The 132,604-nt window shown below is 46.7% G+C and overlaps 1 protein-coding gene across 1 annotated transcript; it reads right to left on the bottom strand.

Moving 5' to 3' along the window:
- Window positions 1–67,155: 67,155 nt before the first annotated feature.
- On the bottom strand, window positions 67,156–125,076 carry LOC125947702 (uncharacterized). The gene is made up of 11 exons (XM_049672945.1): window positions 124,946–125,076; window positions 119,902–119,993; window positions 110,561–110,643; window positions 106,163–106,466; window positions 104,866–105,027; window positions 100,225–100,460; window positions 87,907–88,019; window positions 86,322–86,451; window positions 82,145–82,321; window positions 72,361–72,486; window positions 67,156–67,541 (listed from the first exon to the last, which is right to left on the bottom strand). Exons 1-11 carry the CDS (start codon window positions 125,074–125,076, stop codon window positions 67,269–67,271), a joined length of 1,827 nt encoding a protein of 608 aa, XP_049528902.1. The 3' UTR covers window positions 67,156–67,268.
- Window positions 125,077–132,604: the final 7,528 nt, after the last annotated feature.

The raw sequence follows: 132,604 nt of genomic DNA, 5'->3' as shown, positions 1-132,604 counted from the left end.
CATGTGTCCTTCACACTCTACATTTTAAATTTCACACAATTTTCACAAGAAGAGACAAAGTGCTGCTTCGCATGTAGTTCAATAGACAGTGCACGAACTTCAAAATATTCACGATTTATAGACAATACGGTTTTCGGCGCACCACTCCACGACACGGACGAAAACAGCGAAATGTTTGGGGAGTAACTGTTGCCGTTCGTCCTGCCGTTGCTCTCTTTTCGACCAGGGACTAAACACTTACTCCCCAAAATTTGCACACGACACGCACACTCCTGCAGTTAGTCCTTTGAGGGACGAAAGCGCCATTTTTAGGACTAACTGCCCAGTTACTCCCGTTTTCCCCGGGATTTTTCTTAGAGTGTATGACCCCGAAAAAGTACACACATTCACTTACAATTTCATTTCACTTACACACATTCATTAAAATTAAATTTAGGGCTCACTGTTATGCTACAATTAAATTAGACACCTTTAACAAACTACAGTGGCAGAATGAAAACACGCAAGGAACTTGCACAATCTTGCGCAAATGGCGCTGCTCTGTTTCCCAACAAAAAATGGTGAACCTGAACGAGCTCTCAGCATACATTGCTAAACACACAGTGTCATGCAGTTATACGAGCCTCTACATGTAGAACAGCATCAACATACAGTTTGCTTCGCGAAGCCATAATGAAGACTTTTATAGTGTTACGCCCGCGAAAGGCGTTTATTGAACAGCCAGCCAGGCAGAGTTAGTCGCGACGGCCTTGATCAGCTGAGCGCCTGTCGAGATTCAGCTAGCCAGCCGCACGTCGTCTTTCTCTTCACCCGTCTTGGATGCCCCACATTCTGTTAAGGCGTAAACCTCGAAAGCACGTAAAAGTGTCACATTTCCCTCCACGCAGACGAAGCCCACCGGGTAAGTCAAACAGGCTGTCGAGAGACGAAAGGCTTTAAACGGGCGACATGCGTAATTTCAGTCTTTGCTGACCGTCGGCCATTTGATGTGAGGCGTGCTATACGGTAAGTCAATTCGCTTATACGATCCGTGATAACATATGGCCCCACATAGTGGGCCAGTAGCTTTTCACATAACCCACGTTTTCTTGCTGGTTTCCACAGCCACACAAAGTCACCAGGGTCATATATCACGTGTCGGCGTCGGCGGTCGTAGCGTGCCTTCGAGCGGTCTTGTGAAACTAGCGTGCGCAAAGAAGCAAGTCGTCGGGCCTCTTCAGCAAGAGAGACGGTCTCGGATAGACAAAGATTATCGTGGCTTGAAAACGGGAAGATAGTGTCCAATGTATAACGCGGCGGACGAGCATAAAGAAGAAAGAAGGGGCTGTAGCCCGTAGTTTCGTGCTGTGAGGTATTGAATGCGTACGTAATGAAAGGTAGCACGCTGTCCCAGTTCTTATGATCGGACGCGACATACATGGACAGCATGTTAGTGAGGGTTCTGTTGGTGCGCTCCGTAAGGCCGTTTGTTTGTGGATGATACGGGGTAGAATGTCGAAAACTTGAAGCACATAGACGGAGCATCTCTTCGACCACGTCTGCAGTGAACTGGCGCCCACGATCGCTGATGATGACTCTGGGAGGTCCATGTCGCAGAATGACGAAACGCAGCAGAAAAGTACACACTTCGGTGGCAGTAGCCGATGGTATAGCAGCTGTCTCACAGTAGCGTGTCAAGTGATCGGCACACACGACAATCCAGCGATTCCCATCAGGTGACCGCGGGAATGGACCGAGAAGGTCGATGCCGACTTGCTCGAAAGGAGTGCTTGGGGGTGACACTGGATGTAGTCGACCAGGCGGAGCGCTCGTCGGACGCTTGTGACGTTGGCATTCGTTGCAGCTGGACACGTACTGGTCGATCGTCTGACGCATTTTAGGCCAGTAGAACCTTTCTTGCGTGCGGTAGAGCGTTCGCGCCGATCCCAAATGACCAGAAGTTGGGTCATCATGCATAGCGCGCAAGATGGAAACACGGAGACTCTCCGGGACCACCAGGAGATATCGTGGGCCTGTAGAAGAATAGTTCTTTTTGTACACTACTCCGTCACGAACGCAGAAACGAGTGGATGGTGCTGATTTCCTGGCAGTAGTGAGCAGTGGCTCTAAAGTTCTGTCCTTTTGCTGCTCGATCTTGAAGGTATTAATATCAGGAAATCCGGGCTCCAATGATGCGATATAGCGATCGAAGTTGTCAGCGTCGCAGTCCGTCGTCGGAAGCGGAAGGCGCGAGAGGCAGTCAGCGTCGGCGTGCCGTCGGCCGCTTTTATAAGAAACGGTAAAATCATACTCTTGTAAACGAAGTGTCCAACGTGCAAGCCGACCTGACGGATCACGGAGATTAACCAGCCAGCAAAGAGAATGATGGTCTGTCACCACAGTGAAGGGGCGTCCGTACAGGTATGACCGGAAGCGCTGTACTGCGAAAATCACTGCGAGACATTCTTGCTCTGTGACTGTGTAGTTGCGCTCGGACTTGCTTAAGGAGCGACTCGCATAGGCAACGACGTGTTCTTTGGCGTCGACGCGTTGAATAAGGACTGCGCCGACTCCAATACCGCTAGCGTCCGTATGAACTTCTGTGGGAACAGCCGGGTCGAAGTGTCGGAGAATGGGATGGGACGTCAGAAGCAACTTCAGCTCCCGAAAACTGGCCTCGCATTCAGGGGACCATTCAAAAGGAACGCCCTTCTGAAGGAGGCATGTCAGCGGATACGCGATGTTGGCAAATCCACGGATAAACCGGCGGAAATATGAGCAAAGGCCCAGGAAACTGCGTAGCTCTTTTACTGAGCCAGGTTGTTTGAAGGCTTCGACAGCAGCAGTCTTCGCTGGATCGGGTCGTATGCCGTCCTTGTCCACTAGATGGCCCAAAACCAGTGTTTGGCGCTCCCCAAAATGGCATTTCTTCGAGTTGAGCACCAAACCTGCTTTTCCCAAGCAGTCTAGCACAAGATCGAGGCGTGCGTTGTGCTCACTGAACGTGCGTCCGAAAATCACTACATCGTCTAGGTAGCACATGCACACTTCCCACTTCAAACCACGCAGGATGTTGTCCATGAAGCGCTCGAAAGTTGCAGGTGCATTACACAGCCCGAACGGCATCACATTAAATTCAAAAAGTCCATCTGGTGTTACAAATGCCGTTTTCTCCTTGTCTGTCTTGTGCATTGGAATCTGCCAGTACCCCGACCTTAAGTCGACAGAGGAAAAGTAAGATGCTGATGAAAGGCAGTCGATAGCATCATCGATACGTGGAAGAGGATACACGTCCTTTTTAGTGATGGTGTTGAGACGCCGGTAGTCTACACAAAATCGCCATGTCCCATCTTTCTTTTTAACCAGAATCACTGGCGCTGCCCACGGACTGCATGATTCTTGGATTACATTCTTGCTTAGCATGTCGCGGACTTGGTCGTTGATCACCTTGCGTTCCGATGGTGAAACTCTATACGGCTTCTGTCGCAAAGGCTGGGCAGATCCCGTATCTATGCGATGGTGTATACGAGAAGGAGGAAACGATGGTGGCCCCGCTTGCTGCGAAAAGTCAAACAGTGCGGCATGTTTTAGCAGAATATTCGCCACTTCATGACGCTGTTTAGTGCTCAGCGACTTGTTCACCATAGCTAGAATGGAGGAGTCCACAGCAGGGCATGCACTAACGAAATGGCGTGCATCCGCAGAATCAGGGGCCTCTGTAAGAATGGCGAGTGACAGCACTTGATCTTCATGATAGGCAGCAAGTTTCAGGCCCTGTGGTAGTATTGCAGGTTCACTGGAACAGTTTATAGTCCATAAGCTAGTGCATCCGTGAACAACTGACAGCGTGCAATGCGGTATCAGCACATTCCGCTTGATGCAGCTCAGCCGAACGGGTTCGACGAAAGCGTCAAACGTTCTGTCGGTGGTAGGGAAACAGGAGACTGAAACACAGCTTGCAGATAACGGAGGCACAACTGTATCCCTGGATACACAAAGCACACTTTCGTGATACGGCGGGCTCTCCATAAACGCAGCTGAAAAGCTCGTACCTACACTAATTTCTCCCGTCCCACAGTCGACAGTGGCGCCACACAGTTTCAAAAAATCAAGGCCCAGGATTACGTCATGCGTAGAATGAGGTAGAATAGCGAACTCTGCGTTAAATATCTGACCACCCAAAATAACGTCCACATTGCACACCCCGACGGGATGCAATAAGTCCCCACTCACTCCGCGAAACGTATCGGCACGGTCCCAGCGAAACATCACCTTTCGTCCTAGGAGGCTTTTAAACGCAAGACTCATCACTGAAACGGTTGCTCCCGTGTCCACTAAGGCCATTGTCGAAACTCCGTCAATCAGTATAGACACCTTATTTTTAAACATAGAAATGGGTGGAGGTATCTCAGGCGACATCGAAGATTGTCCAGCGACCTCACCTCCAACGGCCCGCGCTGACTAGTTTTCCGGAGGTGGCGACGGGTAGCGACGCCGCGGAGACGGCGACCGGCTTACGCGAGGAGCGGGTGGTGGTGTCAAGCTGCGGTCAGATGCTGGAGAACGGTTCCGCAGCACCTCCGGGCGCTGGTGAGGGATGCGTCCTGGATATGCGTGCGAGGGTGAGTACGTTTCATGTGGAGTGCGGTACCGCCTAGGCATCGTCGATCGCTCGAACCTCGGTGGTTGGCGGCGATTGCAGTACCTTGCAATGTGACCTAAGTCGCCGCAGCTATAGCACACAGGTAAACGACGATCGATGAACTGCGCCTCGACGCGCTCAGCCGTGGGGGGTCGTGTAGCAGAGTGAAGTGGCTGTGCCTGCTGCACAGGAGGGACGGTCGGCCAGTGTGCAAACCTGCTGGGGCGAGGGCGTTCTTCATGTCGTTGATCGGGGGTAAATGCGCCCTGACGTGGCCCTGGAGCTCCTCTGGGGTGGATGTCCGTGACACAGACCGACGGCTGCCACGAAGTGCACGGTGCTGCAGGCGACATGGGTTGCGGGGAGTAGGCAACGGGTGGTTGCATGGCGTTGCACGCAAGCACCTCGTGTCGCAGCAGTTCTTCGCGCACGATCTGCCGTATAGTGGATGAAAGATCGGCGGACGGGCCGTCATCGACGCTGGCAACGGTTGTCACATTTGCCTGTCGTCCAAATTTTGGCGCAATGCGACGTGTCTTCAACGTCTCAAATGTACGACAGTGACGTACGACATCCGAGACGGAATCAACGTGTTCCCTGCCTATCAGGAAATTATAGACATCTTCTGCAATTCCTTTGAGGAGATGTCCAACTCGGTCTTCTTCAGACATCTGGGAGTTCACTATTTTGCACAGCTTGAGGATCTCTTCTATGTATGTCGTGCAAGTTTCTCCGGGAGCTTGAGCTCTTTGAGCTAGTGTTCGCTCCGCGCGCTTCTGTTTGGCGTAGGAGTCACCGAAACACTTCTTAATTTCTTCAACGAAGCGCTCCCACGTTGTTAGCGAGTCTTCGTGGTTTTCGTACCACATCAGCGCTGTCTCACTCAGAAACAGTACGACGTATTCAAGCTGAGTGACAGAGTCCCAACGGTTGTATCGGCTCACCCTTGCGTAGTGCGTCAGCCACTCGTCGACATCTTCGCCCGCTTTTCCCGCGAACGAGCGTGGTTCCATGTAGTGCTGCAAAGGTCCAACCGGCGTCGACCTTGGAGCAGGGACAACTAGAGCTGGCGTTTGTCCACTTCCGTCCTGAGCCATGGGGACAGTCGCAGGCAAGAGACCGGCAAGACGGCGGCTCCGGCGAAGTTCTAGGTGTTGCGACTCCGTGGTACGATGTGTCGTACCCAGCACGCTCCACCACTTTGTTACGCCCGCGAAAGGCGTTTATTGAACAGCCAGCCAGGCAGAGTTAGTCGCGACGGCCTTGATCAGCTGAGCGCCTGTCGAGATTCAGCTAGCCAGCCGCACGTCGTCTTTCTCTTCACCCGTCTTGGATGCCCCACATTCTGTTAAGGCGTAAACCTCGAAAGCACGTAAAAGTGTCACAATAGCGGCAAGATCACGATGGGAGTTTTCAAACTCCTACAGACTATCCACGTAGCCTGCCCAAGTGCTTCAGAGCTTCACTAAGCTTCTCATGTGCCCTCTGAGCACATCCTCTAACACCGGTGGTCAGTGTCAGCGTATATATTTGGGGCTGTCGTCGTCAGAACTGTAATTCCGGGTGCACAGTTTACGGTTCTGCAAATGCAGCCTTCAGTCTCCCCGTCTGTTTTCACAAAACGTACACATCATTTGAGAGAACTAGATGGTGTGCAGAAATGAGAGGATTTGTAGGTAAAATATGGTGTCAGCAAGTACAGGGATGACTAAGTGCAGATCTTTTGGCCAGGCCGTCGTTATAGAGTAAACCGGCTTAGGCAAAATGACGTTGATTTCAGTAAGTACGTCCGAAAACCCTTAAAATTTTGAATTATGCTATAAATAGGCAACTACCTCGAGATTGTGTAACCGCCATGACATGTATTTTTAAAATATTCGAGATAGCAATTAGAAACACAAGCATAAAATTTAGCCAATTTACTTATCAAGCAACGAAGTCAGACGACAGTTCCTAATGTCTTACTTGCAGCCCACCACCCAAATAGTTCATAGATGGTTCTACGAATGCAAAAACCGATGCCACTTATTGCTTCAGCGTAATGAATTCCGGACTATAGATTTATGTAAACCGAAACATGTACTGCGGAAAAGCACAACTGTCACTCCTTTGGCAGACGCGCATGAGTTATGTGAATGCTTGCGCCTCACCGTCACACGACCAATATGTTCGCACCCTTATCAAGCCACGATCTTGCTGAAACTGTACGCTGTGACATCGCATGGCCGCCTCATTACGACGCAGTGGGTAATTTGATCGCACCTGTAGAATAGCGCCGATCCACTTGCTCACGGTCCCGATTTGTGCGCTGTACCCACAAGAAAGGCTTCGCCCGAAACGTATTCGCAACCCCCAGCTCATCACTATAGCTAGAGACCACAAGGAAGTGGCAGCAAGCAGCCACCCACGTGAGCAAGCAAACCTGTGAGAATAAATGGATAGCAGCAGATAATTTTTCATAGTTCGACTGAGTTTGGCGCAGCGCGATTTACGCTGGTGCTCCCTCCCGAATGAAAGGCGACGGGAAGTGACGCGACAACGCTGTACCGTTGCCTAGACAACGCGGCGCATGGCAGGGTGGGAAGGCGGAGACTGTTTCATCACCTAATCCGCTGCTGTATGGCTCTTGCTCAGTGTTGCAAATTTAGCTATTTTGTAGCCAGATCTAGCTACTTTAGTACTCAACTGGCTGCGAAAAATTTTATTTAGCTACGAGTAGCTGTTTTGGCTTCTTTTTTGAAATCCAGCTCCTGATCTAGCTGTTGTAGTTAAGTGTAGCTTTACTCTAGCGACATTTCGGAATCACTTTTCTGGTGTGAATACTTGCTACACATATGCTACACATGATGGAAGTGATGATGGTTACGATTATTTAATGGCATCCCCTATGAAACGTGGCGGTGAAGAATGATCACCTATCCTGTTTGATTTGTACAGGTATGCTATACATATTTTTATCTATCAGTTTTTGTATACATTTCAATTATCTTTTTTCCTCCTCGAAACCTACCTTGTACCGCTGCCTATGACTGTAAAATATCTGGTCGTATCAATCTCTTCCCTCCTTTTTTTCCACCAATACTCTAAACGTCTCTTGCATATCACGACTGCTGACTGGTTGATGCTTCCGTCCACTTTAATACCTATATCTAGCGCTTCTGGAAGGTGTGTGTTATCTACGGCTCTCACTGGCTGAACCCCTTCGCATTCCATTCGGATGTGCTGAGTGGTTTCCGGATCTATGCTGCAGCATACACATGCCTCATCTAGTTCCGAATATTTGCTCCGGTATGTTTTGTTCCTTAGGTAACCGGGTCGAGCCACATCTAGCAAGGCAGTGCCCTTTGTGTTATCGTACAGATTTTCGTATCTAATTTTTTCTTCTTATTCTTTTAAATAACCATGGTCCCTCTTTTCCCATTTCTTGCCTCCAATTCGCTGTAGCTATTTCACTCACTTTCTTTCTGATGACTCCTGGATTACAGTTTCAATTCTGTACTTGGTTGCTAACTTTCTTGACCTCTTCCTGCATTCTGTATCCACACTATTCAGTTAGAAATACTTAACCACTTTAGCCGTCCATTAATTTTCATCCATGTTCCTGAGCTTTCTTCAAAACTAATTTTGCTCTGTGCTTCTCCGACTTCAAAAGAGGTCCAACCCATGTCAACCTGCATTGCCTAATTTGTGGTTTTACCGAGGCCTCCGAAATCCAACCGGCCTACTTATGTTTGGCGAAGGATACAGCCCCATCTAGTAGCTTTTCAAGAAGATGTAAACCAGAACGAGATACATCCCGTCTCGAGAGGAATAAGGAAACTGCCGAAGAGAGGAAGATGCAATACAAAGAAGGGCGGCATTCATGGCTTTCACATGTCTACCCGTGAATAGCGTCAACAAAAGATTTTTGTTAATAAAATCAACATCCAAAAAGCTTCCACGTGTTTTTATGATAATTCTTTGTTCAATAGTCTGAAGTTGTCATTAGTTTACTAACGTGCGCCTTTTGTTAAGGTGCCTTTTAGCTGTGCAGTTTTTGTATTTAATGCATCAACCAGACTACTGGCCATCCTCCATGCCACTGCTTGGTAATTAAATGTGGTTTGGAAACATGGTAACAAAATACAATGTAGAAATGCTGGGTGTATGGTTACAGAAGAGGCACCAAAATCCAATATTTTGGTAAAGAAGTCCTCAGTGTCGACGAGGCAATATTTTGTTTCTTTCATCTTTTTGCATTTGTACATTTCGCTAAGAATTTCCGTTTCCATTTCATAGGCTTTTGGGTACACCCATAAAGTATATGTAGTTAATTTTTTACCTGTTTAAAGAGCAGTGATGCATTAGCAGCTCGTCTTTTGTGAACGCGCTAGCCTTGACACCTTTCGAAAATTACGCCTGCCCTAAATTCTTGAAATCAAAACCGGAGCACATTTAATATTTGTTCATACATGTTCTGTGAAGTTGCCTGCGAGAAAGCGACTTGATTTAGTCTGTTATGACAGCTGCCAATAAATGCGTTAAATACGCAGAACATGTTAAAAAAGCGCTTGAAAAAAAGTTTCGATAATTTTAGCTTGAATTCTTTAGCTACTTCTAGTTACTTTCACGTTGCCATCTAGCTACATATGCTCCCCGACATTTGGCAACACTGCGAGTCTTGGTTCGAAACTTGCCTTCTCTATATTTTGCCTTTGTTCGCGTCTTGCGCTCTGCGAAATAGTTAAAAACGTTGGATTGGTGTTGGGCGTGGTGTAATCAAAGATGAGGTCCGTGCGTTGTGCATTAATCATGCCCAAATTCAATGCAAAGCCTTGTTATGCTCTGGAAGATGGATCCATGGAGACTGATACGAGGAGTTGCAACGTGCTCGGTGTCGGTGGTAGGTAGTACAGTCAGCATGGAAAGTTTCCGGTAAGTACCAGCTTATTTATTTGGTTCCGTTTTATTGCGGGCTATAGAAGTGTCTCACGATGATCGCATAGCAGATTTCACTAATGTAAGCGCAAAGGCAGTTGCGCTCCTAGTACGGCAAGATGACTACCTCGATCGCCCCCCCCCCCCCCCTCCGTGTGACTAATGTTTTTGTCGAAAGTGCTGCGCCTGCGTCGGGCGTTGTGCGCCTGCATAGTTCCGCATTGTTTATGAGCGCTTGAAATTTCAGAAATGTGGGGCTCTGCTAGTTCAGCGCGGCTTGGAAAACGGTCCTTCGCACTTGAATGAAATGTGTGGGAGCATTTTCTTTTTTTTTTTTTGTATCACGTAGAAAATGAAGTGACGATTGGCTTCACCTTTTTTTACCCGCCGGGGTGGCTCAATCAGCTAAGGCGTTGCGCTGGTGAGCACGAGATCGTGGGATCGAATCCCGGCCGCGGCGGCCGCATTTCGATGGAGGCGAAATGCAAAAACGCCCGTGTGCTTGCGTTGTAGTGCACGTTAAAGAACCCCAAGTGGTCAAAATTAATCCGGAGCCCTCCACTACGGCGTGCCTCATAATCAGAACTGGTTTCGGCACGTAAAATTCTAGAAAGAAGAAGAAAGAAGGCTTGATCTTTCGAAAGTACTAGCGCGATGTTGGCCCTCCCTAGCGCGGTCGAGTACTTCTGCTGCTGCTTGCCGGATACCTTTCTTCAGCCTGTGTGTGTGCGTGCGCGCGCGCGCGCGCATACGTGTTTTGTAGACGCTTTGCGTGTGTGTTTGCGCGTGTGTTGGTGTGCGGATCTCTGTATGTGCGTGCGCGTGTTCGACTATGTGCGTGCGTGCGCGCGCACGTGTGTGTTTGTGTGTGCGCGTGCGTGAGTGGGTTTGCGCACTTTGTGTGCGGGCGCGCGTTTTGTATGCAGGTCTGAGCGTGTGCGTGCACGTCTTGGCGCATGTGGGTGTCTGCGTGCATTTATGTGTGTGCCTAGTTTGCGTTTATAAATGCGCTAACACGCGTACGCACACGATTGTGTGTCTGCCTGTTAGCGAGTGCGTATATGCGTGCGAGAGCGCTTTGTGTGTGTGCGTGAGTATTGCATACGGTCGGTAGCTTTACACAAAATAAACCTCTTCAACATTGCTGCAGCGGCTGTCCTCACCCTGAAAACCGAGTTTGGTTTCAAACCCCCCTTGAAGACTGCAATACGAGACGCCGTTTCTCGGGGGGAAAATTGGGTAAGCATAAGGTGTAAGTTACCTCCTTTTTCCGTCCTCTGCCCTGATGAATCTACTTCCTTGATTGTTATTGTGAAACGAACGTTTTCACACCATAATTAAATGAATCAGAAATCCGCTAGTGTGTTACACGATTATACTAATTTCGATCGTCAAACCTCGGTTTTCCCATTATCTCATATTTACGTTGAAGTAGATAACTACCTATGAAGGCAGCGGCGGGCAAAAAAAAAAAAAAAAAAACGACCGTGCCCCGTGCATTGGGGAGCACGTTGAAAAGACCCTAGTGGTCAAAATTATTCCGGAGTCTCCCATTACCGCGTGCCTCATAATCAAATCGTTGTATTGCCCGGTGAAACCTCAGAATTCAAGTAGACAACTGGTTACATTGTGAATAGCTGGTTATTTGAGATGTTCCGTGTATGTACCATTTGGTTTCAGGAGCTTTTAAGAATTTGAAAATAATATGAAAAATGAAGTGCTAAGCTTTAGGTCTCTCTGGGTGGTTTGCATGCCCTTCTAGAATTGTCAACTATAGGCCTATTAAGTTCGTAAAAATGGAATTTACAAGGCATGCCCTGGATCTCGACAATTTGAGTGAGCAGTAGGAGTGTCAAAGTGTGAAAAAAAAAGCGTATGTGTGTGTGTGGAGCGCTGGAAGCGAGTCATGTGGTACAGTTGTATATACATATGTGTGTATGTTTTTTGTGCGTGGGAAGGAGACCCGGAGAGAGATTTCGCTTCTCGCAAAAGCAGGACTTGTGTCAGGCGACGCGCTGAACCAAACATTCCAATGTGGTGAACGTAGTCTAAATAATGGAATTGAGAGCCCAAAGAGTTGCGACGTTATGCTAACGTATTTCTCCCGCATTTGCCACTAAATAGCCACTGAATTTTTTAACTCACTGGTGCGCTTTGACCAGAATTTGTAATTAAACACAATATTCAATCAAATGTGATGAACACCAGTAATAGTCAGAATAGTAGTGAAAGTCACTAGTGTGAACGAGTACAGATTTGCAATGCGGCACTGAGATTAGGCATGTCATTCAACTTATCTTCTTAAGAAGCCTTGCGCCTACTTTCATACCTGGTAATAATCTTAGAGAGCACTATGAGAAATATTAAACCATGCAAATCACGCTGGCACAACACTGGAAACAGTGTATGAACAGGCAAGCACACAGCTGTGCGGAAATTTCAGTGCAATGAACTGACTACAACATCTGTGGTGTGAGGATTGATTTTTTTTTCAATAAGCTGCACCGAGTCCATACTTTGGTTTTCTTCTTGCAAACCAAATTGAGCCTTATTGCCAGTGATCTTGTCTCTGGTTCTGATAGCATTTATTTGTGTGGAACTTAAAAAGTCATTTCTCGCAGGTCATCCAGGTGACAGCAGTAGTCTCGCAACGCCCTGCCTTTGCGCTCTCCATCACGAAGTCATCAGGCGCAAGCCACTTATGTTTGCCTTCAAGCTAGTGGTTGATGTCATGCTCAGCGCATTTGTCAAGACAACATTGTAAGAAGATATAGGCGTGTAGTGTAATACAACAGCCAAGTTCGAATTTAATTCTATGAGGCTCCTTTGGCGGCCTTAGGTTGATATCACGTGCAGTTGTGTGGTGTTTTTAGATATTTCCGATGGTACAGCGCAAATTGCGGGTATTTGATTAATTTTTGTATTTTTTTACAATACTGGGGCAGACCTTGCACAGCTCCAAGCAGGGTGTGTACCTAAGCGTTTGACTGCTTTTGACTGTGGGATGACGGCTGATCCAAAGTGTACACTTGCTATTTCATGACGACCTTTCATAATGCGGATTCTCTTCAATGCAAGGATATTCACAGATTGGGGCATTGCAGCAGCATATTCTGTATTGTGCATTCAGTGCTATTTTCACATCACCCTCCCGCTACCAATTTATTTGGGAGAAAAGAATTTTTTTTGCCCACTGCATTGAGCTTCTTATTTGTTCATTGCATCAAACTCCTCTACCTTTAACTCTCATATAATTCGCGCAACCTTAAAATTTGAGGTGTTCTTGTTGGTTTGCATACGGTATCCAAATCTATGTGCACCTGATTGCAATCTAGACTGCAAAGAAATTCAAGAATTTGCAGGAAACCACGACTTCTCGTGGTTGTAAAATAACTCTTTTCAGCAGACCAAGTGTATGTTTCTTTTACTGAGGTGCTCATTAAAATCGCAAACATGTTGGATTTACCACAGTTTTGCTGCAAATAGCAGGCACATCATTGTCTCTAAGCACAACCATTCGTCTTTTGCATCGTGTAAGTTTGTGTCGCTGTTGTTGTGGGACAAGTGTTGAAAAAAAATAACGTTGCTTGCACTGGAGGCGCAATGCTAAAGAGACAGGGGAGCTAATGGGCACCTAGCTAGTCCTGGCTTTTTTGGGCTAGGCTAAGCACTACCAAGTCACCCCCAGTATTTCCCGGAATTTATTGATTATTGATTGATTATCGATTAGCAATTGATTGGCTATCGACTGGTTATCGCAAGGTATTGGCCACGTAGTTGGGCTAGTCTAAGCACAACCAAATCATCCCCAGCATTTTCCGGAATTTATTAATTATTGAGCGATAGACTGGGGATGAAAATTAATATGCAGAAGGCAAAGATAATGTTTAAAATAGCCTAGCGAGGGAACAAGAATTCAGGATCGCCAGTGAGCCTCTAGAGTCTGTAAATGAGTACGCTTATCTAGGTCAATTACTCACAGGGGACCCTGATCCCGAGACAGAAATTTACAGAAGAATAAAATTAGGTTGTAGTGCATACGGCAGGCATTGCCAAATCCGGACTTGGAGATTACCACTGTGGTTGAAAAGTGTACAATCATTGCATTCTACCGGTACTAACATATGGGGCGGAAACTTGGAGGTTAACAAAGAATCTCGAGAACAAGTTAAGAAGTGGAAAAAGAGCGATAGAACGAAAAATGTAAGCCTAACTTTAAGAGACAGGAAGAGGGCAGTGTGGATCAGAAAGCAAACGGGGATAGCCAATATTCTAAATGACATCATGAGGTAAAATTGCGACTGGGCAGGCCATGTAATGTGCAGGATGGATAACCGTTAGACCATTAGAGTTACACAATGGATACCAAGAGAAGGGAAGCGCAGTCGAGGACGGCAGAAAACTAGGAGCGGTGATGAAGTTAGGAAATTTCCAGGCGCAAGTTGGAATCAGCTAGCCCAAGGCAGGGGTAATTCGAAATCGCAGGGAGAGGCCTTCGTCCTTTAGTGGACATAAATATAGGCTGATGATGATGATCGATTAGCTATTGATTGGCTATCGCAGAGTATTGGCCACGTATTTTGGCTAGGCTAAGCACTACCAAGTCATCCCCAGCATTTCCCGGAATATATTGATTATTGTTCGATCATCGATTAGCTATTTATTGGCTAATAATTGCTTATCGATGACTGACTAAGATTAAGTAGTCCCAACCAGGCTTAGCTAGACTTCGGCAGGCTCAGCTTCGCTAGTTCACAGGGGTATGTGTGCCATTGTGCTTGGACCCTTTCTGCAATGCTGCCAGGGTCGACCCATATTTTTGATTCAGCAGATGCATTACGCCCTGCTTAAACAGCTCGGCTGTGAAAAATGTGAACTCACACATTTGATCATTTTTTCAGTAACCAGAGTATAGCTGATCTAATAAACATTATTTGCTCATTTATGTACTCCCATGTACAAGCCCTAATCTTGCTTTACCGCACCGAGTACAAATAATATAAAAATTGGTAATGCATTTTAACTCACTTCGTCCACCTGTTGTGGCCAGCAGAGTACATTTATTTACAGTGGTTTGTTTTTATAGGAACCCATTGGGGGGGGGGGGGGGGGATACGGCCCTTTGCACCTAAACAGTAGTAAAAGTGGAATATTTAGGATTTTGTTGTGCAGTAGATAAAAACTTTTTCAAACAACGTATTTTATAACAGACCATGCAGTGTCTTCGCATTACAAAAATTTAAGGAAACAGGCATTGTTATTCAAAAATCTGTTACACAGCACTTCTAGCCCAGAGACGTCTCCCGTTCACATAAGAAAAAATGATTTAGTTGCAAAATAATTCACATCATTTTCGTGCTGAAGTATTCCCGTTGAGCAAAAATTCAAAAATTCATAATAATGCTCTTAGTTCAAACCTTAATTAAAACAAGTTCGTGTATTAAAAATATTGTTTTAATCTATAAAAATGTTGGCCAGCCAAGCTTTACATCGACTTTTCAAATGAACTTTTCAGAATGCTTTGCCATGACATTGGTATACAAAAGAACAGGTGTGTACATTGTGGTGCGCTTAATGTGCCTTTAGTGTATACTTCCCTAATTGAGGTTTGCCATGTAGCGTTTTTCTTCAGGGCCATGAAAACTGGAATTTTTTACTTGCAATTTAATACCAAAAAATTTATTCCTTTTGAATGGCACATTAAATTTCAAGGCAAACTGGGGCTCTTTCATTGTTACCATACAGTTTCTCTTCCTATAAGGACAGACTTGATCAGTTCTTGTAGTTTAAAAAACATACTTACAAATATGTCTGGTTTGGTGATTGCACCTATTTAGGTTATTGATATTTATGTATGTCGTGTACACTGTATTCTAGCATGAAATAAATATACTTATATTTCATTGAAAATGCAGTCTCATAAACGCCTAGCCAGTCTGTTTTTCATATCACATGGATCTGAAAATCGTAATAACCATTGCTGTAGATATACACGCTGGGAAGTATAGAATTTACTAGGTTGTATTTGTGCAGTGAAGGCGGGTTTCACCCTGAATTACCGATATTTATTGTAATCCACACGTATAAATTTTGTGTATGCCATCGTAGCTTCAAGTTCGGCTAGCAGATGCCGCGTTTGGTAGCTGAACTTAAAGACGCTCGAAAGTTACGAGTGGATCGCTTTAAATAGTCGTAATTGAAGGCGTCTACAGCCGAGCCTGCCTTCCATGCAATGTAGAAATAAAAGGGTGTACACCGTTCCAACACCCATGAATATGGATGTTAATGTGGATTAGCACCCTAACACCCTAAGTTTATTTTTGCTGGACACCCTTCCTCGGGAGCTATAATAGCACCCCAACTGTAGGGTATAGGCAACAGCACCCTTACGGTTTCCGTCTGGCGACAATCTGGTTTACACCCCTAAGGGTGTTAAAATGCTTAGTGTGCATGCTTGACCGACGTGCACTACCGACTTGAGGTTTTGGTGTGAACGGCGTGAAATTTGCACAATAACGCAAACTAATAGGCCGAATTGAATTCTATGGTTCTGCATGCCAAAACCACGATTTCATTATGACGCACACCGTAGTTTGAGACTCCGGAATTATTTTGACCATCAGGGGATTTTTAACGTGGCCCCACTGCACGGGGACATGGACATTTTTACATTTCGCTCCTCTCGAAGTGCGGCCGCTCGAAGAGGAGCGGCCGCACATTTGATCCCGTGACCTCGTGTTTAGCAGCAAAACGCCATAGCAGCTAAGCCACCGCTGCGGTTAAATAATAGGCTGGACAAATAATGTAGCTTCAAACATATCACAATGAAACATACATTTATTTGTGCATAAAAAATCGCTCACAACTCAAAACGAATCTTTTGTATGAAAGCACAGAGAACAACTTTACATGTAAAAAATCTCAAATAAAGCTTGCTTGACAAAGTTGGTACCTTGGCACTCCAGAGCAGAAAAATATGAATAAGGGAAAGATGAAAACACACACACACGCACACATACACATGAAGTGTTCTAAATGGAAAAAATAAGAATGCCACAGAAAAGAGCGTAACTAGCGCTGAGCTTTAGAAATGCGACAACTCTATAACACATCGGCATCGTGAATGCACGAACCGCGTAATATTGAATTCTATGAAGTGGGTACTACTTGCAAACATACGCACTGAACCGGCAAGCGATTTGCTGAAAGCAACGAAACGGAATACGTAGTTCGGAAGCGTGTAGCGGGACAAAAGAAAGGCGGGCCTCAAAGGACATCGCTCTTTGATGGCGTCATCCCTAAGATCGCCTCTCGCGTTTACGCGTTCAATGCGAAGGAAGATGACTCAAGGCATAAAGAAGAATAGACGGTGGAATGAGTTCGTCGACCATGTCTCTTTGTGTGGAAAACATGAGCATGCAATACAAATAAATCTTTCGATTATTGCTGCTAAAACTCTGGTCGTGCAGATTGCAATTGTCGCCTGGATAGTGCTCGTATCTGATTGCTTTTTCTGAAAAGGACGCACTTGCGAGGAACGTTCCCAATATTCGAATTCGAGCTATTGCTGTTTCGAAGGCTGAGTAAGAATGTTTATAAATATGAGATTGGTGTGAAACTTAAGCCTTAAGGAATGCCAAGCCTTATACGCTTGCAGAACGGGCACTAAAATTATAAATGCTGCCTTGCTACGCTAAATCCTACCCAGTATGTGCTAAAGAAGGAGTTATTGTCACATTTGCCTTCGTTATTGTCTCTTCAATCGACCTCTGTGCGCGGAAGAAGCCTTTTCAGTCTCATTAAACTTACACTTTAGGGCACTAAAAGTGCGGTGCGTTAACCGGCATTCACGTGTTCTTCTTTTTGTTAATTTCGCGCACTTTAGGGAAAAGATAAAAAAAAAACAGGAAACGGGGCAGTTATTTGAGCATAGATAAAATAATAGGATGTTTCTGAACAAGCGCTACGACTTTTGTATTGAAGATTTTTCGCTAGAGTTACTATCTAAAAGTTCATTAAGCAAATTTTGTGAATTACCCAGCTTGGCAAATTGGAAAAAAAATATGATGTGCTGCACACGGCTCAGAACAATACTGCGCCAATTCGACAATTGTAGTGCTCGTGTTTGTTTTTTAAATACTTGGCCTAAGTTAGCTGAAACAACCTGTATGTTGCACAGCAAAACCACAAGAAGGCGAGCTGTAGGGTACTGAAGATGATTCTGAAATGCTCGCTGTAGGAAACAACACCAGCCGACTAGATTGGACGGTGAAAGCGAAGGTCGGAGCAAAGTTCAGCAAAGTTCAGATACTGGATCTCAGGCTAATCTGCTACCATTCGCGCTGTACTAAACATGAACCCCGAGCCACTGTTAAAGCCCAGTAGGGCGGTGTTGCGATCCTACGGTGGAAACGAAATCAAGCATTTGGGAACCATACGGCAAGAGGTGACGCTGCGCGACCCCACTTCCACTCAGGATTTTTTCTTTGTCCGCAAGGGAGGTTAAGCAATTCTCGGTCTACAGTCGTGCGAGACCCTGAGGCTTGTATCCCAACAAGTAAGCAGCGTATCGCAAGGCAGTTCAGAAAAAGTTGCGCACGAATTTCAACGCCTTTTTTTTCTGGCATAGGCTGTATCCAACGCCACTACCGCATGATCGATGCGAACAGAGCACTCCCAGTCGCCCAGTCGGTGCCTCGAGTACCACTAGCCTAAAAGGAACAGTTTGGAAAGGAGCTGGAGTGCATGGAGAGGGAAGGCATAATAAGGAAACTGACTGCGCCTACAGAATCGGTGAGCCCTCTTGTCATTGTGCGCGAAAAAGACTAACTACGCGTGTGCATGGACCCGCGTAAAATATATCTGGCCGTTAAAGGAGAACACTTGGAAAAGCCAAGGCAAGAGCAAATCAAGTCTGAGCTCACTGGAGGTAATAGTATTCACGCAACTAGATGCTAATTTAGGGCTCTACCAGATTCCGCTGCACGATGACACTTCGAGAATATGCACTTTCGCGAAGCCTTTCGGTGGATACCGTTTTTTGCGATGGCCTTTTGGGATATCTCCAGCGTCGGAAGTATTCCAAAAGGCCCTAAGCGATATTTCTGAGACACTACCAGGAATGAAAGTACAGTCCAACCCAGATATATCAAACCCATATACAACGAATTATTGTGTATAACTAACAGCAGAAAAATCTTGAGAATGTTTGAATAACGTGTTTATTTTATATAATGAATTACCGGTATATCGTGCTTTTTCTTGCGATATCAATTATATGGACACTCCAGGCGCATTTTTTTTCCGTCGTCGTCGTCGTGAGGTTCCGCATAAAGTCCACGTGCGCTAAACTCACCTTCGCGCGCCGTACACTGTATGTGCGAGTGAAAGCATGCCCCAGTGAGCCGGCAATGGCGGCTCGCGCATGCAAGGGTGGGAAGCGGAAAGGAAGCGCCCAGTCCACCCGTCGCGTACAACGCTCGGGAGGTAGGCTAGGAGATGTAGCGGCCGTGCTGCACTGCGGCCGCGTGCTCCCACCGGGCCGGAAGGCTGCGGAAGCACCTACCTCCTACGCCCCCCCCTCCCCCGGGGGAGGGGGGGGGGGGGGGGGGCGTAGGAGGTAGGTGCTCCCGCAGCCTTCCGGCCCGGTGGGAGGGGGGGGGGGTACAACCCCCGAAACCCCACCCCCCAGTCGGTGTGCCACTGAGGTACGTACTTTTGTTATCAGCTCATCTGCACGCGTGCAGTATAAATGCATGCGAGCTTGCTTCTCTATTCACTTCAGTAGCGTTATTGTAAAAGTGCTGCATGTTGTGCCATATGACAAAAATGAAGCATTGCAATGTGTGTTATGAATTTGTATCTGTGGAATTCGCCAATGGAAAGCAACAGGATTGTGTAGAAAATATATGCTGTAGTCAATGAACGAATGTTTGGCTGAGCAGTATCATGTCTTTGGTTATCCAAAATCACCACAAGAAGCAACATACGAGAGAATAACAGGAACATCGAAAAGGATGCTGAAGGGTTGCTTCTTGGCATCTACGAGAGCATAGGTGAGTAGCTTTACTTAAAAATAAGCACCACTGAATAGTACAATTACATGGACTGTAGAGCTTGACATCTTCATTTGAGTCACCTAAGGAAAGAAAGAGCGCATTGCATCATTACCACTGTTGTGCAAAGTGACGAAGGAACAAGACTTGGGTGAGAAAAACAATACACGACACATGAGCGACGCATGTCGCGTTTTTTTTTCTCGCCCAAGTCCCGTCCCTTCGTCGCTTTGCGCAACAGTGTTAGTTATGGCAAACCAACAGCCCACTGCGGAATTTCCATAATGGACTGTTGCTAAAATTGTGGATTACATTGATTACATTGCTGTTTAAATCTGTTGATTACATTGCATCACTAAAAATACATCGAAGAAATTTATTATCTGTAATGGCACATGAAGCACCTAGATAAGCGCCTGATAACGGCTACATATTGGTCTTTTCTTTTTCTCTCAACACTTTACACATTGTGACCCTGCTTCACCAGAGACCACCTCCACTGAGGACACTTCCGAAGCAGCCACACCTCAAAGTTGCAGAACCTCAGGCCTATATCTCTCACCTCCTGCTTAGGCAAAGTGCTCGAGCACGTAATTCTAAACAGGCTACAGAGCCATATGGATGACAATAATTACTTCCCGCGCACCATGATAGGCTTTAGAGGAAATCTATCAACAGAAGATATCATGCTAATACTCTCAGAAGAGGTCTTACACCCTATTCACAGGAAAAGAACTAGAGCTGTCTTAACCCTAGATCTAACAAAAGCTTTTGACAACATTAAGCATGAGGCAATCATGCTTGCATTGGAGAAACTCAACGTCGGACACAAATCATACAACTATATCAAAGCCTTCCTCTCCGACAGGACTGCCGAACTCAAGCTAGGCTCCGTCGCATCTTCCATATTGCAACTTGGCAGCAAAGAAACTCCACAGGGATCAGTACTATCCCCTTTCCTATTTAACATCTCTCTTATACCGCTAGCTACTGCACTTGGCACTAATCCCTGGTTTGAGACACTCACTATATGCTGACGATATCACCCTCTGGGCTAATACCGGAAGTGATAGTGATATAGAGGAAACACTACAAGCAGGATCAGATCGAGTGTCATATCATGCGAATCAAATAGGCCTGTCATGCTCCCCCCAAAAGTCAGAACTTCGATTATATGGGCTCAACCACGACCAAAGACACCTCACCCGGAAATCAACGTTATGGTAGATGGCACGTACGTACAAGAGGTGCAGACCCTTAGAATTCTGGGGATGCACGTACAAAACAACGGAAAGAACGCGTTCACCCTGAGCAAAATCATAGGATGCGTTAGCCAAACAGGCTAATTAGGCGAGTAGCAAACAAGCATAAAGGCATGAAGGAAGCGGATCTCAGGCAATTTGTCCAAGCCTTCGTCCTGAGCCGCATAGTATATTCCCTTCCTTACCTGCACCTCTACCGAGCTGAAAAGAAGAAAATCGATTGCCTAATTAGACAATCTTACAAATCAGCCCTTCACCTCCCTAGATACACGGCGAATGAGAAGCTCCTTGAAATGGGAATTCACAATACTCTGGAGGAGCTGGTCGAGGCACACAGACTAGCACAACTGGAGAGGCTATCCAAAACTCAAGTAGGAAGACACATACTGGAGGACCTGGGGATCCGATACGGATCCACACACACCTCAATATGTAAACTTCCCCTAATATACCACAGAAATTTAAGGATAGACCCAATACCAAAAAAACATGCATCCTGAACATCACAAGGACAGAAGGAGAGCAAGAGCTAAAGCTCTACATAAACACTACACGGGTCTGCAGGATATAGTCCACGTCGACGTTGCGGAATACCCAAGTCGAGATGCATTCTCTATAGGCATAGTCAACAATCAAGGTCAGGCCCACTCCGCAGCAACAATTTGTTGCATGCATACAGAGGAAGCAGAAGAGGCAGCTATAGCTCTGGCTATAATGGCACCACCGCGGAAATCATTTTTAGCGACTCCAAAACCGCAGTTAGAAACTTTGCCAGTGGCAAAATCCACAAACCGGCCGTGCAAATTCTAAACAAATATCCACCGCCTGATCGCCAGATTCAAATCATCTGGGTCCCGGCACATTCCTCGCATCCAGGAAATGAGGCTGCCCACAACTATGCCCGAGGTTTCGTTAGCAGCGCGGTGGAAGGCCTCGACCTAGGTTCAGCGAGGGATCGCATGGTGACATTGCATGAAATTACTATGCACTACTGCGAAGGTAGACAAAGATACCCCCCTCCGCATAAATCACTGAATAAACTGCAACAGGTGACCTGGAGACAATTGCAGACTGGCTCATTTGCCAACCCTTACAAGTATTCACTAATATATACGGGCTGCTTCTCACCTAAATGCAACAACTGCGATGCCTATAAAGCGGACCTGACACATATTGAGCGACTGCCCCGGGCTCAAACCTAGGGCGGAACTCGAACTTAATAACACTTCAGACTGGGAGGTAGCGGTGTCTAGCTCGGATCCCGCGGTCCAGCTCCGGACCGTCAACTGGTTTTTGGAGATCGCCGAAAGTCAAGGGCTTACGGCCACCTCACGCCGCCTAGCAGAAGAAACCCAGTAAATTAAATAACTCTGCATCTGACGAAAATAAAGTTTTCCCTCCTCCTCCTCAGAGTAGCAGCATCCCAACGTCTTCCGCCAAAGACACCGACTTGGATCCAATACAATCACCAACAAAACGAAAGAGGGCGAAAAAAAGTCGGAACGAAATTGAAATTGAAAAGCTGGAAGGGCCTTTTTCAAAACAGTCACAGGCCTGCGCGGCACACGGCAGCACAGTCACAGCGTAAGCTGGTAGAGCGGCGCAAGAGTAGCTCCTATTTCGGCGCGACGCTCAACAGGGTCTTCGCGGCAAAGCGTCGTCGCCTCGATTTTGACGCGAACGATCTGAACTGTCCGCCCGGCGTCGACGGCGAGCTGCGGCTTGTAATACTCTCTGCACAACAGTCTGCTGAGCCCGATGATGTCTGGTTGTAGCCGCGCACGTAGCTCTACGATTCGCTTCTTCAGTAGCGGTTAGTACCTTGCAAGGAGACGCGATAACGTGTACCGAAGAGGTACCCAGAATACGTGTCGCACGTCTAACATCAGGATAGCGTTGATTGCGCGCCCCGTCTGAATGGCATCTCGTCGTCTGCACATGCGCGCGAAGCGGTTGCAGGCACTTTAACTAGATGGCGCCACTATACTGGCGGAGGCTCGGGTCATCTGCGCCTGCGCACCGGACTATAGGGCAAGTTTAAACGCAATTTAAAGGGAAAACTTTTTCGGTTGATAGTACCTTCAGAATTTCAACATAACTGTGTTGACTATAATTTTGGTGACTTGTATGTCAAAGTAGCTTAGTTCACGCATTGAATCATAAATGGTGTGCAGTCTGTGATACCTGAAGACCAGTGCACATTTAAATATACAAAACACAGGTGTCTGTAATTCTGGCTTGGCTTGCTTTAGAACATCCACCAAACATATTGCCACAGCATACTGTGAAGCAATCTTGCAAAATATTTGCCCAATACAAATAACAGCTCATACGTTGTAGTTTAAGTACTTGCTGCCGGTACTTGCTGCCGGAAGCAGTTTGGAAAGTTCCACCATCGATGGAAACCTTGGGCAACCTTCTTGCCACTCTGAGATTCCTGGCACCTGAAGGAAAAGGGGACCCTCACGAAATATGCATATATACCTTCAAAACTGCTCAGTTAATATGTAAACAGTTAATTTGCACATGCACGCAGTAAATGTATAATACCTACAGCCCACATGCAATGGAAGGTAATGGACATGTAATGTGGCGAACAGGTGTTTTCTCCTTAGCGCCAGGCCATGAATTCTGAGAAATGGGAATGGAGCGATAGGTAGCAGGAATTCAGGTAGGCAGAGATTATTATAATGTTAGCGAGGATTGAGATGGCAAGGATAGGGTCGTGACAGCTGGTGTAGGCCATGTTTACTGGAGGTCAGTGGGACAACTTTTAGTCCTGCAATAGACGTAGCTAAGCTATTGTTATAACAGTGTTGCACAAGCACCAATACACATTCATCTAATTTTTTTCCGCCGTTTTCAACTTCAAAGGAGATATAATTGTACATATTGATGTGTAGAGTGAAGTGGGGGCATACAAACAGTACTCTTTCAAAACGAAACTGATTATGAATAGTGCAAGCTTGCTACCAAACTGAAAACATATACTGTAGAATAACACTGAAGCGAATGTCAAGTAAATGGTGAAACAACAGAAACGAATACTTTAATACATATTTGCATAAGTATCAAGTACTGGTACAAACCAATAAATCGAAGCTCTTGCAGCACCTCTGTGGTATAGCAAAATAACATACGGATGTACGACTAAATGTGTCGAAAGACGCGCCACTTATATATAGTGATAACTACAAAACCCATTGCTATGTTAACCTTATGGACATGTCACACGCATAGCAATATGTTGTTTTATACTGGTGCTCACGAGAAAAACTAGACCTACCTTTTAATACCCTACAGGAGTGAGAGCTATGTATAAGCCAAGGCGTCAAAGGCTGGACCTCCAGGCAACATCACTGTTGTGGAGGTGAGCCTTCCATGCTGTATAGACAGCTTATGGAAGCATGCTGTATTGCATCTTAAGCAAGCCTTCTTCAAAACTGGTGGCAATTATTGAAAATTAATTCGGACATTTGAAAGCATTATTCAATTTGTTTTGAACTATTTTGAGCGTACGCTATCTCATTCATTCAGCAATTTCAATACCATGATAGTCAATAAGTTTTTTTGATATTTTCGAACATTTGCCCACCCTCAATTCAAATCAATGTTCCAGCACTTATATACTCATCGGCTTGTAGCGTTCATTTAGGTGCTGCCACAGCACTCGACAGACGTGATGAACTATGGTGGCATGTCTCGACGCCTATCCCGAAGGCCATTGCTATATCTTTCACAGCACTTCCAGATGACAGGTACCTGTATACCACTTCAAGATCGTTCCACACATTAAACTCTCAAGAACGAGTGATATTGCAAAGTGTGTTACTGTACCTGAGAGTGATGGCTATAGCCTCTCTTCAGAGCAGAAGCGTTTTCGACAAAGGAACACTTTTGTTAACTGCTTTTGCACGATGCGATGTAATTCATCAAACATCTGGGGAGTCATGCGGTAATGTTTCAACAATAAAGCTGGATCCTCCTTCATCACCCGGTACTAAAAAAAAAGATAATGACTACGCGCAGTTCTAAGCACAGGAATTGCTTGCATGCGATTAGAGGGCATGTTCTGCGAGTGCAAAATAAACTGTTGAAATATCTCTCCAAATCGAACCTCATATTTAAATTTGACGACGATTAAACATTGGAAACCAGCGAAGTCATGTTGTGGCCTTGTTCTTATTAAGATGTTGTGCAGGCTTTGAGGCAGCCTTAGGGCAAGGAATCAAATAATTTGTCTTATCGCCTGTCCCCGATTGGCTGTTTTGGACAAACTGAACATTCATTCCTATCCCCGCGACCCCCGCTCGTTTAGGAACTGTTTCGTAGTAGCAATAAACTGCTATTTAAAAGTTATTAGCAATACCAGTACCGCACGAGGTCTACGAATCGCTTTGAAACTTTCGATTGTGTCCAGTAGCACGCTAGAATACCATGTTCTCCACCACCGACAGACGACCAAAATGGCAAATAATTTCCAGTCGCACGGTGTAGCCGTTCTTACGCAAGTGCATAGTGAGCACGAAAAATAAAGACACCGCAACAGCGAATTCATACTAATCCCCAGCATGCAACATCAAAACAGACCAAGCAATGGTTTCGGAGGCAAGAACAGCTTCAGTTTGCGATCGAACGTTTCGACTAGCGGACTTGTTTTCGTCTTCGAACATGTTATGTTGCTCGTTACTACAACTGGACAGCGTCCGCACAATCAGGGGCCACGTAAAAAAAAGGAAGAAAAAAAGAAAGAAAGAGTGGCTGGTCGCTTTCATGAAGTTACAAATCGGAGGCGAGCGCCTCACCCTCCCATATTTCGGTGCCTTGAAGCACATTGCACGCAGATTGGAAAGCCAGGCTTGAACGCACCAAACTAGGCAAGGTTATACTCACCGCTGTGTCATACTCTTTCTGAGCTTTCCTTTGTCATACTGGATGCACCCAGAACCTTCTCATCTTCCTTTCTAGATTGTCACAAAATATCGCGTAATCCAAGCGCGCGCCGCGTGTCACGCAAGCCAGCGAAAGAACACGCCAGCCCCGCGGCAACTTCAACAGAGGGGAGAGCGCATACGCCTCAAACAACAACGCGAACAACGGCGCCTGGACGTTACAAGAGCCTCGACGAAGCGACGTTAAAGCCCGACCCTCATGGAGCGAACTTCTCCGACGATGTTCGCGCGTCAAAAAGTGTAGCGAGACGCGCCACCGTGTTTTCGCCTCACCGCCCCTCATGCGACGATCCAGCGGCGAACGCCGCCGAGCCGCTATCAATGTGGCGAGCCGTGAAGCAGGATATTACAGTTTTTTTAATGTAACCCACAGTAAGATTTAGCATGTTGCGACACTTAATAACGTCATAACTTAGTGTTTTATAATTTTTCTTGAGTAATTTCTTCTACAACATACGCGGTTCCATTACGCTTTGAATTTCGCATACATAGGGCAACCAAGTAATTCTATGTGTGTGTGCGTCAGGAAAGTGCCAGAGGCAGCGCAATGGAAGCCAGAAGCGCGTTGTATTTTTACTTCCCATGTTCGCCGATCTGCAGCGCAACAGACAAGCAGTACAAGCTATCTACCATAGCCCCCGAAAGCTTCCCATCTCAGAGGCCATATGCCGTCGTCGCGCCTATCTCCCAACTTTACCGACAGGTGGCTCTCGCATCTCAATGAAAATTTCTCTTGCTAGGCTTAGGCGCGTTTGAAACGAGAAGCGATCTCGAAAATTCCTCAAGATTAGCCATAACACTCTCTCGTCGAAGCGGCATGAGACTAAGCAAAAGCCGTTTGCGCAGTCAGTTGCTACGAACGAAGTGAATTCTACAAAAACAACGCCAAATTCAGTTCGAAGCGGGCGACCGGGACCGCCGCCATGTTTTACATAAGCTCAATCCCATGATGCAACGGCCGGAAGTGCTGCCTCCTGATTGGATCGGGCTTGTCGCCGCGCGCTGGACGCTTCCGGCGGCGGGCGAAAATATCTATCCCCTCCAAATCGGTGGCGCGCGTCGCGATTTTTGACGCCGACCGAAGAGCGGCCGCCGTCGGACGAAGTTCGCCGCTTGGACGCCGGAAATTCGTTCTATGAGGGTCGGGCTTGACGCACACGTGTGCGCCGAGACACCTTCCCACCCGGTGAGTCGAAAGAGATAACGACAGCGTGAGCGTGCGCCAACAGCATGAGTCATCACCCCCCCCCCCCCCCCCCCCTGACAACTCTTCGACGGCGGCGGCCGAAGGAACGACAAAAGAAGAGAAGATTCCCAAGCTTTGACCATGCTACGAGATCACGACTCCGATAAGAATGTTCGAGAACGCCTGTGGAAGCTATAACCACCGTGCGAGAATCGTTCAGTGAGGTTCAGGAGTTCAGTCCGCACCGTTGAAGTGATGTAACGTGAAGACCGAGCGTCTGCGGAAGAAGGAGATTCCCCGACAATCCAGTCGACGAGTTCATCGAGCGTCTGCATTTCCGGAAGAAGTTCCTCCTTCAAGATTTGCCCCGAGCTAGGCCAAGATTGTCTGACAAGACCAACACGGGTGAATAAGATTGGACACTTTTAGTGTTCCTATTCATTTTGTACTTTACGTGTTCGACTCTTGTGCTTGTCGTGAATTATTTCCTTGTGTTTTTTAATACCCATCTAATTTTTATTGTGTTGTGTCTAGCCTAAGTGTTCAAGTGTGTGTGTGTGTAACTTGCCTTGTGTGAAGAATATATTTTGTTGTGTTCTGACAACTCTGGGCTCTGACTCGGTCTTTGGAGAGCAACGGGCGTTCGCTAGTGTACCAGAGGGCCCATTCTTAATTGTCCTCGCTTTCGTGGGATTATTTTTGGAAGCTGATAAGTCGGCTTTGGAATTTGGTTCGGCGTCTGCGCCTCGTCCACGGGGTCTGTGACATTGATCTTTTCTCAAAAGCCAGAACTTCAGCGTAAGAAGCTGTCGCACGTGTCCCATGGCTTTCTCCGCACTGGTTCACACCACAATCTGCCCCTTGCCACCGCACTGAGAGTCTTTTCTTGTGTTCGTGATTTTCTTCAGCAATTAGCTCGTATAAAAATTTGCCACGGAACTTTTTAAGAGTGAAGTTTGTGCTTGGTCGCACGGAACTCTAGTAAACTAGACAAAACCACGCCTCCGATACATCGGATCACGATTACGACAGCACAGCGCGAGCAACTCGAACGGTTCATCATAAAACCTAAATATTAAGTCGTTCTCTATGTCGCCAACAAATAATAATTGGTTTTCCTGTAAAAACAAAACTGTTTTTGTTTTCATGTTAGTGACTAATAAACATCGGCGCTGCTAGAAACACTGATATCATCGTGGCGGTGGCTGCCTGTTTTTATCGCATGTGTGTGCAGCACTGCGAAGGCACGCTGCCGCTAGCCGCCGAAATTTTGTCAAGAAAGTTCGCCCCACATGAGTCGTCCTTGAGGCTCATCATCTCGTCTTCTGGCCTGGCATGAACTCGGAAATTGAGGTTCTCGCTCGGAAGCGTGCTACGCGAAGAAAAGTGTGCATATAACCAGCCGCAGTATCCACCATACGTCTCGTTCCGGACCCCAGCCTTTGTATCGCGTAGGAATCTAAACCTTTCACTATGGAGGCAAGTCGCAGCTGTGTGTCCATGACGCCGTATCCAATTTCCCAGAAGTAGAATGCTTCCGAGACACTACAGCGACGACCGTCGTTGACGCGACTAGTGCTATCTTTACTTGCTATAACATACAAATTGAGGTTCTTTCAGAAAACGGTAGCCCGTTTTCTAGCGGAGAATTTGTGTCGTTTTCGCAACCCTATCACTTCCAACACATTACCTAAAGTGCTGGATTCCCCAAGCTCTAAGTGACTACCCGAAAAGGGGATACAGGTGGTGAAAATACTGCTAAAGAAAAAATGACGAAGCCATGCAGAATTTCTTGTTGGCACTTTTGACTTACAGGACCTCTCCTTTGGAGTGTGGACAGGCGCCACGAGAGATCCTCCAGGGCTGCTGACTACGGACATTGCTGCCTGACTGTCAATATGGACCAGCATGAGAAGTAGTCAAGCATCGTAAGCGTCCTACCTCCACGCAGCCACTAGCAGCACTCCACAAAGGCGATGTCGCGCGAATCCAGACCTGCACGTGGGCCACGAAGCATAGGTTCTGCAACCGTCAACTTACCCAAGGCCGTACGATGTCATCGCGCAGGAAGAGCGGTCCCTTCGGCGCAATCGCAAACGCTTGCTACCAACCGGGAAAACCTTCCAACTTGACTTCATCCCAAACGACAATGATGCGGAACGCGAGTGCTCGACATTACTTCAGCGCATCACGATGAAGCGCGGAGTAATGGTGTTACGACAGCCGGTGACATATCGACCAATTCACCGCCAACGCCAGCAGCGAGGACGCCACTCAAGGAGTGAAAACAACCCAGCCGTTACTTGTGAGCCGTTGAATGTTGCTATGCGACGACAATGTTACCTGTATTTGGAGATTATATATTTGCATGTTTGCATCGCGTGTTGGAGCCAGTACAGAAACTGCTTTGTGTATGCGAAAAACGTCCAAGATATCGGTTGCCTGGGGCGGTCGCTGGTGTGAGTGGAGACGTTTTTAGAAAATACCGAATAATGTTACTACAAATGTCGTATCTACGGGTGGTGACTGAGCGATTGATTGGACGAAGCGAGATACAGCAGTTTTCATCTACGTCTATGCCAGGCTCTATAAGTGTTTTGGTGGACTCTAACAAGAATGCCATGCTCGTCAGCTAAATTTGTGCCACCGTGAAGTAGTAGGTTCTCTTAAACTAAAGGAGGTACAACAGCGACGACTACAAGGCCCAGCATCAAACTGACTGTGATGGACCGAAAGACGACCTGCCTACGGTTTTCACTTGCAATGAACGAAATGGGCATTTTCGGGAAGCTTTTCTGCAAACTTCTCGTAATTCATTGGCTTCATTTCGTGTCGCCAATTGTAGCTCAAATGTTCTCAAACATGTTGAGCGCAATGGAGGCGTCAAAGATGACGCAGCACCGACCAGTCCTGATGCTCTCCAATGCTGACGTAGAACTTCTCTATCCAAAAGTGAGTGAGTTGCCAATGGCTGTTAAATTTGTCCTGTTAACACGCCGTGCGGTAAATTGCGAGTTTTACGGCCGTGATGTAGCACCAGGTTGTGGTATGTTGGAGAAACTGAGCACAGACTTCTGGGCTTTACGCAGAGTAATATATCTGCCCTTCATCTCAAATATCACTCATGTAGAGAAAACAAGGATAATGAAGGTGTCCAGAAACGCACGGAACCAGTTTATTATTTCTTCGGAGTCCCACAACCAAACTCTGCAAAATTTCTCGCATGCGCTCTGCAACGTGGTGAGTGTCAGCTCGCGAGACATCAACGCCCCTTTTGACCGCTACAAGAGGTGTCAACAGCGCGTAAATGCCACAGCGCCAAGACTTTTCGCTCTCGATGTAGGAAATCCAAAGAAATTCCCCAAAGGCCAGAAATACAGAGCAGCCGCGCAGTTTCATGGTGGCCCCAAAGGAGACATTAGGACAAAACCAGAAATCCTGGCACTGATGGACGTGTATAGAACGTTGAACAACACCGTCAACGTGACCAAAGACGAAAGCTTCGAGGCCTTCAGCAAGAAGTCTATAGATATGGTTTTAGGTCCGTTAAGCACGCCATTCTTGCTGGAACTGGAACTCTTTCAACACGCCTACTATTCCCCTCTACGTCTGTGTTTCTTCACTAGAATACGAATCATCAATCACATGAATTTTATCGATTCTTGGACGTCATTTCTGCAGTTTGCATTCGCTCTGGCCATGGCGATTATTATAGTCGCACTGTTTGTGTATACCCGTAAACACATTCTGTTCCGTAGGCGACAGTTTCTAACTCCCTTACCAGGCTTTCTCTCGTTTATGGTTAGTATGTTTTTTGGTCGGTCTTATACATTTCCTAAGGCACAAGGACCCGCCTACTGTAATCTTGCAGTGCTGTCCTCGATTCTCGGCATGCTTTTTTGGGGAAATTACGTCCAGACGAGCATCACGGCGATTCGCGTTCTTCCCACTGTCTCGCCTTCATTTCAAAAGCTCGAGGAACTGCACGCGTACTTGGAAAGTTGCGACCTGTCTCCATGTATGAATGACGTTTGGGCAGACGTCATCCTTCGCCTTCCTATGTAGGCTGGTCATGCACCATTCGTTCCAATAATACTAAAATCTTGCAAGATTTGCCCGGACAGCCATTTTACCGACGGAGACATTTCGCGTTGTTACGAAAAAACGCTGGCAGGTACTCACGTGGCTTTGTCGACGTGCAGTGATGAAGACGTATCTTCCGCGTCGCAGTGGGACCTCGCTCCAAGCTACAATCTGTGGACATTTCCTCAAGTGGCCGCCGTGCACGCGTTACATCCCGCTAGGTGAGGGCGCTTTTGCTCATTCTTACTAGTACCTCATTTGTTTATTACCATTTTTCGATGCAAGCTGCACTGATGGAACCATGATTTCATTGAATATCACGTCTTGAAATCGGTTACGCTTCTATTTTTAGCAACTTTGACGTCGTGAGTAAAAGCGTTTTCTCTTATTACGACATCTGCATATTCTTCCTGCGTGACAAACTTCCGTGGAGGAGAGTAAGAAGATATGGTCTTCTGAAAACGTGTTCATGCTCTGTTTAGAGGCTTGGCGCAGTAGTGGAGTTTGCGTATAATTATTATTATTATTATTATTATTACTATTTCACAGTCGCGCGAATATGAAGCAAAACTAAACAATAAGCCAAAATCAACATTTTTAACTATACCAGTAAAAACGTTCAAGTAAAAGGATCTTACCTGCGTAAACTCGCATAAGTGTAGACAGTGACTTTGCTCTAAATACCACAAGAGCGAGTGCGCATATGTGCAGCCAAGTGCGGCAACGTTCACGGTAACTCTGAGTCCTCTTCGAATAACCATTTTTCCAGAGGTGGTGAAGACACCCACAGAGGATGAATGACGCTCAGGCAGGTTCGGAAACGGAATAAATTTTGATTGCACATGAGTACATTTAGTATGAAATATATACAGAGGAAGGTCTCATAGCCAAAGACTGTAAGGGCGAGAGCTCTTGTTAAAGCTTACAAACAAGAAAGTAATACTTGTTATTACAGCAAACGGATAATTGATGTATACATGATTCGAATATCAGTGAAAGATAACAATGAAAGAAGTATCAGAGAAAAAAATAATCTATACATAAAAATAACGTAAAAGTAAAGTTTACACAAATTGCAAGAACGCGAGCAACTAGAATTTATATAAAATAATGGCAGAATATTCTTTTAGGTTGGTGACTAAGGTGTTCGGTATTGAAGTTACGGCAAAATTAGGCATGAATTGTGCATAATTAGTTTTTGGTTTATGGTTTGTTCTGGGAAATGAATCTTGCAGAAGCGACGTGTGGGAACTGATATGGTTTACTCGGGCCTAGTGGGAAGTTTTCATTGACAAACTTGTAAAATAAAATACCGAGGGCGTATTTGCTTAACTTACCCAGAGGTAGTATCGTGTGATCAGAAAGCAAAAGCAAGCATTACCTGTAGGATTGTTAAATGTCATGATTGCTATAGTCTGATTTTGAATGTTCAGCAATGGAGACAAATGTGCAGGGTAACTGTTACCCCATGCGGAAATGCAGTAATTCAAATGACTGTGAATAAATGAGTAATAAAGTTGTAGCATGGTTTACTATGAAGGTATGACCCAGCATTTATTAGAATTGTAATGGGGCATGACAATTTCTTCTTAGTGAGTTTATATGCGTAGTAAAATTTAGATGCCTGTCCAACTTTGCCCCCGTGAAGTAACTATTGGCAAAAACAAATACTATGTAATTACCAATGTGAATATATCGAGTGCAAGAACTGTCCCTATTCTATGCGGAAAGAATAATGAAATAAAGATTCTTAGTGTTATTACTTAGTCGAACACTCCTGCATCAATTAAATGTATTGGCGGCGTCTTTGTTAATTTTGGATAACAGTAAATATCTACATATAGCTGCAGTTACACTGTCAGTGTTGTTATATCATTATATCAGCTCAGACATAAGGGCATGTTATTGATAAAGGTTAAGGATAAGAGGGGACCAAGCCTAGAGCTTTCCGGCACACAATATCAGTTATTTTTTATTGAGTAAATGCCATATATGTATACAAGATTGTTCTCTATTATGTATGCAACTGCGGAGAACAGTTACAGCTGGGCCCATTATTGCAATAGATTCTATCATCTCAATCAATATGCAGTAAACAATGGAATCGAATGCATTTAAAAGGTTGATGAATAACGCAGTATCAGAACTACCAGCATTAATTGCAATTTTAATGCCAGGTGTTAAATATATCTTCGGGTGAAACAGGATAAAGAAACAAGGCGTGAGGCCAATGGGGGCATAAGGGTTGGGCAGGTTCAAAACAGCCGACTTCCTTTACAGAAAATTATTTGTTGAATGTATTTGCAAAGTCAGATTGTTTATCGAATGTGTGATCTCCTGACTAAATTTTGTGTATGACGGTTTTAGCAGTAGTCCTGCCGAAGAAGGAAATCGTTATTTTCCACTCCTGTTTCAGATTATTTCCAGCCCTTTTAATCTTGCTCTCGTAATAACTCTTACTAGCGTAATTGAGAACCTTCCCAAAATGTTCGATTAGGTCTTATAGCGATTACGTTAATTAATGTTGAACGGCAAACTCATCGTTCTTTAGACACATTATCTTTCTTTCGCAGGCAGTTAAACAGGCTATTAGTGGTTATGCACGGGTTATATGCCGTCAAAACTTATGTTTACAAGGTATAATTTAGTGCTTGAAGTGAGGGCGCTAGTTAATTGGCTAGAAAACTGAGAAGCAATTTCTGTATTTTTGTCGCTATTACTGGTGACCCGTCTGGGCTGCTGCTGACATCTATGAATAATGAGTAATCTAGGTTGCTCTTAAAAGATGGTTTTTAAAATTCTTTCGCAATACTTAACGGACTGAACACAGGGAAATGGTCAGTTTGAGGTACCTCAATAACACATTTATTAGGAGGAGCAATAAGATTAGAGATTATGTGGTGAGTAAGAGTACCTTGTCTTAGAGCACTGCACGGGCGCGGGCCAACCCGAAAGCCCGCGCCCGGCCCGGCCCGCGGGCCGGGTCCGCGCTTTCGTTTGTTTGTTCTCTGATCCACACCGCTCTCTTGACTGTACATCTTACCAGATGACTGTATATGTTATCAAAGAAAATAGTAAAACAGATGAAGCCCTCATTTTTAACAGCGGAGCTGTTTCAGCCGGGCGTAATGTGCCTGCTGAATCCAAAAATGTGGGCCGATCCTGGCAGCAGTGCAGACAGGATCCAAGCGCAATGGCAGATACACCTGTGAACTAGTGAAGCTGAGCCTGGATAAGCCTAGCTAAGAATGGTGGGGACTACTTAAACTTAGTGAGTCATCGATAGGCAATTGATAGCCAATCAATAGCTAGTCGATAGTCGATAAGTAATCAATAAATTCCGGAAAATGTTGGGGATGACTTGGTAGTGCATAGCCTAGCCCAAATACGTGGCTAATACCTTACGATAGCCAGTCGATAGCCAATCAACAGCTAATTGATAATCGATCAATAATCAATAAATTCGGATGACTTGGCAGTGCTTAGCCTAGCCCAAAACTCGGACTAGCTAGGTGGCCATCAGCTCCGCTGTCTTAGCATTGCGCCGCCTGTGCAAGCTACGCTATTTTTTTTTCTTTTCTACAAAAACGAACATTGTTGCTGCGTAAGGAAAAATAAATTATACAAGGAACCTGTCCTCGAACCATTTCCATGTTACCGCTTTTGCGATTGCACTATCACCAGTGTCGATATTATTGCATCATTTTAGCGCTAAGGCCAGTTGCTTTTGTGCTTCAATGCATAAAACAGCGTTTTCCTCAAAAAGTTAACCGGAACGCCCATGCAATTTGTCAGCCACTTTGAAAATTATCTCGAAACTGGTTCAGTTCTGAGAATTATTTCCAAGTTGGCATTGCGAACTCAGCGGCTATAATTGGTAGAGTGAAAGATTTGCCGTAAAATAAATAATTAAAAAGGTAATTAGCATAATTATGTTAAATATTCAATTAGGTGCTTTGACCATCCATTAGGCCATCCATGTCAGAATTAGCTTGGAACTACATAAAACAATTAGCCTCCTTAGAGCGTCGTCGCATAAATGCGAACACACGAAATCCTGAGATATGGTCAATTCCATACTTCAGAACACTGTATAAGCATCAGTTTTTAATAGATAACCTACCATTCACTTTGAACAAGATGTCGATAATTCCAGTCAGAAAGAACTCAGCTCATAATTTGGTCGCTTGTAATGTATCTCATGTGATTATTATTCTGCCTTTGTGTGTGGTTCTGATTATATATAGTACAACCTGTTTCGTTTTCTTAGCCAATGCTAATATTCTAAAATTCAGTCCAATGCTATGTTGTATAGATGGTGTTGCGTTGTTTTGTATAGCTAGTATTCCTATTACGTTGTTGCTCAAATTCCATTCTGTTCAAACTTTTTCCAATTCTGCTAACTCTGGGTGACGGAAATATACTTTGTCTTTCCGTTCATAGCTATTTCGTCTATGATGAATTCCAGCGATAGCTGGAAATATATGTGCATTATTGAGAACATGTGCGCACACTGTTTGCAGTACTACTGCCTTGTCTGGTCTTTTGGGTCAGATCAAGCTACATATGCACATTTTTTGTCCAAAATGACCGTCAAGCATGTAAACTGGACAATCAATTGATTTGATTTGATTGATTTTGTCGGACACTTTGAAAATATTATATCGAAACTGGTTTAGTTCTGAGAACTCGTTCCAAGTAGATACGCCTTGCGAACTCAGCGGCTATAATTCGTTCATTGAAAGATATGCCATAAAATATTATTAAAAAGGTAATTAGCGTAATTATGTTATTATTCAATTAGGCGTTTTGATTTCTCGTGGAAGTAATGGCCGCCTCATCGAGTAGTTTATATAAAGGATTATAATTGTGCTATCCGCCACAGGCAATTTAAAAAATTTGGTTCAGCTAAAATGAAACGCCCTGTATATTTGCACGCTAAATGACAGCACAGAACCATATCGTACAAATCAAGGTAAGTGCATGCGCACCAGCCGAAAAATCGCAGCACAGGCAATAGGCCGGATTACTGATGTTCCCGTAGGAGAAACAAAGATTTCGGCCTTTTATTGCCTATATACTGCAGCTCATTGAGATACGGTACAATCTGTAAGTAAAAAAATGTTTTTTTTTTCTTACAGGCCGGGCCTGGTCATGCACATGCGGCCCTAGCTAAGCTTAGTAATGAACGTCCGGGCCCGAGCCGGCCCGGGCTGGGAACCACAGGCCCGGGCCGGGCTCGGGCTTTGTATTACGGGCCTGGGCTGGGCGCGGGCCTCGCAAAGCGGGCCCGGGCCGGGCTCGGGCAGGGCTCGGGCCCAAAAATCAACCCCGTGCAGTGCTCTACATTGTCCATCGGAAGCGCAACACGTTTGAACAGTTAATCGAGATTCATAATCATGTCCGCTGATGCAGGTAATGTATTCGGTGACAGATGCGGTTGACCGTTATCATCATCATCATCATCATCAGCCTATATTTATGTCCACTGCAGGATGAAGGCCTCTCCCTGCGATTCCAATTAACCCTGTCTTGCGCTAGCGTATTCCAACTTGCGCCTGCGAATTTCCTAACCTCATCATCCCACCTGACTTTCTGCCGTCCTCGACTGCGCTTCCCTTCTCGTGGTAGCCATTCTGTAACCCTAATGGTCCACCGGTTATCCATCCTACGCATTACATGGCCTGCCCAGCTCCATTTCTTCCGCTTAATGTCAACTAGAATATCGTCTACCCCCGTTTGTTCTCTGATCCACACCGCTCTCTTCCTGTCTCTTAACGTTACTCCTAAGATTTTTCGTTCCATCGCTCTTTGTGCGGTCCTTAACTTGTTCTCGAGCTTCTTTGTTAACCTCCAAGTTTCTGCCCCATACGTTAGCACCGGCAGTATGCAATGATTGTACACTTTTCATTTTCAACGACAGTGGTAAGCTCCCAGTCAGGATTTGGCAATGCCTGCCGTATGCACTCCAACCCAATTTTATTCTTCTGTAAATTTCTTTCTCATGATCAGGGTCCCCTGTAAGTAATTGACCTAGATAAACATATTCCTTTACAGACTCTAGAGGCTGACTGGCGATCCTGAATTCTTGTTCCCTTGCCAGGCTATTGAACATTATCTTTGTCTTCTGCATATTCATTTGCAACCCAATTCTTGCACTTTCTCGATGAAGGTCCTCAATCATTTGTTGTAATTCCTCTCCATTGTTGCTCAATAGGACAATGTCATCTGCAAACCGAACGTTGCTGAGATATTCGCCGTCGATCCTCACTCCTAATCCTTCCCAGTCTAAGAGCTTGAATACTTCTTCTAAGCATGCAGTGAATAGCATTGGAGAGATTGTGTCTCCTTGCCTGACCCCTTTCTTGATAGGTATTTTTCTACTTTTCTTGTGGAGAACCAAGGTAGCTGTGCAATCCTTGTAGATATTTGTTAAGATATTCACGTTTACCTCCTCTAGTCCTTGATTACGCAATGCATCTATGACTGCTGGTATCTCTACTGAATCGAATGCCTTTTCATAATTTATGTAAGCCACATAGAGTGGTTGATTGTACTCCGCAGATTTCTCGATTACCTGATTGATGGCATGGATATGGTCCATCGTAGAATATCCCTTCCTGAAACCAGCCTGTTCTCTTGGTTGACTGAAGTCAAGTGTTGTCCTGATTCTATTGGAAATTATCTTGGTGAATATTTTATACAATACTTAAAGCAAGCTAATGGGTCTGTAATTCTTCAATTCTTAACGTCTCCCTTCTTATGGATAAGTATAATGTTGACCGTTATACACGATTATAATTGGTCTCCTAATATAAAGACCTAATTTTTGTTCTAATAATAGCTTATGGAATATTTCGGACAAAGCCAAACAGAACTCATTAGCGCAAGATGAGGGTGATCTATAGGTGCAAGCCACAACAAAGTTCTTTCTATCTCAGAAGAAGTCTCATTCGTGCAAATCGATTCAAACGGATTCACATTTAATAACGTTAGGTGCGAAGTCGAGTCTACGGTGATACTGAAAGAACAAATTAACGAAGCTGCACCACCATGACTGCTTTCGCTGAGGACACCGTACTCTGAGTGAAATGAAGGAAAGTTATACAGGTTTCTGCAAATGACGCAAAGCCACTATTTCACTCACTCAAATAACTGAGAACTAATGACGAATACATGATACCAAAGTGGTAATATTATCAAGTATTTTTCGTAAGCTGCATGCATTAAAAAAAACGAGCGTACGAAGTGATAATGAGGACTGTGACTGAAGTTGAGCAGGGGTGAAATTTGTCATATTAAGGATCAGCACAAAATAAGCGTGCAGTGAAGCTAGCTGCAGATTGCAATGTCGACATCACACGTGATTCTTAAGATGCGGCTGTTTACAGTTGGAGAAGATATGTTACAGTGGAGAAGACATGTTAGGGGATACACCACGTCGGTGAATCCTTAGGACGAAGCGACGAAAATATGAACACAGGACCAAGAAACTCCTCAACTCCCGCACTGACTTCGGTGCTTCGAAGGAGCTGACAGCCTCAATTTTCCGTGGATCTGGCATCACGCCGTTTTTGTCGACCAGATGCCGAAGTACTAACGTCTCAGTGTCCCCGAAACGACATTTCTTGGAATTCAGGATCAAGCCGGCTTTTTCGACTCAATCCAGAACAAGACTGAGACGGCTGTTATGCTCACTCAAAGTGCTGCCAAAAATCACCAATATCGCGCTTCTCACCACCCTTGCCGACACATCTTTACCCGAGAAAAACTATTGTGTTGTTTCGAACAATTTGCTGCTACCGCCTTGATCGCTGTCACGTGTCCCTGTCAATGCCGCTGCGGGGAACGTTGCTGAGGACTTCTTCCTTGATGTGGAGCAATACGTCTTGTGTGGACAGGCCTGCGCCAAACCGAAAATGGTGTCCGGCAGGTGCTTGTTGTCTTCTAAGTGTCTCTCTAGTATCTTGTATATGATTTTCTCGTACACCTTGACGAGGCAGGTTGTGAGCGAGATGGGTGTGACCTTTTTAATTGTCAATTTTTCGCCCGGTTTCGGGATCATGATTATTGGTGCGTGTTTCCACATCGCCGCCACCGTACCTTGTTCCCAGTGTTGGTTGAGAAAGGCCGTGTCATTGGCCGTGATGGCATTGTCGCTGAGGTTTCTGGTCATGGTATTCGTGATGCGGTCCGTGCCCGTTACTGTCTTACGGGTGGTGGCTGCGATGGCCGCTCTCACCTCGTTTTCTGTTATAGGTTCGTCCAATGGTGGGTTGGGTTGTCCTGTGTATGGTGTTGTACATGGTTGTGTGGGAGCGGGATCTCCAGAGCACTTGATCTTGATGGCGTCGAAAAGGTCTTGTTGGCTGCTTGGGTAGGTGCGTAGTAACCGCTCTAGGGCCTTGTGCCCCTCTCCTTTGGTGTTGGTGGAGTCCAGTATGGCTTTGAGTATGTGCCACGTCTAGGTGGTAATCAGGGTGCCACCGAAGGAGTCGCAGAATCGCAGAAGCCGGGGCGAGTTGGATGGCATATTCTTCTGCTTCCATTGTTATTTGTGCTATGCGTGTCTTGAGTTTCCTGTTGTTCTCCTGCGTTTTCTAGCGGCAGGTGAGGGCCCGTTTGGCGTCCCAAAGGTGTAGTGAGGATCCACCTCTGGGGTCTCTTCAGTTCTGGCGACTTCCTTTGTTTGCTGTTGTTTCTGTTGACGGAGGTTGCCGCACCAGTCTTCCCGGTTCGTGGTTGTGCCTGCGTCCTCTTCTTGGGCTTCCCTGATTTTTCGCCAGTCAGTGTGTTTGGCTGTGCCGATCTGCCTGCGTAGGCGTCCAGTCTGTAGCGTTATGTTCCGTATGTAATGATCGCTGCCTAAGTTTTCGAGTGTGTTGAGCCATTCGGTTCGCGTGGTTTGTGTGATGAAGATGAGGTCGCGAGTGGTGTCGCGTGTTACGCTGTCCCCTTCCCTCGTCGGTGCGTTCCGGTCTGTGATGAGTGTGAGGTGACTCTGTTCCATTAGTGTTTCAAACTGGAGACCCTTCCAATCCTGCCTCTGGTACCCGCATAGCGTGTTCTGAGCGCTGAAATCGCCCATGATTACCAGAGAGCGGTCTTTGGGGAGGCAGAGGGTGTCCCTGAAGAGTTTAGCAATGTTTGCCCGCCTTTGGCTCGGGGGGCAGTAGACGTTTAGAACCAAGGCACTCTTTCTCTGGTTGCCTTTGTAGACGAGTTCGAGGAGTACAAGTAGCACGTCTACGTCGTCTATGGGTTTGTGTTGTATGGTTGTGATGCTCTTGTCTACGAGTGTGGCTACCTTCCAATTTGTCGTCTTGACTTGCGCGGTATTCCTCGTAGCCATGTAGTGTTGGCCGGGTACCGGGCTCTTGTAGGGCTATGACCCCTGGTGGCTTTAAGGATTGAGCTATCAATTGTGTCAGTAGCCCTTTTTTCCTTCGGTACCCACGACAGTTCCATTGGCAAACTTGTAAGATTTCTTTGACTTGCTTCTATTGTCTAGGCATTGTTGGTTGTTGTGGTCGGCGATGTTATAATCTGCGGCAATTGGTTTGGTCCTGCCGCAGGTGTGGCTTTGTAGAGGTTCTGTCCTAGTGTTTTTCGCAGTTTTATGGAGTGAAGCTGGCCCTTAGGCTTGCTGTCTACAGCGGCTTCCATGTGTTTGATTGCTGCCTCTGTGCGTTGTAGTGCGGTCTGTGTTATTTATTCCAACTTGACGCGTGTAGCATCCATGAAGGCTTGCATCTGGGTGCGGATGGCATCGACATTGGTTTGTAGGTCAATGATGGCCTGGTTACTGGTGCCAACTCTTGTGGTTTTTGTCTGAGCTGCATCACATTTTGTTTGAGTTGTCTGTTTTATTGTGTGAGTGTTTGTATCTGTGCGCGCATGGTCGCGAGTTCCTGTTCGAATTCCGTGGGCGGTCGCGTCGGTGGTTTTTTTGTTTATTTTATTTTAATTTTATTTACATACACTGCAGCCAAATATAGGGCTATAGCACTAGTGGGAACATTATACATTGCTACACAATAAAAAACATACACAAAAAATGAAAAAAGTAAGCGGTTTACATGTTAACGAGGTGCTTAGTGGTGGTAGCTATAAAATCTTTTAGTGATAGTGAACGAATGTCACCGGGGAGAGAATTCCATAGCTCAATTGTACGTGGGAAAAAACTTTTTGTATGAGGGGGAGGCTACTGCAGTCCAGCTGGCCTCGTGTTCGTGTGTGCGAGGTGCTAGGTGCATAAAAATAACACGGGTTATTCCTGCGGAGAAGCTGCTGCTGAGTGTCTTGATCCGGGCCTTCCCTGTTTATAAAGGGATAGCGTTAAGGGCTCCGTGTCGCAGAAAATCCGGCGTCGGCTTCGGTTACAGCATCGACGCCGGCGTCCGGGGCCCGAAAAATTATCCTGTACCATCCTGACCACGCAGACACTCCGCATGACGCAGAGGCGTTAGTGAACCAATTGAATTTCTCAAAATGAAAGGCTTCAGAAAAAAAGTCACAGTTTCGCCCGAAAGGCGAAGCATCGATTGCGATAACAAATTAATAGACAGCTATACGAAATAAAGATAGTGCCTTTATCGGCCATATAAAGTTGTAAATATTCACTTACTAACTAAATAAACGAGCACAGTGTCACGCGCGTACAGTTAAACATGAACACATCTCGCTCGATGACCGCGGCAGCTCGTCAAAACGCTGGAGTGAGAAATCGCTCCAGAGACAGCGAGCAAACTGACCTTCGCGCTGGCTCTCGCTTCAAAGCGAACTAAACGTCGAAAGCGCAGCGCATACGAAGCTACGGGCTCTCGGCGAATGCCCCTTGGCCCATCGCAGATCGCTTTGAAGATTTCTTTGATTGCCACATTGTTTACCGTTGAGTATGGGCCCATTTCGGCAACTTTGTTCTTCGCATTGTTTTCAATTTTCAAGGCCTTATTAGTTGCACAGAGTTGGTTTGCCGGGAGCAAATACTTTCCGCAAGCTCAGTAAGCAATTTTATATTGTCATACATTTTAGAAACTTCCGCGTTTTGCATACTGACGTCTAAACATTTTTGCCGATGCTTCATTTTAACGTTCACAACAAGTTGGTTGACAAGTTGGCTCATGCAATGTTTTAAGTTTGATTGAAGTTGTTCAAATTTCTTTGCCAGTTCAGCATTTGGAGGAATCGTCAAGAACCAATACAACACATTCTAGGCTAGACGGAGCATTTACAGACAAGAAACCGAAGACAGCAGCAGCAGTTGTAGAGAATTTGCGCAGAAGTTGCTTAACAAATGTGTGAACCAATCAACCTGCACAAAGTACGATGAATGCTCAGAGCTGTGCTTCCAACCACAACCGCTGCTGCGATGACGCTGAAATTCTGTCGAAAACCGTGTTTTCGATCAGCTAGGGGGATCCGAGCAGGAGCAGGCCGACGACAAGCAGACTGACGACGTGAGTACCGCAAAATGTTATGTCCGATCCGGCGGATGTTCACACCGGCGGATTCAAACACGTGGCAAGGTCAGTCGCTGATACGCAAAGAGAGAACCTAGTTGCGCATCTCTAAGGCCAGCTCAGCTTAGATCGCGCACCAGTAAAAAATATAAAGAACGCTCGGAGCTCTGTTTCACCCCACAATCACTGCAACTGAGCGTAAAGGAGGTAAATCATAATAATTCTTCACTAAGAACTATTTCTGCAATTAGGTGAATATGCGTAGGCCACAGACGGAAGGTGTTTGCAGTAGCGGGAAGCACCACGCATGGCAAGCATGAAATACATGCAAGATGAACATTGGCGCTCTCGAGAGCATAGAAGGTCAAGCCCTATATACGCACGCGTTCAGAGCTGCCACGGTGTACCTCGACAACTGCAACTATTAGCATCGCGAGAGACTATATAATCCAGACACACGTAGCTGTCGACTCTCAGAGCGCACATTCGCCATCTGTCAAGGATCCCCGAGCATCACTTAGCTTCACTACCAGCCCAGAGATCTCAAGTGACTTCTTCAAGAGTGATTAGCACTCATCAAGAGTGCATACCGTCACCTTATGCACCGGCGGCGAAGCCTTCATCTCCCCTGTAGTGCCTGCCACAGCTTAAGTGAATTTTGCGCTCCCGGAATTACAGGGAAGGCCAATCATCCGTCGCCGGTGCTGAAGCAACTGACGCTCCTATTACTGCACCAGACCTATCATGACCGCATACCTCAGCTACCAGCTCAACTGCCACAGTCGTCGTTCCAGCTGAGCAGGTTACAGTAAAATCCAAATTGTCACGCATGACTACATCTACGTCGGCAGAACATGCAGCCCTCCAAGCCGCTATGACCTAGGTCACCGAAGAGCCGGCACAGAAATGGGTGATATTTTGTGACTCAAGGTAGCTTTTCACAGTATCAAGTCTCCCTTACATAACCGAACTTACGAACAGATGATATCCGAGATCAGGTAATTACACGACGATGCTCTGGAACCAGCGCACAACACAATCTTTCAGTCCATTCCTGCTCACTGTGGCATCGTCGGCAACGACTTTGCTGAAAGAGCTACCCGGTGTACCCACAAAGACACCCAGAGGCGACCAATACCTTTGTCGAGGACGGACACTGCCACGGAGTTTCATAAGTTGTCAGGGGTTGAAGTGCCTTCAATTGCCGATTGTAAAGTTGGACCCCTTGCTACGGCTACAACTGCCATCTAGCCTTTCCCGCGGCGAAACAGCCTTGCTGTGCCGCTTGTGGCTGGGAGTGGCGTTCACGAATGCTTACTCCTAAACGTATGGGAATGGCCGTGAGCCCGATGTGCGACTCCTGCATACAGGTGCGAGGAAACCTTCGAGCAGCTATTGTGTACATGTCCTCGCTACGACGAGCAACGCCTCTTTCGCAGAAAAACTTTAAACTGACTGGACTCGAGACCGTTCTCTGAGCCACAGATACTCGGACCGTGGCTACGCGTCATTGACACAAAAAGCGATTCGTGCACTACTACACTACTTGAAGTGCACCGGTTTATGAGGCCACGTAATGTGTCCTTGTGCATCATCTCATGTGCTCTCAGTGCTCACTCTCTCCCTCTTTATATGCCCCCCTTCCCTTACCCCCAGTGTAGGGTAGCAAGTGCGACGCTCGTCTGGTTCACCTCCCTGCATTTCCTCTCCTTGCTCTCTCTCTCTCTCTCTCTACATAGAAGCGGCATAGAAGGTCACGCGTGCGATAGTATTAATGAGGCCTATTTAGTTCGCATTTTAACACTTTTCATGTTGACCGACATAGTGTTGTTATATGAGCAACGCAATGCGGGCGTCACAGTGCGCGTCAATTCCATTTCAATTGGTCTATCTTGCGCTGCAGCCAATGGCTCAGGTCAGACCTAATGAAAGCAATTCTAAGTGCACACCTCCCGCGCTTTAGAAATATGGGGTGATTGCTGCACGCACAAAAAAAATGCGGCATGTTCTCGAACGCCAAGACGATTCCGGTGCCTCGCGATCTGGTGATTGCATCTGTTGTAGAGGCGAGTCTAAAGTTGAGATCGGCACGCATGGCACCGATTAATATTGGCGTTGAACGTGCTTCCTGACTGAAGTCTCCTAGCGTAGGGCCGAAGGCAGGTTCTTGCACACGAACGCTGCCGCGTCTGAGACAGATTTGGTGCCACGTATACGCATGCAATGAAAAGTGTACAATCATTGCATTCTACCGGTGCTAACATATGGGGCAGAAACTTGGAGGTTAACAAAGAAGCTCGAGAACAAGTTAAGGACCGCACAAAGAGCGATGGAACGAAAAATCTTAGGAGTAACGTTAAGAGACAGGAAGAGAGCGGTGTGGATCAGAGAACAAACTGGGGTAGACGATATTCTAGTTGGCATTAAGCGGAAGAAATGGAGCTGGGCAGGCCATGTAATGCGTAGGATGGATAACCGGTGGACCATTAGGGTTACAGAATGGATACCAAGAGAAGGGAAGCGCAGTCGAGGACGGCAGAAAGTCAGGTGGGATGATGAGGTTAGGAAATTCGCAGGCGCAAGTTGGAATACGCTAGCGCAAGACAGGGGTAATTGGAGATCGCAGGGAGAGGCCTTCATCCTGCAGTGGACATAAAGATAGGCTGATGATGATACGCATGCAACCACGAGTCCCGTTTCGACGAACTGCACAGCCCACATCTCTCAGTCTGCACTGAAGCAGGCACCGAGCTGGACTGAGGTGCCATCTAATGAATCGCGCGCCAGACAGAGTGCAACCGCGTGAACAGCCTCGAAGCTATTCATCACTGTGGCCAGTTGCAATGGTTGCACAGTGGTTAGCGCGCTCGGCCATAGAGTAAGCAAAAATGCTATTCCCATTAAATATGCCCCAATCTTGTGACGTGTGGCTATGGGGAACCAGCGCTGGCCAGGAGGCGCTACGGCAGTTTGGGTGTGCAGCTGAAATATGCTGACACCATCCGATAGGGAGGCCCCGAAAATGGTTGGACATTTTGGATGATAACAGACGCGTGCCTGTATCAACGTTCGCTTTCGTTCTATGCATCGAGCCAAGCTCGGGCCATACGGCCCTACCTGATGCGCGGTGGACAAAGCGCATGCGCTCATACGTTCTATCACGCCGGTTCCCAGTCAGGCCAAAACCTGGACACATGTACCTCAAAATGAGCGGTGGAATTGATAACGCGAAATCGCAGCATGTACAGCTGAAAACTGTTCCTACCGCTTGCTAGGCTGTGTGTTATGGTGCTGCTGCAGGCACGCGAAGTTTCAGCGCTGGTTCCCCATACGAGTAATGTATGTCTAATACGAGTAGTGTGAGAGTTAAACGAGCAAAGACATGAAGCGACGTTATCGTGTCAGACCAACTTACCCCATTCGAAAAAAGAAATCTTCGTAGCTGATGCTAGGCTTAAGTTAATCACGCTGTTGGTAAATAGCGAATACGACAATAATGCTTTTCTCTTGTTATTTCGGATAAACAGCTGCTAAGTATAATAGCAGTTGAAAACTGCTTCCCGTTCTTGAAATTGCCCAGAATTGTGTACCACTTGCATGTGCAGATATCAACATCGCCGGATACTACTGGCCATAGCGGAGCATGGCCTGGCTGTCCCTCACCGGCGACGCGTCGCACCACGGATGATCGACCAGGATCCCGGAGCGCAGCCTTTTGTTCTGTACTTGGGAGTTTACCTCGGCTGCTGCGCAGTATCGTGCGCTGCTTTGGTGGCCGAACTGCTCTGCAGACTAAAGCAGAGACCGAGCGAGGTGGTCATCTCCCACAACCCCGAATATTAGCTGCAGTCTTGGGGTGACTTTGCTTTCGAAAGAAGAACGAAGAAAATAGAAAGAAATGAAGACAGAGAGAAATAGAAGAACGTACGCAGATTGCGGTTTGGGAAAAGTTACTTAAGCTTCGTTTCATAAAAGCAGCGTAAATCCCTCAAGGGTGACAAGCAAATAGGTGTGCCTTTAAGGAAGGGGAAGTACAAACACATGAGTAACAAACAAGTCCTCTATTTTTGCGATGCTTTTCCGACACAAATAAGAACGTTTATAGCGTCTAAAAGCGTTAATGTTAGACAGAGGATAATTTTAGTGGACTGGTATAATAAATGCGACAAGTAACGCACTAGATGAATAATAACAATAAGTAACAACGCGCTATAGATCGTGATTTTGGTAATGTCCTATTAAAAACTGCCCTTTGCGCAAAACATATATACATATATTACCTGAAAGCATACAATGGCCATTAACATTTAAATATGTGCGACTGACATTTCTCATTGAATATTGCCGCAGAGATCTCTCCCCGTGCCAATTACGAGCACTCTCGCGAAGTATCCTTCCAGGCGTCTCATTGCACCGCCGTTAGAAGAGCGCCAGCAACGCCTTGCGTATGGCGAGACAGCGCGTGTCTCTCGTGCACGCGCACGCGTTTGCGCGTGTGCTCAATCTGCGGACGTGGTTGACTCTGGCACGGCATCCTGTTAACTCTGCTTGCCAATTGTGTGTATGTTTTCTAGTTTTAAGTTTGCGGGCACAAGTTCGCCCACAATAAACCAGTTTGTTTAGTGTGCTTCACTGAACAGTGCTACAATATCACATCCATAACAAACCTACAAATGCTTTTGCCAAAGCCGACCACCCGCCCCTGCGCCTAGACATCTTTTCATTATTACGGCCTGGAATCGAGTGAATTCTGAGTATCTTTAGCGTGCTACACTTAGTTACTTATTCACATGGGTTCATTATGATTAGTCCCAGGTGCAAATACCTTTCAAGAACCGGTGGCCGAATCCACAAAACTTCAATTTTACCTTCAGAGCTTTTTTTTTATAAATTAGGGCTCAGAACTTTAACAATGCAACACATTGTATATGCGATGTCAAATCTCCGTTCACACGGAAGCATTGCCGAGTTTTGCCGGATACATAATTGGAGTGGTGCCAGTGGTGTATGCGCCATTTTTTTCCTGCATCAGGTTGAAGACTGCGTGCGTGTTTGCCGAAAATGACTCTGAATCCACTGCTGTGCACGCATTATGTTCATTATGACACCTGTAAAACGCTCTCGCACGTCATTATCGATACTGATAACATGCACTTGCGCCTATACTTTGTATCTAGGACAGATTAGTTGTGATTGTCGGTTGGCTTTATGTGGTTGCGAGATACGAAAATCCTACACCTCGCTTTACTTTCTTCTGGTACTTTCATGTGTGGACATACGGATACTGTATAACTGCATTAGACTACAAAAAGGTGAACGTAGCCGCCATCTTCCACCTCTAATAACTGTCCACGGTGTGCATATCAGCAACTTGATCTGATCACTAACATTTATTGTAGTTTTTGCATTGTCGTATCATTTATGACTCTTTCTTTAGCAGTCTCACAGTAACCCCTTAGCCCAGTTGTAGAGTAGAAGGCCACAGACAATGTTCTCAGGCGGACTTCTACACTTTTCCTATCATTAAAAATTTTTAAAGCGAGAACTTTACCAACCTAGTCAAGCCGAGTTTCGCCGTCGCCAGCAATTGGACTTTCATTTGACCGCAGCTGCGCCGTAACTTTGGCAGCGCATCACGTGACTCGTACCGCCGAGATCCGCTGCCTCCGCGTGCGCTAGCCGCCGCCGCCGGTGGCTTGGCGCATGCGGTCTCCGCAGCTGGGCCGCCACCTGACCACGTGGCTCGCCGCGCGCCTGGCTAAGAGCAGTGCCGCGCTCGCCTTGTCAGTGTGAGCTTGGCCATAGATGAGAGCGACGCCGGGCCGTCTTCTCTGAGCGTTGCGCGGGAGAGGGAGGCTTTGAGCCGTCGTCGGCAAGCGGTCTCTGACCACCCCGCGGATATCGCCCGGCGAGCTGCTTCACTGGAGAGGGTCCGGAATGCCAAGAGCGCGAAAGTAGCGTCGGAGACTGAGGTAGAGCGAGCCGTGCGGCTCGCAAAACGCCGGAAGCGGGACCACAACCGTAGACAAAGGCAGGCTTTGGACGAATCTGCACAGATACCTACCTAGGCACAGCCGTCATACCTGGCTTAACAATGAGTGTTTGCCTAGGTATAATAATTACACCTCAATCAAGGTTAACCAAGTGAAACCAAGGCATTACCAGGCTAAAACAAGCTTTCGCTTTGCATATCCAGGGTTAGCTAAGCTAAGCCGCAGCCATTTTTTTCTCTCTCTCTTATTCTGTCACACATGTTTTAGCTTCAGGTCAGATCGAGTGCACTCATCGGCTTACTCATGCAACTGCATGCGCATAGAGCATCATGTGCTGCTATTTTGGCCTTGATGTCACGGTGAAGTACTTTGCAGTGTGAAGCACAAAGGAAGCGAATGCCAATAAAATGTTTCAATGCGGAAAGAAACGAACACTCTTTATTCGCCTTCAACATGAGAAAGTTGAAGTCTACAAAGTTAGAATTAAACTTGTTTTGAATTCAAGCCATACGCTCAATTCATTTTTGACACTATGATCACGTGAATTCTTTAGGATCGACCATCTTTTGAACCCAAGTCCTGTGAAGTTGATCACAATCGATGAGAAGAAAACTTTACGGCAATCATAAGATAACCCACTGAGCGAAATGCAGCTTCACTAACGCGGAACCTGGGGAGCTGCGAAGCATGCAGTGATGCAGCGCTAATTGGGTCATACTGCCTTAAAGGGCAACTGAAGCACATTTTGAAGAAAGTGTGATTTCAACAAATTATTACAGTTTTTCACCCCCTGAATACGAAAATCATAGTTTAACGGGCCGAAGTCACCGCTAGTTGCTTTAATTTAGCATAAACTAGCCGCAGCGTCTGCGGGAGACGCCGCGGGTCGGTTAACGGGCTCTGATGGCGAACACAAGCGTGGCGTCATCATAGGTATGTGCATGATTCGAATAGAGCCCTCACGTGAGCCTTGTGTTCACGTCATCCTCGCGCACTGACTTTCGCCACTAAGCTCTGCGCGCGAGGGGCGTGGAGCTTCAACGAAAATTTAAACGGCGATTGCGGCGATGCTACGCGCTTAGTCGAGAAAATAACTGCAGGAGTTGAATTGTACTCTGACAGCCTTCCGAACCCCCGTAAATCTTCCTCAGCTTCCCTTTAAGCAATGGCTCATAACTCTGTAAGCGCGGCCTCCTCATTACGACGACAGAAGAGAAGGGAAATTCTACGCTGGAATGATAAGCGGAAACGCAGCCAGCTGTGGAAGACAACGACGAGGACGACACCCGGGAGCAGTGGCACGAGCGCGTGCCGAGCGCCAGCACGAACCGCTTGCTTCAAAACAGCCAGCTGTGGAAGATGACGACGGACACCTAGCGTGTGTAGCACGAGCGTGTGCAGAGCGTGAGCACGAGCCGCTTGCTTACGGTGACTACGACAACGACGACAAGAGACGCCGACAGCCCGAGCGCATAAGATGCTTCGCGCCTAAAACCACTGAAATGAGTTCGGACATGTGTACTAAGTGAAGGAAACACTAAAGGTGGTGGTAGAAGCCTTATTCATGGACATGACTCAGCAAAAAGGAGAATCGCTCAGCGAGAAAAGATTAACACTCAAAAACTATCTGAAATGCGTTCTGATGTGGCTACTAAGTGAAGGAAGCACAAAATGATGATGGTAGAGGTCATAGTCATGAGCATGACTCAGCAAAAAAGACAATGACTCAGCGATAACAGATAAACATACAGAAACCACTGAAATGGGTTCGGACGTGGGTACTAAGTGACGTAAACGTTAAAGGATGGTGGTAGAAGCCTTACTCATGGGCATGACTCAGCAAAAACGACAATCACTCCGCGAGAAAAGATTAACAGAAAAAAATACACCAGCCCTCCCCCTGTCGAGAAAATGGCGGTAAGTGAAGCTTGTCGTGTGTGTATCTGACCTTTGTGGTGATTTTCTTTCTTGATCTCTCTCTCTCTCTGTCTTTCTTTCTCTTTTTATTTATTTTTCTCTCTCTCTTTCTCCCTTACCCTTCTTCTTTTTCTCTCTTTCTCTCTTCCATCCTCTCTCTTTCTGTTCCTCTCTCTCGCTGACCTTCGTGGTGACTTTCGTTCTTTCTTTCTCTCTCTCTTTGTTTCTCTTTCTCTCTATCTACCTTTCCTTCTCTCACTCTATTTCTTTCTCTTTATCGCTCATTCCTTCTCTGACCTTCGTGGTGACTTCCTCTCTCTATCTTTCTTTCTCTCTCTCTTTATCACGCTATCTATCTCTCTGTTTATCTTTCTCTCTCTCTTTCGCTCTTTCTTTCCCTATCTCCTTGTTTTTTTCTTTCTCTCTCTCTATCTCTCTCAATCTCTCCTTATTTCTTGTTCTCTCTTTCTATCTCTCTGTCTTTCCCTTTTTCTCTCTTTTTTGTCCCTGGTATGTGCCATTGAGCTTGTACCTTGTCTGCAAAATCACCAGGATCGACCTACTTTTTGCTGAGTCATTGTCATTTTTCCTGCGTCATGCTCATGATTATGACTTCTACCATCATCCTTTAGTGTTTCCTTCACTTAGTACCCATGTCCGAACGCATTTCAGTGGCGTCTGAGTGTTGATCATTTTTTCGCTGAGCCACGGTCATTTTTGCTGAGTCATGCTCGTGACTTTAACTTCTACCATAATCCTTTAGTGTTTCGTTTACTTAGTACCCACGTCCAAACCCATTTCCGTGGTTTTTGATTGTTAATCTTTTTGCGCGGAATTGTCATTTTTGCTGAATCATGCTCATGACTAAGACTTCTACCATCATCCTTTTGTGTTTACTTCACTTAATACCCGCGTTTGAATCGATTTCAGTGGTATTTGAGTGTTATTTTTTTTCACTCAGTCACTGTCATTTTCACTGAGTCATGCTCATGACTTTGACTTCTACCATCATCCTTTTGTGTTTCCTTCACTTAGTGCCCATGTCCGAATGCATTTCATTTACATACCAAGTTAACGAAACGACCATGAGACCACCAAGACGAAAGTGGCTGTTTCATGACCTACATGACACGCATGTCATGATATTCATATCATGGCCTATCATTTATTTTCGTCATACACTCTTGTCATACTGTGTCAATTTTGGTACCTACCAAGTTAACGAAACGACGATGAGAGCACCAAGACGTAGGCGGCTAGATAGATAGATAGATAGATAGATACTGCCAAAGTGGCAAATGTTTGCCAGGAAATGCTTCAGATTTAAAACGACTGAAATGGGTTCTGATGTGGGTACTAAGTGAAGGAAACACTAAAGAATTATGGCAGAAGTCATAGTTATGAGCATTACTCAACGAAAATGACAGACTCAGCAAAAAAAACATTAACACTCAAAAACCACTGAAATCTGTTCTGATGTGGGTACTAAGTGAAGGAAACACTAAAGGAGGATGGTAGATGTCATAGTCATGAGCATGTCTCAGCAAAAATGACAATGACTCAGCAAGAAAGTATTAACACTAAACCACTGAAATGGGTTTGGAAGTGGATAATATAAGTGAATGAAACACTATAGGATGGTAGTAAAAGCAATAGTCATGAGCATAACCTAACCTAACCTAATTAGTTGACGCGCAACCGGTGGCTTCGCCTGTGGTCGGGCGATTGGTGGCAACTCCATGCATTTGTAGAATGTAACTCAACTTGATTTCCAATCCTGCGCTTAATATATATAGCTCCAATTCTGCTCAAATCTTGCGCTTGTGTAGCTCAAGTCCAGCTCAAAACAGGGTCAAAACCGGTTCAAAATAAACTAAAATGATTCAGAATAACTTAGAAGGCCGGAATAAGCAACCATTAAGCGCCTTAATTAGCAGAAACTCGTTAAAATTGGTTCCGTAACGCCAGACTGGTACCAGCACAGCGCAAGAGAGGGCACCACCACCTCAAAAGCGCTTGATTGTTCCTCACTGCAGCGCTACTCCAGCACCGGCGCATCCCTGCTTCGCATCTCCTCAGGATTCACGTTAGTGGAGGTGCCATTAGCGCTGGATTTGAACTACACAACCGCAGGATTTTTTTTACAACTGCAGCGCAGGATGCCGCTCGGGCGCATCAAGGCGTAATTTCGGCGTTTGTAGCTGAAAATACCCAAATGAACGGCACAATACTTTGTTCAAAGGTTCTGAAGGCATGTAAAGGTCGCATATACAACATTTCAAGGTTATCCCTGTGGTTCGTGCACTAGGAAGCAGGGCTAAAAATTGTTTTCCCAAAGGCAGTGGTACGTACTTTCAGCCGCTGCAAGAACAGATGATTACAGCCATTGACCGATTATTTATTTCCTCATATATTGTCAATGGCTCGGAAGCCGTAGATGGTCCTGTTAGTGGTTCAGCAACTTTCTTGGTTTCGACGTCATTGTACTGTTTATTTTTTACGCAATCAATCGTGAAAGTACCAGTTGCGCTAGATATTGTTACGGGGAAAAGAAATAAGAAATGTATTTACAGCGTATTTACAAGACTGGCAGCGGCTGGCAAGATCATAGTAAGCACGCGAAGTCCCGAGCTTCGTCTTCTTCAAGTGCTCTCAAAACGTCTTCTTCATCGCTCTGTCACATGACCCCGGGCGGCTGAAGCACCGACACGGTGCTGGTTAGGAGGCGGTCGAGTGATACGGCTTAAGACGCGCGACGTGGACTACGTCGGAACGAGGCTGAGCCACGGTGGGGTCAAGAGGGGCGATTTCGTAGGTGACGTCGGTTACTTGACGCAAGACGCGGTAAGGACCAGAGTAGCGTGAAAGCAACTTCTCCGAGAGGCCAACGCGTCGCGACGGAGACCAAAGGAGAACCAGGGCGCCCGGTGTGTAGTGGGCGTCACGATGGCGGGTGTCATATAAGCGCCGCTGATTTTCCTGCGAGTCCACAAGTCGACGTCGGGCAATATGGCGTGCCTCTTGTGCCTGGATTATGGCGTCCCGGGCGTACTCTTATGTGAAATGCAGGCTATCAGGCAGGAGGGTGTCGAAAGGTAGTGTAGGGTCGCGGCCAAACAAGAGGAAGAATGGAGAGAAGCCTGCGGTATCGTGGCGAGAAGAATTGTAGGCAAAGGTAACGAATGGTAATGCAACGTCCCAGTCGCGATAGTCAGCGGAGACATACATGGATAGCATCTCAGTGAGGGTCCGGTTGAGACGCTCGGTTAGACCATTCGTTTGTGGATTGTAAGCAGTAGCAAGTTTGTGTTTAGTCGCGCACGAGTGTAGAATGTCATTAACAACTTTAGAAAGAAAGTAGCGGCCTCGGTCGGTAAGGAGCTGTCGAGGGGCACCGTGGTGAAGGATGACGTTTTCTAGTAGGAAATCGGCGACATCGGTTGCACAGCTTGTCGGAAGAGCCCGTGTGATTGCGTATCGGGTGGCGTAATCTGTTCCGACAGCAATCCACTTATTTCCCGAAACAGACGTAGGAAAAGGGCCTAAAAGATCAACGCCTACACGAAAGAATGGTGCTGATGGCACGTCAAGTGGTTGAAGGCGGCCAGCAGGGAGTGTGGTCGGCTTTTTTCGTCGTTGACAAAGGTCACACGCAGCGACATAACGGCAGACGTCACGGTAAAGACCAGGCCAAAAAAAGCGCCGACGAACGCGGTCGTAAGTCCGTGACACGCCAAGGCGACCGGCAGTCGGCACATCATGAAGCTGGGCGAGAACAGTCCGGCGCAGATGCGAAGGGACAACTAAGAGTCGGTCAGGGCCGTCAGGGCGCATGTTACAGCGGTACAAGGTGCCATCGTGGAGTTCAAACATTCGAAGGGAAGGGTCGGGCGTCGTTGAAGTCAGCCGTTGAATAAGGTCTTTTAAGAAGTCGTCCCGGCGTTGTTAGGCTCTGATATCGTCAAAAGCACTCAAAGAGAGAACGGTGACAGGAATGCCGGCCATACAAACGTCAGGTGGGTCGACAGGATGGCGCGACAAGCAGTCCGCATCTTGGTGTAACCGACCTGTCTTGTATACAACTGAGTAGTTGTATTCTTGAAGGCGCACAGCCCATCGGCCAAGGCGCCCAGAAGGATCTTTCAGAGATGAAAGCCAACACAGAGCATGGTGGTCAGTGATGACTGTGAATTGCCGGCCGTACAAATAGGGGCGGAATGTTCCCACTGCCCAAACGAGAGCCAGACACTCGCGCTCAGTGATGGAATATTTGCGCTCAGCAGGGGAAAGAAGGCGGCTGGCGTAAGCAATAACACGGTCTTGTCCTTGTTGTTTCTGGGCCAGGATAGCTCGAATACCATGGCCGCTGGCATCGGTACGGACTTCTGTTGGAGCTGACGCGTCAAAGTGAGCGAGAATGGGAGGGGAAGTAAGCAGCCGGATCAGCTCAGTGAAAGCACGAGCTTGCTCACGACCCCAAATGAAGGCAGCGTCTTTCTTGAGGAGCTGAGTAAGAGGGCGTGCAACGTCCGCAAAATTGCGGACAAACCGACGAAAGTAGGAGCAGAGGCCCAAGAAGCTGCGAACGTCCTTGGCGCACGTTGGCACGGGAAAGTCTTTCACTGCCCGGATTTTATCTTGATCAGGACGGACACCAGAAGAATCGACGAGATGTCCGAGCACAAAAATTTCACGACGACCGAAGTGGCATTTGGACGAATTGAGTTGTAGCCCCGCCCGTCGAAAAACAGATAGGACCGTCGATAGGCGTTCGAGGTGCGTCGCAAAAGTCGGAGAAAAAACTATCACATCGTCCAAATAACAGAGGCAGATGGACCACTTGAAACCGTGTAGGAGGGCGTCCATCATTCGTTCAAATGTGGCTGGGGCATTACATAACCCGAAAGGCATCACTTTGAACTGTTAAATGCCGTCGGGAGTAATGAAAGCCGTTTTCTCACGGTCCATGTCATCGACGGCAATTCGCCAGTACCCGGAGCGAAGGTCTATGGATGAAAAATATTGCGCTCCATGGAGGCAATCAAGGGCATCGTCAATGCGTGGTAGCGGATAGACGTCCTTCTTGGTTACCTTGTTTAGGTGCCGATAATCTACGCAAAATCGCCAACTGTTGTCCTTTTTCTTAACTAGGACAACAGGGGATGCCCATGGGCTACAAGAAGGTTCAATGATGTTACGAGAAAGCATCTTATCAACTTCATGTTGGATGATGTCTCGCTCGGTAGGAGAGACGCGGTAGGGTCGCCGATGGATTGGGCTCGCATCCCCGGTGTTAATGCGATGTTTGACAACAGATGTTTGTCCGAGAGGACGGTCTCCAAGGTCGAATAAGTCCCAGTACGAGGCAAGGAGGCAACGTAGTTCATTGGCACACTGGGGCGGAAGGTCGGGCGCGATCATTTTCATTGGGGCATTCAAGTCTGAAGGGGCAGGAGGCACAGCAAGAGTTGCACACGAGGAGTCGTCAGCATTTAAAACCGAAATCTGGTAGTCTTCGGCCGGCGTGATTTGCGCAAGTGATATGCCGCGCGGGAGAACTTGTGCACTAAGGCCAAAGTTCACTAGCGGAAGACAGGACGTGTTGTCCGTAATGGTAATGACGGTGTGAGGAAGTGCGACGTTATGCGAGAGCAGGACATCCGGATTAGGAGATACGATGTAGTCACCGTCTGGAATGGGCGGAACGGGTGAAACACCTATGTAGGTAACAGCAAGGTGAGGGAGGCGAATATGCTCTGTGGAACATAGCCGAATCGGAGCACTATCGGGGGGATCAATAGCAACAGGTAGAGCGAGTTGAACAACACCAGCAGAACAGTCTATCAAGGCGGAATGGGCTGAGAGAAAGTCAAGTCCCAGGATTAGGTCGTGAGGGCAGTGTTCTAGGACATAGAATAAAACAGAAGTATGATGATCGGCGACACTCACACGAGCTGGACACATGCCAATAACGGCCGGCGTTCCCCCGTCGGCGACTCGGAGCACAGGCGACGGGGCAGGAGTGAGGACTTTCTTGAGACGATGGCGAAGCTGAGCACCCATGACAGATACGTGCGCGCCAGTGTCAATCAGAGCCGTAACAGGTACACCATCCACGTTCACTTTGATGAGGTTCCGATGTGTGGGCAGGGTCAGAAGAGGATTTTGGCGTCGGGGCGGTATAGCAGCATCACCTCTAGGTGCTGCACCCGTTAGTTTTCCGAAAGCGTGCGCCGGAAGGAGCTGGGCGACGGTGACCGACGCGATGGGGGCGAGCGGGAGGAGCGGCGATGCGGCGAAGGAGAGCGGCTAGAGCGGGCGGGCCGAGAAGTGTCGCCAGGAGTTACTGTTTGCATGCGCGGTGGGAAGCGAGAAGCAGCATGAGGCGGTCGGTCGGATGGCAGATAGGGCCAAGGGGTCGAATTCCACGAAGAGCGGCAGTGACGTGAAATGTGACCGATACGGCCACAATTGAAGCATATTGGCCTGTTGTCTGGATTGCGCCATTCAGCCGGGTTGCGATACCGCGGAGGGGCATCCACGTTGCGAGGGCGCATGACAGAGGTGGAAGAAGCGTAGTCAAGCCGATTAATGGAGCAGACGTTGGTCAAGCCAACGTTGGCCAATTCCTGGCGTACGACGGTCTGTATTAGGGAAACGGTGGACTGGCAATTATCGGAGCCAAGGGTTGGGGGTTAGATATTAGATGCGGCCTCGATTTCACGCCGGATGATGTGGACGATGTCATCAGAGCGATTGGGCGTGGGCAGACTGCGGAGGTCTTCGCAGGTGGACGTAGCAGCCGTGTTGGGGAGGCGGGGAAACGGGTGGGCAATGCGGCGGCTCTTGGCTTCTTCAAACCGCCTGCATTCGGTAATGATGGCTTGTACAGTCGAAGAATTCTTAAAGACGAGGAGGTGAAAGGCGTCATCTGCTATGCCCTTAATGACATGTGCGACCTTATCAGCTTCGGACATTCTCGGATCCACTTTGTGGCACAGAGCGAGCACGTCCTGGATGTATGTGAGGTAGGACTCAGTGCACGTCTGGACACGCGAAGCGAGATCTTTTTGAGCGGCGCGCTGACGTCCAACAGGCTTGCCAAACAAATCCGTGAGCTTCTGTTTACAAATGTCCCAGGTGGTAAGTTCCTCTTCGTGGGTCTGAAACCAGACGCGTGCCGTTCCCGCGAGATAGAAGATCAAATTAGCCAGCATGGCGGTCTGGTTCCAATGGTTGCTCTTGCTCACCCGCTCATAAAGTTGAAGCCAGTCTTCAACATCCGTGTTGTCAGTGCCGGAAAAGGTGCCGGGGTCGCGCGGTTGTGCCAGAATGACGGTTGGCGTGGGGGCCGACGAGCCCGAAGCATCCTCGCCTTGAGCTGGCATGGTAGATGCAGCCAAGGAGCGCCCGCTGCGTAAATCCGTCTTGAACTTGAGCCCGCAAACTCCACCAAAAATGTTACGGGGAAAAGAAATAAGAAATGTATTTACAGCGTATTTACAAGACTGGCAGCGGCTGGCAAGATCATAGTAAGCACGCGAAGTCCCGAGCTTCGTCTTCTTCAAGTGCTCTCAAAACGTCTTCATCGCTCTGTCACAATATATTTACACCGCGCTTCGAGCTTAGAACATCCACTTTTTGAACTTCTGTAGTATAATATTGTTCGCAATTCGTTTGCGTTGTGGCTCATGACGAAACATTCAGCTTTCGTCATGAGCCACAAAGTGACTTTAGGTAATGGGGCTGGACGTTAGCGGAGAGCAGAAAAATTTTTTACAGGCGCGAGCAAGTGTGTAATAAATTTGCAGTGCTATCTGGCCATCATATCTGTATTTAGTAAAAGCAACGTGAACGATGGTATTCCGACCAGGAGCAAATACCTAGTGACCACAGCAAGATTACAACTTGGATCACTGGATCGGCGAAAGAGGGTAGATAGATAGATAGATAGATAGATAGATAGATAGATAGATAGATAGATAGATAGATAGATAGATAGATAGATAGAGGAAGTAGTCAAATGTTGATATTCGAAATAATACGAGTGTCTAGAGTGCGAAATTGAAAGCCTAGTGATTGCGATCGTATGTTCCCCCGAGCATCCCCACATTTTCGAGAGAAAATAAAAAAACATGAAACTTAACCACTGTATTTGTTTCCCGGAATTATTTAGTTAGACAGAATTGTTCAAATTAATGCTATCTGCTAGTTCTAATTAATGCTAGTTAATTAAGTAGCTATCATATGAGATATCGCCTAAATTTTATGCTTTATAACTGCATAAGTGTGTGTAGGAATGCTTTAGCATGTTGTTTTTGTTCTGTAGTGAGGAAGAACTAGATTTACCCCACGTGATATTAGCTTGTTTCATTGCAAAATCATTAGGGCGGAAACCGCTCCCTATGTAAGCACGCGTGACGCGCTTACACTATACATAAAGATTCAGTCTTCCTATAGCGTTGCTTTACAAATCGCACTTTTTAAGCACATTTTGTGTCCACTCCATGAAGAATTCCTGTCTTAACTCTCTCGCCCTACATTTCATTTATTCACCGAATATGCTACATTTTGTAAACTTCAATTTTTAAATTTCATAATGCTATCCGACCAGTTCGACTTCTGTCATTCAAGAGTTTGCTTCAATTTCCTTGCACAGATTGTGTTATCCTGATAACAGGATAACACCCGCATGTCCCGGTGTCCCTCGTCAACGCGACCCACCTATCTTCACTGGCGCGGATGGCACCGACGTGGAGGACACGCTCGCAATCTACGCGCGCGTGAGTGTACCAACAAATGGGATGAGGCAGGAAAATTGAGAAACTTGGTCTTTTACCTGGCGGGAGTAGCAAGTCTGTGGTCCAACAACCACGAATCTGATTTCCCGACTTGGTCCGCTTTCAGGACTACCATTATCGACGTAATTGGCTGCCCTGCCGTTCGTAAGCTGCAAGCAGAACAGCGTTTGCGCGAACGAGCTCAGCAGGCCGGGGAATCTTTCACAACTTACATAGAGGACATTCTGGACTTGTGCAAGAAAACCAACGCGACCACGTCCGAGTTGGATAAGATGAAAAATGTCATAAAAGGCATCGACGACGACGCCTTCACCATGCTCCTCGCCAAAAATCTTCGCGCGATGGCAGAGATAATAACGCTGTGCCAGAGTTATGAGGAGCTACGCCGGCAGCTGTCGTTGACCCGTCGGCCGCCAGCACGGGACGCAGATCTCGCTGGCTTGTCAACCGTTTGTGACCACACCACCTTGCTGGCAGAAATGGAAGACATTTGTGCGCGAAGCAATTGCACGCCAGCTCTCTCTGCTGCCCTTTGCTCGCCCGCAGCATGTGGAACAGCCATCAACCACACACCCGCCTCCCCTCCGCCGAGCGATTGAACAGGAAATCGCCTAAGTCACGTCCGAATATCACCAGCGCCCTCCGGCACCGGCGCCACTTAGCTGCGCTTAAGTTGTTGCCAGGCCGGCCCAAACAATCTCTGCGGCTGGCCCGTTTAGTTACGCCGAAGCCGTCGCTGGTCCTCCGTCATTCGAACCGTCCCATATGCTTTGCGTGTGGTTACGCCGGTCACGTTGCACGTTTTCGCAATCGCGTGCAGCCGCCTCGAGTCGCATCACCCGTCATGAGCCAGTCCAGCAACCCTAATTACGAACCACCGCCGCCAGTGTCACCGACGTTACGCCCAGCTCCATCTACCCGCCGTTCACCGTCTCCACGACGTCGCTCATTGTCGCCGATGCGGCCAGGTCAGGTCACACGAGATCGGGAAAACTAGTCGTCGCAGTCCACGAGGCAAGGACTGCGACGCTATCGAACTGTGAAAGCCCTCAGCAGAGACCATCGAACATATTAGAAGTGTTTGTAGACGGTGTTCGCGCATCTGCCCTTATAGACACTGGAGCCATCGTATCCGTCATGGACGCAAAACGTAGCCGTTTCCTACGAAAAGTGACGACACAATTTTCGGGGCTATTTCTTCGTACGGCTAGCGCCCAAAGTATTCATATTTACCCAACAGCAGTCTGCATAGCTCGCGTTCTCATTCGGGACGCCATGTATGCCGTCAAATTAATCATCATTCCTGCATGTTCGCACGACATTATCCTCGGATGGTATTCTCTCTCCCGCCACAACGCCGTCATTCATTGCTCACCCGCCGAAAAAGAACTCTCGCCGTTCTCAGAGATGACCCCGGCAGAAAGACCTTGGCTTTCGAACAAGATACTCGTCACAGAGGATACCCAAGTGCCTCCGAACGCGTTAGCGGGAGTGTACTGCGACGGTCTCTGCGACACCATTGCACTCCTTTCGCCATCTTACCGCGTTCGCACTAAGAAAGGATTGTTGGTGCCTTTTGCAACAGTGCAAATCACTCACAGTGACAGCGCTATTTTTGCTAGCAATCATCCCCTTATACTGTCACATTGCTGCGAGGGGAATGTCTCGGCAGAGTGGAACCCCTCGAAGACGCACAAGTTGTGGACGCGCCCGATGAGACGCACTGCCCCAGCTCATGTACGCTCAGTGCTGCTTCGAGGTCTGATTCGTCGCCCGAAGATTTATTTGGCTCCTACATCACTGAAAACCTTACGCCGGTCCAGCGTTCACAGCTTCTGTGCCTGTTGGAAGAATTTCGCCCATCTTTCGATGTCGCACAGACTTCCCTGGGTCGCACGTCCACTGTCACGCATGGCATCGACACTGGCTCCCAACCGCCACTGCGGCAACGTCCAGATCGCGTATCTCCAGCAGAGCGTCGTGTAATTAACGAAAAAGTCGACGACATGCTTCGACGGGATTTTAGTCGGCCATCAAACAGTCCCTGGGCGTCTCCGATCGTTCTTGTTGCGAAGAAGGACGGTTCCGTACGATTCTGCGTGGACTACCGACGGCTCAACAAGATCACCCGCACGGAAGTCTATCCGCTGCCACGAATAGACGACGCGATTGACAGCCTCCAATGCGCTGAATTCTTTTCATCGCACGATTTGCGCTCAGGGTACTGGAAAGTACATATCGCTGAGGACGCTCGACCGAAGACAGCCTTCGTCACGCCCGACGGCTTGTACGGATTCAACGTCATGCCGTTCGGACTGTGTACTGCGCCCGCGACCTTCGAGCGCTTGATGGATACCGTCTTGCGCAACCTGAAATGGCACACGGGCTTGTGCTGCCTCGACGACGTCGTTGCTTTCGCTCCGGACTTCTCCACGCATCTTCAACGCCTCCGGCATGTTTTGACGCGTTTGGGCAACGCCGGTCTACAATTGAATCTAAAGAAGTGCCGATTTGCAGCACGGCAGCTGACACTACTGGGCTACGTCGTGTCCAAGGATGGAATTCTCCCAGATCCAGCCAAGCTTCGGGCCGTAGCCGAGTTCCCCAGACCTACGTCCGTCAAAGAACTGTGCAGTTTCGTAGGACTGTGTTCCTACTTTCGACGGTTCATTCGAAACTTCGCCACTATTATATCGCCACTGATGAAGGTCCTTGGCAGTAACGGGCCCCTCGACTCGTGGTCGTCAGTGTGCGAGGACGCGTTCGCAAAGCTCCGTCATTTGTTGACGTCTCCGCCCATACTACGCCACTACGACCCTACGGCCCCTACAGAGGTGCACACGGAAGCCAGTGGTGTTATCCTTATTACGCACGGGTCTCTTATTATTGAAAATGGCAGCGCACTTGCGAGCACGAATAGGACAAATACGAGCACTTTTCACGTTCGTGCCCACGTCTACAAGTACATAGCTTTTACGATAAAAATAAACAACCAACTAGACCACCCATATATTCACAAGTACAGCACATGTGCATGGGGGGAGTACTTGTAACATATAATGTCATTGACTACATGCAGCTAGCTTTTAAAGGGTGGCGTGGCACAAGTTGCCGCCCACCTACCTAAAACGGCGAAACTTAATAACACGTGCACGCCATGCGTTACAGTAGTACCATGACTCGCGTAATATTGTCCCACAGGAAACATTGTACAACAAGCGACTTTTAAACAGATAAGCAGAACGGCCGCATTAAACGTGCAGCTTCCAACATAAAAGAATGCACGTGGCAATGTCTTCATCGTGTGTTTCGCTTATGAAGCTCATTGGTCTTCTTCTACTGTTGACTTCGACTACGATGTTATCAAACCTGAAGGAGACATAGTGCTCATAACGACTGGGATACATGGCGTTTAGCAATTTTAGATGAGGGAATACCCCGGTCTTTATAGGGCCAACTGTCCTTGGTGCGGTGGCATACCTACTTTAATACATACAACCTGGGAGTGCACTAGCACCCTCATAGGCGAAATACCAGTAATACAAAGGAGCAGTGGGATGTTAGTATGAATAGTTGGACGTGTTGGTTAACCAACACGCCCAACTATGCATCCTAACGAGAAACATTGTTTCTTGATATTCTATATACTCTACCAAAGTTCGCACCCTGTGCAAGCGCCGAGCGGCTCCTAATGAAAAACGGCAGCAATTCTACACAGCCCTTTTCCCTGAGACCCAGAAATTAGAAGATGAAAATCACTTGAGGACCTAAAAAATCAGCACCCTTACCAGCTGCCTGCTGAAAACAAGCAGATGCTTGTGAAAGGCGCTTGTTTTCCACCAACAATGACCTCCGTGCAGTCGTACAGAGGCACATAGCAGGAGTTGTTGTGTAGTCTAAATTATAGTTTCTACCAACATAAGCCATGCAAGCGCACATAAAGCACAAAATAGATTCTACGAGGCTTGCCTACATCACACTTGAGCGCAGCTCATTATTGATAAAGTCGGATTTTTCACAAGTACTTGTAATGTTTATACCTTGAGTAGGTAGAAAATTTGTGCTCGTCAAGACGTATTTATGAAGAAAGGAAAATGTCAATTCACTAATTAAGTTTTTAAGTAATTACCTTATGGCCCATATTACAATTCACAAATTCTAGTCGTGGAGTTGGCAAGGCGGATCCACTTGGAACAAATTGTCTGGATGACACCAGTATCGAGATATTAATTCCCGAACTTCGTGGAGAAACGCATTGGCGCTCCAGTTACTTTCTTAAAAAAAACGCTGTTTACACCCTGTAATAGTGTTCAAACTAAAACGATAACCTTTACAATCCGGTATGCTTTGCTCATAACCCTAGTACTCCTACTAGTGTACTAGTAATTATTTTCTTTATTACGCGCTTATCTAGAGAGAAATATCTTTGAACAATAAAATTAGGTTATAATTAAGAGACGACTACGAGTGCTGAGTTCATTGCTTCAAAACAAAATTACCTTCTTTATTAATACTTTTGCCACAATCGTTTCAAGCACTAGCAACTACATGCCCCATCCTTTCATAGAATTTTTTCTTTCGCAATACAGAAGATAATTTTCTCTTTTTACCAGACCCGCTACCCAGAGAAAGAAATACTTTGAGCAATTATTATCACGTCAACAAAAATGAAACGTTGTTTCCTTTAAAAAATTACTTGCAGGAATTTTAATGCAATACCCGTTGAAGTATTGTTGCCTGAGAATGATGTTGGGAAGCGATGCAAAGTGCAATAAAGGACGAGTCCTCCGGAAAAAAAGGCAAGCAAGCAGTTGAAACGGAATAAGGTCGCTGAAACTTCACGTCACAGGTTGAAGAAAGCTCGGCGGTCACCTTAGCCAAGAACGAAAGTTGAGCCTAATGATTAAGGAACAAAGAGAGCGGTGTTTGCAGTAGTGAAGAGAACTTTTAGCGAGACGGAAAGTGTTCGTTCTTTTTCGTGCAGTCCTGGAAGCGTAACAGGTCCCTCGTATTTCGCAGCAGCCTTTGTGACCGCAAAATAACCAAATGAGAATATGCGCGCAGCGAGACATGCTTTGATTGCCTAGTTCGAGTTATGAAGTTTAGATCGCGTTTCAAAAGCGAAAGACAGAATAAAAATAGAAGCCTGTATACGATCCTGTGGCAAGCATGGACTGTGTTCTGGCATTAGCTACCCTGCTTTCCCGTGGGCTATGAACCGTACCCAAGACCTCTGAAGGAGAGAGTTGCGGCTACGGGAGCTGAGCATCCATGTTTTCACTATAGCATGTGTTCAAATAAGGTCGTTGTCCCTGTTTGTGCACGCGGAAACCGACTTCTCTCTTCCGCAAATTTTTGCCGTGTGCACCCGTTAACCCCAAGAGGCATTTAAAGATCTTCCACATTTTGGCCTCAATTGAAACATAAGAATGGTCTTGCTAGGATAACAGAGTGCCTGTGAAGTGTTTATCGTACTTTTGGTTGAAACCCGGCCTATTAAAATCCAATTGATATAACATGAGCTTTGTGACACTCTCTTGGCTTCAGTAGGTGCAATATATATTTTGTAAAGTATACGTGTGTTCAACTCTCCTTTAGAGTGGCATTAAAATCTGTAATTGTTTTTTTATTAGGAGGCATTCTTGTGGAGTCGGATGGGTTTTGATGCGTTCGTTCATGGCTGGAGTGGGTTACACTGTAGGGAACATTTAAGTGTAAGATTGAGCTCTGGAGCTCTTATCTGAATACATGAGAATGAATGAATAGCTTCGGTCCACACCCAATTCACTGAAATTATTCCATTTGTTGACTTTGAAAGAAACGTTAGTGTCTACCGCCTTAAGACAGCGCATAAACTGTACTAAAAAGTTGCAGACTATTGCACAAGTTAAAACGAGGCTAAAACACCAAGCTTACAACTCCATAAATAAAACAAAACAAAAAAACGTTATCTTCGTTGCAAGCAACACTTATTCAGACGTCCAGGCCAACCAAGAGTACGTGATATATAGTGATATGAAATACACCACGAATTTATGAATAAAGCTTTTGAAAACCCTAAAACATTTTGTAACAATGATACAAGATAGAAATTTGTAAACATTGCCGCTTATCTTTTTAAAGAACTTGACAATTCTCAGCCATTTATGTAATAAGTAAAAGGATCTCAATAAAAATTCTGCATTAAGCTCTCGGTAGAATGCATCTTGTTTGTCTTAAATGCAACGCATTTTTGAAAAATCCGTTCAGTTGTTCTATAAAGAGCACACGTCTACGTTTCACATTATTTCAGCAGTTAAATCGAACACGACCCGCAGCTAAAGCCTTTTAAAACGAAGGAATCCTCCTTGTGTCGTAGGGTATCAATTGGGGCTGTTGGGAGTAGTGGTTGGTAGGCTATTAAGATAAAGGCGCTGGTGTGATGATGGGGAAAAGGTGAGCCATTAGAGGAGGAAGGCACGAGAAGAAGAAGCATCGTGCACCGATTGGTTGGTGATGGCGACGACGTCATCAGGTCGCTGCTTGCGGTCGCATTATGTACCAGCGCTTAATCGGCTAAGGCGGCAGATTTGACGCAGACGTTTCGCTTAGACGGATTCACACAGTGCTGGGGATCTTTAGGTAAGATTTTTTTCCTGTGTCACTATGCTTATTATATTAAAAGCAGAATAATTTCCGATTGGTGCTTACGAGAGCTTTTGCAGGTCAGATATTAACCAAAAAGTGTCGTATGTGATTCTGACCAGCAGCATACCTGGCCTTTTTTTTTTTTTTTACTGGCGCATGAGAATACTTCTCGTGTTTGAATTTATCGACACGAATATTGTGCACGAATAAACTAACAATTATGCCTTCAAGCTTCCGGGTTTCTTTGGCCTGATGTAGACCAACTAGACAACATTTCAGCCACTCATTAATAAATGTAGTTTTGTCTAGAGAAAAGAAACCACAATAGGGTGCAATGCTGCCAGCTAACGAAATAAATGTGGTGGACGTTACGCTTAGCTGCAGCACTAGCCTTGGAAAAAAGTATAGAGGAAACGTGCCGAATATATTTAAGTGACTATATTACCATAAGTGTCACCTAATGAGTTACGGGTAGGTAATTTTTAAAGTCTCTGTTGAAACGCTCGCTATAGATAATCAAAAGCAACATTAGGGGTAACAGAGTGCGCAGCAACGCCGATAATGAGGCTCATGAGAGTGTCAATGTCATTCACTGCAAGTATGCTTACAGGGCTCCGAAGATTGGGGGCCTTTTATTGCTGATTTCTTTTACTGCACAATCATTCATAGGTTTAAAATGGCGCTTAAGGCATGCATCGACCGTGGACAAGACAAAGTAGTTTATTCATTGGAAAATGTTGAGAGGTCGGCCAGAAAATGGAGCATCTGGCCGGCTACTATACGTAAGGGAAGGGGAAGAGGGAAGAAAGAGGGTAACAATGGGGGGGGGGGGGGGTGATAATGGACAAACGCTACACAAAGTTGGTGACAACTGTAGCATTAGTGACGCTTAGTGATCGACTGAAAACAAGCCAAAAGTCCACAAGGTGCGTTTCTTGAGTGTATAAATTGTTTATGTTGGCAGCTGTGACACCAATTTAAGGAGCAAAGGAACGTTAGCGCTTATAGGACATTAAAGTGTACTAAATGGAAACTTCCTAAAATGTGCGTACGTACATGGTACAGTGTACTGTCGAGATATTGGTCGCAGTTATTGCACACGATCAGCTATATACGTCAAAACAAGTATTCTATCATGTAGTAAATAAGATACAACGTATAGTCGCTTTATCACTAAAGCTCATATTTCCTCTTGTCTATAAGTTAAGCTCTGGAGAGGTTGCGTGTATTTTAATGCTAAATCAAAACAAGTCACACTAAAGGGTTGCCTGATGAACAAACCTTAAAAAAATAGCTAACTTTCCTATAGTTGCGAATAATCAGAGTCGAGAGCATGAGGGCTTTACTTCTTGGAAGTCATCTCAATCTTCATGTAACGACGCTTCTACCCTCTTAAAGAAGGCGTCCTATTCTGTGTAACTTCATAAACGCCTGTGCTTTCTGAATTTTCCGAACCGCGGGCTCTCTGGTGCTTAGGGCGCTCAGCTGTCGCACGGCATTCTTCAGTCGGTAGTAGGCCGCAGCCTTGCTGCCTCTGGAGGTTCCCCGCTCAATGCGCCAATAATTTCCGCAGTCGCCGCCATAGTCCTCGAGGTCGACGTCGTAGAAGGCCCAGCCGAATCTCGCAGTCACCAAGGGATCCGCACTGTACGCCACAGATTGTATCTGCGTAAGTGATTATCAATTGAAGCATTTTCACCAGGGCAGTAGACGGCACGTTAAAAAAAAGTTTTTTTATTGATTTTTTTTGGCAGTGTGTAGGAGCACAATATTGAGTTTCTCTATTCAAACTCAATATCGTCCACCTTACACGCGCGCTAAGCGCACGTTTATTATGCGCACGTTTATTATGCGCACGTTTCTCTATCCATGTAGGGCCAAGGAAGTGAAATTGAAACAGTTCTAGTCAGGAATATGATTAACATCGTGGTGACGAATAAATTTTGCAAGATGTAGGTGTGCTTGAGATTTATATCGCGATTAGCAATATGAAACTTGTTTTTTTTTTTCGCGTGTATGTCAGTTTCGCCTAACGAGCTGCACTATCAATGCTTCAGTAGCCCGCTCATCAAGGTGGCTTCCATTATCTGCTATAGGAGTACTTCCCTAATGAATGTGAAGTATGTGCACTTGAATAGTTGCATATGTCTCCTCGACAATTTATGCACAAATTTATTTATTTATATTTATTTATTTTATTTTAGAAGTACTGCCAGCCTTGCTACCAGGCCTTAGGCAGGAGTGGGCGTTTGAAAGAAAAAGAAGTATGAAATAAGATCAAACGAGGTAGTAGACACTCAACAAGAATCTGCATAACAAACAGCACAAGAAAACCCTTTTCACAATCATGATTTGACGGGTAGAGACGAGGGATGAACGCTGTGGTTTATCACGATGTGAAGTCAGAAGCGATGAAACCGTTGGACAGTCAACAGTTGTGGCGGGTAATGCGTTCCATTCGGAAATCGTTGGCGGGAAAAAGGAATTTTTAAATGTGTTGATCCTGCAGGAAAAATCTCTAACCTTTTTGTTAGATAAGAGCGTGTGCAGCGGTGGGTAGCCGGTAGAATATACAATGTTTTATCTATTCCCTTGTTGACTGTTATAGAGTAAGTAGAAAAAATTCAGTCTGTCCCGGTAGCGCCTTATTGCAAGGTTTTCCAGTTCAGCAGCTTCTAGAAGAGATGATGGGGATGTGCGCCAGCTGTACGAATTACAAATAAACATAGCTGATTTTCTTTGGGCTTTCTCAATTTTAACGATGTTGGTTTGTTTGTGTGAATCCCAGACAATCGCAGCGTATTCTGGAATGGGTCGGATGAATGTTTTATATTCTAAAAGTTTTATTTCAGGTGAAGCGTTTCCTATTGATCGCCTTAAAGTTAGCCTAGTTTCTTCAGTGTTTAATTATAAATGTATGTGACATGTTCGTTCCACCTAATTTCTGATGTAATTACTACTCCCAAGTATTTGTATGTAGACACGAAAGACAAAGACTGGTTGTTAATGCTATAATGTGGAGGTTAAGGGATTCTTTTTGCGAGTAATGGTCATTGCAACAGTCTTTTTGAGATTATTAGTCGTCCTGCCATTTCGAGCACCATGTTTGTATTATAGACAGCGAGGTGTTTAAAACTTCCTGGTCATTTGAATTGCGTATTTCGTTGTACAAAATGCAGTCACCTGCAAAAAGCTTTATCTTGACGCGTATGTTACTGATGACGTCATTTATAAAGACGAGAAAGAAGAGCGGCCCTAACACTGATCCTCGTGGAATGCCTGAGTCTAATGTTGCGGGTGTCAAAGCTGCATCGTTGACGTGAACACATTGTTTCCGTAATGAAAGCTAAGCTTTCATCCAGTTCACTAAGGTGTCGTTTTTTAAAATGCGGTTTAGTTTAAGCATTATATGGAGTGACAGACGCGGTCGAACGCTTTTTCAAAATCGAGAAATATTAAGTCAATTTGGCCTTGTCAATCTAAAGCTGTCGCTAAGTCGTGAACTGTTTCTACGAGCTAAGTTACGGTCGAAAAACCTCGCCAAAAGCCATGTTGTATTGCGTCAATTCTTGCGTTGTCGTTTAGAAAGGCGGAAATGTTTTGGAAAATGATGTGTTTGAGCGATTTTGCGTATGTGCAGAGTAAAGATATTGGCCTGTGTAATGTGAGGAGAGAAAGGATTTGCCGTTTTTGGTATGGGGATGACTTTTGCGCACTTGCAGTTCGGCTGGGATTTCCGCACATGACAGTTATTTCTCGAATATTAAGATTAATTACTTTGAACACCATTCGGCTGTACCGGGAAAGAAACGCATTCGGGATTCCATCAGCTCCGGGCGAATTTTTAGCGTCTAGATTATGCATAAGTGCTAACACACCTCCCTCGGTAATGCTGGCATCACCAATTCGGTAGAATGTGTTCATAGCTAGGGAACTGCAGGCTGATACCGTCGTCACGCGTGAACACTGAGCAGAAGTATTGGTTGAGCGCATCAGCAATTTCGGCCCTCTCGGTTAAAAAAGTATCACCGATACAGAGTTTGGGTACAGCTTTCTTTTTTGGCGATAAGTGCTGCCAGAACTTTCCTGGGGATGTGACAAGGAAATTTTTAGTGTTATTTTTTTATTGTATTCTTTTGCTTCTTTAATTTATCAGCCAATGATGTACGCAAGCCAAGAAGCCGATCGCTTGTGGGAACAGTTGGGCGTTGCTTGAGTTGTTTTCTTGCCTTTCTCAGCTTCCGTTCTATTCGTACTATTTCTTTTGTTATCCAAGGATTGCGCTTCCGGAGCACTTTTCGCTTCACAGGTACAAAATCACGGATACACTTCAGAACAAGGAACTTGAAGTACCCCCATATTTCGTCATTATAATTATTTAATATTATTTGATTTGAAAACACATACACAGGAAAGGGAAAGCGAGGAGCATAGCTGGCAGTAGCCACCGGAATATTTCATCAATAGAATGTTCGTTCGATTCACACATGGCATGTAATCCTGGAAAAGTGCCATCTAGTGCGGCCGATACATCAATATCACTGGCATATGAGAAAATTGGGAAAATTCTTTCTTGTTTTTCCGTCTGTGGGGCAAAATTCACTTGCAACGTAAGGTACCCCATTTTGTGGTCTGACATAGCTTCGAAAACCTGAAATTGCAATGACTAAGAATGTAAATGAAACTAATAAAGATCCTGTATGAAGTACACGGAAAGGGTTAGAAAAATAAATATAAATATTGTAATAGCATAAGAAACATTTACGTAGGGTTTGAACTAAGCTGATTATTCTGGTATATTTCCACAAGGCTCAGGCAAACGAGTGTGCCTAGTTCCACCACTAGGAAAATTAATCTGAATTACGCAGAAATCTGCTGGTAAAAGGTTTCCACCGCCATTTCCAAAAAAAAATAGAAAAGCTTTGCATACGAACGGCCCGTAGAACGGAAAATACATTATGCTGAGTAGCGTCTGTACAGGGAGCAATACTGACTTATTCCATAACTTACAAAACAGACCAATAAATCACTACGTGGCTTCAAGGGTGTATGAATGCATCAACATTTTGCAACGGCGGTTGGGAGAGATGAGAGAAGTACCGATAGTCATGCAACGTAGAACATGAGATAAAGGAGAAGACCCCGGCACTCCAAGATACATACCAAGCATAAACAATACCAGGCTATGTATAGCAATGATCTTTGAGGCACTGGCTGAACCAGTGAGCCACTGTTAGTTTTTTTCCGGAAATGAAGACTAGTTGGTTCGCGCACGTGAGTTCGGTCGGCTTCTGCTTACGGGGGTAGCGAAACTACAGAGAACGCTTAACGGAGGACTGCAAAGAAATAAACAAAAATGATTGCGTTCACAGTACTTCTGACAAGATTGATGACCAGTTTTGTTAAGATCAAGAAAAGCTCTCCCTTTCAGCGTAAGCACAAAAAGACAAGAATATTATTCGTAGTTAAACAATCTCTGCATATAGTATCCACTGACGTAAACTTTCTGTATTTTCACGCAGTAATCTTTAGCAGTCGTTTAGGTGTACACATGAGCTATACATAACATCACTGTGAGGATTATTTGCTGGCAATGCTTAACTTAGCATTTGGATTACCTCGACATTCTCAGTTCTATATATGTATTCATCTAGTGCACACTACTGCTTGACCTTTAGATGTTCGCAGATATTACACAAGCATTCAGTGGATGCCATCGCAATACGGTCATACAATTTGTTTTCACGTGAAAGCATCAATTGGACCATTGAACGACAAAGCTGGAGTCGGTCACCTGGACAAGCGGAAAACTACAACTAAATTCACCTACTATTCATCTACTACCACCTAAATTCAACTACTACCACGTGACGAGCCCGCCTCAATGCAGCAGAGCGAGCGAAATGGAACACCTGCTGGCCCATTAGCGCGCCAGGTGTTGCGCGAAGGGAGAGGACATCGCCGCGAGGTCACGTCACTCTGGCTCTCTGAAGCCTGTGTTATCCGCACGTTCCTTGTCCGCGCAAACTCTCGCCTGCGTTCTAACTGCTGCTCGGTAATCACTATACAGAAATTAATGGACAAAAAATAAACTCGGAAGGAATAACGTTGGCGGTAGTGAGTTTCGATCCTACGACCCCACGCTAAGAAGCCGAGTGTCTCGCCCATTGGGCTAAACGAGTGCCTCCTAGATTGCAGGCCTGTAAGCTCTGCTTTATGAAGTCATGCTACTTGGACCAAAATTTCCATTGCCAAGCATGGCGTGACGAAAGCGGTGACGTCATAATCGCCGATGCTTACTCGGGAGCGTCTCCATTAGATTCTGTGGAATTAAGTCGGGCAAGGTAGCATGACGTCACGGATCGAAGTTCACCGGGCTTGTTCAATTAGCGTTCAATTAGCTCACAATTTTATGCTATTAGTTAATAAGACAGTTAGCAAATACCTCATTTGAGCAGGATGTTCTTAGGTAAAAAACACTCACTTCGTTCACCATGTCCACAGCTGTCTTGTAGGTTCGCCAGTGCCCGTTCTCAGGGTCGTCATCGTAGTGGCTGAATGTTGGTTTCGTCCGTCCGCCTTTCAGGTATGTCGAGTTTGAATGGCAAACCTTCGCAATGAATACAAAACATTGAACATTTTGCACATTTTTGTCGTCAATGTCTTCGTCTTCTTCAGAAGGACAAAATGAGGCCCAGTCTATCGAGACAACCGGATCATGTTTCCGAATCGCGAATAAACTGCAATTTTCGGAAAAACTGTGGTCTTCCGTCATCAGAAAATCATCTAAACGGCATCTTACAACCATTTACTACTGTTATCATTCCAAGTGCAAGAAAAAACGCACAAGTACTGCTTTGAAGCACTCGGTGCAACACAGAAAAAGCTCCACTTCTGCTGCTAATTGTCACCACTGTGAGAATGCCTACGAACTCTGTATTAGAACAATTGTCCACGTATCAAGCTTCCAAATGCAAAGTATCAAACTGTAGAGGTCGCCACAGTTCAGTCCCTTTTGTTGGGCTGCCACCAGAGTGTGGCGCCCCCCTGTAACCTGTTTGTGCGTATATATGTTTGGGCCTAAAAAAGGAGGGAGCCCCTTTTTCGTCTGAGCAAGCGGTGTGTACGTGTCGGTCCGTCTCGCCGTGTCCGTTACCCCCGTGGCACTAACCACGCGACATTGTGTCAGAAGTGAACGTATAACGCCCCCCGCCCCCTGCCTTAGCCCTCACCACGATTGGAAGGCTCCAAGATGTCTCTCGAGACCAGCGAGCCGCCGAAACTGTACGGCGTCAACTTCCAGCCACATGCACCGTTCGACTGCTCGAACCCGCCAACGTGGGTGACATGGCTCAGCTGCTACGAAGACTACGCAGCGGTTTCAGTAGACACAAGCGCCAGAAGACATGCAGGTACGCTCCCTCCTGTACTCCATGGGCCCGGAGGCCCGCCCGCTTCTCGAGACATTCTCGCTCGACGCCCTGTCGCTCGCCTCATACCAAGCCGTTGCCACCCGCTTCACTGAGCACTTCGTGCACCCGGCAAACGAGCTTTACGAGTCGTCGCGGTTCCACAGACGTATTCAGCTACCCGAAGAAAGCGTCGACACGTACTACGCACAATTGCACAGGATGGTTAAGCGCTGTAACTATCCGTCAGCTACTGTCGAGGAAAGGCTCGTACGCGACGGGTTCGTCGTCGGCCTCTGCGACTCCCGTCTCTCAGACCAGCTGTGCCGAAACGCAAAACTGACACTCAAGGACGCTTGGGCACAAGCCCGTCAATCCGAAGACGCCGACAGGAAAAAGGCGTTGCCCCAGAACTGCAACGAGCACTCCCGCGAGCTCAACCTCGAGGCCACAAAAGCTAACAAGTTCCCCTCTCGTCGTCGCTCCGGAGCTAAACCTCGTTCGCCGCAGCCGCAAGCAGAGCGCTCACGCGAGCCGTCGACAAGTGAATTCTGCGGCCACGTGCCTCATCGACGTTCGGACTGCCCGGCCCGACGCTCCGCCTGCAACTTCTGCAAAAATGTCACAGTTTCGCCCTAAGGGCGAAGCAATGAATGCGATAGCAACACAGCAATGTCATACGAAGTAAGGTGAGCGGCTTTGGTAGCAATATGAATTGTAGTAAACATGAGCTGATTAAGTAAGCAGGTGTGCTGCGGCGTAAGTAGACCGACATGAAGAGAGACTCGATGACCACGAGAAGGCGCGTGTGAAACGGTGGTGTTGATGAGAAGCGCTTCCCGTGGGCAGCGCGTTCCAAGGGACACACCTGTAGCGCTGCACTGCCGACCCGGGCAGCATTGCATGTGTATCGTGCGTTGGAAAATGTGGCCCGACTATTACTAACTGATTGAACAAGCGTGGTGTGAGCGCGCACAAACAAACATGAATAGATCACACTGAATGACTGCAGACAACAACTGTCAAAACGCTGGCAGCAAGCGCATACGCCGCAGCAAGCGCATACGCCGCAGCAACGGGCGAAGGTACGTGCGGTCTATCGCTTCAACGGAAACTGAGCGGCGAAGGCACGGCGCATAAAGGTCAGAGCCGTGTGGAGATAAGCGACGGCGCGAGCGAGCGACGAGCGCGGTTGTTGGCAGAGTAGAAGTGCGCCCCCCCCCCGCTCCTTCCGGCGCTGGCTTCCCGCTTCCTTGCTTGCGCGTGGGAGAGATAAGAGACGGTGCGGTCGAGTGACGAGCGCGGTTGTTGGCAGAGTAGAAGTGCCCCCCCCCCGCTCCCTCCGGCGCTGGCTTCCCGCTTCCTTGCTTGCGCGTGGGAGATTGAGTGCGTTCGCTCTTCGTGATAGCGCGCGTCCCCGCACGCTTCCGCTCGGGCATACGGCGCGCGGCGAAGATTTTATCTATAGGGAACCTCACGGCGACGGCGACGGCTACGGCGACGCCGACGGCAGAAATCCGGTTGAAGTGTCCATGTAATTGCTATCGCAATAAAAGAAAGGCCACGTTGCCGAAGTATGCCACTCGCGGAAGTACAAGCAGAACAAACTCAGCTCCATTCACCTGCACGCCGTCGGGACGCCCGCCGCGGCAAAGTTCGCTGACGTCACCATTGACGACTACACAGCGCAGTTCAAGGTTGACTCCGGAGCCGAAGTATCTGCCGTTCCCAGCGACTTTCCTACGCTGCCTGCCATACTCGACCAAGCCGGTACTCTGCTCACTGGCCCGGGAGGACAGCCACTGCGCATGCTAGGCTCGAATCTGGCACGACTTCGGTGGCAAGAGAAAACAAGTCGTCAACACCTCTACGTGATCCAGTCTCTCAATGTGCCTCTTCTGGGACTGCCAGCGCTCCATGACCTCCAAGTAGTTCGATTTCTCGATCAACTGTTGACTCCAAAAGCAACGCTGCACGCCGAGCTCTCAAGGACGAGTACAATACCCGGTTGAAACCTGACGCAGTACCTTTCTCGCTAAGCGTCCCTCGCAGGATCCCCATCCCACTGCTCTACATCGTCCGCGGCGAGCTGGACAAATCGGAGAGCGCAGGCGTGATCCGCAAGGTCGACAAGCCAACACCATGGTGCTCCGTTCTCGTCGTTGTCCGGAAAGATGATGGTTCCTACCGGCTATGCGTCGACTTGATACAACTGAACAAGGTCGTCCTCCGGAAATAACATATTCTACCAACTGTCGAGCAAGTACATGGCCTCTTCGGCGATGCAACAGTTTTTTCAAAGCTGGACGCGACTGCATGCTTCCACCAGGTGAAGCACTCTACAGATTCCCAAGAGCTTACGACGTTCATCAACCCATATGGCCGATACTGTTTTTGCCGGCTCCCCTTTGGCATCACCTCCGCACCAGAGTACTTCCAAAAGCAGATGGCAAGAACCCTGGAGGGCCGAAAAGGAGTCGCCAATATAATAGATGATATTCTGGTTTTTAGACGCACCCGCCAGGAACATGACACAAGACTGAGCCAGGTGCTATCTAGCCTTGCAAAAGCAGGCATCACAGTGAACCAGGACAAGGGTCATTTTGGGGTACCCGAGGTCTCCTTCCTCGGAGGCGTCGTCTCACCACAAGGTATCAGGCCAGATTCAGGCAAGGTCAAAGCAATCAAAGCCATGGAAGCTCCAACGGACGTCGCCGGCGTTAGAAGACTGCTCGGAATGGTGAATCATCCTGCCAGATTCTTGCCACACATCTCGGACGTCACAGCGCCCATCAAAGCCTTACTGAACATGTCTGCGAGTTGGGTGTGGCAGCATGAGGAAAAGGCAGCGTTCGAGAAAATCAAGTAACTCTTGACGTCAGACAAGTGCATGGTCAAGTACCACCCGTCGTACGCCACTATGGTGTCTGCAGACGCAAGCTCATTTTGACTCTGTGCAATTTGGCTACAGACTCAACCCTACGGAGAGCGCCGCCCATTCGCGTTCGCTTCGAGGTCAATGACCGAGACCGAGCAGCGTTACAGCCAGACGAAGCTTTGGCAACGACGTGGGCTATCCAAAGGTTCGACGAGTTCGTCCGTGGCATCACCTTCGACGTCGAGACTGACAACCTGCCACTCGTTTCCCTTCTGTGCAAAATGGAACTCGACATGTTGCCGCCTCGTATTCAGAGACTACGGCTGAAGACAATGCGCTGCCATTTCCGTATGCTGCACGTGCCAGGAAAGCTCCTAGCCACGGCCGATGCTTTGTCGCGCATCACCCACAAGCGCCCACTCCCCTAGACACTATCAAACTTTGTGCAGCACAGATAGTTGGCTGCATGTCGGAAGTCTTGCCACTCAGCCCTAAAGACGTGTGGCAGGCACAAGAGTCTGATGGTGAGCTCAAGGCCCTCGTCTCCTACAGCCAGCATGATTGGCAACAAAAGTCCAAGATACCACTGCACCTCTCAAAGCACGCCTCCGTGGTAGAAGAGCTCTCTGTCCGCGACGTTGTTCTGCTGAAAGGCGCCCGGATAGTCATCCCATCGTCCCTTCGACCGGCGGTCTTGACGCTGTTGCACGAAGGTCACCAGGGAATCAACAGGACCAAAGCCCTTGCACGGGAGTCAGTTTGGTGGCCCGGTATCTCGGCAGACATCGCCTCTCTTATCACCAACTGCGAACAGTGTGCTTCCACCCGCATGAACTTTGCAGAGCTCCTGGTCTCCACAGCCCTACCTGGACGTCCCTGAAAATTTCCCTGAAAGGACTTGTTCCACCTCAACGGCCAGACGTTCATCCTGGTGGTGGACTATTACTCAAGGTTTCCTGAGGTGGTGACCATGAGGTAGTACGACAGCTGAAGCAGTCATCGACGCTCTCAAAACCATCTTTTCCCGCCATGGAATCCCACAAGAAGTCAGGTCGGACAACGGTCAAACCGTTTTCGTCGCAAGATATTGCGGCGTTTGCAGCGCCGTACGGCTTTAACCATGTGACCAGCAGTCCACACTACGCTGATTCGAACGGAGAGGTGGAGAGAATGGTGCGTACAATCAAGGACCTGTTTCGCGAGTCAAAGGACCCTCATCTGGCCCTACTCAGCTATGGGGATACCCCAGGAGTCGACGGTTTTAGTCTAGCCCAGCTGCCGATGGGACGTCAACTCAGAACCAGAGTCCCAAAGCAAGACTCCCAGCTACGGCCCAACTGGCCGCAAAAGGAAAGATGTCGTCGCCAAGGATGTGGCTTACAAGCGGAAGCAGGCCGACAACTACAATACGCATCATGGAGCTCGAGACCTACCGCCACTCCAAACAGATCAGCGTGTCTGGGTGCGACCTGATCAAGTGCAAGCCACGGTCCTCAGTCCGGGCCAAAGACCAAGAAGATATGTGGTTGAAACGGAGCGAGGTGGCACCCTACAGCGCAACCATTGTCACCTAGAGCCTTTTGTGCCTACGCCCTCCGGAGAGGAACCACCACCCCTGCAGCAAGTTCCCCATCAGGAGCCTCGGCCTGCGAACGTCGCGGAATCAATGATCCCCCTTGGACAGTCTGTGCAACAGTCCCCTGCTGTTAGGGACCGCAGTGATGGTGCGACACGAACCGGCATGTTGTTCCGCAGTGCCGTTTGAACTTGTGACGCGTTTGGCTTCCCGAGTCCCTCCCGTCTCACCTTCAAGGCTTCAAGGGAGATGTAGAGGTCTCCACAGTTCAGTCCCTTTTGTTGGGCTGCCACCTAAGTGTGGCGCCCGCTGTAACCTGTGTGTGTGTATATATGTTTGGGCCCAAAAAAGGAGGGAGCCCCTTTTTCGTCTGAGCAAGCGGTATGTACGTGTCGGCGTGCCCGTGCCTCCGCGGCACTAACCACGCGATACAACCTTGCCATTTTCAGATGAAATGCCATGAGTTTGTTGGAAATGCTAATGGAATCTTTAAATCATCAAATTCCCTGTCCACACTGTAATATGAAATTCTTTAGAGCATCACTTCTTATATGTCACGTAGAACATATGAAGTCATATCGCTCATGATATGTTGTGACATAATATGACAACTACCGTGTTTTAGACGATATCAGGCACACTATAAAGATTGCCGTCGATACATGGCACAAATGCACTGTTTTGTACGCAATAAACTGACACGTGTACTTATTTATCCTTTTACCCGGGGACTCCATTTCACCCGCTAATAATTTAATGATATCGCTTAGCGCAAGACGCGCCGGTATTATATGGAACGTACTCGAATGTTATCGTTGATCCCAGCTGTCATGTATGTTTTCGTTAAACTTTGTGTAATTAGCATATATTCGCGAGACGAATTTTGTAGTACCTTCCGGAAGGCACGCAGGAACCTTCGATCAGTCATGTATGAAAGCTGACGTGCTTTACCCGCAGGCGAGGTTTTCGCTCATCGCCGACTTTTGCTCGCCGCTATCGTTAATACAATTAAATTCTGCGGTTTTACGCGCCAAAACCAGGATTTGATTATGAGGGACGCCGTAGTGGGGTACTCCGGGTTAATTTTGACCGCCAGAGGTTCTTTAGCGTGCACCCAATGTGCGGTACACGTGTGTATTTTCATTTCGCCCCCATCGAGATGCGGCCGCCGAGAACGGGATTCGATCCCGCAACTTCGGGCTTATCAGCGCAACACCAAAGGAACACCGCGCCACAGGCGCGTTCGCCACCGCTATTTTTGTGGTTGTGTATTACTTGTTCTGCTTGGCACGAGTGAGCCCAATAAAGAATTAAACTTGCAAATCACAGTTCTGAAACTGTCCTCCTTCACCGTAACTACAACCTGACAATATCATACCATGTGCGATAAGCAGTGCATATTGAAATCAGCAGACACAAATTATTGCGGAAACAAGAAGGCAAAGAAGGCAAGAGAGCAAATAAATTCCCAAGCAACCCTCAGTGCATCAGACGCTTTAGCTTCGGCCGTGTACTTTCTCCAAGCAGCACTTGAATCAACCGAGGTGTGCAAAAGTTATTGAGGGAGACAAAATAAAAATTAGGTATACGTAGACTGGAAGATTACCTCTACATACTTCTACTTATTTTGTTGGATGTGTTTGAGCAACAAAGAGAAATTTCCATTGAAACATACTTTGCATACTAAACTTGGCGTTCCCGACATGGCATCTGACGTCGCTTGCTAAGTGGATCACAAGGACGCCATCCTAATAAGTTTCTGCTACCAGCAATGCGGTATTCGCAAGAGTCCTTGTTTATACCAAATCCCAAGTTAGACTACTATCATCATGTGTAAAAAATGATCAAAGCAACCACTACTTAGTCCAATTGAAGATAGCGCTGTTTAAACGTTGAATATTATCGCATCTCATCTCGCACTTTCGATATACTGGGTGATGATTGAATTGATTGATGATGATTGACGAATTTTTTTTAAATTGCCTGTGGCAGATAACATAATTGTAGTCCTTCAGCTGGATTATTCACAGTGGCGGACATTACTTGCGAGAGAAATCTAAACGCATACTGAACCAATTAGCGATAATTCCCTGATTTGCTTCTTAATTAAGTAGATTAGGCTCATATTACAATTTTCAAATTGTAGCGGATGAGTTTGCAAGGAATATTCATTTGGAATGAATTTTCAGAATGACACCAGTTGGAGATAAGCGTCATCAAACTCGGCGTAAAAACTAGGCTGTTGTACCACTTAATCTTCAGCAAAGCGCTCTTTTATTCATTGAAGCACTAAGGTAACTGGAACGCTTAAGTATTTCGTCACACATTTTGGTAGTTATTATTTCGGAACTGGTGTCCTGGAAATTAACTTTAAGAGGATATGTCTTGCAAACTCACCGGCTGCAACTAGCAAATTACAACATGTCCCAAAAGTAATAATTAGAAGCTATTTAGGAAATTTATGTTAATAAGGTAATTATGTGTTTCCATTTCTCAGTCTATAATGTCCGCCGGTTAGAATATTCCAGCTCAAGGACAAGAATAAGACTATCTGCCATAGGCGATTTTTAAAAATTCCATAAAACTTCAAAATGATCACCTTGTACTTTAGCATTTACTTCAACTCGAATATTGTCAGGAACAGCAATAACTGCTTATGAGGGACCAGAAAGTAGCACTGGTGTGATTAGTGCATAGCAATAAAGTGACAAAAGCACAAAAGCAAACAGCAAAATTATTTTAATGTTTCACTGTAAACGCTTGTCCTCTTACGCGTTCTAAACCACCTTTCTTTCTTTCTTTCCCTAAAGGGGCGTCTATCGAGTCCGACTGCATCAACAAGACGCCTTCCCCTGCTGCAGCCTGCAGTCAGTGCTGCACACACCATCGGTTTAGTAGACGAGTGAACGTGTAGCCCTTTATGAGCGGGGCCCGCAATTTCGCATTGAAAGATCGCAGAGGCAAAATGGCAGGAAAGCCACATGGATGATGGCTGAATAACGGTTGCGATGTGGGAAGGTTGGGACGCGCCCTAAGTCCCATAGTACTTCTCTCCTTAAGTTATCAAGAAAATAAGTTAGCTTTAAAATGTGTGTAGTTCCCCAATTAATAATTACCATTGTAGCAGCCGGAAAGCATTCCTTCCTTGAATGCTCCAAAACTAGAGAAACGTGCTGAACGAGCTTTCTATCTTCCCACCAGGTGACCCCATATATTATTCTCTGTGGTCAACTGCCGCTAAGCGAAATGTGAGCTTCTGAATGTTCTTCGAGATTCCATAACGTACGCGTTGTCACCGCTGCAGGTGTTTTCCTCCCTGTCACTTTTCAACTGCAGTCTTGAATAGTCTCTGAAGCTGCCTTATATCGTTCTGTATTCAGCCACACGCAACTTTTATTCTCGCACCAAAACTAAATATGTAATTATGTTGGTTTAACATGCCAAAGCAACAGACGCACTATAACAGACGCAGTAGTCGTAGGATCCGTTATAACGTTGTGACCACGTGGCTCTTTTCCCGATGCGTCCCCATGAGCATGCGGCCTCTGCGACCGAAAATCATACCCGCGACCTCATGCCAAGGAGCTGACGGCCACATTCACTTATACGGTGCATATTGTTCTAGTCCCAACATTCCTCTTACCACAAGCGCTAAAGTGTCTCTCTGCAATCCGCGTAATATACCACACTGTGCCAAGCGCGACCACCAAACAAATCCACAAATAGAAAGTGGCAGTGGGCATCTGCGCTGTCAACGCACTGACACTCTTTGAGTGTTTCGAAATTAACATATTTCGCACGCAAGAACCTCGCGCTGATTTAGTCATTGCGCTTGATTGATGAAGGGCACAAAGAGTCTTCTTACATGTAATTCAGTGCTCCCGCGTATACCTAAGAAAAGTATATGCGGTATACGCGTGCTTCTGTAGATATTGCCACGAGCTATTCCTGAGAGTGTATTTATGTACAGGTATTTCTTATAGCAGCACGAAAGACGGTTTGTGAATGATTTTCAATATCATGTCAAGAATAATATTATACGAATCAGCAGCTAACATGATAGTGTTCCAAACATAATAATGTGAGCGATGACGGCGCAAGCAATCTAATCAAGTTTGTGGCTAATAGTCATTTCCTCTTGCGTCTTCTCGTCAAAAGTTTGTAACCCAATGGCCTAGGAAAACTCGGCTGACGTCAAAAAGAAGTTGAGGTTGAGTACAGTATTTGCACAGGAGGATTTCGATATTTGATCGAGATAATTTGTGTGTAAATTGGATTGATGAATAGATTGTCTACCATCTACGCCACACGTCATATTGAAAAAAAAACATATTAGGGAAATGTTTCAGATGTGAAGTATTCTAGCAGCACAGATATGCCTAGTAAAGAGCTTGCAATCCCATACCGTGTGGAATGGCTGAAGGGAATGTTTGCTGCATTTGAGACTTAGGAGTCGGGGTTGCTGTGCCTGGGAGTCTTTATCCACCTCATATTCGACCACGGCGAGCGAGTGCGACAGCAGCAGAGGCACAGTCACGTCACGTTCGAGCCTCGACGAATTCAGGACACGTGCAGCTTCTCCCTGCACAATTAAAGTTTGTTTCGCCGAGCAAAACGTTACCCACTGTTCATTTGCATCCGCCTATAAGTAGACAGTCTCTAACACAAAGTAATAGTCAAACCACTTCTACAAACGCGGGCGGAGAAGCACTAAAACCAGAGAATTTTCTGAGATTCGGAAATACAAATAATACTTCCAAATTCTGACCTGGCCTGTGCGAGCTACGCTGCTTGGCTGTGCTCAAATACACTGTCCTGCACTTTTGCAGGCATTGTTTGGCTCTTGCACACGTTGAGCGCGAACTCCATATCTGAAAACACGGTCATCAAGTACGACACTTTCAACTAATTGTTTTACATGTGAAACAATTATCGGTTAACGAACTTTCATATCTTGAAAATACACAGTAGGCATTGAAAATTTCCATAGTGAAAAAATTCTGCGGTTCGTTAACGTTAAACTTGCTGCTTATTAAAATGCTGGCTGCTGAAATAACATTTTCCTCCAGAGATGCACTGGTTAGACATTTTTTTAGAGCTCCAAGAAGTTAAAGCTACAGAAAAATGTCACGTCTTGAAATGTTTTCCTGCAGGGTTTCTGTTTTCCGACAGCCTTAATGCAGCTTGAGTGGGCAATGACGTAGGCATGCAGAAACATGCAATACGGGACCGAGGGGCCTTCACGGGTTACAAACTGAGCGGCATAAAAAGTTCTTTTTATTGCGATAGCAATTATATAAACACTCGAAGCGCATTTCTGCCGTCGGCGTCACCGTCGTCCCCGTCGCTGTGAGGTTCCGTATAAAGTCAAACGGCGATAAAAACGTCACCGCGCGCCGTACGCTGTGTGTTCGAGTGAAAGCTTACGAGGGTTAGCCGGCAATCGCGGCTCAATGTAGAGCACGCGAGAGAGAAAGGCAGGCCTGAAGCGCGCGGTCTTTGTTCGCGCGCGATGTACAGGGGCGATGCGACGGAGAGGGAGCATGAGGGGGGGTGCGTTATGCTCGGTGGGCTGCTGCTCACAGCTCAGCCGCGCGGGCGCCGTATCTTTAAAGCGATCTGCAATGTGGGCGAAGTGCGCGCCCGCGCGGGCCTCATCTTCAAAGCGATCTGCGATGGGGACAAAGTGCATGCACCGATTGCCGCTAGCTTCGTATGCGCTGTGCTTTTGATGTTCGCGTTGAAGCGAGATGAGAGACAGCGCGAAGGTCAATTTGCCCGCTGTTGCTGGCACGCTTTCTCACTCCGGCGTTTTCACAGCGCGTTTCCACGATCATCGATCGAGATGTGTTCATGTTTACCTGTGCGCACGTGACACCGTGCTTGTCTATTTAGTTAGTAAGCGAATGTTTACAACTTCATACGTCCCATTAAAGTACAATCCTTGCTTCGCATAGCTCTCTACAAATATGTATTTGCAATCGATGGTTCGCCTTTTGGGCAAAACTGCGACTTTTTGTTTAAATCTGAGTATAATGCCAGGAATATATGAAGACATAGGAGGTGGAGTTAAATAAAATAATATTTGATTTAGGACACAATCCGTCACTATAGATAACAGGTTACCGTTGCCCTTGCAAGGGAAAAAAAAGGTAAGAGTTTCCCAGTACGTCACATAAGCACATAGCAAATGGGGCTAAAATATTGAGGCTAACGAGCATGAAGTTTTTTTAAGGAACACGCGAAGTGCCACGGAAGTACCGGTTTGCCAATATTCAAAATGTTTATTAAGAATTGGAAAGTCCTTGCCATTTGAAGCGTATCCGATTCGAGAATTCACTATTCTAAATTGTAAAATATTCAATTCGTTTCAATATTCTAAGAAACAACAAGTTTATTCAGTGTACGGGGACAAAGACTAGCGCGAGAGGAGACTCGTCTGGATGATTCTGGTGCAGGAGAAGCGCCGTTGATGTGCAGATATATTGGAGCATATGTTTCTGAGCAAACACATAGAAGAAATTACTTGTGCACAATGGTTTCAGGTCGAAAATAAACAGGAATGTCTAGAGTTAAACAACCTACATATTTACTTTCTCGATCTAGGCAAAATAATTTATATTTTGCGCAATCTCACCATGCTGGTATTCCTTTGAATTGATGTACGGTGTTGTAGTATTGCACCTATCACCTTCAACGACATTACAATCTATTATGTGCATCTGGTGACGTGCTGCTTTTTTTACGCCCATTCTCATGGCGCACCAGACAACCCCTTTTCTTTGTTTCGAGTTTACAATCTATTCCGCTGTACATGAACCGAGTTATAACGGCATTCGATCTATCAAATAATAATGTCACAGTTTCAGCCGAAAGGCGAAGCAGTCAATTGCGATATCAAATTAGTAGACAGCTATACGGAGTAAGGACAGTAGTTATTTTATCTGCTGTATAAACTTGAACATCTAGCAGAACCAGCAACGCGCAGAACTTGTCAATGCCATCGGCGTCTTGCCCGCGTTCGCACCGAACGCGCGCGGGTTGGTGACTGTTGGCGGTGCCTCTGGCGGCGGCTCCGAGGTTTACTACGAGATCAGAACGCGACACTCGTCAAGCAGCGTCGGAAGTCTTTACCACCTCATCTCCTCGCAGCGTTTTATTTAGATAAATACGCATTTGGTGCCGCAGCTAAACGTCGCCTCCCCTAGAGATGCAGTCTTGCACAGTTCCGAATAGAGTATTTTGAAATGATGTATAGAACTTTCCTAACTGAACTTGTGAAACATGTTTCTTAGCGTAGTAAGGAACTATTCGCTTTCCATCCTAAACGCGAGTAGCGCAGAGTGCCAAATGTAAGCCAAAATTGCGGTCCTTTCCATTGTTTGTGGTTCTTGTTTCATTCATTTTGCGTCACTTCTCTTACGCGATGTTCTGCTGACAATTAGGTATGATATAAAATCATGGATAGCTTTTTATCTTGCAGTGTGCCTAACCAGTTGACGTAGAAGATGAAGATTTCATCTATTAGAAAAAATATTTTGATAAAGCAGTTATTATCTTACGGCTGCTTTGCATCGATGGGTATCTTGAACGTCTTGCAGCTCACAGTTTTTGTGATATAATTAATTTTACTATAGGTGAAAAGTCCTTTCTTAATGCCTGAGAATGTACAGCTGCCACCCAAATTTGTAGTTATTAAACATATTCCGTATATATTTGGTAATAGCAGTAGTAGTAGTACAAGACATTTATTCAGCGAAAAACAATTACAGGCCAAGAATATAGACCGCCTGTGCGGCAAGTCTACGCTGTTCTTCCATTTCATCGCCAAGCCAGTCGAGCCAGGTGATGATGGAAATGGAACGGGCGAGGATAGGAGTCCGATTGCTGAGCAGCCGGTCAGTAGAATAGGCAATGCGATAGGTCTGCATATGTATGGCGGCAGTTGCGACAGCTGGGGTCGGATCGATAGCGATAGAGAAACAGACGGGAGGGAGTAACCAGTGCATTCATTTGGATGTGCCGCAGAAGGCGAGCCTCCGTAACAGTGAGGGATAGATGAGGGGGAGGGTAGAGGCCCTTGTAGAAATTTCTTTGATGGTGCGGTGCAGGGAGTCTCTCACAGTCCTCCGAGGGCTTGGCCCAGGGAATCAACGGTGCCCGGTTAAATGTGTAAAAGCTGATGGGCCAGTTCATTGCCGTCAATCCCTGAATGCCCAGAGACCCAGAGGAGGAAAATGGTGGAAGATTGCAGTGCAGAGCCCGCTCGTTCGACCTCCTCCTGTTAGAGTGAATGAGGTAGGGTGCGGTTCTGTATTTGGTGGATGGCGGCTTGGGAATCGGAGTACATCGTATACTCTGGGAGAGAGGGAAGGGAGGGAAATGATTGTAGGGCATGGGCAATGGCAAGGACCTCTAGAGAGAGTGCATCCGGAGGGTGTAGGTACGGCCCACTCGTGTGGGTTTCAGGTACTGGAAGGTGGGGATGGAGGATACCATACAGCCTGCAGGAACCTCGAGGAGCCACGAAAGAGGCATCCGTGTAGATGTAAAAGCAATTAGCTATACCAAGCAGCACGCACCACACTCAAGAGCAGCTTGTTGTTCAGGGCATCTTTCGTCCAGCTGCTGATGAGCTCCACTCGGCAATGATTCGACGCCAGGCTCGGTGGTGTGGTTATGTGGGTGCGGAGAATAAGGAAGTCCATGGATCTGTGGAACAAAACGGAAGTGCTGTATTAAACAAATAATGCAATTTGTGGCTCTTGACTTACCGAATACAGTGGTTTTGGGCTGCTAAGCACAAGGTCGCAGGATCAAATCCCGGCCACGGCGGCTGCATTTAGATGGGGGATAAATGCGAAAACACCCGTGTACTTAGATTTAGGTGCACGTTAAGGAACCCCAGTTGGTCCAAATTATTCCGCAGTACCCCATTACGGCGTGCCTCATAATCTGGTCGTGTTTTTGGCACGTAAAACCCCACAATTTTTTCTTAACCACCGAGTAAATGAGATCTAGTAAAATCAACCCCGGAACGAACCAATGCCGTCAAACAGCATCAGATGAAGTCAACTTCTACGGTTGTGCTCCATCTAATAGAATACCTAATATTATATGACTGTAGCTACATGAAATACAAATACAGACAAACCCGGATATATCGAACCAACATATAACGAATTATTTTATACATCGGAACAGCTCTAAAATGCGCTTGAAAATTTCTGTATAAATTTATTTGATAGATCGAATTACCTATATATCGAACTTTTTTGTGATCCCTTTCAAGTTCGACATAAATGGGTTCGACTGTAAGTAGGCTTGTATTATGTGTGCTTTCGCTTTCATGGTATGGAGGATTTAAATTCATGTTTTACTAATAACATTCGCGATGTTCTAAGATACGCTCTTTTCCCCATGTTACAACGGCTACGATTACATTTGTGTATAAAGGTTCTAATAAGGCCTGTTTTCACCTGTATGTTTTCCTTTCAAAATGTTAATTAAAAATACTGTGCTCCAAAAAGCGAGCGGCACTCGAGAGAAATTAATCAATGAGTATAGTGCGCCGAAGTAGTACCCTCAGCGACCTATACAGTTACTTCCTACTGACCATCAAGCTGGCGAAATTAATCGGCTGCATGATTACAAGAGGAGTTTCAATTTCATACTTCTGTATAGTAAGATAGACGAAAGATGACGTACTAATGAATAATGAATATTGTGAAATGCCATCTGTCAGCATGGCAAGAATTTGGCACGGTTCACAAGACACAGGTAATTTTGAAACTATACGATTACCTGTTGCTTTAAGCCCAATACTCAAGCTTCGTGAGACTATTAAAATGATCCATAACGTAGTGTTGAACAGGCACTGCTAAGTTACTCAATTTACACTAAGATTATTTCGGTATGAAAAACACATCCGAGTCTTTACCAGAAGGCACAGCGGTGATAACCTAAAATTAGATATTCGCATTCGGCGTTCATAATAACTCAGCGAACTATGGATCAAAACCAAAGTATAGCTGAAAATCGCCACCTTTCGGCACACTCAGATTAAAAAGCAGCGTGCCATCTGTTTGGAAGTGTGGGATGAACGGCTGCCCGTGAGAATATCGTAACTGCATAATGAACTTTAGACTATGAGGTTACTCAGCTTACGCGGCTGCTTCAGCCACAAGTCCAGTGATGTACACGTCTGAGTAGCTTCGCTGGTGATAGAGTTCGAGTCCTAGGAACAGGATGACCGGATCCTTCGACCAGTGTCTCAGGTTCTGCGCACATGTGGGCGAGTGAAAAACATTTCAATGAAGATGTCAAACAGTGAACGCTGGTGATGCTCAGCATCCTACCTGACTGCTATTCAACTCACAGGAGACACTGCTAGGTGCTGCTAGCACCTAGCATCTAGCATCTAGCGCCTAGCATCTACAAACAGCTATTCAACTTCAAGTTCCAGGTGCGCCAGGCTTGCCATATTGACAACCGTGGTCTTCACTCAACCGGATATGCCGCAGCACCCCTGACACGCAGACGCAAGTGCAACATGAATGCGTTTTATGTAGCACGGAATCAAAAATTCGGATAAAATATCTTAAAGCGGACTTTTTTCAATCTAGAGTCACGCAAAGCACCCTCAGATATTTTTTGTTCAGGTTTCGCGCAAATATGCATACAATGACATGAACTGGATATCACTGACTGAAGCGTTGTCACAGAGAATAAAACAGTTTCCTTGTACTCGAATCGCGTATGCAAACTCATGTTGAAGTTAACGATAAGCTTAAGTTTCCTAGTTCAAACCACTCGACCATTTCCGCAACGAAAGCATCGGCTCTACAACAAGCACGTGTAAGTTTATAATTTTCCCTGCTGATTTCTGCGGCGGTTTTAACAGACCACGAAATATGGAAGCATGGTAATTTCAATCGAACTAAGAGCAATAGTTCTGCACATTGTAAAACCTCTGAACATTCCATGTCAATACAAATTCGCGATTTAAGTTCATAAAGAGACTCATGTGCTATGAAGGACACCCTAGTAATCGCCTTCGGGTTAATTTCGACAATCTAAGGGTTCCTTAATGCACGCCTAAACAACGTACACGTCTACTCAACAACCCGCCATCGCCGAAATACGCCCACCGCGGCCGCGAATTGAACCCACGGTCTCGTGCTGAGCAGCGCAACGGTCCAACCACTGAGGTACCGCGGCGTGTCTCGAACATTGCAGACATAACACGTGTGGCCCCAATTTTATGACGGGCAGCTTGACCCCTGGATTCGGGTTCATTGGTATATGTCAGATTTCTTGCTTGCAGGTTTTCTAGTAAACAAAAAAAAAAAAAAGAAAGGGCTCCAATCCACGCTGTGAAGGTGCTTGTCCAGCGGAGCTGTGGTATCACCTGATCCAATAGATCAATGAGACGTAGCCTTGAAATGGGTCCCGCTGAGCCTGAGCACGACGCCGTTGTGAATAATGACGTTGCTGCTCCCGTCAACGCTCATCGTGTTCACGCTGCTGTTCGGGAGTGCTAACCATGCGTGGCCTTTCCTTTGCGCTATTACAACACAAATGAAATCAGTTGCGAGGCAGGTTCTTCTTTTACATATGAAGTGTATTGACGTGACTCCCTGGTTCGTATCCTACTGTTGCCGCTTCCCTGCAACTGCAGCTTATCAAACCGTAAACTTCACCGGGAAACGATTGCAGCGAACGCTACGCGCGAAGGCGCGCTTCCTGTTTTTTTTTTTTTTTTATATCCCACACACAGCCGGCGCCGCTGCTGCCACGGATGCGCGGAGGGGAGCTCCGTATGGCGGTGCTGCAAGGAACCCAGCGTAGCACGCCGCGCGCGCCTTCCGCCGTGATTGATTGAGTTTTCTGTCGACGGAGACGAAGAAGATTCCGGGATCCTAGTCGTATACAGCTTTGCTATAAAAAGTCACCCTTTCCCAAAGGAGCCGCGCTTGTTTCCAGCTCGCTGCCATTTGTGATGCTGGTTGTTGCTGTCTCTCATTCGTGGACTCTTCCCTCGAACTGGGTACGTCGTTCACTTGGCAACACTCTGATAAACTTTAATATGCAATGTCGTTTCGTGTATGATACCCGCCAATCCTGAAATAAGGTCACACGAAGTGTAACAATGCACTATCCTTCATTTTACTCTTGTACAAGTCAGCTTACTATTAATTTTTGTGACCACACTACGGTACGTCTATAAACATCTTTTTACGTTCGCGCAGGGGTCCTGCGCACCTCAGTGATGCAAGCTGGCCAAATATCGATGCTCTGCAGTATATTAGCAGCGGTAATAGCGGAAGCCTGTGTTGAATAAAATTTATTGCGATGGCAATTATATGGACACTCCAGTCGCTTTTCTGCCGTCGCCGCCGTCGTCGCCGTGAGGTTTCGTATGGAATCCACGGTGGATAAAATCGTTGCCGCACGCCCTATATATGCTCTATGTGCCAGTGAAAGCGTGCGAAGGTGAGCCGGCGATCGCGGCTCAGCCTCCCGCACGCAAGCGAACGAAGCGGCGAGGAAGCGCCCGTCTTCCTCTCGTGCACAACGCTCCGGAGAGAGGGTAGGGCGGGAACTGCTTTATTCCCCGCCACCCGAGCGACCGCGCAGGCCTGCCAGGTAGCAAAACTTTGGGGGAAGAGTAGCGAGGGGGAAGGCCGCGTTCTACGCCGAGCGCTACTGCCCCGGCGGCTGTATCTTGACACCTATGTGCGGCGGGACTGAGTCCTTCCTCCATGCGCTGTGTTTTCGAAACTTAGTCCCAGCTGATGCGAGCGGGAGGACGAAGGTCAATTCGCTCGCTGCTAGTGCCGCGCTTACTACAGCGTTTTTACAGCGCGTTTCCGCGGTAACCAGTGAGATGCAATCATGTTTGCTTGTGCACGCGAGACACCATGCTTGTTAATTTAGTTAGTATGCCTATGTTTACAAGATTATGCAGCCAATAATAAGACTACTATCCTTACTTCGTATAGCTCTCCACTAGTTTGCTGTCGCAATCGATGCTTGCCTTTTGGGTGAAACGGCGACATTATTTCAATCGCTCTACAGTTCTGCGTCACTATGCAGCCAGTGTGACCAGCGGCGTTCGGCTTGCTTTGGTGTAGACGGCGCTGGACTAGAACAGACCTTGTCTCATGCCAGAGCCGCTGCATCATAATGCAGCTCATGCTACTTTGGCAGGCCGGAATCATGCCGGCCTAAAGCTCGGTTTGACTGCACAGGGTCCACTGAGCTTGCCCCTACGTCAAACTGAAAACAGCTCGCTCGCCGATCGCATGTGTATATATGCAAGTGATCCGGCTACAGGTGATTGCCTCACTACTGCGGGTAATGGCTGGCACGCCAAACTATAGAGAGAGCAAAGTTTCGGCGCCCCTATTATCACCAGTATGACATATCCGACTTGGCAAGCCACGGCCCGGCATGCCTGGAAACACGTGACTCTTTCCGGGTCTTTAGCACGCGTTTAGCTGCAAATTTAAGGGAACAGGCGAAACTGGCATAATGCGCACACATACTTGGGGTACTGTGGATGAGCCTTCCCGAAAGAAAAGAAAATACACGTTAATAAGAGAAGATTCTGAGCAAGGGTATTTCGAACAGCGATATCAATGCAATCAAATACACCTTATTACTTAATTACAGCGAAGCTGTCTACGGCTAGGGTTCTGTTCATTTTCGTGTCCGTCAACATATCTGCGCGTGCAAAACCTCAGCTCCCGAATTTGATGCAAAATCATTTTATTCTGTGCAAAAGCTTATACGTCTCATCACTTGGATATGCATTTTCAGTAGATTAGTTATCAATTGGCACCATATTGAAAATCAGTAGACTGTCAGGTAGATATTAACGGTTTCTCAAATGATTTGCTGCTGTGCGACCCGCGTCGGCCATGTGTACAGTCGCACCGCCCTATCTTTGTCAATCCAAGCGCTTGTGTGCCTAGTTTCCTTCCATTTTAACGGCGTGGAGGCCCCGTCGCGAGTTACTAGTTTCCTCCGGCTCACCGAGGTGGCGGCAGTCTGCCACAGGAATATATATGCCACCGATCAAGACCGCCGATCAATGTAAAAGTCTGTGTGCGTGTGTCCTTTTTTCGGGATGACCGCCGTCGGCCGCTCAAGAGAACTAAAATTTGCTCATTCCTTTGATCAAAACTTTGTGTCACCTCTATGTCGTGTGTAACTGCTTCACTGGTAATCCACCCTGACAGCAGTGGTATGGCGCGCGATTTTTGTGTTATATATGCTTAACAGCACTAACCTCTTCAGCCCCGAATTATGATCGAATGTCAATAAATGTATGAAATTTACATATTATGGCAAGGTGCTGCCGACTCCATATAGAACGAGTCAAGGTGGTAGAATGGCTCGCTTCATTTTAATATGAGTGGCCATAATTACAGAGCGATTAAGTATCTAATGATTGTGCCCTTAGTAATGATTTGTTTCTTCATAAAAAAGAATTGAATGACTTGCGCGAATTACTTGCTCAAGTTATTGGTTGCGAGCATTGCTAGAAAGAAAAAGAATGTTTCGCGATTCCTGCCGAAACGACCCACGTCACACCTCCCGTCAAAAACTTTAGTGCCTTCTCCAAAGCGACCTTTGGTAGCGATAGATCTCCCTCACAAGCAAAATGAAGGCACTTGAGGTAAGCAGAACGTTCAGTTTATCCTAAGCTTAACTTTTGTGGTCTATTGCATGCCACAAGCGGCACATTAATTGCAAAAAAGAAGTCGCGTCCACCAATGTGTACACCGTAACTGAAGGGGGTTAATTCGATATAAAGTACAAATTATGTACCATACGCCGACAGACGTTTCAAAACAACAGGATGTAATTCAGCCTTTATGACGGTAATTATTGGCGCGAAAGACATGCTTCAACTACTAAAAGTGCAGGTCACGGCAATAACTTCTAACTCTGTTAATGCTACGATGATTTGTTAATGCTTCGTGACGTCATAATAGAGCACAGCTCTTAGGCACCCGTTCCTGCGGCGAGCGTCGGCGTAACCGAGCAACCATCACAGCGAAAGAGGACAGCGGACGCGGAGGGCACCGGGGGGGGGGGGGGGGGGGGGATGAAAAAGACGGCGAGAGCGGAGAGCGCTGGGAGGAGGGTTTAGCGGAGCCATATGAGGCGGAAAGCGGAAGAGGGTGTGACGAAAGCGTGAGAAGACAACCGTAGTGCCACGCACGAGCGGCTTTGCGGCAATGGCTACGAGATGGCGCCAGAGTAGCGCGCATCGTCTGTATGCTCACAAAGCGCTGCATGAGCGGAGATTGCCTGCGGTGGCTGCTGTTAATCGCGCCCACGCTTCACCCACGCACCTCCTCTCCCGATTTTCCGATTATTGAGGCCGTCACGCCACACTTCGCCCCGTTTGCAACCTGCCACAAGCGACAGATTGTCTGCGCCAGCCAATATATCGCGAAATGAAAGCACGTATACGTTTAGCTGCGCACAAATTTCGCGTTAGGGAGTATCGTAATCGTCGATGAATGGCGCACTACAAGCAGGTACTTGAAAGTTTGATTTATGGTATATATTCAATGCCATGAATGCCAGATGAGTGCCATACGTCATTCACCACTTCGCGTATTGTGGGAATAACGAATTCGGCGAAGCGATGCGGCCATGTCCAAGACGTGGCGATTGGACCCGCAGCCGCACATTAGATGATGTCAACTGCTGTCGCCCGCTGGGTCGTGATATTGTGACATTGATGCGAAAGATGAAAGGCCCCGTTCAGTCGTGCGCAACAAACAAGATTTAACCCGTGAAGGCTACTAAAATATCTGCATGGCAGATGTTATTGATTTGTCGTAACCAGTCGTCTTTTATACTGTAACTCCATTGATAAAGTTTTGTGAAGAGTGCCTTAATATCTCAACCGCTGTGATGTTGCAGTTTATAAAGTTTATAAAGTAAAACCCGATGCAACTCCTCAATGATGCGATATAGTTTGGAACTTAATACGAAAGCAAATTAAACAACATATACTTAATACAATATATTGTGACACTTTTACGTGCTTTCGAGGTTTACGCCTTAACAGAATGTGGGGCATCCAAGACGGGTGAAGAGAAAGACGACGTGCGGCTGGCTAGCTGAATCTCGACAGGCGCTCAGCTGATCAAGGCCGTCGCGACTAACTCTGCCTGGCTGGCTGTTCAATAAACGCCTTTCGCGGGCGTAACAAAGTGGTGGAGCGTGCTGGGTACGACACATCGTACCACGGAGTCGCAACACCTAGAACTTCGCCGGAGCCGCCGTCTTGCCGGTCTCTTGCCTGCGACTGTCCCCATGGCTCAGGACGGAAGTGGACAAACGCCAGCTCTAGTTGTCCCTGCTCCAAGGTCGACGCCGGTTGGACCTTTGCAGCACTACATGGAACCACGCTCGTTCGCGGGAAAAGCGGGCGAAGATGTCGACGAGTGGCTGACGCACTACGCAAGGGTGAGCCGATACAACCGTTGGGACTCTGTCACTCAGCTTGAATACGTCGTACTGTTTCTGAGTGAGACAGCGCTGATGTGGTACGAAAACCACGAAGACTCGCTAACAACGTGGGAGCGCTTCGTTGAAGAAATTAAGAAGTGTTTCGGTGACTCCTACGCCAAACAGAAGCGCGCGGAGCGAACACTAGCTCAAAGAGCTCAAGCTCCCGGAGAAACTTGCACGACATACATAGAAGAGATCCTCAAGCTGTGCAAAATAGTGAACTCCCAGATGTCTGAAGAAGACCGAGTTGGACATCTCCTCAAAGGAATTGCAGAAGATGTCTATAATTTCCTGATAGGCAGGGAACACGTTGATTCCGTCTCGGATGTCGTACGTCACTGTCGTACATTTGAGACGTTGAAGACACGTCGCATTGCGCCAAAATTTGGACGACTGGCAAATGTGACAACCGTTGCCAGCGTCGATGAGGGCCCGTCCGCCGATCTTTCATCCACTATACGGCAGATCGTGCGCGAAGAACTGCTGCGACACGAAGTGCTTGCGTGCAACGCCATGCAACCACCCGTTGCCTACTCCCCGCAACCCATGTCGCCTGCAGCACCGTGCACTTCGTGGCAGCCGTCGGTCTGTGTCACGGACATCCACCCCAGAGGAGCTCCAGGGCCACGTCAGGGCGCATTTACCCCCGATCAACGACATGAAGAACGCCCTCGCCCCAGCAGGTTTGCACAATGGCCGACCGTCCCTCCTGTGCAGCAGGCACAGCCACTTCACTCTGCTACACGACCCCCCACGGCTGAGCGCGTCGAGGCGCAGTTCATCGATCGTCGTTTACCTGTGTGCTATAGCTGCGGCGACTTAGGTCACATTGCAAGGTACTGCAATCGCCGCCAACCACCGAGGTTCGAGCGATCGACGATGCCTAGGCGGTACCGCACTCCACATGAAACGTACTCACCCTCGCACGCATATCCAGGACGCATCCCTCATCAGCGCCCGGAGGTGCTGCGGAACCGTTCTCCAGCATCTGACCGCAGCTTGACACCACCACCCGCTCCTCGCGTAAGCCGGTCGCCGTCTCCGCGGCGTCGCTACCCGTCGCCACCTCCGGAAAACTAGTCAGCGCGGCCGTTGGAGGTGAGGTCGCTGGACAATCTTCGATGTCGCCTGAGATACCTCCACCCATTTCTATGTTTAAAAATAAGGTGTCTATACTCATTGACGGAGTTTCGACAATGGCCTTAGTGGACACGGGAGCAACCGTTTCAGTGATGAGTCTTGCGTTTAAAAGCCTCCTAGGACGAAAGGTGATGTTTCGCTGGGACCGTGCCGATACGTTTCGCGGAGTGAGTGGGGACTTATTGCATCCCGTCGGGGTGTGCAATGTGGACGTTATTTTGGGTGGTCAGATATTTAATGCAGAGTTCGCTGTTCTACCTCATTCTACGCATGACGTAATCCTGGGCCTTGATTTTTTGAAACTGTGTGGCGCCACTGTCGACTGTGGGACGGGAGAAATTAGTGTAGGTACGAGCTTTTCAGCTGCGTTTATGGAGAGCCCGCCGTATCACGAAAGTGTGCTTTGTGTATCCAGGGATACAGTTGTGCCTCCGTTATCTGCAAGCTGTGTTTCAGTCTCCTGTTTCCCTACCACCGACAGAACGTTTGACGCTTTCGTCGAACCCGTTCGGCTGAGCTGCATCAAGCGGAATGTGCTGATACCGCATTGCACGCTGTCAGTTGTTCACGGATGCACTAGCTTATGGACTATAAACTGTTCCAGTGAACCTGCAATACTACCACAGGGCCTGAAACTTGCTGCCTATCATGAAGATCAAGTGCTGTCACTCGCCATTCTTACAGAGGCCCCTGATTCTGCGGATGCACGCCATTTCGTTAATGCATGCCCTGCTGTGGACTCCTCCATTCTAGCTATGGTGAACAAGTCGCTGAGCACTAAACAGCGTCATGAAGTGGCGAATATTCTGCTAAAACATGCCGCACTGTTTGACTTTTCGCAGCAAGCGGGGCCACCATCGTTTCCTCCTTCTCGTATACACCATCGCATAGATACGGGATCTGCCCAGCCTTTGCGACAGAAGCCGTATAGAGTTTCACCATCGGAACGCAAGGTGATCAACGACCAAGTCCGCGACATGCTAAGCAAGAATGTAATCCAAGAATCATGCAGTCCGTGGGCAGCGCCAGTGATTCTGGTTAAAAAGAAAGATGGGACATGGCGATTTTGTGTAGACTACCGGCGTCTCAACACCATCACTAAAAAGGACGTGTATCCTCTTCCACGTATCGATGATGCTATCGACTGCCTTTCATCAGCATCTTACTTTTCCTCTGTCGACTTGAGGTCGGGGTACTGGCAGATTCCAATGCACAAGACAGACAAGGAGAAAACGGCATTTGTAACACCAGATGGACTTTTTGAATTTAATGTGATGCCGTTCGGGCTGTGTAATGCACCTGCAACTTTCGAGCGCTTCATGGACAACATCCTGCGTGGTTTGAAGTGGGAAGTGTGCATGTGCTACCTAGACGATGTAGTGATTTTCGGACGCACGTTCAGTGAGCACAACGCACGCCTCGATCTTGTGCTAGAGTGCTTGGGAAAAGCAGGTTTGGTGCTCAACTCGAAGAAATGCCATTTTGGGGAGCGCCAAACACTGGTTTTGGGCCATCTAGTGGACAAGGACGGCATACGACCCGATCCAGCGAAGACTGCTGCTGTCGAAGCCTTCAAACAACCTGGCTCAGTAAAAGAGCTACGCAGTTTCCTGGGCCTTTGCTCATATTTCCGCCGGTTTATCCGTGGATTTGCCAACATCGCGTATCCGCTGACATGCCTCCTTCAGAAGGGCGTTCCTTTTGAATGGTCCCCTGAATGCGAGGCCAGTTTTCGGGAGCTGAAGTTGCTTCTGACGTCCCATCCCATTCTCCGACACTTCGACCCGGCTGTTCCCACAGAAGTTCATACGGACGCTAGCGGTATTGGAGTCGGCGCAGTCCTTATTCAACGCGTCGACGCCAAAGAACACGTCGTTGCCTATGCGAGTCGCTCCTTAAGCAAGTCCGAGCGCAACTACACAGTCACAGAGCAAGAATGTCTCGCAGTGATTTTCGCAGTACAGCGCTTCCGGTCATACCTGTACGGACGCCCCTTCACTGTGGTGACAGACCATCATTCTCTTTGCTGGCTGGTTAATCTTCGTGATCCGTCAGGTCGGCTTGCACGTTGGACACTTCGTTTACAAGAGTATGATTTTACCGTTTCTTATAAAAGCGGCCGACGGCACGCCGACGCTGACTGCCTCTCGCGCCTTCCGCTTCCGACGACGGACTGCGACGCTGACAACTTCGATCGCTATATCGCATCATTGGAGCCCGGATTTCCTGATATTAATACCTTCAAGATCGAGCAGCAAAAGGACAGAACTTTAGAGCCACTGCTCACTACTGCCAGGAAATCAGCACCATCCACTCGTTTCTGCGTTCGTGACGGAGTAGTGTACAAAAAGAACTATTCTTCTACAGGCCCACGATATCTCCTGGTGGTCCCGGAGAGTCTCCGTGTTTCCATCTTGCGCGCTATGCATGATGACCCAACTTCTGGTCATTTGGGATCGGCGCGAACGCTCTACCGCACGCAAGAAAGGTTCTACTGGCCTAAAATGCGTCATACGATCGACCAGTACGTGTCCAGCTGCAACGAATGCCAACGTCACAAGCGTCCGACGAGCGCTCCGCCTGGTCGACTACATCCAGTGTCACCCCCAAGCACGCCTTTCGAGCAAGTCGGCATCGACCTTCTCGGTCCATTCCCGCGGTCACCTGATGGGAATCGCTGGATTGTCGTGTGTGCCGATCACTTGACACGCTACTGTGAGACAGCTGCTATACCATCGGCTACTGCCACCGAAGTGTGTACTTTTCTGCTGCGTTTCGTCATTCTGCGACATGGACCTCCCAGAGTCATCATCAGCGATCGTGGGCGCCAGTTCACTGCAGACGTGGTCGAAGAGATGCTCCGTCTATGTGCTTCAAGTTTTCGACATTCTACCCCGTATCATCCACAAACAAACGGCCTTACGGAGCGCACCAACAGAACCCTCACTAACATGCTGTCCATGTATGTCGCGTCCGATCATAAGAACTGGGACAGCGTGCTACCTTTCATTACGTACGCATTCAATACCTCACAGCACGAAACTACGGGCTACAGCCCCTTCTTTCTTCTTTATGCTCGTCCGCCGCGTTATACATTGGACACTATCTTCCCGTTTTCAAGCCACGATAATCTTTGTCTATCCGAGACCGTCTCTCTTGCTGAAGAGGCCCGACGACTTGCTTCTTTGCGCACGCTAGTTTCACAAGACCGCTCGAAGGCACGCTACGACCGCCGACGCCGACACGTGATATATGACCCTGGTGACTTTGTGTGGCTGTGGAAACGAGCAAGAAAACGTGGGTTATGTGAAAAGCTACTGGCCCACTATGTGGGGCCATATGTTATCACGGATCGTATAAGCGAATTGACTTACCGTATAGCACGCCTCACATCAAATGGCCGACGGTCAGCAAAGACTGAAATTACGCATGTCGCCCGTTTAAAGCCTTTCGTCTCTCGACAGCCTGTTTGACTTACCCGGTGGGCTTCGTCTGCGTGGAGGGAAATGTGACACTTTTACGTGCTTTCGAGGTTTACGCCTTAACAGAATGTGGGGCATCCAAGACGGGTGAAGAGAAAGACGACGTGCGGCTGGCTAGCTGAATCTCGACAGGCGCTCAGCTGATCAAGGCCGTCGCGACTAACTCTGCCTGGCTGGCTGTTCAATAAACGCCTTTCGCGGGCGTAACAATATATTTAATTTAATAAACAACCCCATGTTTCTTCTTCAACTATTTGCAAACTTTAATGGTGCTGTACTTTCAAAATTATACTGGGGTGCTAATAGTTTATAAGCTGACAAAAAAATGTGTGCAAACGGCTACTGAGTAACACATAAGGCCGAGTTTCATCCACATGAAACTCGAAATAAATTGTTAGGTATTTATTTATTTATTTATTTAAAAGTACCTTACAGGCCACTAGAGCCATTGCGAAAACTGGGGACGTACAGGAAATGTCAGGACACTATACAAACAAAATGCCCGTAGTAGCAATGTAACACTTTAGTGACAACAGCAAATGGCAACTAACGCATATTATGCATAAGTGGCTAACAATACACTTAGTTACAATAAACACACGAAACAACCGCTTGAAAAGTAAAGAATATATACAAAGGCGTGAGACATTCATTTACCTAGCAATAAAACGCAACAGCGCCATGAACATCCACGTTTCAGTCAAGAACCGTTAGCAGTTCCTTACGTAATTTTTTTATTTAACATCAATGTGCAATCAATTTGAAACAATTTCAGAGTTCACGAGTCAGTGGACTTCTTCAAGTAGGAGGAGAAAGAGGATATTGGCTGCGAATGGATCTACTGCTTCCGAATTTGCATAGTTATATGAAAAGGTATGATGCCCAAACTTTCTTACCAGGTATTTCCAGCGTTAGGCTTCTCATAACTGTCTAAAATATATTAAAGAACGACATTCTGGAAGCAGTGGCAATGTATAGGATCGTGTCAGAACAAGGCGAAACCGTATGAAGAGTATACTCTCTGAGCCAACTAGACCCATGGTAAATAAGCTGTCTATATGCTTAGGGATGCTGTGATGATTTCTGGTACTCTCACGGCCGGTTCCTGTGTTTGCCACTAGTGGTAATAGCAACAAAAAGTATTTGGTGTTCTTTAGCTTTGAAGTGCGCGTGAGCAATTCAAAAATAGTTTAAACGCAGGCCACGTAAGCATCTATTACCAAACAACATGTAACGATATCACGCTCAAACCTTTTTGATGCATACGCTACTGTGCGGACCATCAAAAGATGCTCGTCAAATAATCTAGCAGTAAGCTTACGGCGAGCATGCTGTGATGTTTCCATAGCTTGCCGCTGTCGATGCCCGTGCTGGCTACCTGGTAGTGCGCGAACCCGTAACCCAGCACGTTTTGGTCGCGGTACCTCCGCATGATGGCCACGGCGTGGTCGTGCACCTCGAGGCTCTCGTCGTACTCCAGGGCAGAGCTCAGAGAAAGCAGAAACTGTTCAGTTCTATTGCCTGCCGCCATTTTCATGAAGTTGTCGAAGGCCACCTCTGAAATGTGAAGAGTGGAAGGAAAGAACACTTGTCATAGGACACATGATTTCACGAAGTTCGCGGGCCACTAGCGGCTTTGACAATAAATGTTGTTTTCTTGGGCCATCCGGTGGTTCTCCCAAAGCGTTATTTGTGCCTGATAGGTCTAACTCTATTTTTCGGCTTAAGTTAAGCAGGTAAATTGAGTACATTACCGCCTGTAGAATATTGAATCTTATTGTCGACTTTGCTTGCCTAGCTCCAAGCCGATATATAGCGTCGCCATATTCTCTATCAGACATCTCAGGAAGTCTTGATGCCATGTACGGCAGACGACAATGTTACCAGTTTTAACACGTTCTTCTTTGAAACGTGTTACGAAAGTTTGAAAAGTATGCAGATGAGATTCAAGATGACGTGTCTCCGACCATTAGCGGTGTTCGGTATATTATTGTCCTATTATAAAACGGCGTACATTCGGGGCTATGCTCAAAGCAGTTATAATGCGGTGAGGTATTGCTGGTCCAAATACCCTTATAAATAAATTCTACGGACTGCTCTTTGTGTACCAAAAATTAAGAGACAGATTGAGTTTGCACATCTCGCATTTAGGCACGACAGCACGATTTGTATTTGTACGTCGTCTACAGTAGGGTCCTAGAAACACATGTTAAAATAATGATGTGCAAGGCACAAGCTTCATAAAAAAAGCACACGCCATTCTAGTCCTGTGAAGGTGGATTACCAGCTAAGCCGTTTACCACCCGACCTAGAGGTGACACAAAATTTAGATCAAAGGTATGACCAAATTTTGTTTCTCTTGAGGGGCTACGGTGGTAATCCCGAAGAAAGACACGCGATAACACACTTTTATTTGATCGGCAGTCTTCATCAGCGGATTATAGATTGGCGTGGAAGACTACCGCCATCTCGGGGAGCCGGAGGAAACTAGACACGCGTGACGGGACCGCCACACGGCTGAAAGTAGACGCACTCCACGGGACCGCCACGCCGGGAACGCGGAAGGAAACTTGGCACGCAAGCGCTTGGAACTACAGAGAACGCAATGCGAGCGTACACGTGGCAAACGCGGGTCGCACAGCGACACATCTTTGTGAAAGCGTTATCCTCTACCTGAGAGTCTACTGATTTTGAAAATGGTGCCTGTTGATAACTAATCGGCTCAAAATGCATATACAAGTGATGAGACGTATAAGCTTTCGCCAAGAATGAAGCGATTGTGCATCAAATTCGTGAGCTGAGTTTTTGCACCTCCAGATCTGTTTACGGACACGAAAAATGCACAGAACCCTAGCCACAGACAGCTTCGCTGAAAACATTTCGCAGCTATTAGGAGAGTGTTGAGACTTGTCCCACAGTGTGCTGCGCTGTCTGTAGAACATGCATGCCTCCAACGCACCGGAAGGTTAACAAGAAGCGCTTACGACTCGAAGAGCTTCGAAGCGCGCAGCCTCCTACGGCCATGCGAAAGATCTCGTGGCCCAAAAATGGAAAGCTGGGCGAGCTGATAAGCGTTTCATTTTTCTCGGAAACACCAATACATGAGGATACGCAAGGAGAACGGCACTTTACTTCGAGCGAGACATAGCCTATTTGGCTCTCATGTCCATCAACCGAAAGCTTTAAGGCCGCATCACTCGTGTTAAATTATCTATTGCTGCCGATTATGGACACACTAAGCGCAAAACCAAGGGACAAGGTGGGAAAACCTTTGAACCGCCAATCATTAAGTGAGCTTTTATACAAACGCCTAAACACAAGTGGCACAGGCCAGTTGCCTTGGTTCACGTCAAAATGCACAGAATATTGCTTATTTTCGGCCCTTGCATCATTTTTAGTACATGTTTTGATAAACGATAGGCTATTATAAGCTATAAGCAGTGAGTTTAGTATGTTTTCAAAGCTTGTAAGTGTCACGAGTCACTACAATGTCTTGCCGTCTTCATAGGGAATTAGCCAGATGCATAAAACGCCGAGCTATGCACCAGTATACCCATGGTGAACCTTCCTATACTAATTAGCCGATGCACATTATCTCGAAACCTACGCTGTGCACCAATACTTGTATATTTGGCACATGTACAAGCAAAATTACTCATAGCCATGCACCTTGGGCCTAACCCTTCCCAACACCTCTCCTCGGTGCCGGAAACCCGACCGCGTGCTTCGCTTTGTCATATGATATTAGTTTATTGCGACTGCCTCCAAATACACATTATACGCTTACGAAATGCCACTGGTAATATGTTGGTGTCAGGCTCAACCAGAAGTTCGACTTTCGACAGCGATTGTTGAGGAAGCATATTTCTCGTCGCCAGCTCTGAAGCAGCTATCTCAACTAATGCTGCATGAGACACACAAGGACCCTATCTTCATATTTACTTTGATGAATGAGTAGCTGCGGGCGAATCTCTAAGGGAGGTCTGAAGAAACAACTACTTTCATTGTCGCGCATGCGCAATACATTGACAGTATAGCTATCGCGCTTTGCTTTGCAATGCTATGCTCATCATGCGCAGACTTGAAGCTAAACATTTTGACAGAATTGCCTGTCTGTTTGGGTTAATTAATTCTGACTTTGAAGTGGCTCCAACCGAAAAAAAATGTTTATTTTTCCGACTTTTCGGAACCAACTTGGTCCCTTCTTCAAGGGGAGTGAAGACGGAGATGTTGAGGTGCAACTTTTAAGCTCGGGACCATCTCGGATCACGCCCAGTCTACTACCCTTAACCCCATAACTGGTAGCTTCTGCAAAAAGCATCTGCAAAAACTAGACAAATCCAAATATTAGTCAGTGAATTTCAATTTACATTTATTTATGTACTTGCTCAACAGTGATATTCACTAAAATGTCGAGCGTGAGCAGCAGCAGATGTATTGGTCAAAAAACCTGAAGGCTTCGTCGTTATCTTCTATACGAACGTGGAGGTCATATTCTCGCCAATGCGATTTTTTTATTCATTTTTTTAAGCAAGCTCTTATTACCTCCATAAAGGTACACCTCAAGAACACACATTGATCTTGCCAAAGCGAGTGCCAGAGGCCAGTTTCGCACCATACATTTACCTTTCACCACCTGGTCAACAATAATTTTTACCTGCTGTATCACGTTTAGTTTTTAGAAAAACTGTTTAATATTTCCATTGGTATATATTTGAGCAATGTAAAGAACTAAAACAACAAAACCATTCTATGTCAAGTCCTTCTTGTCAGTGAACGGTTTACGTAGTCGTTAAGAATCCACCACCCCCTCCTTCCCACCCTTTCCCCAACCTCGACCATAAAAGCTTAACAGCCGTGCGACTGGCCGCTCGAGGCACTTCGCGTGTATTCGCGGGATTCTTTCACGCTCGCAAAAACATTGTTGTGTAGCATGTATTGAGCAACAGAAAGCTGTATCTGGAGTTCTTCATGTTGCTCTACAATTTTTTATTGCCACTATTCATCTAATTATAATATTTGCGAAGTTGATGAAATAATTAGGACTAATGATGTAATTAGGCGGTAGGAAATATAATCGGAGAATGTCCAAGCGATGGCAAACAACTCTACCTTAGTTATGGACAGCTACGTCGTATTTGCATATTTTAAAATCTTGGTGCATGATCGTTGGGATACCCTGTATATTGACACGTATACATGTTTATCCTTCGCCGGTGGCCGCTTTCCACCGGCTAACAAGTGTTAAACGTTATCGCTCGGCGCAGGACGCGCCTGCATCGGAAGCTTCTCGAACGTTATCGATGCTTCTATCCTTCGTCTGTGGTCACCGACGCTCATGTAATCTGATTGTATGAGCGACGCGAATTGTCTAGAACTTTCTGGAAGACACGCGGGCATCATGGATTAATCTGGAACCTTCGATGACTCAGGTATAAAAGCCGACGCGTTTCGCCGCTGATCAGATTTTCGACGATCGCCGACTGTGTTCGCCGCTATCGTTGTGATTTGAGTGTAGCTTGCTTTTGTGGGCACAGTTTCGCCCAATAAACAACCAGTTTCGTCATACACAGTTTTACGACTGTTTTCTTTACCGTCACTACTACGTGACATCTGGTGGAGGTGCTGGGTAATCTGATCTGCGGCGAAACGGGTCGGCTTTTATACCTGAGTCATCGAAGGTTCGAGATTAATCCCTGATGCCCGCGTGTCTTCCATAAAGTTCTAGACAATTCGCGTCGCTCATACAATCGGATTACATGAGCGTCGGTGACCACAGACGAAGGATAGAAGCATCGATAACGTTCGAGAAGCTTCCGATGCAGGCGCGTCCTGCGCCGAGCGATAACGTTTAACACTTGTTAGTCGGTGGAAAGCGGCCACCGGTGAAGGATAAACATGTATACGTGTCAATATATACGGCAAACGACATGACTTTCGACAACTGAAAAGATCGACTCACGGTTGGAAGAGGCGATGAAGTCACGAGATTGCCTTGCAACTCTGACGTGCTCGAAAATCATGAACACGCACAGGCCATCGGGTGGAGGCACGGTGGTGCGAAGCTGGCCTCCCACCACGCAGACGATCAACGGACGTCCCGCTTGTGGAGGTCCCAAAGTCGCTGTGCGAAGGGAAAGAACACGTGCACTTAATATCAAACTATCTCGATTGTTTATCACAGTTGTTTACAATGACCTCGTGAGACCCCGTGTTAGCCCCGTCGAAAACAGCATTCGTTATTTTCAACTTCATTTCAAGAACGATGAGTTAAGATAATCTGGTGAAAAATAAAGATACATATCTGGCGACAATATATGTGAAGCGTGTAGAAGTTTCGTGGCATTAGGTGTCGAGAAAAGTTTGTGCAGTTTGTGATACGTACTGGCGAATTGTAATCGACAACGTACCTTTCAAGTTTCAAGGTCATCCGGGATGAAAAGTGCAGAAGAGCCGCCATGCGATGTTAAAAAAAGTGTGCCTGTTTGTTCAGAAAAACTATATTACAATTTATCACAACGTAGTTCAGCTGGATTCTCGATTTACATTTAAGGAGGTGCCAAGGCGAGCATTTTCTCTTGCGATCTGATCAAGCAAGTACTTTTTCAGAATTATAAAATATATTTGAAAAAAAAGAAGCGCCTTTAAAAGAACTCGTGTCGGTAGTTTTTGTCGGGTCTGTGAATGAAAAACACATTTCGAAGAAAATAGCGTTTCTTTCCCATTAAGAGCAAGGAGTGTGAAATTGTTTTATTTTATGCAGGCTCTAGCGATATAGCGCGTCTCTCTTACAATCTGTTGTTTCCGACGGATGTTTTTGCTTACCACTTCATAACTTTTAAAGGTGGCCTTCATAATAAACATCTATTGACGTGACATAGACCTACCAGGCTGATAATGTCTCAACTTGTGTTCGAAGGATGAAGTAAATGGTTGTAAGGTTGTCGGCGAAGGTATGTTATGAGCAGAGACGAACAATATATAGATTTAGCAAAGCTTGACAGGGGGTTTGATATTTTTTTGTTTATGTCGTATAAATTATTTTTAAAACGACGCTAAAGCGCAACAATCTTTAGCCGTCCTGCAAAAGAGAATTATCATACCTTAATTCTGACGCATTAAACATTTGTATGTTATGAGCCGTAACAGAGTAAACCAAGTTGAGCCCTGAAACTTCTGTCGTAAACCTTGTATTAGACGGAAAAGGAAGGACCATATATGCGACTATATCGTGTCTCCTTTCGTAAGGTTTTACTCACAGTTGCCGGGTGCTGCGGACGACTGCACTTCGGGTATTTGCGGCGTCTTTCTTTCTGGAAAGGACGTTTCGGTTTTGGGAGGGTGCGGGGAACTAGGCTCTGATTTCGGTTGTAGCCTGACAGTAGAGGAATGTAGGCTTTGCGATGTCGGCTTAGTGCTTCTTTTTGCTACAACCTTTGGGGATGATGTGGAGTGAAGCAGCGACGATGGGGCTAGAGACTTGGGCCGTGCTGTAGACCCGTTGGTCTTGTGCACAGTGGATATCTTCTTCGGACGCGAGGTCTCCGCACGGCCCACAGCTGCCTGTGAGATATCGCGAGAATGTATCGGGGCGCTTCTTTTGAGGAAGAAAGTGATGAACGATTATACGTCGAGAAATAGGTAATAGGGAGAATAAATTTCTCTGTTACACTGCCTTTACACGATTTTAGGGAGTAAGATGGACAAAATGACGATGCATTCAAGTCAAAAGAACAGATTATTTATGGCATACTTAAGTTTCGCTTTAGTTGTAGAAATGTATTCTTACTAGCCCTCATTCAATCCTTTATCATGACGTCACCTTTCAATGAGCACAAACCGCATTCTGTCCGCTGTACATCAAGTGAATATCTTGCGAAAATTCTCAGTATCAGCTACTTATAAAGCACTTGTCATTCAGCCCTAGAACGCTGGAAGTACAGTTTCTTTGAATAAATTTCAAATTGGCTTGAACGTTGCAATTTGGCTTGAAGGTTGTTTGTAAAAACTGGGGACTACAGCAATGAGCAACATCATTAGATGGATAGCTTGGCTTAACTGTTATCATGCTGTATCTGTCTGCTTCGAAGAAATTGAGAGATTAGAACGCACAGCAGGTTAGACGTATTCCAAAAAGCCGCAGTTTCGCCCGAAAGGCGAAGCATTGATTGCGATAGCAAATTAGTGGACGGCTATATACGAAGTAAGGATAGTAGTTGTATCGGCCGTATAAACATGCAAACATAGCCATACTAACGAAATGAACAAGCAAGGTGTCACGCGCACACAAGCTAACATGAACACATCTCACTCGATAACCGCGGAAACGCCCTGGCAAAACGCTGGATTGAGGAAGCGCGGCAGCAGCAGCGAGTGAATTGAGCTTCGTGCTACGTCTCGCATCAATACTAACTAAGCCGCTAAAACCCAGCGCGCGGCTGACTGTGACCTGACGCAGATGGCTTTCAAGGTACAGCGGCCCTACGATGGCTAGAAGGGGGAGGTGAGAGCAATGGCGGCGGCGGAGTGTTGCAAGCAATCATGACAGTAGCGGCGGCGCTGCAGTCGACAGCAAGATCGCTCCACCACGGGCACGGAGGCACGGCGGTTGGTGCCGCGCGTTTCGAAGCGGGCGTTTTCGTTCGCAATTAGCGGTCGCATATTTGACACAACTAGAGTTAAGGTAAAGCATATCGTACCTTGTTAGTAGAGGAGACAATAAATGACTAGCAGCAATCCTCTGATAAGTGATTACGTGTTAAAGATGCATTCGCTTCGGGCACGTCACGGCCGGCACAAAGATTTTTTGCTGGTCACGGTCGCACGCGTTCTATGTGCTTTCCCGAATCGTCGGGAGTGAAAGAAAAATATTCAGCTAATGCGAAGAATATTATTCTAGTGGTGTGGGTAAAGAAAGCTGCACCGATTTCTAGGCTGGCAGTGAAGAGCTCCTTAGGTCGTACTTATCACTGCGACGCACAGCATCCTGCTCGTCAAATTGGTTAATACCAATATATGATGCTTTAGAAATCAGTCCACATAGAAATTAAGTAAACAAACTTATTTTAGTCGCCAATGTGATGAACTAGAATGGTGGTGACTATGAAGAATACTCAAAAGGACGACAGACAGCACTTGATTATATCATTCAATATGCAGGGTGTCCCAACCATCATGCACCAAGATTTAAAAATATGCAAATGCCACGTAGCTGGACAGAACCAAGGTAATATTGCTTGCTGTCGCTTGGAGATACTGAGATTATTCAACTTGTCAAATATTTTAATTAGATGAAAAATGTCAATGAGAAAAATGTAGAGTAACATGAAAAACTCCCGATACAGCTTTTTGCTGCCCAATATGTTCTACATAAAAGCGTTTTTCCGAGCGTGAAAGAAGCCCGCGAATACACGAAAGGTACCTCGAGCGGCAGGTCGCGCGACAATTGTGCTTGTATTCGCGGGCTTCTTTCAAGCTCAGAAAAGCGGTTTTATGTAGAACATATTGGGCAACAGAAATCTCTATCAGTAGTTTTTCAAGTTGAATAATTAAATATGACCAAGTGTGTAATTAGGCTGAATGCAAAAAATAATCTCAGTATCTCCAAGCGACGGCAAGCAACATTATCTTGGTTCTGTCCCGCTGCCACGGTTTAAGTGCCGCATCGTCATAGGGTACCGAGAAAAGGGAAACTTTTTTTTCTGGTTGTCTAGCAGAACCTTAGCCTGTTGTGCAGCGCGGCGCAAAACAGTGCGTCTGTCGTTTCACGCGACTTGCCAGTGCTTCTTACGGCACGGCAACGTGTAAAAATATTGTCACCACAAGAAGGCGCAACTACACAACGTGAATGCGAACAGAAACGAGCGTGGAGCAAAAATAACCGAACAGAACCGTACCAACCTAGCGCACTCTCTAGCTCCGGCAGCAGCTAAACTACAGCGGAGGCATCTTATACCCATGTGACACGTGCGTTTCGAAGGCCTTCCAACCGATAGACGGTTGACTCAAAGGTCAAGTTCGAACTGCTACACGAGCGGTTTCGAAGGCCGTCGAGTCAATAGTCTATCGAGTCAACGGAGCACTCCACAACTCTATCGAAATCTCGATGGCCTTTGAGCTGCGGAAGCGGAAACAGCGAGAACATGCCCTCTCCTTCACAGTGTGCTCGTACTCATGGTTAGAAAGAACAAATCGAACCAAAATGCTCTAAAACACTGTATATGAATGTTATTAATTATTCAATAAAGTATTTTTACCACTTGACATGTGCAAACTGTACATACACTCGACAACAGCAACGTGCTTGTGTTCATTCCTTTCTCCATGTTGTCTAGTAGACTCTCCCTCTACTCAATTTGCTGCCGGCTGCCGTCATATCGCCGCCATTTGGCCGTATAAACAAACATAAAAGAAATTATAGTGCTTTAAGTGGTTTTAATGTTGTTTAAGTTTTGGTGACATGAGAACGAAAATAAAGATCTGGAGCGCCACACAATTTTGCGAGAAACGCCTGAACCACTCAACGGCCTTTCAAATGTGCCGTGTAGCAGCGCGACAACTCCTTTGAGTCGATAGAGTTGTGGCGTTTCGAAAGCCGTTGACTGGAAGGCCTTCCAAATATGCCCGTGTGACACAAGTATTACTGTAGACGCGCGCGCCACCACTCGGCCTCATGAATCACTGCCACACGCGCCGCGCGCTCCGACGGCTGCGTTGCTCCCACCTCCGCTTAGCGGCCCGGGCGAGCACGCGCGGCTGCTGGAGCCGCCTGGAGTAAAACGCGATCTCCACCCCTCGTCCTACCCTCACCCCATAGCCTTGCGGGCGCGTGCGGCCGCCCGCAGTAGAACGAACCCTCCCTCCCCTCCCCCCGGAGCGTTGCGCGTGACAGAAGACGGCGTGCTTCCGTCCTTCCCTTGCGTGCGCGAGATTGAGCCGCGATCGCCGACACAGTTTCGCACGCTTTCACTCGCACACACAGCATACGGCGCGCGGCGGTGATTTTATCGCCCTTGGACTTCATACAGAACCTCACGGCTACGGCAGAAGTGTGGTTGGAGTGTTCACATAATTGCTATCGCAATAAAGACATTTTGGGGTTCGACGCAGCACAAGCGTGAAAGCGCTAACTCTTGCTAGTAAAAACATGCTGTCACAGCTAAACACATCCTACTTCTAAGCATGTGCAAAGGGCTGAATACATATGCCTTGGGACCGTATTCACAAAAAAAGCTCTTACGCTAAATTGTTCCTAGAAGTAAATTGCAGCCAATCCCCATGCTGGACATAATAATTATTAAAGGCAGCTTGCCAATGACAAAAAAGCACGCCAAAACTAAAACCTGTGTGGATAACGCCAAAAGTGGGGATCCAGCTTTTACTCAAACCACTCACGCTTCAATTAAAGTGGCACCCTTGAAGAGCCGAAGAACACACGAAATAAAAGCACAGAAAGTGCTGAGCTATACTTACTATCTTTTTTCTTTTTTATTTCATACCCACAGCACCATAAAGGCAATACAGTGGCAGTTTTAACTCAGAAGTTCGCAGTTGACTCCATTTTTAATATAATTTCTTCTACTGTCATTTTTAAACTATGCTTTTACCTTACTTCTATCGGAGCAAACAGCTTGCAAGTAGAACTTATTGCTTCTTACCTTCTTAGTCCCGGGTAACGTGTGGAACCAGACTTCCTCCTCGGCATCTGTGGTGGCGGTTTCTTGCTCGTACTTTCGCTGCTCTGACAGATAACCGAAAGGTATAGGTGAGAATTTTATCAACTAAGCTATGTTGTGTGACAATATATAAGCTAAGAAACTGAGGGCGAAAGTGACGTCAGCACAGTGGTATGTTGCTTTGCAGCATCATTACATTTAGCAGCACTGGCATGTTTTATTTGTCGGCGCCAAATACGATACGCATTGCACATGTATAGACCTTTTCACTGATTACAAACATAGGCCCTGCACGGCTTCCGGCTTTCCCCACTGACATAGCTGCTAAATGTAACTGGCAAAGAAGCAAGCATGCGTTAAAACATTGCAGACTGATAAGCCACGTGACCGGAAGTTTCTAGGGGGCGGCACGCTCGCTGCTGTTATCGCGAACATGAAACCGTCTATACGATAGTTTAAATTCTCTGCCCAGCTCCGAAGCAGGCAAATATGGTTCTCAGAAGCATTTGCAAGCTTCCACACTGATCGTTGTTTGTCTTTTTTTCGGAAGGCTGCCACAAAATATGACTTGTTAATCTCAAATAAGAAACTAAAATGGCGCATTTCTCGTTGATGCCTTGCAAGTAGATTTTTGCGGTGCGTTCTCTTCCATATTGCGCTGCGTTATAAGAAGGTAGATGGCCATTTTCGTTCTGGAAGAAACACAGGGCCCAAATTTATCGGTCTGATTATGCAAGAATACGTGTTGCATTCACAGGTATCTGTTGACTTTATTGGGTTCGACGTTTTAATTAAAAGAAACGACATTAAATCTCAACCTTCTTTTCGTGGACAATCAGTAAACGTTAAGCGTCTTCCGCGGGTATTACAGCAGCTGCGTTCAGAAAATAGTACGCCGGAATGTGCCGTGCAATTTCAGTGTTCACGTTCTCTAACCAGTCACATTTGTACCTGTGCGAAGCGCAGGAGACCCCTTAAATATATCGAATTTATTATTCAGAGTTGTTGCGTAATCAGTTGCGGTCCTTTGGCGATTGCATGCAACGTCGCAAGTGTGGCAGCTGCTTCGATCAAAGCGCCTGCGGCAATAACTCTGAGGAGGAAAAACAGCTGCGCCTGAGAGGGAAGGTTCCCTTCAGTCACCTGTGAGAAAACCTTCAGTCACTTGCTGTCATCTTTCCATGCCGTTTGCACTCCCATTGTTAGACGTTATCTTGCAAGTGTAAATTCCTTTGCTTTTGTCCCACGACCATTATTCAGCGAAATATCGTTGTGACCAATTCATTACTCATCGCAAGGTGCGCGCCCTGGTCTGAAATATCGTGAAGGTGATAGAACACCAGACGCAGTAGCTTCTTCATACTGACAGCAGCGCGAGCGCCAGATCACATAACGTAGTGAGCGATGTACTGCGGCGAACGCCGCGCTTACGATGACTTCAAGTCAGCATCGAGAGCGATGCAAGCGTTCGCAAGATCTATATGTATATATGTATATGTCTATATATATATATATATATATATATATATATATTGTGGGCGTTTATTACGCACATCTTCCTCATCTGTATGTTATCATCATCATCCTCGCACTTTTACCTATCCTCCTCTTCGCCTGTATATGTGTTCATCATCATCGCCTGTGTGCTGCGCTGGTTCGCTGACGAGCTCCCGGGCCTAATAAACGTCGTTCCAACCGAGACGTCACAAGTGGTGGAGTGTGCTCTTCGGTCCTACGTCCTCTGGCCGTCCGGTCTACCTCCTGGAGCTTCGTTCAGGTCGCCGCTTGCGCACACCGTCAGCTAGCATGCCGCAGGACGTGCAGCCTGGCACCCCTATTGCCACCATTCCGCCATCGCAAGTGCCTCCTTCCTTTATCATCAACAGCGCCCAGCGTGACCCCCATCTCTTCGCTGGTCTTCGCGGAGAGGATGTCGAAGACTGGCTGGACGATTATGAGCGAGTCAGTTCCGCCAATCACTGGGATGATGTTAATAAACTACGCCATGTCTCCTTCTATCTGTCTGGCGTGGCGAAGACGTGGTTCTTTAACCACGAGCCCGAATTGACCGCCTGGACTCTCTTCAAGCACCAGCTTCGTGAAGTGTTCGGCACACCGGCTGTTCGGTCCACTCTCGCCAAGAAGAGCCTCGATGCTCGCAAACAACACCTGGGCGAGTCGTACACCTCCTACATCGATGACGTCCTTGCACTCTGCCGACGCGTGAATTCTTCAATGTCCGAGTCGGACAGGGTACGCCACATTCTCAAAGGCATTGGAATTCTTGCCTTCAATGCACTCGCCACTAAGAATCCGGCTACCGTCGCTGACGTCGTAATCACTTGTCAGCGCCTCGATGAGCTCGAGTCTGTCCGCCTACAGCCCGACATTGACGATGCCCATTCTATGGGGGACCATGACCTACGTACACTGATACGCACGCTCATACGCGAAGAGTTACAATCGATGGGGTTAACCTCACCTTCGACGTATCCCAGCCAACCTTTTGGTGCGTCATTGCGTGACGTTATCAGGGAAGAACTGGCGTCCTTGACCTGCGCTGTGCCAGCACAAGCTCCTGTCCCTCACGCATTACCAACTACCGCACGACCGACATACGCGCAAGTTGCTGCCAAGCCTGTCGACCACGTCACTTCTCCGTTGCCGCTACCAACCATAGCCTCCTATATTCTTCATGCCTGCCCATCGGCGCCGAGAACGCAGGAAACCGGTCGTCGCGCCTAGTGCCGTCACTCACCACTAGTTGGCGGTGCTACCCCAGAATAGAAATACAGGACGCTCTACGGCGGCGCGCGCTGTAGCATAACTATATATCACGCTATTTTTTATCACCAGTGCCGATTCTATTGTTTTACAACATCTGCGGGCGTTTAACACCGACACAGAAGCGTACAGGCCGCCGCGCATTGCTTCTTCCTAAAGAAAAGAACAATAAAAGGAAAACCACAGCTCTTATCTGTACTAGTATGAAGCCATTTTCCTTCTGCTTAATATTACATATGTTTTGTATGTCAGTGTGAAAAAAAATAATGTCGGCTCTAATAACTGCACAACAAAAACTTTTATTGCCATCATTTGGATTTAAAGTTTGTGGAGCTTTCGTGACAGGGGCTTCTGTGAAAAAACTTTTGCGATGTCGTTCTTGTCCGTTATCTTCAGCGCAAAATTAGTGAATAGAGGGCGGAAGAACTTTGTCACCATGATCTCAAACAGCTTTTCGTGATGCTCAGGCACTGAACAATTACGTAGTTCACGCTCTCGCAGAACTTAAGCAGTATTCACGGCAGTCTCCCTCAGCGGCAGCGTAAAATTTCTTAGCTTGGCGAGCACTACTTCAACCTATTTGTGCAAAGAGTTCAGCAGAACTACGAGTTCGTCTGGCCGATACAGCAGACGGCTTCTGTCTTCAAGCCTAATCAGAGAATCTGATGGCGCCGAGGGCTTGGTTTTGTCAACAAACTGAGGTATTCTTTGCAAGGCACCCGCTCATTAACAGCTTAACGGCTCTCGATAGGTATCGCCAACCATCGCTAGTGCTGCACATTCTGGCGAACGAAACGTTTCTTTGCGCCTTGTAATGTGGTTGAACAGCGCTGCTGTCGCCTCTTTGGGAAATATTTTGGATGGTTCTCGCGTAGTACTTACGCTCAGTTGCCGGCGTAGCGACGAGCATGTGCTATCTTCCGTGTCCATCACGTTGCTGTTTGTCGATGTTGACGCAATGCCTGTCTTCAGAGACTTTTCTGTTCTGCACAAAACTGCCCGTGAGTGTGTCTGATCGTTGCTTCTAGCCAGTGGCGCACCGACGGGGGGGATTCGGGGGTTGTAACCCCCCCCCCCCCCTTGAGGCCGACCTAACCCCCCCCCCCCCTTTTGTTTAACCCCTTTTCTTTCCTTGCGCATTCGAGTACTGCAACTAAGATGTAAGACGCGCAATCGTCTGCACACTCGCAAAAAGCGCATTTTTTGACAATTTCCCGTGAAGAAATCGAAATTAGTGCTGTTTAGATGGTATTGGCAAACTGTCAACCCCCCCCCCCCCCCCCCTGGCTGAGATCCTGGGTGCGCTACTGCTTCCAGGTGACCTCCTCAACCACCCAAAACAATATTCATCGGCGTCAGACGAGAGCTTTCTAGTAAGAACAAATCAAAGTGCGTCTCTCTCAGCAAGTATCTGACGCATTCCACGTTTGACACATTCAAACTTGGAGCCACTTCTCTGGAAGTTCTTCATCGCTCGGACTTTCATGAAATGCGATGCCCGGGACGTTTCTCTTACTGTACGAGTTGCATCCATATAGGTCCACAACCATACGCCATACTATTGGGTATCAACTCGCAAAGCGCCCTATCAAACCACTTAAAGTAGCACAACTCACTCGTGACCACAATGTCTTCTTTTCGGCCAGAAGGCTCTCATTTGCGCTGCTGCTAGACGTCCTCAATGTGGCACCGACAGTCTCACAGCCACAGTCCTTTAATACCCTGCCGCAGCTCATCGCGTCAATCGAAGGCAGAATGCATTTTTTTCCCCAGCCGTGGACTGCTGCAGGAAGGTGGTGATCGCTCAGCAAGCCAGTGAACTGTCGGCAAACGAGGCAAATGGGTATTGTCTCGATTTGACACTAATGGAGACGCGCACACGCAATTTTTCCCGCCTTTAACCATGCACGGCGGCTAGCGAACTATTCTGGGGTAGCAGCGCCCCTAGCGGGCGACCTGCGAGGAGGTCAGGAGAGGAGGTTGAACGGCGCTCGCGGAGTGATTGCGCGGGCACAGAAAGTATATAGGAGGCTATGTACCAACTTACGCGTCGGTTGCTACTGCGCCCACGGTTCACTTCTCGTCATCACCGCCAGAGCCTTCATCGGCCCATCTGACCGGTGTCACACGGTACACCGAACACCCCCTACTACCCCCCTTGGCGTCCGTCTCGTCCTACGTGCTATTATTGTGGCTATCGCGGCCACATATCACGCTTTTGCCGCAAGCGCCAGCAAGACGAGCGTCGGGGCTACGATATGTGTGAGCGCGATTTTTACAGTGGGGCCTCTTACCAAGGGCGGCGTTACTCTTCACCTTCGCAGCGCTCTCCATCTCCGCCTGCATCACCTGATGCACGAGGCGCTTACCGTTCGGCCAGACGCCGTTCTCCATCACCCTACCGCCGCTCATCGTCACCACTTAGGCCTGCCTCCCTTACCTCTACCGTTGGCGCGGAAAACTAAGCGATGCAGTTTCCGGAGGAAAAACTGCATACGCACACAAGACTGAAATTCCTCCAGCGCGCCCATCCAATATGATTCGTGTGTACGTTGAAGGGGTGCCCGTGGATGCTTTAGTGGATACTGGTGCGGCTTTGTCGGTTATGAATGTTCATTTGTGTTCCCGTCTGAAGAAAGTTATGACGCCTTACGATGGTCCCACGCTGGTTGCAGCCGAAGGAAACACTATTCGACCTGCTGCCTTCTGTACTGCGCGTGTACTTATCGATGAGATTCTCCATCACATACAGTTTGCTGTGCTATACCCGTGCTCTCACCAGCTGATTTTGGGATGGGATTTTCTATCTTCTGCCTCTGCTGCTATTTGTTGTGGGCAGCGTGTGATACACCTTACCGACACCGAACACTTGCTTGGCGAAGAAACCCACACGCCACTTCACCTGACCGCTGCGGAAGATACGGAACTACTCCCAGGTCAAATCCAACTAGTTACTCTCCTATCCGACGACATTGACCATGGTGACGTCTTGGTGTTCCCTTCTTCTCGTTGCCTTACTAAAGGCATAACATTTACATCAGGAGTTGTTCCATTCCACAATGGATCTGCACTGGTCACTGCCACGAACGCAACTCCAGAAAAAATCCTCCTTCCGCAAGGCACAACCGTTGCATCCGTCGCCGATCTGGAGCCTGTCTGCGTCTTGCCACTTACACCAGTCTCTTCTGGGGACCCATCTTCTGGTGATTCTTCTTCGGCCGCCGCCCTTACAGCAGTCATCAGCACTGACTTGAAACCCGCGCAGACGCAACAGCTGCTGGCTTTGTTGAAAAAGCACGCCAATTCTTTCGACGTGTATTCGTCAACGTTGGGCCAAACAACCGTTGCAGAGCATCGCATTCTGACAGACAAAACATCTATCGTACGGCGCCGCCCATACCGTGTGTCTCTCGCCGAGCGGAAAATCATCGAAGACAACGTCGCAGACATGCTGGAACGCAAGGTAATTCGCCCCTCGGCTAGTTCTTGGTCGTCTCCTGTTGTCTTGGTCCGCAAAAAAGATGGCTCCGTGCGCTTTTGCGTCGATTACCGGGCGCTCAACAAGATAACTCGAAAAGACGTCTACCCTATGCCGCGCATTGATGACGCCCTTGATTGCCTCCAAGGTGCGGAATACTTTTCCAGCCTGGATCTGCGTTCTGGCAATTGGCAAATCCCCATGCACGAAGACGATAAAGAAAAAAACGGCGTTCGCAACCCCCGACGGACTGTACGAGTTCAACGTAATGCCTTTCGGGCTCTGCAACGTGCCTGCGACTTTTGAGCGCATGATTGACACCGTGTTGCGTGGCCTGAAGTGGAAGACCTGCCTGTGTTATCTGGACGACATTGTCATTTTTTCATCCACATTTAATCAGCACCTACAACGCTTGGATGAAGTTTTGACGTGCCTCGCCCGCGCTGGTCTTCAGCTGAACACCAAGAAATGCCATTTCGCCAGCAAAGCCATTAAGATCCTGGGTCATGTCGTGAGCAGGCATGGCATTCAGCCGGACCCTGACAAGACGGCTGCAGTTCTTCGCTTTCCTCGTCCTGACAGACCCAAAGACTTGCGCAGTTTCCTTGGCCTCGCCTCTTATTTCCGTCGCTTTATCCAGAACTTTGCCTCCATCGCAGCTCCATTACACAAGCTACTAGCTTCCGGTGTACCCTTTCTGTGGGCCCAGGAATTCGAATTGGCGTTTGCACGCTTGAAGGACGCCCTCACCTCTGCACCTGTGCTTTGCCATTTTGATGAGGCCGCACCGACTCTCCTACACACAGAGGCTAGCGGCCGCGGTATAGGTGCTGTTCTTCTGCAACGCGACAACTCTTCGCGAGAGAGAGTCATTGCATACGCCAGCCGTGTCCTCGGCGCTTCCGAAAAGAACTATACGATCACTGAGCAAGAGTGCCTGGCTATTGTTTGGTCGATACAGAAGTTTCGCCCTTATCTCCACGGCCGCCATTTCACCATCGTTACGGACCACCACGCTTTATGCTGGCTTTCCACGCTCAAAAACTTGTCTGGACGTCTGGGTCGCTGGATTTTACGCCTCCAAGAGTATGATTTCGAAATCATATACAAGTCCGGGAAGAAACACCAAGACGCCGACGCTCTAATTCGCTGCCCGCTTCCTACGGTCCCGCTCGACGCCTCAGAAATCGCTTCGCACGTCACCAGTTCGACCGACACTGCTCCGGTTTCCTCCCTGGCCTCTATGTACCAACTGCCTTTCGACGATGATCAGCGACTCGCCTCTCGTCTGCTGGCTGACACGTACTGTCAACGCTTCATTGATCACCTCTCTGGGGCTTCTCGTCCACCTAACGCGCGCCTCCGTCGCCAGCTCGCGCACTTTAAGCTGGACGATGGCGTGCTGTATCGCCGTATTTACCATCCTGACGGGCAACGCTGGGTGCCAGTTCTACCACGCTCTCTCCGACTTCGTGTCCTCAACGCCTTTCACGATGATTTGACAGCTGGCCACCTTGGGTTCCATAAAACCTATGACCGCATTCGAAGTCGTTTCTATTGGCCTGGCCTTTCTGCTAGCGTCGCCAGATACGTCGGTTCCTGCTCTCCCTGCCAGCGTCGCAAGCTCCCAACATCTGCTCCTGTCGGCCAATTACAGCCGCTTCCGTGCACTGCAGCCCCGTTCGAGGTTGTTGGGATCCACCTTTACGGGCCCCTTCCGGTCACTACTGCTGGCAATCGATGGATAGTGACTGCCGTCGACCATCTGACGCGCTACGCTGAGACAGCTTCTGTGCTTACTGGCTCTGCTTCGGAAGTTGCTGACTTCGTTCTTGAAGCCATTATTCTACGCCATGGTGCTCCTCGTGTACTGCTCAGTGACCGTGGAAAGGCGTTCCTTTCCCAACTGCTAAACGAAGTTCTTAGAGCCTCCGGCACAGCCCACAAGACAGCTTCTAGCTATCACCCCCAGACTAACAGTCTGACCGAGCGGTTTCATCGCACCCTTGCCGACATGATCGTCGCTTATATTCAACCAGACCACAAAAACTAGGATGTTCTTTTCCCATTCGTCACTTTCGCCTATAACACGGCCGTGCAGCGCACAACTGGCTACTCGCCATTTTACCTCGTTTATGGGCACTCCCCTACTTTCTTTCTCGACGTTTCATTCTTCAACTCCAAGGCTAATACATCTCTATCATCGTGCGAAGAGTACATTTCCCGACTCGACCACTGTCGCCAGCTAGCTCGCCTGAACACAGAGGCCAGACAACAAGACCGGAAAAATATTTACGACGAATGCCATCGCGTTGTATCTTTTCGACCTGGTGACGAGGTCCTGCTCCTGACTCCTGTTCGCACCCCTGGTTTATGCGAAAAATTCCAGCCACGGTTTATCGGGCCGTACATAGTCCTTGGACAGACTTCGCCTGTCAACTATCGCGTTACTCCTCTTGACGTCCCCACAGACCGCCGTTGCCGCAATACCGAGGTTGTCCACGTCTCCCGCATGAAACCCTTCACGCGGCGTGCCTCGACACCTTGACGGCCGGCCAGGATGGCCGCTTTCACGTCGGGGGGAAGTTAGTGTGGGCGTTTATTACGCACATCTTCCTCATCTGTATGTTATCATCATCATCCTCGCACTTTTACCTATCCTCCTATTCGCCTGTATATGTGTTCATCATCATCACCTGTGTGCTGCGCTGGTTCGCTGACGAGCTCCCGGGCCTAATAAACGTCGTTCCAACCGAGACGTCACAATATATACATGCGTGTTTGTGTGCGTGTGTGTGTGTGAGTAACTGTGCATATCGTATGTGTGGGAACGCTGCCCTGATCTGTTGCAGTGAGAATGGTTCAGAATGCCGCCGCTGCCTGGATTTGATTCCGCACCCTCCGGCTTAGCAGCGCGACGCGGTAATCCCTACGCCATCACAGCTGGTAATGAGGATGATGGTTAATACCTTAGGCTAGCTTGTTCCTTAACTCAGTCCGCATGGGGAAAAATATGAAATTTTATACCTAAATAAAAATCTAACTAAAACCGTCATATTACCGGCACTCTGCCTCTCCATGAGCAGCATAGCAGTGACGGACATCACCAGCACAAACAGGAGTGCACCTACCACGTACAGCTTTGCTTTTGACCTGCAGGAAACGGACGCGACGTAGAGAATAGAGGAGGTACTGGCTTTTTTGAGGACTAAGACGTGAATCTTTATGAATAAAATATGTCACTTAGACCAACGACCTTACTGACCTATTAGAGGCCACAGTAGCTGTGTATAGTCACGCTAGAAATGTCTGCCAGACAGTTTTTTTTTCAGATCATACAGAATGTTTAAAATTGCTTGTGGCAAATAGCCTAATTATAGGCCTTGCGCTCGAATGACTCGATGGGATAGATATTATTTAAAGGAAAAATCGAAATACCTAATTGTAAAATTACCAAAAATTCGCTAATTGTCTTTTGGAATACTAACTTTACAGCAAATATCGCAATTGTAACCGGTGTGTTTGCAAGGCAAATCCACTTGGAACGAATTCTAAAGGTCGCACGGGTTCTGATATATGGGGCCTGAAAGTTGTGGTAAAAATGCTCCATTGTTCCACTTCTTTAATACACCATCGTTGAAGCACAAAAGTAACTGGAACGCCCATGTATTTCGTCGCACAGTTTTGGAATGAATATCTTGAACCGGCGCCATCCTAAAATTAGTTCCAAGTGAATATGCCTTCAAAATTCAATAAATAAATAAGTAAATAATTAAGACAGTTATTTAGTGCATAGTTCTATGTTAAGAACAGCACTACACAAAACAGACGGACATGATGTTACGGGACCAGTGCCACGTCCCATCCCTTGATGTCCATGTATTTTGTGTCGGGCCATTCTTAACCTTGAACTATGTGCCAACTATAGCCCAGCAAAGAGTTTTAATTCTTCAGTGCAGTTTAGCTAGTTAGTGAAAAATGCATTTCGGTTTCTGGTGCTAGTAATATAATTATCTATCGGTAATCCAGTTGAGTGACTACCAGCATTTTTTCTGTCGCAGGCGATGTTTTAAAATTCTCTTTCGCCTATTATGCAGAAACATTTGGTATAGCGAACGAAAACTTCTCACATTTTCTCATCGCAACGTCATTTTACTACGACGTTGCGTTTTACAATGAGTGTTTTTCTGATAAGATTAGGTCTCTCTCCTCCCTGTGAAAAACGCAGTCGTCACAAGAACTCTGGCGCACGACAATTTTTTTTCTTCGTTGTCGAAGATGAATGAAATTCGGTTCCTTTTTATATAGCTTTGATAAGTTTCTGGCCTCACCTAGCGTGCCGCAATGGCTATTACGCCCTTACGCTATCATTGTCCGTCATAGAAAATTCTAGCCTATCTCAATACTGGACATATTATCAAAGGTGACTAGCCAATGACAAACAACACTATACGATGGAGAAGCTTTGTGAATACTGCTCCCGTTGTTTATGTATAAGGTAGTAGGCGACCGCTGAGTTTCCAGTGGTGCTACTTGTTCTTCAATTACGCGTTCCGCTGCTTATAGGAAAATGTTGCACCCTTCAGTGTGCTGTTCTGTCCCAGGACTAACACCCTTGCCCTTACGCAATAACATATATTCATTCATAGGGAGAAATCAAGGTTTCCTTTTTTGGCGGGACAAATACACTAGATTGCATATATATTTGGGACAGATGGACACGAAAAAAAATGCGTGAAATTATCTTTACTAGTCATAGCTGTGAAATTTTCGCGTCAGAGATTTCAGTGCGCCCCGGTGGTGAGAATAAACACCTAGTTTTAAAGTAAAACTTCAAATAAAACCAAATCAAATCAATCTTTATTTTCCAGTAAAAGAAACAGAACTGGGTGGTTATTTTGGGCTAAAAGCTACGATAGTAGCTTGACGGTGCCCAAAGTACCATACATGGCAACATCAACTTGGCACATGATCAAACACTGTAGTAGATAGATACATATATGTGAGGAAAAAAAAACATAATAGCCATGACTGCATTACAAATAAGTCTGTCATTGTGCACCGTAATAATGACAGCAAATACATATGCATAAGAGATAAACGTGCGTTTCTGCAAAAAAATGTACACTAGGAAAAAAGATTTTACTTTAGAAAAATTTTAAAAACGCATGGAATAAACAAGAGCCAACGGAAGCAAAAATATCGTAACCGAACAAAATATCATAACTGAACAAAATATTGTCGGAGTTGCTTGCTACTCTATCGCGCAATATCTACGTATTTGTTGAGAATAAATGATAAGTTGCAGGCTAGCGACTGGTGATTGTAGCAGTATGTACAGAAATGTTGAGTAATCCATATGTTAGAATTCCTTGTGTTCAGCTTAGACTGACGGTGTTCTAAGCATGCTAGACATTCATTGAAGTTCTTTACTAATACGTGAGAAAATTGCATCACATATAATAAACGGTATGTGTAAAGGTGCTGTACTCTGAAAATATTAAACAATTTATATGCTTCTCTAGTCGTAGACAAAGGTTCCAGGTTTCCGATGTGACGAATAATTTTTTTCTGTAATATCAAGTCTGTTTATATTGCCTTTAGTTGTCGTACACCAGATCAATGCATAGTAGTTTAGGTGGAAACTGAAAATGAGAATTAAAGCTTGATTTGCCTATCCCACCGCCCTCTCCCCTTGCGGATGCTGGCCGCTGATCTCTTGTCGATTATACAACTTCGTCGAAATACACAACTTGAGTCTCTGATTCGTGCAACTGGGCATGGAGAACTTGGTATGTGAACATTCTTTTTAGTCTCTCAGATCGGCTGGGGGCTAGGAATGGCTGTGTGCTACTCTCCCAGAATGGCTCTAAGCAAGTCGTTAACAGAATATTGATGAAGTCCGCTACAAAGGAATAATGAAGTCGCCAACAGAAGCAGCCGATCGTGGGGAAACAAGCTAAGCGAGCATAATGGGATTATAGAACGTGCGTTGTGCGAAGAACCTTGAGATACATAGAAGTGAAGAAGAAGTCTGGACAGTTCCGGAACCATTAAAGAAAGCTTCGGTCGTAGGCTATTACCGCATACGTGCGGTATCCGCCGAATATTTTTACCTGTGGCTTCTGCCAGCTAGCTTACCGCCGTGTACATGAACAAAGGTTTACAGCCTTTCTCGTAAGGGCGTTAGCCAGATGACCAACCCGCCCCTTTAAGGATAAAAACAGATTTGTTTCGATAGCTGCACAATAATAATAAAGACATACCGCTATATATGCCGTGCATATTCCGAATTCTGAGAATGCTTTTTCTGCTTGGTTACACGGACGGCTCAACTCGTGCAAAAATATCGATGGTTGTTGAGGTGTTGCGGAAAGGAAACACTTACGGATATTGCTGTACAGGAGGAACAAACAAACTTTAATATTGAATATGATCATGCTTGTCAGATGGATTGGTGCAAATGGCAATTGGCTTATGGTCCGGCAACCAATGTAGCGTACAAATTCTTCTTATGGCTGTGTGGAGATATGTTGTTGCATTGTATTTCTTTATACTTGCCAAAAGCGCAAAAACAAGGACACAAGAAGTAAAACCAGAGAGGACGAACACTACTTCAAACTAAACTTCAAACAAACATGCCTATTTATCACTCTGCACAAAGATCAAATGTACACCATTGCGCAAGCGCGCCAGCAAACCCCTCCAAAAGTCCAAGAAAGTTATAAAAAGTTAACTTTGACATGGCTATGCTCATAAAATCACACAAAATCGCCAAAGCTCGAAAGCGTAAGACTTTGCCACGGCATACATTTTTTTCACCGTAGTCCTTTCTTGAACGTGGTCAAAAAAGACCGATTTAGTAAAGAAAATACGAAGCGTATGTTCTCTGTCGCACACACACACACACATGTTTATATCAATTCGACGACATACAACTTGTACCGAACACTACTATGAAACTTTTAAGCATCGGGTGTCTAACTAGTCCGCAAAATTACAGTTACGTCATCAAAGTTCACACGTCACGATATTAACCGTTGTAGGTCTCGGCGAGTGTCACGGTTAGACTGGTGCAGGCGTCGAGAGGGCTGCTACTAAGGTACCCAGCTGGAGCCGGGCGACGAGATGTGCCACGAGGTAGCAGGAACGTGGGCAAGGGGGAAGTCCAGGATCATTGAGGCTGGGGTCTTTGTTCCGCTGGGCACCTCGTAAACGCACACCGGCAGCAATGGTTGAGCCGTACGCTCAGGAGCACCAGGTATATGCAGGAGCCCGGACCCAGCGTCCGACAGGCGGCTTCTTCCGCCGCTGCTGCCTTCTGTGCCTGGCTCACAATGGCTCCGCTCTCACGTTCCACGCTCGCGTCACGAGGTTCTCTGAAGATTCTTTTTATTTTCGCCTTTCTCCGGTGCTTTGCTCGATCATGCTCGTGACTCCATCGTCGTCGTTGTCTTTGCCTTTCTTTTGGCTACGCAGCACGTGCACCTCTGACAGACTAACACGGGACTGCTTAGGTCATGTCCGTATTTATTAATTTTCGCAGACCTCATTGAATATTTGAGTGAATTTCTCGCGGTTTAAGGATGCAGTACACTTCCAATCTCTTCTTCACAATTCCTAGCCAAAGAGCCGTGGGCTTTCATGACAACTGACTGTGTGGTATTTCTTTTCAAACTCAACGCTCATCTTTTTCATTCTCCATCATATTCCCTTCATAATTATTGGTGCGTTTCGTTTCAGCCTAAGATCAATTTGTTTAATTTGGCAGCCTACCCAAATATTGCAAAAGCCCCAGCAGGATGTGCGCGTCCCCCTCCCCCCGCCCCGCCCCCTTTTTTTTGTTTGCACGATGCTGTTGATAGCTTCATTGGAAGTGTAAGGAGTTTATAGGCCCAAAATAACACACGAAATACGAGGGACACCGCAGTACGTGCTTTTAAACCAACTGCACGCGCTTTACCAAAACGCGGTACATGCGCATTCTCGTATTGTGTGCCTTTCTGAAAGCGACGGGGAGGGTAAGCAATTGAACCCGCGACAAGGTTTGCCTGACAAGGTTCGTACGTTTAAAGTAATCCAAGCATGCAGCCTGCATGACAAACTCACGCGTGTCATTGAAGGCGGATGGTGACATGGACGAGCCCTCTGAGTCTGGACCCTTGGCCGCTGTACTGTATCCTGAGGACCAGGACAGCTCGGTCAGCTCTGTGAGAGAAGTCGAATAGTAGGGCATGTAGTAGACGTACCATAATGATATAAATAAATAAATTTTGCCGAATATATCGCTCCTATAACATGTGTGGCATTCATAATGTGGAAGCTCTGCCCGAACGCGATAGCCTACTACTAGACAATCTTACGAACTGATAATAATAGTTTTAGAGGGCCGCATAAATTGCAGCAAAAATCCACTTAATAACTAAACAAGCATGGCGTAACGTGCGCACCAATAAACAGGATTGTTTGTCATATGATGACCACGAGCAGTTGCTTTCGCAACGCAGCGTCGATGACGAGCGCGGCAGCGGGGAGCGTGCCAGTTTGTCCCAACGCAAACACTTCGTCCTGCCGATCGCTTCACCAATTCAACTGTTCCGCGGCTCTAAAAACTCACATTTTTGGGGGTTCAACTATGTTTCGTGTAATGTTACCAAATCGAGTAATCTAAATTAGCCACAAAACAATTGACACTTTGTATAAATTTGCTCGGTGCAATTTTGACATTTCCTTTTTCTTTAAGTACACTTACACAAGGAACGCAGCAAGCGCACCTTACGGTCAGACATGGATATCTCTCCAGCACCATGTGTATTGCCCCTTCACATGCAACATGCAAATGTTTACGGTTATAGTGCGCGAGGTGAACATACAATAATTTAATATGAACAGTTGAACAGTTTCGCTATTGTATTACCAGTTAAACTGCGGTATATAAAAAAGAAGCTTAAATATCACAAGCCAAGCTAGGAGACGCCATAGATTACTTGTCGGTCCGGGCAAAACGTATTTCCGGGCACGTAACCTAGTTCTGAAGTACACACGGGCATCATAGATCTTACAAGTTCCCAGCACATCTAGGTTCACTTAATTTTTTGTTTAGCCTCGATCGAGTGTTGTTTTATTCCTATAACGTCATGTTCAGCACAGCGTGTAAGTGGCCGCCACTGAAATGACTTCTTCAAAGGTTAGCTTTTTCACGTTCATTAAAAATTTTCGTCCCTCAGCCGATAGCGTTCTGTTTCTACTTGCGGGCAAGAATGGGTGCAAATTCTAATGAATGACATGGCGGTTAGGTTTAAATCACAGAAAGACCTGACCGGGGGACTAACGTTAGCGTAAGCTATATGAAAACTTCGATAACTATGATTCTCATTGACTTCGAGAACAAAAATATTTACCTGTTTCCATCACTGAAAGGCAAATCAGCAGACCTGGGACCAGCGAAAGCTTCGTCTTCTTCCTTCTTAATGAGTTGCAGTGCGCGAGAAGCGACAACGTTTGCTTTGTGGCTTTGGTGCATTTCCATTAGGCACAAGCCATGGGTCGATGATTACTGCTCTATACAAGTTCAATAAAGTGCCACGAAGGTTTCTCTGCTAAGGCACCGACCATTGGACACTTTATTTTAAATGCGAAGTATTTCTTGGCGAACATTTTGTACTTTAACAGCATCTATCTATCTATCTATCTATCTATCTATCTATCTATCTATCTATCTATCTATCTATCTATCTATCTATCTATCTATCTACCTATCTGTCGATCTATCTATCTACCTAGCCGCCTACGTCTTTGTGCTCTCATGGTCGTTTCGTTACCTTGATACATAGCAAATTAGCATATTATGACAATAGTCTATGACAAACAGAATTGATATGTCATGCATGAATGTCATGACATGCGTGTCATGTAGGTCATGAAACAGCCGCCTACGTCCTGGTGCTCTCAATGTCGTTTTGTTAATGAGGTGCAGTACGCGAGAAGCGACAACGTTTGCTTTGTGGCTTTGGTGCATGTCCATTAGGTACACGCCATGGGTCGATGGTTACTGCTCTATACAAGTTCAATAAAGTGCCACGAAGGTTTCTCTGCTAAGTCACCGACCATTGGACACTTTATTTTAAATGCGAAGCATTTCTGAGCGAACATTTGGTACTTTACCAGCATCTATCTGCCTATCTATCTATCTGTCTATCTATCTATGTATCTAGCTATATATCTATCTACCTATCTGTCGATCTATCTATATACCTAGCCGCCTACGTCTTTGCGATCTCACGGTCGTTTCGTTACCTTGATACATAGCAAATTAGCATATTATGACAATAGTCTATGACAAACAGAATTGATATGTCATGCATGAATGTCATGACATGCGTGTCATGTAGGTCATGAAACAGCCGCCTACGTCCTGGTGCTCTCAATGTCGTTTTGTTAATGAGGTGCAGTACGCGAGAAGCGACAACGTTTGCTTTGTGGCTTTGGTGCATGTCCATTAGGTACACGCCATGGGTCGATGGTTACTGCTCTATACAAGTTCAATAAAGTGCCACGAAGGTTTCTCTGCTAAGTCACCGACCATTGGACACTTTATTTTAAATGCGAAGCATTTCTGAGCGAACATTTGGTACTTTACCAGCATCTATCTGCCTATCTATCTATCTGTCTATCTATCTATGTATCTAGCTATATATCTATCTACCTATCTGTCGATCTATCTATATACCTAGCCGCCTACGTCTTTGCGATCTCACGGTCGTTTCGTTACCTTGATACGTACCAAAATTAGCATATTATGACAAGAGTCTATGACAAACAGAAATGATATGTCATGAGATGAATGTCATGATATGCGTGTCATGTAGATCATGAAACAGCTGCCTACGTCCTGGTGCTCTCAATGTCGTTTTGTTAACCTGGTAGGTAGCAACATTGGCATAGTATGACAGGAGTGTATGACGAACATAAGTGATAGGTCAAGACATAAAAGTCATGTGGTCATGTGATAAAAGTCATCATATGCGTGTCATGTAGGTCATGACAATGACTCCGCACAAAATGATTAACACTCAAAAACCACTGAAATGGGTTTGGCCGTGGGCACTATGTAAACGAAACACTAAATGATTATGGTAGAATTCATAGTTACGAGGATGACTCAGCAAAACTGACCGTGGCTCAGCGAAAAATGATTAACACTCAAAAAACAACTGAAATGGGTTCAGACGTGGCGCTAAGTGAAGTGAAAACACTAAAAGATTGTGGTAGAAGTCATAGTCATGACCATGACTCAACAAAAATGAGAATGACTCAGCAAAAACAGATTAACACTCAAAAACCAATGGAATCGGTTCGGATGTGGTACTAATTGAAGGAAAAGGCTAAAGATTGATGGTCGAAGTCATAGTCATGATCATGACTATGGCATTAGACTTAAGGTCTCTTAGGTGTAGCTAAAGGGACTCCTGAGGATTCATGACATGCGTGTCATTTAGGTCATGAAACAGCTGCCTACGTCTTGGTGCTTTGATGGTCGTTTCGTTAACTTGGCAGACTCCCCCCGCCCACTGCTTCGCATAACATTGCTTCCTACTGGGCGTGGGATCTGACGGCTTTTTTTTTTTTCGTTCAGCGATGCTCAATTCAAAATAGTGATGTCAGACAATCTGGCTTTATGCACTTTCTGATAACATCTCGTGGAGCAAGATTGTCAGCAGTTAGTCAAATATGAAAGAGCACCTGCTTGCTTTTAATAATGGAACGCGAAACCGTAACAACGCCAGTATTTAGCAACAGCTATCCAGCCCGCAAATTGGGATCTAACGTTGCGATGTTTCATTTAGTGCTCAAAATAAAGTTATATAAAAATTTCGAGAACTATGCGTCATGCAGCAATAATCCTTAGATAGCACAACAAATAAAAAGGGCAATAAAAAGCTGTTCAAACAATTTCAAATAGCGATCAGAAAATTTTTACTGAAAAGACGGAAACAAAGCAAGTGAATTGTGCAGGTTTTTTTGCGTCATTTGAGTCCAGAGCTTCCTGAGCCGGCTCCGGAGTCTTCCGCCCATTTATGGCCGAAACCGTGGTTACATGTTGCATGAATGATCATTAAGTGAAGCTGCGTAAATTATCTTATTCAATCTCAGATTTGCAATTCCCGCTCGCCATGACCTTTGTACTCTAGGATGAACGGGCCTATGTCGTGTCCTTTCACCACGTGACATCTTTATTGGCCACAACATACGTTCAGGCTGCCTTACCAGTCGCTTTTCTATTCCTACTTCCCGATGTTTTCTTTTTCAGTCTATCGTTCTAGACACTCTTCCACTTCGCTGTCTTCATATTCTTGATGTCGCACATATTTAACTACCGTTATATTCGCTATATTCGATCGCCTGTATAGCTTTGCGTGGTCATATTTTGTCCTCGCGCCACAAAGCACCCAACCAACGTCTTCATCATCATAGCTCTAGATAAAAACCTCACAAGGGTCCCCAGTGTGACATAGGCAGCAGTGAACGATTGGGTTATACGCACGTGTGCGTCCCGTTCCTCCTTATCTCCACTCGTTACCTCTTGACGCAATCGTGCAGTCGCCTAAATGAGACAGCTGTAGGTAGAGCTCGTATCATTCATGATACAAGGCCTTTCGTTACTCTAAAATCACTGCAAGAGCTTTGAGGGGGGCTGATACATATGAGGATGTCTTGTTCATATTTATATCATGCACCGTCATATTTGGTGCTGCTGTAACTTATGCGTAAGGAGAAGATAACGAATCGAAGTGATAGACTCTGTACGACACTCTGTGACTTCATGTTACTGTGTATATAAGCTTGCTGGCTGAAAATAGACTTTTTTCTTTGAGGTTTCGTGCTTGTCGACGTTAATTCAAGTGGGAGCGAAATTTCTCACAAATATACGCCTACTATTTGGCAAAATGTATCCACGTATTCGCCCACAGCACTGTTGACCACGCTAGTGGAGCTTTTGCAGAGGTGTTTGTGATATCGACGCTCAATCTACCGGAGCTCTGGATAGAGTCATTTGGTAGCGCACAGTAGTGTTCTGCCAACGAAACTTAACGTATTAACTTATTGTAATCATCTACCATTTCGCGTTTCCTTATGACACAGCGCTTTCTTTTCAGAATAAGTGCACTCTGACATTGGAAATAAAGCGCTTCAGCGAACACTTACACTTCGCATGCATTTCTGTAGTTGGGCTGCGTTACGGGACCCCAGTGTAAAATATTCCAGGTGAAAATTGCAGGGGCGAAAAACGAACAGCAGCTATCAACATTACCGAAGACAGAAAAACCTCGCAGGAAAATGATTTTTAATAATATTTTTGGGAAACAAGCGCCATTGCGAAAGCTACTGTGAATATCTCCATTGCCATAAAACCAGAGAAAGTACTGAAAATTGAGCTTTGCATCCGCTGCTAATTGGTGCCGTAGGCTCATTTATTCGTAGAGGGTACAGCAAGTCATTATAACAATAAAAATGCTATTTCAGTACTTCCCTCGCATTTTTTATTGTATGCGTGTATTCTGTGCCAGAGCTGGTTGGCTTTGTCAGAATTTTCAAGGTCTGTTTTGTGACCAAGTGCAAGGTGTGGGAGCTTGATCCCGCCACAAATTCATTCATACGTAAGTTTATGGAAACGGTAAGCTGGCATTAAGAAAACCTGAATATTGGACAAAAAAGAAATGTGTGTGGCAGGGAACCGGGATATTACAAAAAAACAAGGCTTGGAACGGGGCAGGCAGACGAATAGTTTGGAGCGCCTGCTCTGGGAATTTATCACCATTGATCTGCCGGTAATGCTGTTGCCTATAGAAAACGGTCACTGCTGGCGTTGAAGTTTTCGCTGGGCTTAGGAACACATTTCGATAATTTTTTATCGTTTCTGTATGCGACCACTTTGTGCGGTGTTTTCTTGCGATACATAGGCTCGTTTCACAGGCCAGTGGTGGGAGTGAAAAATAGCTCGCGAAAGTAGTCGAGCGTGAATTGAAGCCGAATGTAATCTGTTTGGTCTGATTCGCTCGAGCAGGGTCATTTGTTCTGTGCGCCGTTTGACGCGGCTGAATCGCATTCTGCCGTCCTGGTTCTGCACTTGTTTTATAATGCTTCCTGTACTTCAGTAGAATCTTTCAAGTTGTGAAATATTTATTCTTGTTTGCCTCCGCCAGTGTCACCACTCGATGCAGTGTTCTCTGAGGAATGAAAAGTGCCGAAAAAAACTTGCCGAAAGCTGTTTTGTCGAAATGCTGAGGCGTCCAACGTAGTCGGTCGGGCATAGTGCATGTTTATAAAATGCCACTGTAGCCTCCGGCTGCAGTGAGAATATTAAAAAAATGAATGAAAAGTGTGCATATATCGTGTAATGAAAGTAATGGCGCCTTCTGCAATGTTAGAAATTTGTGCTGGTGGCAACTGCCTCTGGTTCTATAGCTCGTCTGAGAAAAAGATTTCTGAGCTACATTTGCATTTTTACGAACACATGCAGCGCTCTTAACAGTTAACTAAACTAAACGTCATCCATTTGCCCTAGATCTACAAGCCACTTCGACAAGCGGCTGCCATTTGAGCGACAATTTCGGTTGTCGTATAAGGCTACTTATTTATATCTCTTGCTAGCGTCGCAAGTTTTTCGGCCAATCAGAAATTTTTGCTTGACCACCCAAAGTCCACCTGGCGGCTCATTAGCCGACATTGCTTTGCAACATGGCGACACCAACACTATGACCTGAATTCGCTCGTTTTACTTCTTCGCAGTCGTGACAGCAAGAAATAATTGGTGCAATTAGCATTCGCTTAGTTTGTTTCATAATAAAGACAAGGTATAGCCATTATTTGTCGGTATTATTCAGACCATGTTTTTGTTTATCCGCAATTAGGCCAACGACGCCTCCGAGAGCCGCAAAAATGTTTTTATGTCTACCTTCCAGGTGGGGCACAACCTTGTAACACTGTCGATGTGGTACGCTTTTCCCTGGCAATGACAGCATAATCAAACAAAGTGGCTCAGGTTTAACTCTTGTAAAACAAGTTATCACTAGCGAAAACTCTGTTTGACTTGGCTTTGCAAAGTGTTTCATTATTGCATGTATTCACGCGTGGTAAGCTACTCCATAGCGTGCTAATCTTGCCTCCCTTTGCTCCGGTGTTTCAGCAGCCAGCTTTTCGTTTGATTAGGGTTTTGCAGCCTGCGGTCTAGCTATATCTACTGGAGGATTAGATTCAGCCTGTCGCTTGCCTGAAGCGCACGCACAGACGGGCCGGCTAGTGCGCCATCCTTCGTGAAACAGCGATCAAGCGCCGGCGACGCAGCCGTTAAACCCTCTCCTATATAGTCACCTAGTCGCAGCTGCGCCAGCGTTGCAACTGCGCTCCGAGCGAATGCAGCTGCGACGCCTCTTCGTAGCGCATCACGTGGCGTGACGTCACACCTGCCACACTTGCGCTCCGGCGGCTCGTGCTCCGGCGGTTCACGCTCCGGCGGCTCAAGGCCATTACGAAGCGTTGGATGACCTTGCGAGGCATGGCGTTGTGGAGCTTTCACGAGCTTTCACTCTAAAAGAAGAATCTATTGTTTTGTGATCGGAACCGCACTAAGGACATGGACAGCGGTTTATACAAGCAGTCAACGACATGTTGCGCTGAATGACAACGTTTTTGATATTGCGACAGCAAACCATTTGTGCGAGGGAACTCATCGTCTTAGGCAAAAAAACCTTCGAAATGCTGCA

The sequence above is a fragment of the Dermacentor silvarum genome, chromosome 8 (assembly GCF_013339745.2).
Source record: "Dermacentor silvarum isolate Dsil-2018 chromosome 8, BIME_Dsil_1.4, whole genome shotgun sequence".
Taxonomy (NCBI): domain Eukaryota; kingdom Metazoa; phylum Arthropoda; class Arachnida; order Ixodida; family Ixodidae; genus Dermacentor; species Dermacentor silvarum.
The sequence above is the reverse complement of the archived record's forward strand: the minus strand, read 5'-3'. Positions and strand labels throughout refer to the sequence as shown.

Excerpts from the sequence above, each read along its gene's own strand:
- LOC125947702 (XM_049672945.1), bottom strand. The coding sequence starts at position 125,076 with ATGCCCTACTATTCGACTTCTCTCACAGAGCTGACCGAGCTGTCCTGG. Across the intron at positions 88,020-100,224 it reads AACATCACAGCATGCTCGCC|AACCTGAGACACTGGTCGAA; the intron begins GTAAGCTTACTG and ends ACATGTGCGCAG. Across the intron at positions 86,452-87,906 it reads CTTGTGGCTGAAGCAGCCGC|ATCCATGGACTTCCTTATTC; the intron begins GTAAGCTGAGTA and ends TTTGTTCCACAG.